This window comes from Schistocerca cancellata, chromosome 3, assembly GCF_023864275.1.
Source record: "Schistocerca cancellata isolate TAMUIC-IGC-003103 chromosome 3, iqSchCanc2.1, whole genome shotgun sequence".
NCBI classification, from domain to species: domain Eukaryota; kingdom Metazoa; phylum Arthropoda; class Insecta; order Orthoptera; family Acrididae; genus Schistocerca; species Schistocerca cancellata.
The window spans coordinates 189694689-189838867 of record NC_064628.1 but is presented as its reverse complement, the minus strand read 5'-3'; the positions used below and the strand labels follow the sequence as shown (position 1 = coordinate 189838867).

The following is a 144179-nucleotide window of genomic DNA, read 5'->3' as shown; positions in this document are numbered from 1 at the left end:
AACGGTTTCGTCAGTAGGAAAACGAAAGACATTGTCGCTGCTCCTTGAGAAAAGACTGAAACGTCGCTGAAGACGCCGCTCAGACAGGTCCGTGGAGAACTGCCATAGATGGCAGAATCGTCAACGAAAGGGAGCAGGAGTTGCCTGGCGGGAGACCAGTCATAATAGGTTTACCAGCGATAGCAAAGAGGACGACGCTCGGATGGAACCCTGGGGCACATCGTTTCCTGGACAAAGGTTTCCAACAACGCAACCCATATGTACCTTGAAAACTTAGTCTTTTAGGAACTCCTGAAGGAAACAGGCAGAGGGCCACGGAAGCCCCACGTGTACAGAGTACAGATGATACCAGTCCTCCAATTGATGTAAGCTTTCTCCAAATCGAAAATACGGTCAGAGTCTGCGGTTACCGCAGAAAACCATTCATGACAATGGGTGGACAAAGTGACAAGATGGTCAAATGCAGAACAGCGAGTTCGATTCCACATTGTGTAGTGGTTAGTAAATTACGAGACGAGACACCATACCAGACAGGTATGAATCATATGTCCCACCACCTTGCGAACACAGCTAGTGAGGGAAATGGGGCAATAGTTACAACGAGGTGTTTGTCCTTACCGGGCTGAAGTATGAGTCTGACTGTGGCTTCACGCCAGCGTCTGGGAAACGTGCCCGCAGCCCAGAGAGATTGTATGTACGAAGGAGAAAATTCTTACCCACGTGAGAAAGGTTCTGCTACATCTGAATTTGAACATCGTCTGGCTCTGGGGCGGAGGATCGTGATGATGTGAGGGCATGATCTAGCTCCCTTATAGTATAGGAGGCATTTTAGCTCTCCTATTCCGAGAAGAGAAGTTTATCACCCGAGCCTCTTCTGCTCTTTTTCCGATGATGGAAGGCAGGGTGATAGTGGGACGAGCTCGAATTCCTCGCAAAATTGGGGCCCAAGGTGTTGGGGATAGGAAAAGGGTCCACTATGACATCGTCCGCTACTGTCAGGCCGGAAATTGGGGAATGGACATTGGTCCAGAGAGATCAGTTGGAAGTTGGCTCACACGATGCAAAACGGAGTGTAACTGTTGAAAGGACTAGTAAAAGAAAACCAGCTAGCTTTTTTTGCTGTCCCGAAGAACGCAACGACACTGCACGCAACCGCTTATAATGAATGCTGTTTGCCATTGTAGTATGACTGCTAAAAACGTGGAGAGCGGTAAGGATAACGTTCTTAAAATATTCTGTTTGGTCATAGCACTGGGGAAATGATGTTCGTAGAAGGTAGCCATGGAGCAGTGAACCCTCCGGTCGAAGGTGCCTGGGGAGGAGCAAACACTCCAGTCGGTCTTAGTAAGCTGCCATTTTGGAGTGCACAGAGGTGGGATAGAGTCAACAATCGGATGGCACAAGCGGAAAGGTCGCTCGAGTATGTTTCAGAGAGAATGGACCACTTGAGATGAAGCGCAAGCTTGACAGTGGAGAAAGATAAGTCCAAATGGAATAGGGGTGAGTGGAATCTGAAGGGAACTTGGATACTTCCGTGTTAACGCAAATATCATTGAGAAACTCAGCGAAGAGTGAATGGTGTGCAAGTTACAAAGCAGCAGAAAGGGGTGAGGTAGCTGCCCAATAAGCTGGAGGAAGTATGCCCTGGTGACACCGAATAATGGAGGAATGTATATGGTACAGAGGTCAAGTGAGGAAGGAAAATTCGGACTGCAATATCTTGGAATCGTGTAGTCAGGGAGATGGGTTGTCTATGAACGTCATCCCATATGAGCAGCCTGACTCCCAATGGGATGGAGTGCCGTCCTTGGGAGAAGGTCAAAACGGACTGGGTAGAAACGCACGAGCTCAGAGCAGTAGTGAAGACGCAATTTTGTTTCCTGGAGGGAGAGCACAAGTTGACACTGCGATTCTAAGAGCAGCCGTAAATCCTCTTTCTTAGATCGCAGACTGCCAATGTTCCATTGGAGGAGAGTCATCTCGAAGAAAACGTGAAGGGGTATCACTTCGGCGGCTGCCAAGTGCCACCCTTCGAAGACGTTGCTGCAGGGCATAGAGGTGGATGAATCCTGTTCCATGAGGTCTACAGAGGGGTCGGTAATCTGCTTCTGTCGGCCTGTGGAGAAACGATTGGTGGTGGGCAACGGCAACACATAGGTCAGCCGAACGATGGTTAACATGGCGACAACGTCTAAGAGGATGCCAGAGTCGGCGAAGGAGAAACCTTTTCACTCTGCTTGACCTCCTGGAGCCTTTCCGGTTGGCAGAGGAAGACTCAGATGTTGGTTGGCCGGAGGGACGTAGGAAGCCTTCGCTAGAGTATTCCTTCTGTCCTTTCCGGCCTGCCAGTTGTGTAGCTGGTGACTTTGCCCGTGAGAAGAAAGTTTGGTGGCATGTTGCACAACTGGAGGAGGAGATGGAGATGCTACCATGACGCTGGGCGATTTCACAACCGCAATGATAAATTTGAGGTCAGATGTCTGCGTGGCTACGTCCTTCATGGAGCGAGATGTAGCAAGATCAGTACTGTAGGTGCCAGATGGCTTCCGACTAGCCAACAACTGGCGAGCGACTGGGAAATGCACTTTTTACTTCACACAGATCTACTGGACAGCCGGCTCATCAAGATACAAGGAGGCAATCTCGTGTGAGGCTGCATGGTCGCCATTGCACTCGATACAGCGGAGGAGGGGGGTGGGGAAGGAGGAGGAGGAGGAGGAGGAGGAGGAGGAGGAGGAGGAGAAGGAGGACAATCGCCGTAACTACGACACATTACACATTTGGTCAAGTGTCGTCAGTACTCTCGATTACGGCTGTAACGATGACACTGATGGTAGGGCATTGGGTTGGGAATGTATGGTCGCACCGAGATTACTTCGTAGACTTCAAATGGTTCAAATGGCTCTGAGCACTATGAGACTCAAAATCTGAGGTCATCAGTCCCCTAGAACATAAGGACATCACAACACACATCCATGCCGAGGCAGGATTCGAACCTGCGACCGTAGCGGTCGCGCGGTTCCAGACTGTAGGGCCTAGAACCACTCTGCCACACCGGCCGACACTTTGTAGACTACTTGGATCTTTGATGGAAGAACCACTATCAAAAGTGAGAAAAAGAGTGTGTGTGGGCAATGAGGATGAATCTCCACTTTTCATCACCTGATGGAGTACACTGACGCCCTGATCAGAGAGGTAAATTTTGATACCTGCCTCAGTCAGACCATCGGGCAGCGTAGTGTAAATAATACCACAGGAAGAATTCAGTCTTTGATGAGTAATGACACGAACAAGATAGCCATGGAGGAGCGAAGTTGCAATCAGTTGCGTTTCACAATCAGAAGTAGTCTCCAACAGCAAAGTGCGTTTTCAAGTAAGATTTCACAGGTTCAGCAACTGCATCAACACCTTTCTGAATAATAAAGGATTTTACCGTAGCAGTTTACTGTAGTATGTGAACCGTAGTGCATCTGAGAGGGTCTCTGAATCGTCCTAGACGTTGACAGTGAATAAGATGATGTGTTCATTCTGAGAATATCGCCCGAGATTGCTAGCGTCTCCGATGGAGCGCTCCTTCTTACTGGGGTACCCCCTCAGGAGGGGCACTCCGGCCTCAGTGATTGTTCACACCTCAGGTCACTTCTCACTAACACCTGACAGAGCGACCAATCGGCAGTTTACGGAAGTAGCATCTCAGGCAATCACTCCTCCCTGGGCCCGGCCTTTACTTGGGAATACGTGCGAATCATACCTGGCAACCCAGGGCAGAAAATTACGTGTTACCCAGTCACCTGTTACGCGTCAGACGCGTGGGCAGGCCTTCATGAGCGCTCAGGGAGGAAGAAGAAAGAGGAACCTCAAACTTCGAAGCAGAGGAAGGATAGGAGAGACGGAACGAAGAAAAGAAAGGCAATGGAAAGACTGTTCTGATATGGTCGAATGAATATGCAGAAGACTTTTCCAGCAGCATCCCAGACATGTTTCCCGAGGGAGGGGAAGAGGACAGTAAGAGGAGAGAAATGCAGCACGGACAGGAAAAGATGCTGCCAATACGGAGGCCCTGTGGTACCCACGTACGGACCCACCCCACTTGGGGGCACTGTCTATTCTCATAAGAACAGCCATATCACTGAACGGGTCACGGGAACACGCTCTCTGTACTACCTTCCTATTCGTAACGAATCCTATTCCCGTTATACCATTTTCTTTTGCTGCTTTTGACATTACCCAATACTCGTCTTTCCATTTCCTTTCACTGACCCCCACTATACATGTAGACTGGGCTTTTTCATTTCCCTTTTTACATTTCCTAGATTCCCTACCTGATATTCCAACAGAATGTAATCCTTTCGTTGATTATTCAATCTATCTCTTATGGTCACCTTGAGGCGTAGCGCCATATAACGATTCTGCCTTGGAGGCGGTTAAGTGGGAGATGTGTCTCAGAGCTGGTTAGTGACACATGGTGTCGCGAGACAGGACGCGCACTTAGTTTATGTATCAGCCGACAGAGGACAGTATTGGATAGGGGGACTGATTTTTAGTTTCGATTGTGCCCACTAGAGTGCACTACAGTAACTTAATGTTTTTCATAAACTGTTCTAGTATTTTCATGAAGTGTTGTATGTCTTATTATGTATGTAAAACGCTGTAAATGTGTTTTAGCAGTATGAATGATGCGTGAGTGTGGTTTCAGGTTAATACGGAGATAATTGTTTAATGAGTTATGCAGTAGGATATAGTGTGGGAACATTTCGAAGAAGTATGGATATGGACAAAGGGGATTTTTGTAGAATAGATTTGTAAAGTAAGTTTACGGTAAAGAGAAAGTTAATTCAGGTGTAAATAACAACAGTAAATAACTTTATGCATAAGCAAAACTTCAGCATATTAGATAATTACTTCAGTAAATAGTGCAGTCGTGAGATTTACTATTTTGCGATTGGTTATGGATGAGGGGCGGACTGACGCGGGAGAGTGTTGTTTTGCTATTGGCTGTTGAGTAAACTGACCAATGGTAAAACAATATACTTCGCAAGCGTATTCTAGGGAGGAGTCGAAGCCTAGCCACGAAAGAGATCGGACGTGTGCAGTAGTAGTTCCGATGGAAATAAGTTGCCGGACATAGTGTTTCATACATCAGAAGTGTTGGAAAGTGACGGGATGATGATTCCGATGTGTGTGTAGAAATGTCGGAATTTTTAATTGAATTTTGTGACGAGGAAAGAAATTCCGCGTGGCGTATTGAGCAGGTCGGTGGCTAAAAACTGAATGCATTTGGTACCGACAGACTTAGTATTAGGCGAGTATTCTCAATCAAAAACAATCAGTATTTTTTGTAGCTATTACGTTTTCGGGAAGTGCAACTTCATAAACTTGCTAACGTGAGTGAAAGGGATTATGAGTGACTGTATTAAGACTAGCACGGGCTTGGCAGTGATACTTGTTGACATAAGTTTCAGAATATATTAATTGAGGACAAATTTTCCAAACTTTCATTTCATGTTTCTCCCTAAACGTAGATTAGTGACTTTAATTGCAGCCTGGTTCACGTCGACGAACAATAGGTTTCCCCCGGCTCTCCTACTGATGATCTGCTGAAACAATGTTCACAGGTAGGTGCAGGTGCGTCGTTAAAGGACAGAAAGAAACGCGCCGCCGCACGTGGTGCAACGGTGCGGGGAAACACTACAGCCGTAGTATTTTGTATCCGCCGTCGAGAGAAAGATTTTGATGGACTGAACAGTGAACGATGGTGAAAGAATTTAGTGAATCGGTACTAGCAGAAGTTTGAACGGAACCCGTTTCGAGTTGCTGGAGTTGCAAGAAAGAAGATGATACGAAACGATTGCAGTAGTGACGGAAGCGCAGCTAAGCAGCAGATGGCATGTTAGCGGTGGCGGCGAGCAGTACAACGGGGGAGCGCGGCCAGCCTACACGGCGAGCGGGGGCCCGGCAACTGTTACGTCAGCCGCAGGGGATCGGACTCGCAGTTTCAACACACTGAGGCTACAGCATTCGACAAAGGGTAAGTCAACTTTGTTACATGTGTGTGTGTGTGTGTGTGTGTGTGTGTGTGTGTGTTTTGAAAGATGAAACACATTGCAAGTGATAAAGATTTTATGAATACGGTGAAGGAGGAAGAACTTTTATTGAGTGTGAGTGCTTCACACACTAGCACACCTGAACAGAGAGAAGGTGTAGATGTTAAAAATAAAATGGGATCCTTTTGATGATATTTCTATGTTATTTACGGACAGTGGACAGTATGTCTGTTAATGTAACTAGTGGGGATAATACTAATTACGAAAGTGACGTTAAGCATGAACTCAGTAACGATCAGTTGTGTGATGATAGTGATGTTACTGAATCAAATGAGGCAAACGTGTCAAATGTGGATACCAAATTTGGTATAGTCCCGGTGGAACAAGGTAATCAAGAAACAGTGATGCCAAAAATGGAACTAGGAAGTATGCAGGAAATGTTTGCCGTTTTAATGGGTTCTATACAAGGACAATCAAATCCGGCTGAAAAAATGAATAGTAAACTCGAAAAACTTGACAGTACCTTTAATGAAAAAATTAGTAAACGTAACAGTGGTTTTAATGAAAAACTTGAAAACCAGACAGCTGTTTTAAAAGAAATGTGGGAAAATGAATTGAAGTCATTAGAAAATAAAGTAGATGACAAATTTCTCGAGTTCAGAATAATTGCAAAAGATCTGTTAGCATTGTAAAAGGTGAATTAACAAAGGCTTTGAATAGAGTTGCTATTGGAAACAAACAGTAGATGAAATTGAAGAAGGTGTACAGAAAGTACCGGTTAAAATAGCGGCTGTAGAATATGTGAAACTGATCACAAAGTGATAGCCAGCAAAATCAGTTCTTAATCTGACAAATGTATGAATGAAGTAAAAACTGTGTCAGAACGAGTGGATGAGTCTGAAAAAAAGAAATGTTCTTCAGCTAACCAACCAAGTAGAAAAGGTGGAAAGTAGGTTGGATGATCATGACAGTAGACCATGTCAAGTTGAAACTAACCTCAAAAATGGAGTTAATAGTAGTGGGTGTAATTTTGTTGTGGAATCATCTGAAATTTCACATGTCACTATCAGACATGTTTTTATGTTTTTATCCAACAGAAAATGTGCATCCGAAAGAATTTTGGAATTATTTTGAAGGTGTGTTATCTAGTTTGTGGTCAGACAGACAAAAAATAGGTTTTATTACGTCAAAATTCTTAGGAGAGGCCAGAACTTCGGGGTTATTGCTATTGAACAGTACGATACTTTGGATAAATTTAAAGAGAAATTTTTGAAAGAATATTGTGGTAAGCAAAAACGGATGGAGTTATTAAATAGCTTCTGGGCTGGGGAAAAGTTTAATCCCAGAAGCGAAAATGTAAAAAAGTTCGCGTTAAAGTGGATGACAAATTTGTCATACTTAAACAACAAAATCGAGCCAGAGCAAATTCTTATGGGTTTGGAAGGTAAACTGCCTATGCACTGGCGGAACAAACTTATTTCAGCGCCGAGGGATGACGTGCCTAAGTTCATTAGTCATTTGGAGAGGGTTGAGAAGTTATTGCACGAGGAGGAATATGCAAATCGTAATTACAGACCACCAAATGATGCACGACCGCGACATAATGTAAACATTAACAGAATTGGCGTGTTCCGTGGAAATGGCAGGGGCAGAGGTGCCGGGAGGTGGCGCTATCCTGCAAATGATAGGCGAAGGAATGGGGAACAGGTGCTCTATTATCGATCGTATTCTCCAGTGCGAGTTTTTTTTTTTTTTTTTTTTTTTTTTTTTGGACTTGTAGTCCGAGGTGATAGGTTACAGTACAGCATCACCGGTCTGTTGCGGTCTAACTGTGTTGGTGGGCCAGTAAATTTCCACTGTGCAGTGACTTAGTCACTGCAATTCACTTTGGAGGTGTGGCGGTGGGACTTGTAGTCCCGTACCACCCTCTTACGGTGATAGTACTACATAAGTCAGGCAGAATTTATTGCCTAACATGGGCAGGTGCAGGTGTGGCGGTGGGACTTGTAGTCCCGTACCGTGCACTGTAGACGAGAGGGATGATGTATTAGTGGAATATGTGACAGAATCCGACTGCAAGAAAGTGGTTAGCAACAAATCTGAAGTCGAGTCATGTTCTGAAGAAGGAGAAAGTACAGAGGCTGCAGAATTCCAGGATATTAGTGATGCTACTGTGGAGAAAATATTTGCGTCTATAAATGACGGCATTTGTGAGGCTATAAGGGAGAAGCAGGAGGATTGTGACGAAAGTGGGGGTCGACTAATTAATAGTGGAGAAAGGGAAGAGAGAGAGAGGCTATAATGGAGAATAGTGAAGCGCCGGAAGGGAGTTTTGAGTTGTCAGTAGTGGATAGAATACTTAGTATGGGGAGGGAGGGGGGGAGTAGTGGAGGTGGTTCTGCAAAAATCTGTGTAATTTCCGGAAACGGGCCAGGTTTAGATAGAAGAGAGGTTGTGAACGACTTGTTGGAGGAGGATGCTGATACTACCAAGGAAAGTAAAGTATTGAGTCAACCAATAATTAGGCTGCAAGTGTATGAAGAAGAGGTACAGTGTTAAGCAGATACAGGTAGTCATTAATGTGCTGTGAGTTAAGGTTGATTAGAATCATTGCAAAAAGGGATGATCTTGTAATTATGCCAGGAATGGGGGTACAGATTGTCGTAGCTACTGGAGAAGTGAAAAAACCTGTTAGACATTAAGTTCTGCTGCCAGCGAAAATAAATGGGGTGGAAGTATTCCATAACTTCCTTATAATTCCTGATTTGTGTATAAAATGTTGATTGGTGTAGATTTCGTTAACCATTACAAAGGGAGATTAAATTTTAAGGAAAGTGTGATAATTTTTTAAATAAATGGGAAAGATGTGGTTGTGCCATTTTTCGAAAAGACTATGTGATCGATGAAGAAGTAACCAATATACCAGTTACATATTGTAGAAGGACAGAGGATTTGGGGGGCTACAATGAGTATGGAGTTGATGTGGGGGTGGACCCTGAGGAAATGTGGGTGGTACAAGAAAAAATAGAGCAAAAAGTGAAAGAGGTGCCAGATTTAGGAGGAGGATCGAAGGGACCGGTTATGGGTAGTGTTACTAGATCATAAAAATGTTTTTCTGATAAACCTAGCTTAGTCAAGGGGTATGAATGCTACTCAAATGTAAAAGGTGACATTCATTTTTTTTCAAAAAACCTATACCTATCACTGAAAGACACAGGGAAGCTGTTAGTGACCTTATACACAATATGATTAAATGGGGCATTGTTGAAAAGGCTATGAGTGTATATAATAATCTTGATAACATCTGCCTTCAAACAAAAAAGCAATAATAATCTTGATTACCTTGTTCCACCAGAACTATACCAAATTTGGTATCCACATTTGACACGTTTGCCACATTTGATTCAGTAACATCACTATCATCACACAACTGATCGTTACTGAGTTCATGCTTACTTGGGTACAAAGAAGGATGGATCTGTAATGCTAGTGCTGGACGCTAGAGTTTTGAATAAAGTTGTGTTACCGGAAAGTGACCGCCCAGAAAACATTGATTAGTTACTGAAAAAGTTTGAGGGATCTAATTATTTTAGATCTATGGACGTGACCTCTGGTTACTGGGATCTTCCGCTGTCCTGAAAACATACTGCTTTTTTGTTTGAAGGCAGATGTTATCAATATTAGGTGGTACCCGTTGGTTTAAATATAAGTGTGTGTGCGTTTGTCAGAGCCATGTCACAAGTGTTGGGGGATGAACTACTTAAGAAAATAATAGTCTATGTATATGATATATTAATTTCAACTGCCACATGCGAAGAGCATTGTGTTTTGTTAAGCTATTGAAAGCTATTGAAAAAGGGAGACAAACTGAAATTAGAAAAAACTGATTTTGCTAAGAAAGAATTAAAATTTTTAGGTCAAATCATTAGTGGGAAAGGAATAGTGCTGGATCCAGAAAAATTGAAGGCTATTATGGAATACAAAGCTCCGAATAGTAGAAAAAGTTTAAAAGGTATGTTTGGATTATTTGGATTTTACAGGCCTTGTTTACCAGGGCAATTGTTTAACGCAACCTGTTTAAGAAATTTGTTGAGGAAAGATGTAACATACAAATGGACCAATGAATGTCAAATTGCATTTGAGGAACTAAAGAAAGCCTTATGTGAAAGCCAAATACTTTATCATCCTGATTTTTCTAAACCTTTTCGCTAATGGCAGATGCGTGTGAATACGGGATTGCAGTAGAGCTGTTTCAAGTGTGTGAATGAGATAACGAGGTTCATAAAACCATGGCATTTGCGAGCAGATCGTCGCAACAGTCTGAGAAAAATTATTGCATTGCAGAACAAGAGGCATTAGCGATTATTTTTGGATCAGAAAAATTTAAACAATACCTGTTGGGACAAAGTATTTGTATACAGTGACGATAGGGCGTTGACATATCTGCAGACGTGCAAATTGTAACACCCCAGGCTAACTAGGTGGTCTCTTTACTTGCAACAATTCGATCTGGAAATTAAGTACATAAAAGGATCTTAGAATGTGGTGGCTGATGCATTATCCAGGGTGGGGGTAGAAGATAATGATGATAATGGAAATATGTTGGCAGACAAAGAAGGGGTTCATGTATTTGCAACTGTGGTGAAGATTGAGGAGGAGGGACAGTTGAAAAACGTGTGTAAAGAATTAAGAAGGGAACAGAACCAAGATGACAATTTGAAAATCGTAAAAAGTTATTTACGTAATCCAGCTTATCCTAAAGTTGCCGAATATTATAAGATGCATCAAGGGGTTTTATTCCGTCAGAGTAAAAATACTGATAGTCAATGGAAGGTTTGCTTTCCTGATCAACATGTGAATTTATTAATTGACTATTCAGAAGTTCGGGCATTATAGGGCCAGAAAATGTGTAACTAAACTCAGTGAAACTGTAATTTTTAATAATATGTGGAGACGAGTAAAAGCAATGGTTGAAATATGTGACAGATGTCAAAAACTGAGAGCTAATAACAGAATAGTTCAAGGAGGCATGTATAGTATTGAGCCACAGAATTAATTAGACCTGGTAGCCTGTGATTTGTTCGGTCCTTTGCCTGTGTCTCGAGAGGGTTGTGAATACGTTTTTGTGTTGGTGGATGGGTTCACAAAATTTGTGAAACTATACCCAATTAAGAAAGCTAATGCGAAAGTGCTAGTAAATCGTTTGCAGAAAGAGTATTTTGTGGTGGTAGGAGTTCCAACAGCTATCTTGTCAGACAATGGCCCGCAGTTTGTCTCCAATAAATTTAAGGTATGTTTATAAAGCAGGAACATTGAGCACAAAGATTTCAGCGTATTTTCCGCAAGAAAACATGTGCGAAAGAATTATGAAGCAGTTGAAGAGTTTGAGTAATACTTACTCTCGTAGAAAATTAGGGCATGGGCACAGTGTATAGAATATTTTGAGAATGTCATTAATAATGTAAAGCATGAGGCTACAGGGTTTGCTCCATGTGAATTGATGTGGGGGATAAGACCGGACAATTTGCTGTTTGACTTGGTAGAGTTTCCAATTATTGTAAACGTGGCATTGAATGTAAAAGAAATAATGGCTAGAGAGAACATTAAGAAAAAAGCATTGGAACGTAAAAGACGCCATGATGCTAAGGCTCCACCGACAAGTTTCCAAACAGGACAATTGGGATTAGTTAAAACAAGGGAGGAATCAAATAAGGTTACAGCAGAAACAAGAAAGTTCACGGATGAATATATGGTTCCATTTAGAACTACTGAAAAACCACACCCAAATACATATAGATTAGCGTACTGGAAGTCGGGTAAACCATTGGGTTTAAGAAATATTATTGATTTAAAAAAATACATTAGTCCTGAGGTTGATGTGAGTTAAGCTTGGAGGCCTCAGAGGCATTGCAACCTATGCAATGCTAGGTGTTTGACGAACACCAGGTGCTCAAGTTACTGGCAGTGCTATTTCATATCCTCGTAGACTTTATCTCTCCATCTTTAGCTTGCGACGTCGGAATGTTGTATACCTGAGCTATCGTTGTCAGTGTTGATTTCCTGTTGATTCTGATACGAAAAATCCCGTCACTGAACTGTTCACAACAACACGCTCTTTGCCCTACCTTCCTGTTCATAAAAAATCCTACTCGCCTTCCACAGTTTTCTGCAGCTGCTGATATTGCCCTATACTCATTTGACCAGAAATCCTTGACTTCTTTACACTTCACTGACGCCTACTATATCTAGATTGAGCCTTTTCATTTCCCTTTTCAGATTTTCCATTTTCCCTACCAAGTTCACGCTCCTGACATTCCACGACCAAACTCTTAGAACGTTATCCTTTCGTTGATTATTCAATCATTTTGTCATAGTAACCTCCCCCTTGGATGCAGAAGGCAAAATCTGTGGAGGAAGACAGGGATTGTAATATATCCAGGAAATATTGGAATATATAGAGGAAGGGCGTAGGTTGCAAGTGCTGCTCTGCGATGAAGAGGTTGACACAGGAAAGAAAATCGTGGCACGACGCATGAAACCAATCAGAAGCCTGATCGCGAACCTTTTGCCATCATGCTTTCTTGAGGAGGGAAACTATGCCATTTAATACAGTATTTCAACAAAATAAATGTTTTCTGTGGTAACTTGGCTGAATAAAAATGTGTTGTTAGTGCTAACAAATCAAGCTGCTTCCATTTTACAGTCTCAGGCATCCGCTCCCCTCGTTAAAACACGTAACACACTGTACACGCAATTTATCGAGCTCCAGTTGTACAGATGGCCGAGCGGTCGAACCTTTAGAGTGGATGTCCAGTACCTGTTAAATGAGAACATGAAATTAGGCGAAATAAAAAACATGTATATTACATTGCGAAATACATGGGGCACACGTAGGACAGGAAGATACCAGGTTTAGGCCATTGTAGGAGATCGAACAAGATAAAGAAGTGCACTGTGGGAGGAGTGGCACTTCACGGTAAGTTCTGTTGGGGCCTGTCACGGAATTCAAAATCAGGGACTCTGCGTCCCAGGAGAAACGTCTGCTTTTGTTGAGTTCTGGATCGTAAAAGTTTTGCTAGTCAGAACCTTCCAGAATCCAAACATGAGACCGGATATCCACACACACTATCGGCTAAACCGAAGGAGTAAATTCGCCAGGAACTTCAGCACAAGGCTGATCGAGTCTTGTCGGTTGCCTTAACCAGACAAAACTATCTCGGTTGAAAAAAGCAAGTAGCTTGTGTTATGTAAGCAAATCAGAAGCTACTCAAAGGGAAAACTTGTAATCACGTAACGGGGAGCCTTTCAAACAGAAACTTCTAAACCAATTACTTGTTATATTATTTAACTGGCTGCCACCCTGCGCAGAGGAACAATCGCCGATAAGAAAATCTTGAAGCGCTTACGAATACACAGACGTAGACGCAAAGTGGGCACATACTGCAGTACTTTCTTTAACATCTTCCCCCTTTACTACAGATCCTATCAAATAAATTTATCATTGACATATTGCAACGGAAGGTAACGAACAGTGTTGCAGGCTTGCAGTTCGAGAAGACCCTGCTGGTGCCTACAGAACAGCCAGCAAAGTAAGCACGAGGGGGCTCGAATTAGAACTGCCAAAGACCGGCGGTTACCCGCAACGTCAGTCATAGTCTTATCCCCGTCGAAATACAGGGGGACAGCGCTGTGACCCAGTGCTAAACACCATGTTTGAACTTTGAAACCAGGTGAATGCAGCATGAACGGCTATACCACACAACTCCACTCGCACCTCCTGCGCGTCTATGCCATCACGCATGGGAAGTTATCAGGGCCATGGCGGACCCTCTGCCTCAGGGCACGTGCTGAAATGACGTGGCTGAAATGCTACTCATTTCTGCGTATCATATGAATGTCCATGCCCTGTGAGTTTGTACTGTATCTACTCGTCAAAGTATTTTTTTTATTTTCTTAACATGAATGTGTTTTGAAACAAAGAAGATCAGTGTGTTTGCAGTACATTAAATAATTTGTTTCTTTCATCTAAAACATTTACTCAGGACTAATCTCAATACAGTTCCAATACATCTAAGTATAGTCACTCATATTAACGTGCACAGCTGGCCAAGAGTGCAATGTATTGGCCAACGCGGTAGTCGCAAAAGGATCCGAGCAGATACAACAAAAGTTAAGTGAGCCAGAGCACCTTAAGGAAGAGCAAAGGACACAACTGTCTGCTCTATTATATACATATACGAGAGTATTCGAGGAGTAAACAGGTATCATCAAGGGTTATACATGTCATCAGAATGTCAAGCTACACAGCCATAGTTTCTATCCTGTTCCTTAGCAACAGCGCAAGGCAACGAACCAAGAATTGCAGAGGATGTTAGACTGGAATCTGACCGAACCTTCAAACAGTTCCTCCTGCAGTCCGCTTCTCGTCGTGCCAAAACCAGGTGGAAAAGTAAATCTAGTACTCGATGCTCCTGTACTTAACACAACTGTTGGACCAGTATGCACTCACCCAGATAATGTAGATGAGCTGATTCGAAATTCCAATGGAGTGAAGTATTTTACAATTGATTTGCGGAATTCATACTGGCAGGTCAAGTTACACGATGATTCCAGAAAGTCAATTGCCTTTGTACACACCTGTAGGAGTTATCATTTCAAGCTTCCGCTATTTGGTTTGTATATCAGCGCAGGAGTTTTCGTAACCACATTGGATGCAGCATTAGGACCTGAACTAAGGAGTCAGCTATCATTATTTGTCGATGACATCCTGAGAGCTATATGGACCTGGGAAGAACATGTGAATGTACTGACACTAGTATTAGAGAGATTTTCTAGTGTGGGAATAACAGCGAATCTACGAAAGCCACTTTTCCGCCTGGAGAAAATAAAATTCTTAGGACATTTGAGAAATGCAAGAGGTATTTTACTGATGGAAAGGAGACGCAACGTGCATTGCAAGTGGACTGAGGAATTTCAACGAGCATTTGAAGCAATCAAGCGATGATTCTGTATCATCCTGATATGTCATTTGAATTTGGATTAATGACTCATGCTTCATCTGTACGTTTGGGTATATGTCTGTTCCAAATTCGAATAATAAATTGCAAGTCCACCTTTTTCCTTACAGCCTTCGCTAGGAGGACAGTGTCAAGTTGCGAGAGATCTTATACAACAGAACAGGAGGCTCTTCCAGTAGTGTGAGCGTTCAAAGAGTTTCATTATTATTTATATGAAGCAACATCCACAGTAGACTGTGACCATAGCTCTTAGCTTTTTACAATTCTGTAAGGTATTACATGACAGATTAGGCAGGTGGACAGTCGTTCTTCAGGAATACCAATTTCATATTGCACATATCAAAGGAAAGCAGATCATCATAGCAGATGCGTTATCCCATTTTCCAGAAATATTAGAAAGAAGCATCATCTCGGATGAAAATGAAGATGAGTTTCCAATATTATTGATGAGTGTTCAAGTAAACCGACGATACTATTTAGAGTTACGTGGAGATATAGCGAGACTAACAAAGTGATCCAAGGTGGATCAACATTCGACAGAATTAGAAGATCCACAAGAAGATAAAGTAATCCAATACTATAAGATAGTGGATGATGTACTATTTCATCGTCGGAGCATTATGAGTTAGAATTTTTGTGCGTGTATACCCGAAGAGTATCACGAGAGGTTAATAACGCATACTCACAACACTTGGGGACATTTTAGTGTTGCGAAACGTGCAGACAAATTGAGAATGTACTGTTACTTCCCAGACTTACGTAGGAAAGTATGGAGGGTACTAAGAAAACGAGTAATGTGCCGGAAGACAAAACCTAACAACGGAGGTGGTAAAGGCCTGTTACATTCAAGCATTGCTTAAAAACCGATAGCTATTTCGATTGGTATCTGTCGACCGTTACCGGGGGTTAGAGGAGCCTATAAATATTTTGTAGCTTTCTTGGACGTATTTACCTAATATGCAAAAAAACTGTCCGATGAAAATCGTTACAGCAGCACACATTCTGAATCGTCTATTCAATGACTTCATTCCGCCCATTGGGAAGCCGAACGCGAATTTATTCGACAATGCTACAAATTTTACCGGATATAGATGGAGGCATGCATCAGCCCTAGCAAATATAACTCAAATCTTGACTTCCAAATATAACCCAGAAGCGAGTGAGAGGGATTATCGCGAATTAAACAGATTTATGCGAACTTATTGGCATGAGAAACAAACACGATACCTTTGATAAAATCACGAACACTTCGCCTCATATGACCACAAACTTTACACTGGCTGAACTAATATTTGAGAGAATAGAGAGAAATGAATGGGCAGATAAGATTCCTAACATACCACCAGACGCAGCAAACTGGCAAGGTAAGATTAGAACACCATTAACAAATCTAACCGAAAAGGCAAGGAAAATGAAGACAGATTTTGACAATAGGATATTACGAAGACAATCATTTTGCATTGGGGAAGGAGTTATTACGTACACATCCACGTGCGTCATTACTAAACAAGGCAATTAAGAAACGGCAATTAATGTACTTGATATTAGTAAGTGACTATATAAAAGACAAATATTGGTAAATGTGACCAAAGATTACCCGAATTTTGAGTAATAAAGTTGTGTAACCTTGTTCCAGGTTTTCCATGGTATTCCTTAGGAACCCTCGCCCGAATGGGAAGGGTATTCTGGTCTGAAGTCCATGGCCACATTAGCAGTTTGCTAAGCTACTTAAACTGTTAATGTTCAATTATTTATCATTATCAGTAGCGAGTAGTTATGAAGCCTACTGAGATTCCGTCAACGACAAAAGTGGTCAGCCGCCGCAAGCACAGTCCACCCAGAAATATTGTAGTGAAACAGTACAGTCATTTTTATTGTATTTTAGGCCCCGAATTGTCTAAATACAGTCCGCGCCCAACAGGTCAATATGGTATACCACTGCATGCTAGTAAATGTTCAAATAGTTTTTTTTACACAAAATAAATCCAATAACCAACATCAAGGACTCAAGGGGTGTGTATATGTCCGTAACGAAATTAGTTAACTATCACAGTACAGTTATTTTGAGACGTAGATCGATCGGAAGTGAAGTTTGGAAAGATAGTGTGAACCTGCCTTTTCCACCGTCAGAATTCGTCGAGAGATTATGTCCGAATTAATAAACTTTGACCTGCTAAATTGTTGAACCTATCATCCAGACTCATCAAACATAGCACATAGTTTGCCGAGCGATCTGCCTAGCGAGTAAAAGTCTTAGAGATTTCAGGTACAGCAGATAACGAGGAAGAATTTCCGCGAGATCGCCGCTGCGGAATACATCTCCTGCTCGGTTGTGGTATTTGAAACTAAATATGTATATTTTCCAGGTTTTGAGGACAGTAAGATGAAATGAGGAACTAAGCTAACCAACTACAACCAATAACTAAAATAAAAGCACACAAAGAATATTTATTTATAATAATAAATAAATTTTAATTAACTAACCAATAATAATATATCAAATGGGACTAAAGGTTTCTTTCTGCTTGTTGTCCTCCTCATGGTACAACGATGAACTCTGAAATGTTGGGCTATCCTCCGCAAATTGAAGAAACCACTTCAGCGTGTCCATCGCCATATAAATGCAAAGTAATTACGACTTCCCGACAGCCCATATACTCACAAGTCTGACCGACCGAGAACTCAAGTAACTCTACCAGACTGTTCCTTCTCATACACTCTACAGCGCCGATCTCGCACCTCCCGTCTGTTCGCCAAATAGTGTGTCCACTCTGCGGCAGACAGTACGTGGATGCAGCAAGGCGTTGTTTCGATGCCGACGAGCAGAGCTGCACCATGTGGACTTAAGTTGGCGTAGGCCTTTGCCTTGAACAGACATTATATTGAAAAATAAGGTTTTGTAGCCAAAGGCTGGATACTCGTGGTCTAGCGGTAGTGTTTTCGATTTGTAGTGAAAAGGACACCGATTTCGGTTTAGAAAATCCCCACCGCTTAAATGCTTAAATTTTAATTAATAATCAGCATTGGGGGCTGAAAAATTCCAGCATAGCAAATCAACCTCATTCCGTCAAAGAGAGCGGACGAGCAGGCCGGGCATTCTCTCGTCTTTGGGGTGGAATGCTGACCAACGGCATGAGGATGCAGAAGACAATGGGAACCACTGCATTCCGGGAGAGTCCCCCATTTGGATCTCTGGGGGTGGGAGAGTGGGAGGGGGGGGGGGAGACTGCCATAGCGGAGGTGACCAAGAGAAAGACTGAACAGCCTACTAAAGGATAACGTTCTAGGAGCCGTGACATGGAATGTAAGAAGCTTTAACGTTGTAGGGAGGCTACATAATCTGAGAATGGAAAACCAAAGACTCAATCTAGATATAGTAAGGGTCAGCGAAGTGAAACGGGAAGGAGACAAGGATTTCTGGTCATATGAGTGTAGGCAGTAGCAACAGCAGCAGTGTAACGGGAGTAGGATGTGTTGTGAATAGGAAGGTAAGGCAGAGAGCGTGTGTTACTGTCATCAGTTCGGTGACAGTGTTTCTCTTTTCAAAATCGACAGCAAACCAACACCGACAACGATAATTCAGGTATACATGCCGACGTCACTAGCTGAAGACGACGGGAGAGAAGATGTATATGAGGACACTGAAAGGTTAATTCAATAGGTAAAGAGAGACGAAAATCAACAAATCATGAGGGACTCGAATGCAGTTGTAAGAGGAGGAGGAGGAGGAGGAGGAGGAGGAGGGGGGGGGGGAAAACGGTTACAGGGGAATATGGGCTTGCGCCAAGAAATGAGAGGAGAAAGGAACTGAGTTTCTTGATAAATTTCAGCTAGTAATAGCTAATACTTTGCTCAAGAATCACAACAGATGGAGGTATACTTGGGAAAGACCGGGTGATACTGTAAGAGTTAAGTAAGATTACATCATGGTCAGACAGAGATTCTAAAAACTGATACTGACCGTAAGTCGTACACAGCAGCAGATATAATGTATAAAAGATGAACATGAGGCTGAAGTTTAAGAGATTAATCAGGAAGACGTGGGATATGAAAGCAGTAAGGAGGGACCAGACATGGTTGACGTTATCTAAAGCTGTTGATACAGAACTAAGAAATAGTTCAGTAGGCAGTACAGTTGAAGAGGAATGGTAACTCTAAAGAGTTAAATCACACAAGTTGCAAAGGAAAGCATAGGTACAAAGAAGGTAACTGCGAAGAGGCATTGTTTAAGGACAAAAATACTTCAGCTGAAAGAAGGAAGTACAAAAATGTTGAGGAAAATCAGGAAAGTCAAAACAACATCCGTTGAAACTAAAAGCAAGGGAGGTAACATTAAGAACGCAACGGGAATTCCACTGTTAAATGTAGAGCAGATAGTTGATAGGTGGAAAGAGTACATTGACGGCCCCTATGAGGAAACAGATTGGTCTTCTGATAGAAGAAGATACAGGAGTCGACAGGGAAGACATATGGGATCCAGAATTTAAGAGAGCTTTGGAGGAGTTAAGATCAAATAAGTCGGAAGGGACACATGACAACCAATCAGAAGCTCTAAAATCATTGGGGGAAGTGGTAACAAAACGACTATTTACGTTAACTTTTAGAGCCATCTGAATTCGGAAAAATATATCCACACAATTTCGAAGACTGCAAGAATTATCGCAGAATCCAGGTCATGTGTCCAAATTGCTGACAAGAATACTATACAGAATAACGGAAGAGAGAATTAATGGCGTGTTAGATGACGATCACTTTGGCTTTAGGAAAGGGGAAAGCACCAGAGAGATAAATCTGATGTTGCAGTAGATAATGGAACCAAGACTAAAGAAAACTCAAGGCACGATCTAGGATTTCTTGACCTGGAAAAAGCTTTCGATAATGTCAAGTGGTGCCAGATGTTCGAAGTTCTGAGGAAACTAGGGGTAAGCTATAGGGAGGAATGGGAAACATGTAACGTGCACAAGAGCCGAAAAGGAGTAATAAGAGGGGGCGACAAGAACTAAGTGCTCCGATTAAAAAGAGTGTAAGACAGGGATGTAGTCTTTCCGCCCTACTGTTCAATCTGTACATCGAAGAAGCAATGATGGAAATAAACGAAAAATTCAAGAGTGGGATTAAAATTCAAGGTGAAAGGATATCAGTGATACAATTCGCTGATGGCATCGCTATTATGAGTGAAAATGAAGAATTACATGATATGTTGAATGGAATGAAGTCTAATGACAACAGGAAATATGGATGAAGGGTACATGAAAGAAAGGCGAAAGTAATGAGTAGTAGTAGATGTGAGAACAGCGAGAAACTCACCAGGATTGATGGTCACGAAGTCTATGAAGTTACGGACTTCTGCTACCAAGGCAGCAAAGTAACTTATGACGGACGGAGCAAGGAGGACATCAGCAGGAGACTAGCACTGATAAAAACGGCATTTCTGGCCAAGTGAAATCTGTTAGTATCAAAAGAAATTTCTGATAATTTACTTTTGCAGCACAGAACTGAGTGGTGGTGAAACGTGGACTCCGGGAAAACCAGAAGGGAAGAGAATAGAAGCAACTGAGTTGTGGTGCTAAAGACCAATGTTGAAAATTAGGTGGACTGACAAGGAAAAGAACGAGGTTCCGTGTAGTATTAAAGACGAAAGGTATTTTTGGAAAACATTGACAAAGAGAAGGCTCAGAATGATAGGACATCTGTTAAGACATCTGGGAATGACTTCCATGGTATTAGCGGGAGCTGTATAGGGCAAAAGATGAGGAGGAAGACAGATTTGAATACATCCAGCAAATAATTAAGGAAGTAGGCTGTAAGTGCTACTGTGGGATGAAAGAAGATGTTAGCGCAGGAGAGGAATTCGTGGTGGGCCGCATCAAATCTGTCAGATGACTGATGAGTAGAGGAAAAAAAATGCCTAAGCCAAACGAGTGGGTGCGACGGGTCCACTCCGTCGCGAACGGCCGCCACTCTGAATTCCCGCCTAGTGGCGCTCGAGCGGCCGTACTGACAAAGGGCGCTCCGGACGGAGCGGAGGTGGACGGCGTAAATTTCTCGCTGCGTCAGAGGCGGCTGATGAAGCGTGGCAGCAGTCTTTGCCCTTGTGTTCCGTTGGACTGGTGGGGGCACATGGTCGTTCTACCGGAGGCTTCAGGCTCCTGTTGGATCGAGGGGGCATGGAGAGTTTAGTGAAGGGGGCCCATTGAAACAGCTGCATACCGGCACTCGACGAATTGTGGACTCTAGTGACGTTAAACAGCCACACAGAGAAAGGTGTCGGTCGAAAGGGCTGTTAACAACTGTTTTGTCTATGTGGATTTGAGAGGCAGTTAGGGCTTGTAAACGCGTACTCGCTACTCAGACGATTGAGTAACTTTGTTATTTTAAAGTACATTATGGGTGCACATTTTGGTTATTGTACAATGTCCTCTTCGTTTTGTATGGGCGAGCTTGTTTTGACAAGAATCATTGAGCCGTCGTAAAATATGCTGTCTTGAAGAGCGCGCCGCAACGCGTAGTGTAAAAGAGTCGCCTTCCGTTTCTGGCGGTGGCGCCGCTGTGGCAATTGCAGCTTTGGTGTCTCCCCCTGGTGGGAAAGGGGGAAGTTGCCTGTTCACGGGCATTTAAGAGGCGCTATGAGCTCAGCAGTCTATCAGTGAGTCGGTGTAGTCTGGGGAGTCTAGTCAGTTGGTCAGCCAAGTCAGTCTGGGTCTGACTGTCCCTCGTCCGCATTTGTGAGGAAGTCAGTGTGTCTGTCGTCCGGAGTGCTAATATGTGTTGGGCCGCCAGTCTGCTCGAGTTTGTTCGGGCAGTGGTCATTGGCGGTTGGATCGATCGGTTGGTCGGTCGCAGTACTGGGACACAAGATGACTTGTCCGCCTTGAGCGTCGGCGCATGAGAGGTCGCCGCGTAAGTCCGGTGGGTCGCGCCGTATGGCGAGGGGTAGTGGCTTCGCGGCCGACACGAGAGCAACAGGAGCCAACCGACGACATCGGTCTGGCTAGTGCGAGCTGCGACGCCGTGAGACGGGAGATCGGCGCGCCAAGCTGCGACCGTTGAAGCGGCTGGCACCGAACGGTTCGGGAGAGCGTTTTGAGGGTGCTGCGACAGGTCTTCGCCAGACATCGCAGTTTATTAGTAGTGATTCGTGATATGTTGTTTCATTTACTTGAAATTCTACTTCTTTTCTTGGTGAGTCTCTCGTCCATATTTGTTAGGCAGTTAGTGTTTATCTGTCTACCTGTCGGTCTGCCATACGTTAATAGCTGCCTCTGTCATGTTTGTCGAATTCGGTGTTAACGAATTTATTGCTTAAGGAGTAAAGGCCGAATTCCAGAAATATGTTTTTATCCTGCCTATCATCTTGAGAGGCGGTATATGTGTAATGTAGAGCATGTTTGTACATTTATGTAAGATTGCATTTCATTTCATGGGTTTTTATTTAAATGGTCATTTTAGTATATAAAGTTGCCACCCTTCCACCGTAAGAGTTTTCTTTTAAAAACAAGTGGCACTTTCGGTGGCAAGTATTTTTTTTAATGTGTTTTGTACCATTTCCATCCCTCCTACGGGGTGCATAGTGTGTTTGTGTGTGTGTGTGTGTGTGTGTGTGTGTGTGTGTGTGTTTTAAAAATTTAGTTTAAAGTAATCTGGTGTGTTGCAGATTTGCACCAGTCTAATCTTTCAGAGGTAGTTGTGAGAGGTCGTGACTACGGCCGTGTTAAAGGGGAGTGGCAAGCTTCTCAGCCCGAAAGCTCATACTGTCAACAAAAAAATTAATAATAATAATAATAATAATAATAATGTTATTCCCGTTTCGGAATAAATTGTAACTTGATATTTACAGGGTGCTTTCTGATTATAATTTTTAAAACTTTTTTTAAAAAAAACGGTTTTTAGGAATACAATTCCCATTTGTTGAAATTTAATTTGTTTTCGTCATTTACCCACTGGCAACTGCTTCCACGCTCACATAATGTGATTAAATGTGTTAATGTTCTTGATGAATCGTTAGTAAATAAATTCTTCATGACAAGATTTTGAAAATAAATTCACGGTTCAATCATATTTATTACATTGCGTGTTATTCAGCTCAGTACTATCTATCCCTTTATTTACTTGATTAGTTCAAAAAGGTGTCCACATTTTGGAAGCAGCTGTATATCGGAAATGTTATCGCATCAGCTATCGATTCAGTGTAGTAATGGACTTGTCTGTTTTGTAAGGGTATCTGTGGCCACTTTAATTTCATTTATTCTGAAATGCAATACGGTGAAGTCAATGCGTAATTTCACATTTTTTCTTGTCAAGTGCTAGTGACATCTGAGACAGTTCCGTCTCCCACGTTAGTTAGCGCGATTTGTTTATGTTAATATTATCTGCGAGCGCTTTAAAATTGCTGATGTAAATACATAAAACTGAATCCAGTACGTAATTTGAAAGCAGTTGTATATTTGAAGTACCTTCACATCATGCTGGCTGATTAGCTGCTGTCTTAATAGTAGTATTTTCTGGCAGGTATATAGAATGAAATTTGAAATTTTCCCTGCTCATTGAGCTTAAAAGTTGTATAAAAACTTTGTGTGATGACAATGTTTTACCGATTGTGTTTTAAAGCCAAGTGGAGGTTAATAGAAGCACAAGTTCGTTCAGAAGGATTTAAATCCTACCAACACTATTCCATTGCTACCGTACACGGGGGAATAACATGGTGTATGGGAATTCTAAATAAACCCAACCTGCTTTCAGAAAAGCATGTGTTGCATTACTTACTGATCGCCATTCATAGTATATTAAAAAGATGTTCCAGAACAATTTTGTGTGTTCCCAAGACATTTATTTAACATCATAAATGACATGCTAAAAGCACGTATTTCTCTGTTAGGAGTTAGAAAAGCTTGTTCCAGTAGCCTGCGGTAAAGTGATGCTAACTTTCATGCTGAAATCATTTAATAATTCATGCGTTTGTTCCTCACCGCAGACGAAGATGACATTTAATGAAAGGAACACTTATCAGATGCCGTCGGGGACAGCGTTGTGCCTAAGCCAGGCTGCTACCCGCATATGCCCCCGCTGTCTTGCCATGTCCACTGGTGTTTTCCCTTTGTTGTTTGGTAACAGCGTGGCGCTAGATAGCGCAAGGTAACTCACAGCCGTCTCTGAGCCCTTGTACGCCGCCAGGTGCAGCGCAGTGTTGCCTTTCTGGTCCACAGCGTCCACGTTCAGACCCGGTGTTAGGAGAAGAGGAAACAGAGCTGCTTCTTTATTACCGAACGCTGCATAGTGCAACGGCGTTAACCCCTCAGCATTGGCAGCATTGACTTCAGCACCGTAACTTATCAAGGTGTGCGTGATGTTCCCGTCGCCCGCTTGAGCTGCCAGGTGCAAAGCAGTGTTCAGTGAACCGTCCGCGTGGCGTACATTTGCGCCGTAGTTTAACAGAAGCCTCACGGCCGGAACTCGGCGCCTACGGCAAGCCGTAAGCAGAGGCGTCTGCTGCAGATTATCGCAACACTCCGTATCCATCTGGGCCGTCAGCATCACTTCCAGCGATTCTATACTGCCGCAGGAAACCGCCTCGTGTAAAGGTGTCCTCCCCTCAGTGTTGCGGAAACTCGTGTCCGCATTTGACACCACCAACGCCAGGACAGCATTTGAGAAGTCATTCGCGGCGGCCACATGCAGTGGCGTGTTGCCACTGCGGTTGGGGACGGATACATCGGCGCCCAAGTGCAGCAGCCTGGTTAGAGACCTGTACGCCAGTGTCTGGGCTGCCACGTGGAGCGGTGTGTTGCCTGCGACGTCTGCAGTGTTGACGCTGGCACCCAGATCCTTCAGCAACGGAAGTAGATCAGCGTTATCAAAGCGGGCAGCCCAGTGCACCACCGATGTTCCGTCTGCATTCGCCGCCGCTACAGAAGCACCTGCACGGACCAGCTTCCTCACCACTTCCTCAGAACCCTTGCTGGCTGCAACGTGGAGGGCAGTGTTCTGCTGGTCGTCACACGCATCCACGTCGTAGTTCAGGCTGAGCAAGTAGTCGAGCGCTCTTAAGTGTCCTGCGGCTGCTGCGAAATGAAGTGGCGGTGCCGATTCCAGAGGCAGATCGCGGTTGGTGAACCCCAAAGCGCGCAGAGCTTTGATCAATTGATCTGGACATCCTCTGTCAATAGCGTCGTCTGCTAATATTTTGTGCGTATGTTCGTATCTCTCTCTCCGAACGCCTCCACTGTATTCTCCCGACTCAAACCAAGTTTCATAACCTGAATCTCTAAGAATAACACTGCCACTTGAACTTCTTCGCTCACTCTGATATGATTGTTCCAACATGTTGCTACCGTTACATTCGTCTGTCTCCCTTGTAGCCACAGTACCTAAATCTTCTGAGAGAATAGATGCTGCACTTAAATTATTTTCCGGAACCGGCACAGCGTTAGAATTCGCTTCCAGATGGTAGGCAACATTGGCCCAATCTTCGAGAATGTAACTACCGCTGATACTCGTTTCCAAATCCTGCACTTCTGTGGCATTTTCCCGTAAAGGCTCTGTGTCGGTAGCATCTTCCAGCACTGGCACAGCATCAGTACCATCATCCAGTCCTGCCGCACTGTCGGTATCATCTTCGATATGAGAAACGTTACCCGAACCCTTGTTGACAGCGGTCGCAATGTCAGGGTCGTTCTTCAGAACGAGTGGAGCGTTGGAATTTTGGTCCAGTTGAGATGCATGTACTGAATCCAATTCCAGGACAGGCGAAAGTTTCATCCCACGCTTCCGTGACCTGTACAAGAGAGAAGAGGAGGAACTTTTATGTTATGAAACCAATATGAAAAGAATGACAACCACGTTAAAGACTAACGAGAATTTCTCAGTAAATGACACTTCATAGGGAGTTCAACAGCAGTAATTCTGCTGACAAAACGTTTAATAGACACACATTATAATGACCATGCATGAACGAGGGTAAAATTCCTGCTTGGCAGTAATTCAAACTTTGTGCCATGTCACAGTACGGTGGCGTTTTATTTGAATCATTACCGAAATGAGATGTTACGCTGTGTTTAAACCAACTAACAGGACATGCTGCATGCGGAGTAAGTGCAAAAATCATAGAAATAATGCAATGAATTTTAAAGAAAGACCTAATGATAATTGCGGTATTTCGCTGAACGTAATTTGGGGAAGTGAATGAACGAAAATGTTCGCATGTTTATATGCTTTTACTTTTGCACTGGTATCTCATTAAGAGTATTTTATTTTTCCAAAACTTTGTTGCCTGAGACATCAGTCATCAGTCTTCATGGCTTCTATCTTTCCAGTTTCTATCTACTCCCCCCATACTACTTGCGTAGCAACTCCGTAATTACTCCTACGTACACTCACTAACAAAACAAGTTCAGCACTTGAAACTCAATCATTACCGCACCCACTTAGATGAACAGCGAAGTTGACAGTATGATAAAAGTCACTGGATTACTTTGCGCTCCTCTAACACAGATTTCAAGGCACCACCACATTCACAACCCAAACGGGCCTCGCTATTTGACGAGTTACGGTGTTAACGCTATCTGACGACCCCAAACCATTCTCGACGACCCCGAAAATTTCTCATTCACCATTAGATGCAATATGTCCGTTAGTATTATGCCATGCCTGGTATTATAATGAACAGAGTGGCAACACTTACACTATCTTTTAATTATAGAAAACTGTCTAAAGTGCAATAAATTACTTTTAATTCTGGCAACCGTTTCCGGTCTGTGCTACCGTCTTCACACCAGAGCCTCCATATGACTTGAGGATCCGGTTCAAGGAGCTGTTTTCTGCCATCTAGTGGTGCCTGTCACAAGCTGCAGCTCTTTTCACGGCTCTCGACGACATCTGGAGTCTGCTCTGAAGACGGCTGCACAGACCGAAACCGGTTGCAGCAATTAACAATAAATAATTTGTTTTTATTAAAATATTAAGTATGATTACCTTGATTCCTCTGAGATGTAAAAAATAATTAATAATGTACGTTTCTGTTACCAATTACTCCTACTCCAATAATATGTATATTCGCTGACGTTTTGCTAGCGTACTTTCGCTCGCACTGGAAAGGGTGTCCGACCTTATTGTGGCCGTACGACGGAAATTAACAGACTTTGAACGTGAAATGGTAGTTGGAGCTAGATTGGTTGGACATCCCACTTTAGATACTGAGACCTGGTACCAAGGGATACAGGATTGGGTTCTACTGTAGACGGGGCCATAATCAATTACTGTTGGTTAGTTTATTTTTCCATCACGTACACTTTATTTGGAAACAACAACAAATAAAAGGTGACAAATTAAGAAGTGTTCCACAGCTAAAGGCGTTAATAATAAATTCAAACTATTTCTCGGCTGAAGGCCCCAATAATAATATTATAAAAACTGTTTCACTGCTGAAGGCCTGAATAGCAATCCTTCAAGTACTAGTTTACTTCAACTTGCAATTACAGTTATTAAAATATTTTTTTAAAAAACGATCATAAAATCTGACCAAACCAAGAGGGCGGGGGGGGGGGGGGGTGTTGGGAAGGAGGTGCAGACATTGCTCCAAGGATCAACCTGGGAAAGCACCTCAAAACTTTTGCAAGCAATGAGACAGGCAGCCAAGAGTTGCATTCATTTCACGAAATGGTAACTCACTACTGGCAGTTTACATGCATGACCAAACAATTATTTGCTGAATATACCTAACGACCAATGATCAATCCAATGATGGAATAACACTGCCAAGCCGGAACCAACGGTCACCACTACGTCTTCAGACTTCGGTGTTTAGAGCATCTGGAAGCAGAAAGGAACTACTACTACCAGAGTAGTTGGAAGGAGGAGGAGGAGGAGGAGGAGGAGGAGGAGGAGGAGGAGGAAAAATAAACCGCCCGTCCCACAAATCAAGGAAGCTGTCTAACTACATGCCTTACTGGAGAGCAGCGGCAAGGTGAGGAAATTTACACTGCCGAACGTTCACTAAGCTCCAGGGCAGGTACCTGGTGCGTTAGCGGCCACTAGGCAGGAAAATACCACTGGTTGAACCTCACAAATAATAACATATAGAATTAAAAAATTAATAATAAGAAGTGGAGGAAGGCTAGTTAGGTTAGCCTTCCCCAAATGCTCCACTCGCTGCTCTTCATCTCGGCGACACTGCGAACAGCAACACGCAAGCAAATGGCGAGCTCTCAATCGTGGAGGTTTCACTACTTGAATTAAGGTCCACTGAATTAGAACTTCCTGGGTCCGGTTCACCACGAGGTTTTACCCCACACGACTACAGCCCTTCAATCCGGCAGTGAATGTGGGCCACCAGTGGTCCGAGCATATTCTCGAGCTGTGCGGACCTGGCTGCTCCTCCGTCCCCAACCGAACTCCCTACTCACACGACACGTAAACAACACACTGTAGCCCAAAAGATAGTACCACCGTTACTAGATATGATTACCGCCGCTTCTGCGACTGGCGGACAGACAACACTTGCAAGTGGAGTGGCGCCAATGAACAAAAGACGACAGCCATAACAATACCAACTAAACGATGCCAACCTATCAATGGCACCAACGCGAGCCGCAACGTGGCTCAGATATCGTTAAGGAATTTAATATTCTGAGATCCAAAGTGTCAAAACTGTTCTGAGAATATCACATTGCAGACATTACCTCTCAACATGGGCAATGCAGTGGCCAACGACCTTCACTAAACGACCGAGAGCAGCAGGGTTCACATAGTGTTGTCAGTACTAACAGACGAGCAACAAAGCTTTAAGTAACTGCAGAAATCTATGTAGGATTTACGACGAATGTATCATTTAGGGCAATGTGGCGAAATTTGGCGTTAATAAGCTATGGCAGTACACGACTGATGCGAATGTCTTCATTAACAGCATGGTATCGCCTCTCCTAGGCTCGTGACCCTATCGGACACTAGACGCCTGGATAACCGTGGTTGGTTCGATTATTCCCGATTTCAGCCTGTAGGAGCTGATGGTTTGATTCGAGGGTCTCGCAAATTCCACAGACCCTTGAACACAAGTTTTCAGTGGGGGGAAGAGGAGGTGGCAGGGCAGGATGTTCGGTGAGGGGGTGGCAGGGTGGGACGGGGGAGGAGGGGTGCAGGGCGTGTAGGAGAAACGATTAAGGGACTTTCATTCCCCAATTTTCTTTTGTTTCTTATAAACCAGGTTATCTGGCGAGTGTGGAGAGTGACGGTCATAACACTTGACACACAGAGGTGGCGAAACACAGGGGCTCCCTCATGGAATGAGTATCCACATCCTCCTCATGGAAGATCGGATGTATGGTTTCATGTCGCACTGGTAACACGCAGTCTTGACCCTTCTCCTGAAATACCGGAGTAAAGGCATCAGTATCAAGACAATTGTCTTTACAAACTCTCTGAAAACACCTAACAAAATGAATGCACTAACATTCCAGATTGTCCCAGAGTTCCTAATCAGTTTGAAGGCTGAGGTCCGAATGAAAAATTACTCCCCAAACCCTTCACTTCAAATTTCCGGGCTGATAGATCGTGGTCGATGTATAAAACAATCCCCTGACGTTTCGTCTCCGACTGCGGAAGATATCCTCCGAAGTAAAGCGGCGAACCGCAAAGAGAACTCGAGGAAGCGCTGATTGTATAGGCAGTGATGAGGGTGTCACTGTCCATCACGTGGAGTCGCCTTGAAGACTGTCACTGGTAATGCCAACATTCTCCATTAAAAGTAATCGATCGCCACGCTTCTGGTGCAACACTGACATCCAAATTTTATACAGTTATAACACCGTCCTCTTTTCAGTTAAAATTATTACGGTGTTCATCAATCTCGATAGCCTCTCTATACTTGGGCGCATAATAATGCGAGGTTTAAATGTAACACTCGTCTCTCTGAATTTTATTTCATGATTACCTTCCTGGTAACCATGTTCTACGACCGATTTATCCGTGTGAGCCAGGCGGCAATTCCTCTTATGCTCAACAAGGCGAGTGTTAACACTTCTCTTTGTTGTACTGATATAAATCTGTCCACAACTACAAGGAATTTTATATACTACTGGTGTAGCTGAAGGGTGTTGTGGATCTTTAACCAATCTTAAATAGTCTTATTTTCCTGGTGGATCTGAAAATAGTTTCCACCAAGTATCCGCTTAAGCCTTTCCAAAAGCGATCTTTGACCTTACTAATGAACGGAAGAAAAACCTTGCCATTGGGTGGCTGTTGTTCTTCGTCGGTCCTGATTCTTTGCCTAGTGCGAAGTGCTTGATCTACCTCGTTGCTAGCATAGCCACTCTTAAAGAAAGTCGACCGTAGATATTCAGTCTCATCTTTCCCATAAACAGGTTCACAAATTTGGTACGCCCTGTCTACCAAGGTTTTTACTACATTTGCTTTTTGTTTAGGGTAGTGATTTGAATCTTTATGCAGATAACGGTCAGTATGTGTGGCCTTTCTATACACTTTATGGCCCAACATTCGGTCACGTCGTTTAGTCACACACATCCAGAAAAATCAGTTGTCCATTACTCTCCGTCTCCATAGTAAATTGCATTTTCGGTTTAATGCTGCTTAGATGTGTTAGGAAGGCATCCAACTCCTCTGCTCTGTGTGTCCATACTACGAAAGTGTCCTCGACATAGCGATACCATCTGGATGGTCTTTTAGCCACAGCAGGACTAGGAGGACTGTCCAGAAAAGTTCATAAAAGTCACAATTGTATTACAAGTAGGTTGTGTTGAGGTTGTGTCGAATTGGACATAATATGAATTGCCGCCTGGGTCACACGGATAAATCAGCCGTAGCAGGACACCTTTAACAGGAAGGTAAGCATGAAATAAAATTCAGAGAGACGAGCGTCATACCTAAAGTCTCTCATTATTATGAATGCATGTATAGAGTGTCTATCGAGATGGATGAAAACTGAAATAATGTTAACAGGAAAGAGGAAGGTGTTAAACTGGATAAAATTAGGGTGTCAGCGTTACATCGATTACTTTTAATCGAGAATGTTGGCATTACCAGAGACTAACTTATAGCCAACGCCACGTGATCGATAGTGGCGCCCTCTGCTCTGGCTATATAATCAGCGCTTCCTCAAGTTATCTTTGCAGTTCTCCGCTATATCTGTGATGATGTCTCCCGCAGTCCGAGACGAAACGTCAGGGGAGAGTTTTAAACATCGACCACGGCCTATGAGCCCGGAAGTTTTAAGTGAAAACAATACCGGCTGTGAAAGCCTACATTGAATGATCTTCTCCCTCAACCAAGGCATAGTCTGGTAACGAGTAATGGGCACCGGGATGTCGCAAGGATGGTCACAGGCATGACGGGCCACATATTCGGCGTGGAATTAGGTTTTATGAATAGCAAAAGGAGCTCCATTTTAGAGTGTCCATTTCATTAAACTTGTCTCCGATAAAATACACCGGCTTGATGGCGATGAATGTGTATCAGTCCTGGTGAAGACCAAGTTGTAGGGAAACAGATCCACCCCAAGGTAGCGAACCTGGCTCTCTTCCCAAGGTGTAGCCAGGGAAGGGGAAGGTAGATGGTAGGTTGGTTGGTTTTGGGGGAAGAGACCGAACTAAGAGGTCATCGGTCTCATCGAATTAGGGAAGGATGGGGAAGGAATTCGGCCGTGCCCTTTCAAACTAACCATCCCGGCATTTGCCTGGAGCGATGTGGGGAAATCGCGGAAAACCTCAATCAGGATGGCCGGACGCGGGTTTGAACCGTCGCCCTCCCGAATGCGAGTCCAGTGTGCTAACCACTGCGCCACCTCGCTCGGTGGAGGGGAAGGCCACAGAGTTATAAGGAGCAGCACTGAAAGAGCCATTGCCAGTTTAGAAACAGCTGTAGAGGAGCAGCAATCTTTAATGCTTATCTTACACCAAACGTGAGCTCTTACACCACTGACTCCAATCAGGGGCTCTCCCCATGGGTGACAGTGTCACAGCAATGGCTGTCTGGCACAATGGCCGTTGCTCGAAGTTTCGATGTTCCCAAATGACAAGCAACCACTCCTAGGTCTATGGTGGGAGATATCAGTCCAGATATCAAAAGTGTGACTACTGTGTTGTCAGAGGGCTCTACAAAGAGGGTACATACTAACCCTAGCACATGACCTGGCTACGGAGCTGACTAGCTAACATTAAAGGACAATGGCGCCGAGGGAGAAGATGTAAGAGGCGGTAAGTTCACACACCGAAGACGCTAAGTAGGTGTTGCCTCACGTTACAGACAGAAGAAGAAAATGGGATGTCAAACCTCAAAGGGGACCGAAAACGCCGAAAAGCGAGGTGAAAAAGGACAAGAAGAGAAGCAAAGACCGGAAAGACGACGAGAAACCAGGAGGATAGATGAGCAGACATAAGCAAGGACAGCAAGGGACGGTTAGGAAGGTTCAGAGGGAAGGACTGAGGACTGGGGGAGGGAATGGAGCCCTGGAAGGAGAAGTTGCAATAGGTCAGGACCCTGTTTATGCCTTGCACCAACTCACTAAGGGGCCGTGAACCCACTGAGGGGGGGGGGGGGAGAAGGTGGTTCTTTCAGGTTTGAGTGATTTACGAAACCACTCAATCGGAAAGACTATCTTTGGAATGGACGCAGACTTACCAGTGAAGACTGAAGCCATGTAAATGTTGCCAAATCGAAAAGTCATGCATAGGCTTATTTTAAATGAACTGAATTATTGTTTATGTAATTACAACTCAGGTTTCGGCCTTTTATTCCAGTTTCAAGAGATTGAGTTTATGTCATTAACATATATTCCAGGATATCAAGCTAAAAATTAGCCATAAATGAAGAAAAATATTCCCTCACCGCGAAATGCTGTATGGAAAAATTATCATCTTTTAAGAAGATCAGTAAATAATAGTGGGAGCACTTTTCATTTTATAACTGGTTTACTTTGCTACGTAGAAAATGAACAGATGTCCTTCAGTCGTAATGATAGTGAAATCAAATAATATGGGTACTTTATGGTCAATTGTGAGCTTTATGCGCTACAATATACGTTAATGACAAACTCAATCACTTGAAAATGGCATAGAATGCGAAACCTGGGTCGTAATTAAATAATCAACAGTACAGTCAAATGGAGGTGTGTTTATCTAAATATTATGTAACTGTTGCTCAGCAACATCAAAAACGGTTCATACGCAGTCTTTTGGGATAGACATGGCACTCCACTGGAGCACTTATTACCGTAAGGTGAAAATAAATGCTAATCTTGATTGTGAGATGCTTACGAAACTTTGTAGCACAATAGAGGATAAGTGCTATTGGAAACTTACAAACGATGCTTTGATTCATTAGAATTACCAAAAATTCACTGCTGTAAGAACAACCCTTAGAGACCTTTAGCTTGTGTCAGTTTGACGACGCTACGTACAGCCTCGTCTCGCACGTAGAGACTCTTCTCTTCTCTTTTCTCTCTCTCTCTCTCTCTCTCTCTCTCTCTCTCTCTCTCTGCCTCTGGAAGCGTTCCTCAGCGGTCAGAAATTCAAGAACAATGAAGAGTTGTTACAACTTGGCTGACAGCACAGGTGGCAATGTTCTGTGAAAAATTTATGCCTTCAAATTGAAGGTCTTTAAAAACTTTAATGAAAAGAAATACCTCCGTTTACCTCCTTATCAGAATCCACTCCCCACTATTGTTGAGGTACAGCCTCTTTATTAGTGATGTAGTTTATATTTATTGTACCAGCTAAAACATAAATTTGATAAAATTTCCGACCGTACTCTATTATGTCCACTAGGCTGCGATCATATCAAAAGTAAGGACTCAGTAGATTAAAGCAAGGAGTTTTTACTCATGATGTCTAACACCAATTACATTGCGAAGAGGTTGTCTTTGAAAGAAATAATGAGACAAGAGTTTACACAAGAAGCAAGCTTCCTAACTGAAATTTCTTCAAAGAAAGTACGTGGAATGTGCCAAGAATTTTATTACAAATTTCATTTTCTGCTTAGGTATGAGGCACAGTAATATCTCGGGCATAATTATGGTATAACAAAAAAAGAGATTAAAAAGACGACCACGAAAAAGAAATCATTTAATTTCAGCATATCCACCTTTTTCACTACCAGCGTGGGGGTGTAAAGCTAGTTCGCGTGCGTAGTTTTTTTTGTGGTTTTAGGGCGCACAACTACAATGGTCATTAGCGCCCAGACTAAATTAGGAATGCACCGTGAGGCACAAGGTTAAAACAGCAACGAAAAGGGACAATACTATAAAAGACAGGCATAGGATTAAAAAACGGCATAATCAAATGTCCTTAGATTTGTCAAGTTGATAAAACGAAGAACGCGAGCAGCTGCTCCGGGGTCATAAAATGGCATCCAGAGTACATGGCAGGCCAAGATCAACGCGCAGTTTAGTAAAAGTCGGACAGGACTTTAAAATGTGGCGTACCGTCACCAATTTCCCACACGAGCAGAACGGCGCCGGTGCAGCTATCAGCAGATGGCGATGGCTGAACCGGCAGTGTCCAATTCGTAACTGGGCCAAAACGACCTCCTCCCGCCGAAAAGGGCGTCAAGAGGTCGTCCAAGCCGCGGGAAGAGGTTTCAAGGCCAGAAGCTTGTTGTTCGTAAGTGCAGCCCAATCGGCATGCCACAGCGATAAAATGCTCTGACAAATGACCCTGCTACAATCTGATGAAGGGACACAACAAGAAGCTGTCCGAGGCTGGAGGACCGCAGCCTTGGCCGCGGCATCCGCAGCTTCGTTCCCAGGGATACCGACATGGTCAGGAACCCACATAAAGGTAACCGGAGAACCGTCGTCCACCAGCTGCTGAAGAGAGCGTTGGATCCGGTGCACGAAAGGGTGAACCGGATACGGATCACTGAGGCTCTGGATGGCGCTCAGGGAATCGGAGCAGATGACGTAAGCAGAATGTCGGTGGCGGCAGACGTAAAGAACAGCCTGATAGAGGGCAAATAGCTCAGCTGTGAAGACCGAACAATGGCCCTGGAGCCGGTATTTGAAACTGTGTGCCCCGACAATAAAAGAACACCCGACACCGTCATTGGTCTTAGAGCCATCTGTATAAATGAAGGTAATATTAATCAACTTCGAACGAAGTTCGACAAAACGGGGGCGGTATACTAAACCGAAGGTAACCTCCTTTGGGAGCGAGCTGAGGTCAAGGTGAACGCGAACTTGAGTCTGGAGCCAAGGTGGCGTTTGGCTCTCGCCCACTCGAAAGGTTGCAGGGAGTGAAAAATCAAGGTGCTGAAGGAGGCGACGAAAGCGGACTCCAGCGGGTAGCAGGGCAGAGACATACAACCCGTATTGACGGTCGAGAGAGTCGTGAAAAAAGGAACGATAAGACGGGTGGTAGGGCACTGACAACAGCCGACAGGCATACCGACAAAGCAGTGTATCGCGCTGGTAGATTAGTGGCAATTCACCGGCTTCGGCATGAAGACTCTCGACGGGACTAGTATAAAACGCTCCGATCGCAAGACGTAAACCCCGATGTTGAATGGAGCTGAGGCGACGTAAGATGGACGGCCGAGCAGAGGAGTATACGAAGCTCCCATAATCCAGCTTGGAGCGGACTATCGATCGATATAGGCGAAGTAGGACGGTTCGATCCGCTCCCCACGACATACCACACGGAGGACATTTATAGAACGGGTACAACAGGCAGCCAAATACGACACATGTGGAGACCAGCTAAGTTTCTTGTCAAATGTAAGACCTAAAAATTTTGTTGTCTCCACGAATGGGAGAGCAACGGGACCGAGTCGTAAGGACGGTGTGAGAAACTCTTTGTAGCGCCAGAAGTTAATACAGACCGTCCTCTCGGCAGAAAAACGGAAGCCATTGGCGACACTCCAGGAGTAAAGACGGTCTAGACAACGCTGAAGACAGCGCTCCAGGAAACATGGACGCTGCGCGCTGCAATAGATGGTAAAATCGTCTACGAAAAGGGAGCCTGATACAACAGCTGGGAGGCAATCCATTATTGATTTGATCGCTATGGCGAAGAGAGCGACGCTCAAAACTGAGCCTTGTGGCACCCCATTCTCCTGGCGAAAGGCGTCGGACAGGACACAACCCACACGTACCTTGAACTGTCTATCCATTAAAAAGGCACGAATAAAAAGAGGGAGGCGACCGCGAAAGCCCCAAGTATGCATGGTGCGGAGAATGCCCGCCCTCCAACAGGTGTCGTAAGCCTTCTCCAATTCAAAGAACGCAGCCGCGGTCGGGCGCTTCCGCAAGAAGTTATTCATAATGAAGGTCGACAAGGTAACCAGATGGTCAACAGCAGAGCGGCGCCTACGAAATCCACATTGTACATTGGTAAATAGGCGTCGAGATTCGAGCAGCCAAACCAAACGAGAGTTAACCATTCGCTCCATCACCTTACAGACACAGCTGGTAAGCGAGATGGGTCGATAACTGGAAGGCAAATGCTTGTCCTTCCCCAGCTTAGGAATCAGGACAACAATAGACTCGCGCCAGCATGTGGGAACATGACCCTCAATCCAGATGCGATTTTAAGTACGAAGAAGAAAACCTTTACCCGCAGGAGAAAGGTTCTTCAGCATCTGAATATGAATGGAATCAGGCCCTGGAGCGGAGGACCGTGACAGGGCAAGTTCGAGTTCCCGCATGGTGAATGGGGCACTATAACTTTCACGATTCGATGAGCGGAAGTGAGGTGGCCTAGCCTCCTCTGCCTGTTTTCGGGGGAGGAAGGCAGGGTGCTAATGAGCGGAGCTCGAAACCTCTGCGAAAAATCGGCCGAAGGCATTGGAGACATCCTCAGGGGCCACAAGGACGTCATTCGCGACCGTCAAGCCAGAAAGTGGTGAGTGGGCCTTAGTGCCAGATAACCGGCGCAGGCTACCCCAGACAACAGAAGGAGTAAAACTGTTGAAGGTACTTGTGAAAGCCGCCCAGCTGGCTTTCTTGCTTTCTTTAATAACACGACGACACTGTGCACGTAATCGTTTATAATTGATACAATTCGCCACCGTAGGGTGGCGTTTAAAGGTGCGTAAAGCACGACGACGACACGTAAAGCGTCTCTACATGCTGCGGTCCACCAGGGGACCGGTACGCGACGTGGAGAAGTAGTTTGAGGGATGGAATATTCAGCAGCAGTGAGAATGACTTCCGTGAGGTGTGCGACCAGACTATCGCAGCTTGTGAAGGTTTGATCCTGAAAGGTCAACCTGGAAGAGAAGAGCCCCCAGTCTGCTTTGGAGATGTTCCAACTAGTTGAGCACGGAGAGGGGGTATGATGCAGGAGATGGAAACACACGGGAAGTGGTCGCTCGAATACGTATCGGAAAGTGCATACCACTCAAACCGGCGAGCAAGTTGGGTAGTACATATAGAGAGGTCTAAATGGGAATGGGGGTGAGATGTGTCTGAAAAAAGTAGGGGCGCCAGTGTTGAGGCAGACAAGATTGAATTGGTTGGAAAGGTCTCCTAACAGGGAGCCCCTCGAGCAGGATGCTGGAGAGCCCCAAAGGGGATGGTGGGGATTGAAGTCTCCACTTAACAAAAATGGTACCTGAGCAATAATTTTCATCATGTCTGCCCTGGTAACGGCAGACGACGATGGAGTGTAAACGGTACAAATGGAAAATGTAAAAGTGGGGAGAGTAATTCGGACGGCAACTGCCTGCAGGCCGGTGTGCAATGTCATGGGATCGTCGTCAGTATCATCCCGGACCAGCAACATAACCCCTCCATGAGCCGGAACACCTGCCACAGGGGGTGGGTCAAAACGCACTGAGACAGTGTGCCAAGTCAGTTCGATCGCATGGGCGTAGCTTCGTTTCCTGGAGAGCTACTACGAGTGGACAGTGCAAACGTAGGAGCAACTTCAAGTCCTCTCGGTTGAAGCGAATGCCGCGAATATTCCAATGAAGAAGTGCCATCGAGAGAATAAAAAGAAAAAGGACAAGCAAGAAGGGGTCACCTCGAAGGCCGCTGAGGGCCTGGCTTCGAGTAAGCAATGCCGCCGCTATCAATAGGCGGAGAGTCATCGTCCATTGGTTCAATAGGTTCATCGGCCATCTTGTTAAGATGGCCGGGAGGGGGAGCGTTCTACGCCGGTGAACGGCCAGATTTTCGACTACCAGCGGTGCGGCCAGGCGAAACGGATGACGGCCTGGGGGGGGGGGGGGGGCCAACCGCTGGGTGCGCAGGAGAAGAGACGCGCCGTGGCGGAGAAGGTGAACTTTGCTTCCTATGAGCCTTCTTGGAAGGTCGTTTAGTGGAAGTACTGGTCGATGGCTGGGAGTTCGAGGTACGTAGGAAGTCTGCACGGGACGGTTCCTTCTTGAAGGCCCGTGCATCTGATTTCTGGGTCTTCGCCTTGGCAGAAGCATATAAAGGTGCTAGTGTCGTAGGGGTGGCGGGAGGAAGAGGAGACGTTGACCGGACGATCTTAGCACTGGCCGAACGGACGACCGCAGTGCTGAAGGTCGATCGCATGTCTGCGTCGCCACCTCCCTAGTAGTGTGAGGAGAGGCGAGGACAGTACTGTATCTCCTCGCTGGGAGCAGTGTGGGCTTCCTACTAGCAAATAGCTTGCGAGCAGCCGAGGTGGACACTTTCTCTTTGACCCGAATTTCTTGGATACAGCGTTCTTGCTTATAGACAGGACAGTCGCGGGAGGATGCGGCATGGTCACCCTGACAGTTCACACAACGAGGAGACGGAGGTGGACAGTCACCCTCATGGGCATCCCTGCCACAAGTGACACATTTAGCTTCATTAGAACAAGACTGGCGAGTGTGATTAAAACGCTGACACTGGTAGCAGCGCGTAGGTGTCGGGACATAGGGGCGAACAGAAATAACCTCTTAGCCCGCTTTGATGCGCGACGGCAGCTGAACACTATCAAAGGTCAAGAAAAGTGTCCAGGTCGGTACAAGGTCATTATTGACCTTTTTCATGACCCTATGGACAGCCGTCACGCCCTGCTCAGCAAGGAAAGACTGAATCTCCTCGTCAGTCAATCCGTCGAGTGTTCTAGTATATACCAGACTACGCGACGAATTCTAAGTGCGGTGAGCTTCCACCCGTACAGGGAACGTGTACAGGAGTGTGGCCCGAAGCAGTTTTTGTGCCTGAAAGGCGCTCTCAGTTTCTAGTAACAAGGTACCATTACACATCCTGGTACAAAACTTGACAGATCCGACTATGGCATCTACGCCCTTCTGGGTAACGAAAAGGTTGACAGATAAAAAATCCTTTCCGTCGTCAGATCGAGAAACTACGAGGAACTGTGGGGCAGGCGGTAGTACTTTTGTCACTGGTGGCTGGTCACGTTTCCGTTTTTGGGCAGAAGTCGAGAGAGATTGAGTGAAATCCATTGCGGAGGAATCCCCCATGATTGCCAGCGTCTCCGATGGCGCGCTCCTTCCTTGTGGGGACCCTCTCAGAGGGCACTCCCGCCTTAGGTGAATGTTTACGCATTAGGTCACACCTCCCGAGAAACGGACGGAGAGACCAATCGGCATGGTCGGAAGGTGTCAGCTCAGGCAATCACCCCTCCCCAGGCCTGGCCTTTACCAGGGGGTACGTGCGTGCCTTACTTGTCTACACAGGGCGGGGAATTACGCGTTACCCCGTCACCGCCTACGCATGCGAACGCGTGGGTCGGCCTTCAGGCACGCACAGGGAGGAAAGAAGAGGAAAAAAGAAGGGAGATAGGGAGAGAAAGGACAGACTGTCTCAAAAGCCGAGGCGGAGACCAGAGGGTGGAGAAGAAGGCTAGGAGAAGAAGGCAAGGGAAAAAGTAAGGAAGACAGTGAGAGGGAGAAGGACAAAGAAAGGAACCAAACAAAGGAAGGAAGAAACAAGATTAAGTGAAAAACCAAAATGACCACAAATAGAAGTCGTGGAACCGTCCGTCTCCGGACGCAGGCGCAAACTACCCCCTTAAGGGGGAGGGACTCCTTTTAGTTGCCTCTTACGACAGGCAGGAATACCTCGGGCCTATTCTAACCCCCGGACCCGCAGGGGAAGCGTCCGTAGTTGAAAACTACACGTGCACCCTGGGTAACGCTAAATTAACTAGCACCATACTGGCGACCAGACAATCGGTAAACGATCCCCTGGTCATAATCAAATCACGATGACACTCAGAAAACGGAATGCCGAGTGTCCTGAGGGCAACTTGATTAGACAGCTCGGACCGATCGTACCAGTCTGCCAGCTTAATATTGAAGGCATAAGTAAATCCAAATGCCAATACGTGCATAAAATTTTAACGTTGTACAACATTGACATAGTTGCAATCCCGGAGATCCATACAGAAAACGTTGCTCAGCTAAGATCAAGAGGTAAAATAACGGCCTATGACCTGATAGGTGCTACACATCACAGGCATTATGGTACAGCAACGTACGTTAGAAAGGATATAGACGATGCAGTCCTTATTTCTACATCTACCACATGTTGTATCCACGAAGTTACTGTAAAAGTAGGTGAACTAGCAGTAAACAACATCTACAAACCTCCAGGCCACTCGTGGCCTCCACAAGTTCTACAACCCCTGCCTCACCCCACAATATATGTTGGTAACTTCAACAGCCACCACGAACTGTGGAAATACCGCACATCTGACCAGAATGGTGAAGACTTGGTGAAATGGGCTTAAGATTGCAATACACAGCTATTCTTTGACGCCAACGACCAAAGTGCATTTAAGTCAGCTGCATGGGGAACTGAAACCCATCCTGATCTATGCTTTGTTACGGCCGACACTAATAACAAACCTATACCAGCCTCACGCAGAATACTTGGGGACTTCCCTCATTCCCAACATCTTCCAGTGCTCATAGAAATCGTTCTTACTATCCCCCTAATTTCCTCGTATCCTCGGCTCAGATGGAACTTTGGGAAAGCGGACTGGGCTACTTTCTCAGAAAAACTTGATAAACGCCTTGGATGGATACCTCCAGCTTATAATAATTCCAAAAGATTTGTGGGAGCAGTCATCAGCTCAGCTAAGAACAGCATTCCCTGGGTATTTAGAAAAGAATACGTGCTGGGGTGGAACGAAGAGAGTGAGCGCATCTAGAAACAGTTCCTAGAGCATGGGGATAGGGAGATTGCAGATGACTTATTGCACAGTCTGGACGCTGCCACGCGCACTAAATGGATAGAGACTGTTGAGGAAATGGACTTCACAAAATCAAGCAGAAAGGCGTGGTCGCTACTTCCGAAGCTTGGTGGCAGTAGCAGGAACCAACGACCAACCAGCTCTATTTCTCCAAACACAGTTGTGGCCCACATCAGTAAGACCTCTAGAGCTCCAGGGGATCGAGCTCATACCATAAAAGTTAAAAAGGAACTTAAAAAGTAAAAATCTCTAGTAGGAAACAATTCACTACACTCGCAGCCCTTCTCAATCGAAGAGATAACACTGGCTCTGAGACATCAAGCCACGGAAAGCCCCAGGTTTTGATGGAATTCATCTTGAGTTTCTGATTCACTGCGGTAAATTTGCAAAATTATGGCTTGCACAGTTCTTCTCCAGCATGATGGAAACTGGAAGAATACCAAATACCCTTAAGAAAGCAAAAATCAGAGATACTGAAACCAGGTAAACCGAATGACCAACCAAACAGCTACCGTCCAATTGCCCTTCTTAGCATGATCTAAAAACTCCTGGAGAGACTTATATGTAACAGAATAAGTCCAGATATCCTTAAGTGTATCCCTGTGGAACAAGCAGGCTTCCGGCCAAACAGGAGCTGCACAGGTAAAGTCCTCTCACTAACTTCCTACATCCAGGCAGCCTTCCAAAGACAAGAAAAAACATCCGTGGTATTTATAGACCTGACAGCGGCTTATGATACTGTATTGAGGCAAGGCCTGATTTACAAACTACTCCGCATCGTGCCATGTTTGAAAATGACTAACCTTACCAACGAGATGCTCTGCAACAGACCATTCCAGGTGATATTACGGTATATTGATAATTTTTACTTATGGACCGTCTGACAGCAATTGAATAAAACACAATTTTAGTGCCATACGTGTTTCGCCTTTATTTTCTGCAAGGCATCATCAGTTGCCTGGAATATGTACACATGTTAGCTATTTAATTTACATTTTTGTCACTGTGCCTATAGGTTATAAACAGTTCTGCTGGTTGGTATTTCCTATTAAGTATTAATGTCGAACTGTACTTACAGGTTACGTGGACAATTTCTTACATATTACACTCCTGTTGCATTTTATGTGTTGTTCTTATGAACGCCAATTTGCGGTTTTTTCCACATTCGACAGCACTGAGAACTGAACGCTTGTTTTAATGCAATGTTTTGGTTTCTGTTGCCGACTGTCAAATATTTTTGCCAAAGATCGAATGTTATTGCCAACCCTATGAGTGTAACTATTGAAGTATCTGTGGTCTGTTCGTGTATGCATGTGTGTGTGTGTGTGTGTGTGTGTGTGTGTGTGTGTGTGTGTGTGTGTGTGCGTGCGTGTGCGTGCGTGCGTGTGCGTGCGTGTGTGTGATTGTTTTGTGTGCGTGTGTGTGTGTGTGTGTGTGTGTGTGTGTGTGTGATTGCTTTGTGTGCGTGTGTGCGCATCAGTCTCATCTAGAATTGGCAAAAAACCTAGGAAACGCCGCAGTTTTCATGGCACTAGTAGAAAAAACTGAACAGAACACATACACAGCAATGAAACATTTACAAAACAAACAAACAGAAGATAATGAAACTAACAGTAAAAATTACGCAAAAACACGTCTACATTCTAAATGTGAAACCACATGAACACACATTCCATCCACGCTTAGTTAACCTAACAGAGACAGAACTACACGAAAATGAAAAAATGCTCTTGGAAAAAGGTTTGAAACACTGCACCAATAGCAAAGTGAATAATTATTACATAGAAAATCTTATAGTAGAAACTGAACACATCCTAACACGTGAAGAACAACTAAATAATTGTGAAATAAACATAGGACTTACAAGAGAACTAGTAAAAGAAGAAATAAAATGCATAATAAAACAAACACAGCAGAGACACAATAAGACCAACCAAACAGAAGCAGCCACTATGAAAAGGTTAAAACAAAAGTTAAACGATAATATATTAGTAACAAGAGCAGACAAGGGAAATGTAACAGTACTTATGGATAAAGAGCAATACACATCACAAAAACCAAGGAATTCGTAAACACCAATGCCATACAAAAACTGAAGTCGGATCCAACTACAAGATTCCAGGCAAATGTGAAACGAACACTGAAAAACATTGAACACACACTCACAGGAACAGAAATACTACTTAACACAGAAAAACCCACAAGCACCAACACTCCGCAGTCAACCGAAAGTACATGAAGACGGAATGCCAATGAGAGCTGTTAACTTCAAGAAAGCCCCAACATACCGCATAGCCAAACACCTCCAAAAGCTACAAAACACTATAAAATAGAAAACAACAGAACAGTGATAAACACAGGAAACCCAATAGAAAACATACAGGTACCACACACAGCATCACTGATTTCATTCGATACAGAAAATATGTGTACCTCTATCCCTATCACAGAAACAATAGAAATCATAGACCAAAGTGTCTCATCCCACAGCAACCTCACCACAGACGCAATAAAGGAAATAACATATACTCAGACTGAAAACTGAACAAAACTTCTTTCAGTTTGAGAAAGAATATTATCTACAAACTGATGGACTGCCCATGGGATCCCCAATATCAGGAACACTAGCAAACATTTTCATCAATCACCTAGAAAATCAGATATTTGAAAAGATAACCACAAATGAAAGTTTCAAAATCATATATTGGTACAGATATGTGGATGACATTATTTGTCTGGTAGATGAGCCAAGTGAAAAAATAGATGAACTCCATTCAGAAATAAACAAAGCTCATCAGAACATAAAATTCACACTTGAAAAAGAAAATCAAATTTTCTTGACACTACAATTAAAAAACAAAATGGCAAACATACATTTAACATCTTTAGAAAACCAACAGCCACAGACACAATAATACATTCCACATCCAACCACCCCCACAGCCAAAAACTTGCAGCACTAAGACATGTTACATAGATTAAACAGAATCCCACTCAGCAAGAGAAACTATGAACAAGAAATGAGTACAATCATACAATTAGCTAGGAACAACGGGTATGACACACATGTGGTACACAGGCTCAATCAAAAATAAAAACACAAATACAAAACAAACACAACATTCCCAGAATACAAATGAACTCACAAGCTGAAAACTTACAAACACACTCAACAAACACACACAATGACAACACCACACAGAAAAGAACCAGATGGTACACCATGACACACATAAACTAACACACAGACTTGCAAACATCCTAAAGAGACAGGGTTTCAAAATAGCATATAAGCCTGGGCAAACCTTTGAATCACACCTCAGCCAGCCAGCTACCACGAGGGACAAATTCCGACAATCAGGAATATATAAACTTGATTATCAAAGTTGTGATGCAGTATACATAGGCATGACATGCAGGAATTTTGAAACAAGATACAAAAAGCATATCAGATGTTGGAAGTATGAAACAAACCATTCCACATTTGCAGAGCATTTAAAACACTATAACCATCATCATACAAGCATGGAACAAGAAATGAAAATAATGAGAATAAGCAACCATGACAAACATCTTATACAAATGCAAGAAAACTTCCACATCCAGAAAGCCATAGCAGAAAACAAACATGTGATAAATGAACAAACATCAGCACAGGCTCCCTACTACACTTAGTAAAGGAAATGATAACATAAAACCAAAAGACTCTTCCCCACACCGTCTGGACACACACACACACACACACACACACACACACACGCGCGCGCGCACATGCATACACGAACAGACCACAGATACTTCAATAGTTACACTCATAGGGTTGGCAATAACATTCGATCTTTGGCAAAAATATTTGACAGTCGGCAACAGAAACCAAAACATTGCATTAAAACAAGCGTTCAGTTCTCAGTGCTGTCGAATGTGGAAAAAACCGCAAATTGGCGTTCATAAGAACAACACATAAAATGCAACAGGAGTGTAATATGTAAGAAATTGTCCACGTAACCTGTAAGTACAGTTCGACATTAATACTTAATAGGAAATACCAACCAGCAGAACTGTTTATAACCTATAGGCACAGTGACAAAAATGTAAATTAAATAGCTAACATGTGTACATATTCCAGGCTACTGATGATGCCTTGCAGAAAATGAAGGCGAAACGCGTATGGCACTAAAATTGTGTTTTATTCAGTTGCTGTCAGACGTTCCATAAGTAAAAATTATCAATACACCGTAATATTACATGCAACTGAGGAAGACAGGACTACAAAAAGTTGATGTCATTCCAGGTGATACTTGGAAATTATAGGAACAAAACAATGAAGCTCAATAATGGCTTGCCCAAGGATCAGTCCTGGCACCGCTACTTTTCAGCATGTATATAGCCGATATGCCTAATACTAAATCTGTAAAGTTTGGATATGCAGATGACTGGGCCATAGCTACACAACATCGAGATATGGAGCATACTGAGACTGTCCTGACAAGCGACTTGTCCTTGCTGGGATCGTACTTTCGTGAATGGAGAATACAACCTACTCCAACTAAAACTGAGCTTATGTGTTTCTACCTGAATAATAAATTGGCTAACAGAAGCCTTAAGATATATTTTGATGATATTCTTCCTTATAATAAAAATCCAAAATACCTGGGACTGACAGAGAGAACCCTGAGCTACAATCAACACCTCATCAACACTGCTGCAAAAATCCGTACTAGGAAAAATATCATTCAGAAACTATGTGGTACCAGCTGGGGCTCATCCGCTTCTACCTTGCGATGCTCTGCTTTGGGACTTGTCTAGTCTGCGGCAGAGTACTGTTCCCCTGTTTGGCTGAAGAGCGCTCACACCAAGATTGTGGACACAGTACGGAACCAAACTATGAGGATTATTTCAGGCACAATAAAATCAACCCCCATTCACCGGCTACCTGTACTGAGCCACATACCATCACCTCACTTACGAAGAGAACATGCGCTTCTCAGAGAATTTAAAAAAATACAAGACAACCCGCAACTTCTGATTCACGCTTCGAGCAATGGCATTGACAGAGCGACATTGCGCTCTGGACATCCACCTCTTCTAAGGGCCAAAGATCTGGAGGAAAATGGTTTCTGTCTTTAAGAACGCTGGAATGTGGAATGGGAAGAATCAGCGCCACCACAGGTAAACACCATACTGAAACCGTCGAACAGACCTCCAGGCTTTGGCTTACCACGTAAAACCTGGACCATCCTCAACAGGATCAGGACGGGCCACGGCCGATGTGCGGACACTCTACACAAATGGGGAAGAGCACCATCCCCAAAGAGCGACTGCAGCGCTGAGAAGCAGACGATCCGGCACATCATTGCAGAGTGCCCTCAGAGCCAATTCAGGTCAAACAACTGACTTCCTGGTTGCGACTCGAAGTGCAGTTCAATATATTAAAAACCTAAATGTTAATTTGTAGTTATATATATGTTGTTCATGACATAACTATTTAATTCTTTATGTCTTGTTTTTTAGTGTCAAAGTTATGAAGTTATTGTAGCAGCTTATTTTTCTATAAACGTGATTTGTACTTGCCATACGCTAAATAAATTACCTGTATTTAACACTAAGACGAACCGCTATCAGCTTCAGATGCCAGCATATCGTCAACACATTTGTGATTAATTCGGTCAGCGTAAAGTGCTTGTTCTTATTATCGACTTCCGTTGCAGTAAGATAATGGATCTTAATACGGATTTCCTGCGGGTACTGTGTTCTCGGAAACATGCACCCACTAACCAGTACAAGATGTAGTGAACCATGCACCACACTTGATCTGACCATCCACAACTTCGCTGGTCACTAATGGCACAGACGACACACTTCACACAGTCTTTACACTGGTAAATGGATGCAATCTGTCTTGCAAAATTTGTTGCTGCCAGTGACACTTCATACACCTAAATAATTTTCCTGCAGAATTTTGTAATCAACTCCGCTGGACTGATTTCAGCCGAAGAGAGTGACTCGTGTGACTTGAATGAGAACAAAAGTTGACCTGAAATTTTTACAAGGGATCTAACTGTGTTAAGATAGGCTACATTAAAAACAGTTGGTGGTGAAGTCAGAAGTAATTTACCTTGTAATGAAATTTTAGTAGACGGTTGCTATCCGTTACAATGGATGGAGGCTATGCTTAACAAGTGGAATTCATATTTGTTATAAACATTTATGTACATTCCCCAACTCCTCCTAAACCAATGGACTGATTTCAACGTAACTTTGTTCACCTGTCACTAAAGACTGGAATTCCATGCAAATGTAGCTGTTTATAGGTTCAGTCGATGTAGTTCAAACTTAGTACCTACCCATTTCACTACTTTCTGATTCTGAATATGCATATTTGCATATTTTGATCTTTTTGGGGATAAAGACATGCATATACATCTTTAAGGCAGTTTTAGTTTAATTATTCATGTATATTATTTTTAACGAGGATAATGGAATGTAGTCGAATTACATCGGGTGATGCTGACGGCATCAGATTAGGAAATGAGACGTTTAAAGTAGTAAATGAGTTTTGCTATATGGGGAGCAAAATAACTAATGATGATCGAAGTAGAGGATATAAAATGTAGACTGGCTATGGCAAGGAAAGAGTTTCTGAAGAGAAATTTGTTAATATCGAGTATAGATTTAAGTGTCAGGAAGTCGTTTCTGAAATTATTTGTATGGAGTGTGACCATGTATGGATGTGATTCGTGGACGATAAATAGTTTGGACGAGAAGACAATAGAAGCTTTCAAAATGTGGTGCTACAGAAGAATGCTGAAGATTCGATGGGTAAATCACATAACTAATGACGTATTGAATAGAACTGGGGAGCAGAGAAATCTGTGGCACAACTTGAGTAGAAGAAGTGATCGGTTCGCAGGTTGGTTGGTTGGGGTTTAAGGGACCAAACAGCAAGGTCATCAGTCCCTTATTTCAAATGTGGTCCATTCGGATAGTGTGACATCTTAGAAATATCAGAACAATAAAAGGGAAAAGGCTAAAAAATGTAAAAGGGCAGTCATGTTGTCAATGGTAAAAACAAAATGAGGTAAGTCAGCAAGAGAGCGAACCCAACGCTATGCTCAAACAGCAGAGGCAAGACCACCTGTGACGTAAAAGGTGCAACCGCTAGAATGTAGAAGTACGTATGGGAAAAGGAGACTAATCAATCCTAAAAAGAAAAGAGGATCTCGGTCAGGGAGGGGAGTTGTCAATCTCCAAACATGGCTTACGGTGGGAGATACCTCAACACTCACCACCCTGCCCCAACACCAGAGAGATTAAAAACCTTAAAACTAAGAATAAAAACCACTTTCCCGGAGGAAACAGAGAACCATGTCGACCATCCGGGAATCGTCAGCCAACATCAAAGGTAAAGTGCGGGGGAGTCTGTACTTAGCACGCAGAGCCAAATGAAGGGGGCATTCAACTAAAATGTGGGCTACTGACTGGAAGGCTCCACAACCACAAAGTGGGGGCGGCTCATCACGCGAAAGAAACCATGGGTCACCCAGGTATGGTCAATGCGGAGACACAGTGTGGGCGAGTCCTTTCGGGAGAGGCGAAAGGAAGAACGCCACGGGCCTGGTGTCACCTTAATCGCACGAAGTTTATTAGACAGCAGAGTAGCCTCCCAAGAGTTGGCCCATGAGTGTGCGAAGTGGGATTTGATGTGAAGCCGTAAATCCACTGCAGGAGGGGTTACAGAAAACGGGGTAAGTCACTGCTCCCCCAGCCAAACGATCAGCGAGCTCATTACCTGGGACACCCACATGGCCAGAGACACAAAGGAAGTCAACGGATCGGTTCGTAAGACATTCTGAGACATCAAAGGATCACGAATTTAGTATTGGAGGGCAGCGTGGAGGGTAAAAATCGTAGAGGGAGACCAAGAGATGAATACACTAAACAGATTCAGAAGGATGTAGGTTGCAGTAGGTACAGGGAGATTATGGAGCTTGCACAGGATGGAGTTGCATGGAGAGCTGCATGAAACCAGTGTATGGACTGAAGACGACAACATTATTTATAATATAAATTCATATTTTAATTGTTTTGAGCAGACAGTTTTTCGATTTTTGTGGTCCCTACTATTGACTGAACAATGGGAAGCAATAATAGAAATACAAATTTAAGATTTTAGTAATAGGTGGACTCTCCTAGAATTTCACTAACAGCCCGCTGCAGAGCTCATGTCAACCAGATATATTTCTCCAAAACAACACCGGCAAACCCATTATCACGAGGCTAAGGAAGTTTACCTTTTGAAGTAAGGTACCGCGGCTGACGCAAAAAACAATACCGCTCCAGAACCGTCGTGTGGAATTTGAATAAACCTATCTAGCAATTTCGCTGCTTCTGAAACTGAAATCGTTCCTTAAAATGTCTTCACACAGAGAGACGGTGCGCGGAAGCGCGGGCGGGTGTGTGTGTGTGTGTGTGTGGGGGGGGGGGGGGTAGCTTTTATGCCACTCAGTCTCCCAAAGCCACAAAGCCTGGCGACGTAGGACAGAATGCTTGTCAGTTTTAGAGATGCCCATCCAAAGGACCGGTTGCCACATAGCCTGTCAGCAAGTTCGTTGCCTGGGCTTCCGACTTGTCCTGCGGTCCACACGAACACCACTGAATGGATCATTCCAGGGTAGAGGTGGACTCCTGGATGTTCGATACCAAAAGATGGTAAAGGTAGCACTGGTCAACAGCATGTAAGCTGCTCAGGGATTCAGAACAGAGAAGAAACGACTCACCAGGACAGGAACGGATGTAATGAAGTCCACAAGATATGGCCACAAGCTCTGCAGTGAATACACCGCAGCCATCAGGCAAGGAATGCTGTTCAATATGGCCTCTAGACATAGGAGAGTCCAACATTACTATCAGCTATTGAGCCGTCAGTGTAAATAACTTCAGAGCCCCCCAACACGTGAAGAATCGAGAGGAAGTAACAGCGGAGAGCAGCGGGGTTAACGGAGTCCTTAGGGCCATGCAAAAGGTCCAGACGGAGCTTCACTCGAGGTGTACGCCATGCAGGTGAATGTAAATGGACTTCAAGTAGAGGTAGTAAAGGGAAGGACTCCAGTTCGGAGGGAAGGGATAGCACGCGAACCACAATCGTGAGCCCTGACCTGGGCCGCCGATGCGGGAGATGAACTACCGCGGGTTGGAAAAGGATGCTTAGGAGAACTACGAATGTGTGCAATATAACTGGCGAGCAGTTGCGCACGTCGGATCCGCAAGGGAGGGCCTCCAGCCTCCACCAGGACACTGGACACTTGGCTCATTCTAAAAACTCCCGTCGCTAGGTGAACGCCACAGTGGTGCACTGTGTCCAGGAGAACGCAACGCTGAGGGCGCCGCCGAACCGTAAATCGAACTCCCATAGTCAAAGCGAGATTGAACAGAGGTTCTGTAGAGCTGCAGCGATGTGCACCCAGTTTAGTGTTGCACAGACAGTGAAGAGCATTGAGGTGCTGCCAGCAATCCTGCTTAAGCTGACGAAGGTGACAAAGTCACGTCAATCGGGCATCGAAAACCAGTCCAAATAATCTATCGTCTCCACTTGTAACGCCGGAAATGCATATCCTCCTATTTCCATCTATTGTACTATAATTTTTCTCCTTGCTTTGTTACCTCAAGATATGACATTTCTGTCTCTTTATATATTGTAATTGTTTTACTGATTGTGTATATATATTCATGCATTTATGTTGGTTTGTTTTGTAAATATTATTTGTATTTTTACGCTGGGTCTTGCCTAGGGAAAACTGCTATCTAACGATTACATCGATAGGTCGTGTGAAGAATCAAAGTGTGTAGGATCTTTGGTAGTGTTAACTCTGCCGCGTGGAGCGCGGGCAGAGCAGAGGGAGAGTCTGGCTGGAGTAGCGAGTGGAGCAGGTGTGTTGTGTGAAGCTCCCGCGAGTTGCCGCGCTTTCGGGGTTTGGCAGCATGTAATTGCGCTCGACTTCCGATGATAGTTTCTGACATGGTGTCGCGGACGGGAAGCATTAGCTGGCGCACATCAAGAGCCCGTTTCGCCTGGTGACCGTGTCGAGAAGAAGGCGCGCCAACATCCAGCTTCTGCAACAGCGACGGCCGACAATGAGTGACTGTCGCAACCTCCTCGATCGACGGCTTCAAACCTTCAATCAACCAACATGGAAGACTGGAAGCATGTAAAGTTTTAGAACTGTATGGCAGACCTCAGGTTTTCAAACTGTACCATTTTCGTAACTATAATTACAGCAACTTAGCATGAACCATTGTTGCTCATTGTCCCAATTGCATTGCCAAGCAGGGTCCCTTCCTTTTCCGGAATGAACCCGAGTGTCGTTGAAATTCAAACACCAGCATTAAATTAATATTATAGCATTTCACTGCTTTAATTTCAAAGTTCAGTTAAAGTTTTCATAGCTGGCTACAATATTTAGATTACACAAGCACGAATTAAGAGTGCGAGTTTTGTTACCGTATTTTAGCATACCTGTGACTGCAGCTCAGCTTGGTACGTACTAAATTTTACTATTGTTAGTTGTTCAGAATCGTTTAATTCAAGTTCAAAGTTAAATCTCTTCTTTCTAAATTGCGTAGATTCAAGTAGCTTTAGAAATGATTGTTGAGGTAGTCCAAGACTAACTGTATTTTACTGAATTTCGATGTGCTTCAGAAAGAAAGCTCACTATTAACTTCAGTCACTAAATTAACTTTCGATTTTCCGGTTTTATTAATTCTTTTGCTAAATTAAGTCAGAGTGTAGCGAAATTTATTACTTCTGACAAACTTCCAGTTTTCACACTGCACGTGTCAACCTTCAGTTGCCACGCTTCTAGTGCTAATTATATGTGTAATAACCTTTCTTTTTCAGTTACTATAGTAATTGTCCTTAGGACTGGCGACCGTAATTTCCCCCAAATCTCAAATATCTATTTACCGCTAGTTGATTGTTAACGTAATGTCCGCACATTTACTTTATTAACTTTACCCTTTTCAAAATTAATTTCCACCAGTTTCATTTGCATTTTTCCTTTCATTTAGATGTAACCCTTTCCTCCCTCTTTACCGACAGATTAACTTCGGTGACGATTGCTTTTCCCAAATTTCCATTAGGTACACGCGGTTCTATTTTTCACTGTCATTAAGGTCGATAAGTGAGGGGGAGGTTACACACTACAATGAGTGGATCGTCATTAAGAACAGTTCATGTTCCAGATGAAAGGTACGAAGCCGACAGAAGGGGATGACACACGACTTCGCGGCTGAAAACAGGAGGCCATGGGCTAGATCCCTCAATGCGCCTTGTGAATGGCTCCCTGTAGGCGCTGCTCAGCAACACCAGTACTGGATGAGCAATACGAAATGCGGAAGTCATCTGCATACAGATGATACCGAGGGCCCTACATCTGCTGCTAGGCCATTGATGGCCACCGAAAATAGAGAGACTCAATATGGAACACTACAGAACGCCATTCTCCTGAATACGAGGAAACTATGGGAGACACCAACTTGGACACTGAAAGTACAGAGCAACAGGTAGTTTTTGATAAAATTCTGGAGTGGTCCCCGTAGACCCCACCCATAAAACGTGGCAAGGAATGTCGTCACCAGGTCGTGTAATATGCTTTACGAAAGTAAAAAAAGACCGCATCCAGATGTTGGCGTCTGGAAAAGGCTGTTCAGATAGACTCAAGGGACACAAGATCAGCAGTAGTAAAGCACAGAGGCGGAAGCCGCCCTGAAATGGAGCCAGTAGGCCACGTGACTCCACGACCCAACCCAACCGCAGACACTCCATACATTCCAGCAGCTTACAGAAAAAGTTGGTCACGCTGACGGGCCCGTAGCTATCCACATCAAGTGCATTTTTAGCAGGTTTTAGGACCGGAATGATGGTGCTCACCCGCCATTGTGATGGAAAGACGCCATCGCACCAGATCCGGTTGAAGATGAGATATCGCTTGTAGTCACATGAGAGATGTTTATCTGCCTGATTCAGATCCAGCCCAGGAGCTGCGTCGGGGCAATGTGCAAGGGCGCTGAGGAGCTCCCACTCTGTAAATTGGGCGTTATAGGGGTCACTGTAGCGTGTAGTGAAAGAAAGGATTTTCTTCTCCATCCGCCGTTTGAGGGTGCGAAAGGTTGGGGGTAGTTCTCTGACGCAGAGTCTCGAGCATAGTGCTCAGCAAAGTGCTCGGCAATCGCGTTTTGAGTCGGCCAACAGCACGCCTTTGATTGCCACCTATTGAGATCTGGTACCCAAAGAGACATCCGACCTTCGTCCTGGCGTGGTAAGGTGACGTATGACACCCAATGATCGACACGTACCTCTCTCAACACTCCTGTTTCCGTCGTTTTATAAGCAGGCGAACGTGGGCACGGAGTCGCTTAAAGGCTATTAGGTGCTCTAGGGAAGCGTGCCGCTTATGTCTCTGTAGAGCTCGCCATCGCTCTTTAATTGCCTCAGCGACTTCTGGCGACCACTAAGGAACTGTCTTTCGCCCCAAGAACAAAGGATTGCCTTTTCTGTCGCAGAACTGCCGTTTTAGTGACCTGCTCAATCACAACATCGATGGCACTACGTGGGGGAATTCAACAGTGACAGCAGGCGGTCTCTAGGGGTGTGAGTGTGTGGTGCTGTTCCCATTGCTACCAGGTCCGAGCCTCAGCGATCCTGGACACGAAAATTGAGTTTGGATTTCATTTATCAGCAAGTCAAGACTGTTCACATTGTGCCGTCTGGTTCTCGTTGTTGGCTGTTGGGACATTCCCGCGAGTAACAACGTGTGTGTTCGAGTTGGTGAAGGTTTAGCCACCGTCCGGTGGAGTCTAAGTGTATTTGGTTACTTTGAAGTGCACCATCGGAATTTTCTGCCTTGAGGCCGTTAACGTTCCGGTTACCTGCCCTGGCCGTTGACGTAAATTTAGGCAGTGTCCTTTAATCACCATGTTGTCGCTGTCCAGCACGGTGTGTAGTTTGACAGCTTAATGTATGGTTGTTTGTGGGCGTCCGTGCCTTTTACGTTTTCCATTGAACTCCTGGTTGTGTGCTGGTCGAGAGGAGCGCAAGTTACATTGTCGGTGGGTCCGTGGACTGACTGACGGTTGGGTAATGGTCTGATCGAGAGTAGTAGGGACGACTGCTTGTCTCATGTAAGTGAATGTTATTATTTCAAGTGCTGGCCGACCCCCGAAACTTCTGAGCGCCGTTAGCTGCACTGCCTTTTCTTATTTTTCTGTTGTGTGCATTAGTATGGCTCATAGCCGATGGTTCTGAACTAAAGTTGAATTGATTTGAGTGGTGTTTTAAGTCATGGGCCTTCGGCCGTTTTAAACTTAAGGATCTTTGTCCTTCCAGCATCAGACTGCTTGGGGCATACCGCCTAATTGAAGGTAAAGCCTCTGCCTTGTGTTTCTTTGTTTAATTTTACCTTGAGTCTTAAATCATCGGCCTTAGGCCGTCTTTAAATTAAGGTTGTCGCTTTCCAAGTGTTAGATTTTTGGACCTTCAGCCAAATTATAGAACTTAATGCGAGGCCTTCTGCTTTCTAAATATTCTTTTTGGCATCAATTTTGAGTTAATGGCTTTTAATCTTATTTAATTAACGTGGTTGTAATCTTAAGGCACAACAAGATAGTGTGGCGTATTCAGTCGGTAGCTACGTTCAAGAATTTGTACTGTTATTTTTGGTCAAATAAATAAAGTTGTTTGTGTTCGAATGTAACTGACAGCCGCTCATTTTAGCCCCTTTTTACGATTCCAACTACTTGTGTCCTGCGGGTTTAGCAGGGCGTTTCAGTGGGGACTGGTGTCCCCAATGGCTGGGGGGACAGTTCTCTCGAGGAAGGTGGTGCAGGAACAACAAAGTGACCTCACCATCAAGGTGGCGGTGTAGTCTTGTGGCTGTGAGTGACTGGAAATCACCGAACTGATGGGGCTACAACTGTTCTCGTAGTGGTGGCGTAAGAGGTCACAGCCACGGGATGTAGGCGCTCAAATTTCCTCTTAGCCTCAGTTAGGTCAGTCGGTCCAGGGTCTTATATTCCATGATTTTCGTTTCTTGCTGTAAAATCCTGCTGTCTGGTGAGCATGGGGAATGATTCTCTCCGCAGTTCACACAGATGGGAGGCGGGGCACATGGAGTATTGGGATGTGAAGGATTTCCACAATCTCCACATGTTATGCTGAAAGTGGGAAGACATATGGCCGAACTTCCAGCACTTAAAGCACCTCATTGAGGGAGCGATATATAGCTTGACATCAGTGGTAGACTATCATCATGACCTCGGATAAGATGCCACCGCTGAAGGGCAAGGTGGCAAACTGATTATCCCTCGGACCCCAATGAACGTGCTGGATGAAATGAACTCGTCACTCTACGTCGGCGCGCACCTCGTCGTCAGACTACAAAAAAGGTCCCTGTGGAATGAACACCCTGGACTATATTTAAGCTCTTATGAGACGTTTTGGTAATGGAAATATCTCCCAGCTTTTCACAAGCAAGTAATGCCCATGACTTGTCAGAGAATGCTGTTTATATCAAGACTGACCCTGACCGCATTTTGGACAAGCCCTCCACCTCCCCTAACTTGTCCTCTAAATGCTCTACAAAAAAACTGAGGCTTCATTGAGACAAAGGAGTCCCCAACAGCTCTCGTACATATGAGGTACCAAGGCGAATAAAGTTTTCTGTCATACTTAGCTTGGCGTGCCTCCCATGGTTTGGCAAGTGAGGGGACGATTTAAGATCGTACTTCCTTGCATTGTACTGAGACTTGGAACGCTTAGAGACTGCTGTAATTTGATTACCAGCAAGTGATGACGTGGTACACTTCTTCATGCGTCATCCACCCTGATTCCACCCACTCCAACCGAGGGCCCTCTCCACAGGCGCCACCCAGCTACAGCTAAGGCCACCTGGCAGGATGGCCGCTGCCGGGAGTCCCGATGAGGCATCTACTCCTTGGCATACCTGGGGAGTTAACGCTGCAGGCATCAGCAGAGTGATCCCAGTGTAGTCAGGGCGCTACAACCAACAGGGTACATAGCGGCCCCACCACTACAGACTGGCTACCCTGCTGGATATAAGGTGCAAAGAATTCCATGCTCCTTATCGGCGCAGGAAACGACACTGCATAGTGGGTGGCGAAAAATGTACCCAGGAAGGTGTCCTCGCTCAAGAGGTGCAGGGTGAGCGGGAAGGCAAAGCCACGACGAAACAGTGGGCTAAAGATCTCAATGCAATATAGAAACAATGCACCATGTAAGGCGCCATTCCCCAATTTGCTAGCTCTTCGGGAAAATTTTGAGACATGGAGGTCAAACCCTACAAGGGACCATCACAAAGGCCGAAAGCTGAGACACTCCTTTTAGTCCCTGTTACAATAGGAGTACCTAGAGCCTATTGTAACCGCCAGGCCTGCGGGGAAGACCGTCAGATGGGGCCTTGTAGCAGACGTTCAGCAAATGCTAGTGAGTGGAAGCTGCACCAGAGCAAAAATCGTCAACACACAATGCTGGAGTAACAAGCTGTCCAACAGAGTTCACAAGCCCCCTGATAATGATGGTGACTGTGACAATGCTACCCTGTGAGGTAGAGTTCACCTGGACCTGAGAGATGCTGCGTGAAGTGCTAACCTGAACCTGGTAAAGACGGTGGGATGAAAACTCTCAGATAAAAATCGGAAGGGGACCGCGAAAGCCACATTCATGGATGGTAACTAAGATGTTATAGCGCCAAGCCATGTTGTATGCCTTATGTATGTGAAAGAAAACTGTGATAAGGCGCTGGCGATTAGTAAAATCCAGTCAGATTGCTGTTTCCAATGTGAGTCAATGGTCAGTTGCGTAGGGTCCCTCCCAGAAGCCGCACTGATAAAGGGACAAAAGGCCCTGAGATTCGAGCATCCAACATAATTGGAAGATAACCAGCCTATCTAACAGTTTATCAAGTATATTCGTCGCGGTAATCGGGCGGTAGTTTTCGAGAGACGTCGGGTTCTTCCCTGTATTAAGGATAGGTGTTACTACACTGTCTCGCCATTGTGAGGGGAAGGAACTTTTAAGCCAAATGTGGTTGTTACCCTGAGGAGATTTTGCCTCTGGGTAAATTTTGCCTCTGGGTAACGTCCAGGAGTTGGATTATGTGGTTGTGGATGGAATCCAGGCCTGAGGATATTTTATGTGCAGAGACAAGAGCTTGCAGGAATTACCATTCACTGAAGGGTTCTTTATAGGATTCAGCTTGGTTAGGTTTGGAACAGAGGGGAGTTTTTTCAACTCTGCGTTTCCGTCAAAGAAAGGCAGCAGCATAGGAAGAGCGTGCCAATGACATCACAACGTGTCGTGACGCGTTCTGCAAAGACCAATGGATCAGTACACGGAGCATCCTTTATGATCAGACCCTGGGCAGTTGACTATCGCTGGTGGTTCAGAAGACTATGGAGCTTGGACCAAACCTGTAATGTAGAGGTGTACATCCTCTGGGAGGAAACATAGCACTTTCATAATTCCTTTTTACTCTCGTTAGTAAGATAGTGAGCCTTAACACGGAGACACTTAAAAGCAACAAGGTTTGACTCTGAAGGGTGTCGTAGAAATCGTTACGATGCCCGTGTAGAGACTGCTACGTCCTTGGTACACCACAGTACCGTTTGACGACGAGGGGGGACCTATGGATAAGGGGACAGCAGTGTCATAGGGGTGGGGGAAGGGTGGCAGAGACTTATTGGACGACCATGTCAATGCAATCCGAGATAGAGGTGTCTAAGTGCACAGCAGATGTATATATTAAGGCCAACTGGCTCTGCAGAATGCCGAATGTGGGGGTCCGTCGGCCTGGCAGCGGCAGGGGTACGGTAGAATTCCCGGTAAGTGGTCACTGTCACAGATTATCATGGGGTGACCAACGTTGGTAAGCAGTGAGAGAAGGAAAGGAGATTGTCAGATAGCAGGAAAGTGTGGTGTCACCGCCAGACACCACACTTGCTAGGTGGCAGCCTTTAAATCGGCCGTGGTCCGTTAGTATACGTCGGACCCGCGTGTCGCCACTATCAGTGATTGCAGACCGAGCGCCGCCACACGGCAGGTCTAGAGAGTCTTCCTAGCACTCGCCCCAGTTGTACAGCCGACTTTGCTAGCGATGGTTCACTGACTAATTACGCTCTCATTTGCCGAGACGATAGTTAGCATAGCCATCAGCTACGTCATTTGCTACGACCTAGCAAGGCGCCATTACCAATCACTATTGATGCTGTAAAACATGTACCGTCAAGAGCGATGTTCACCAATTATGGATTAAAGTTAAGTATTCCAGAAGCTACGTACGTTTTTACTCGTCTCATTTCCGTGTCCTGTTCCAGACCTCACGCCAGCCTGCGTGAGCTTAAACGCGTGCCTTTCGGCTTCCTCATAGTGGGTTGGCTGTCTTGCCGATTCCACAACAGAAAGGTGCCATAAGTGGCACTGGAGTGAGTAGGGGAATCGTCATTGACTAGGCCAAGGCTGTAATTGTTCAGTTGAAAGACGCCTCCCCATCTGAGTAGCACTCCCCACAAAAGGTGGTGTGCACTGGAGTCCCTAAATGGGAGGAATGAGGGTAGGTGTTACTGTACTAAGGCAGGCTGGTCAAAATAAAAATCGCGTACTGATAGCGAGTTAGGCATTGCAGATAGTGATTGCTGGGTTTGTTCACACTTATCACTATTGCTTCCAGGTTGGTATGAGGGGTGATCCAGTCACTAATGAGATCAGTATGAAAATGACATTGTGCAACCCAAAGTGTAGACCCCTCCAGACACTATGCTGTGGTAGGGATGGTTCCAATGTAATGCTCGATAACCACAAAACGTTGGAGAGTACTCATCATGGAAGTGCTTTCCTTGAAGACCAAGACATAATGCACTGTAAGAGGAAACGAGTCCTCAAAGTGGCCGAGACGATCAATGACCTTGGTTTCCTGAATTCTTTTTTTCCTTTACATACACTGTACACACCGGTGAGTCAGGAGAATGGAGACCTGAGGAGCTTGCACAGCTATGGCTTGCCATACAAAGAGTGTGTCCATAGAGATAGCAGAGGCATTACATTGTGAGGACATGTTGCCGAACTTGAGGCAGCAGAATGTATTTTTTGATGTCACATCTAAATACCATTACCTTGACCTATTTGGGAAGGATATAATCTCAAATGCTAGGATGAAAACACCAGTGTCTACACAATGGTCTTAAAGGACACTCTGGACACCCAGGATTAAATGAATTCCACAACATTCCAAATCAGCTCTAAGTTCATCATCAGACTGAAGGAGAAGGTCCGTGTGGAAAATCACAACCTGCATCACACTGACTTGTGAGTTGTGATATTTGCTGGCACAGAGGGAGGCCAACTGATTATCAGAAGTTGCCTTTCTAAGAATGGAGCCAGTTCTCATCTTGCTTAATGACAAATTCACCGAACTGGTCCTCAATGTGTTCCACAAAGGAAAGACGTTTGATGGCGGCAAGGCTCCAAATTAGTCCCAGTACAGACCTGACAGAGAGCGGGAGGGGGGGGGACAGAGAGCGGGAGGGGGGGACGGAGAGCGGGAGGGGGGGGGACGGAGAGCGGGAGGGGGGGACGGAGAGCGGGAGGGGGGGACGGAGAGCGGGAGGGGGGGGACGGAGAGCGGGAGGGGGGGGACGGAGAGCGGGAGGGGGGGGACGGAGAGCGGGAGGGGGGGGACGGAGAGGAGGTGGTGGACAGAGAGGAGGTGGTGGACAGAGAGGAGGTGGTGGACAGAGAGGGGGTGGTGGACAGAGAGGGGGAGGAGGAAGAGGAGGGGGGAGGAGGAAGAGGAGGGGGGAGGAGGAAGAGGAGGCGGGAGGAGGAAGAGGAGGCGGGAGGAGGAAGAGGAGGCGGGAGGAGGAAGAGGAGGCGGGAGGAGGAAGAGGAGGCGGGAGGAGGAAGAGGAGGCGGGAGGAGGAAGAGGAGGCGGGAGGAGGAAGAGGAGGCGGGAGGAGGAAGAGGAGGCGGGAGGAGGAAGAGGAGGCGGGAGGAGGAAGAGGAGGCGGGAGGAGGAAGAGGAGGCGGGAGGAGGAAGAGGAGGCGGGAGGAGGAAGAGGAGGCGGGAGGAGGAAGAGGAGGCGGGAGGAGGAAGAGGAGGCGGGAGGAGGAAGAGGAGGCGGGAGGAGGAAGAGGAGGCGGGAGGAGGAAGAGGAGGCGGGAGGAGGAAGAGGAGGCGGGAGGAGGAAGAGGAGGCGGGAGGAGGAAGAGGAGGCGGGAGGAGGAAGAGGAGGCGGGAGGAGGAAGAGGAGGCGGGAGGAGGAAGAGGAGGCGGGAGGAGGAAGAGGAGGCGGGAGGAGGAAGAGGAGGCGGGAGGAGGAAGAGGAGGCGGGAGGAGGAAGAGGAGGCGGGAGGAGGAAGAGGAGGCGGGAGGAGGAAGAGGAGGCGGGAGGAGGAATAGGAGGGGGGAGGAGGAATAGGAGGGGGGAGGAGGAATAGGAGGGGGGAGGAGGAATAGGAGGGGGGAGGAGGTAGAGGAGGGGGGGAAGTGACTCCAAAGTATCTAGGGATTGAGTGTTATCTCATCTAGAACTCTGCGCATTTCAGATTTAGGGATGGAGGTCAAACCCCTGAGGACAACCAAAGAAAAAGAGCCAGAAAAGGCGAGTAAAAAGCAAGCAATACCAAAATTACTAGACGATGCAAGCTCAGGACGATAGCTGGACCGATATAAATAAGAACAACAAGACGGGCAAAGGGAAAGGAGTAAGTACAGGGAAGTAGAAGTAAGGATAGGTACGAAAGAACAGATACCATCTTCATATACATACTTAGATAGTTAAGGCTCACCGGCCATTTGACCATCTTCTGTGCCGATGCACAAACAGTGCCTGATCTCTTACGGGAATCGGCAAAAATCCGCGAATAGTGAGTATAATGAGCACGGACGCTACGAATATAGTGCGGGAAAATAAGATGGGAATGTAGTTCACATGGGAGGCGTGCCAGAGGTAAGTCCTTACAGTCGCACTAACCTCTGTGTCCTCGGTGGCTCAGATGGATAGAGCATCTGCCATGTAAACAGCAGATCTCGGGTTCGAGACTCGGTCGGGGCTCTCATTTTCAACTGTCCCCGTTGACATATCAACACCTGTATGCAGCTATGGGTATTCATTTAACTGTAATGTTATATTCTTTTGACACCTATAGGTCTGTTGCAATCATTAAGATTTCTTAGCTTATCTATTTCACCACCAGTTGGCTCCTAGAACTGTGGCTGCTGTTTTCTTTTCCTGAGGCGATACTGGCCTTGGTTTTTTGTTAACAGGTTACCTTAAACTGTGTGAGCCAACTATGTTCCCTGAACCGAAGAAATAACGTGTTCCTTCCATGCTGTGGCCTGACCGCCCATAGTCATGCAGTACATATATGGTTTGGTTTTAGCTGACCTTTCCAAACTACTTCGAACACCAGATCAGTACCTTTCACTTGCAATACGGCCGAATTACGGTTTAGAGAAACCTTCGGGCATTGCGGACATCATCGCTCTGTTAATTATATTGGTTAGAAGGTGCCTGGATCTCCAAATTAGCAATTGCTGAGGCTATGTGATTGAGTTTGGCAACTTAGTTTCCTTACAAGCGTTTTGACGTCGTTGTAGAGGAGGTATATTGCAGTGACGCGAGTTTACCGTTTGGGTAGTTATTTTTGCTTTCACGTTATTAAAGTTGCTGTGTTATTATCTCTTTTGTCGGTCTCTGCCCAACGAAAAGGGCCTTGTGAGGCCGTTCCTCTCACTGTAATCTTTCTTGGTCTTTCTATTTGGTGTAATCTTGTGCTCCTTGCGTACAAGCCCCTTTTGAAGAGAGAATTGAAATACTTCGTTAGTTAACTGAATCATTGTAGTGATGTAGAAACGTGAAAGGACACGTAGAGCACAAAAGCATACAGGCCGACCTCGTCTGTTAACTGTCAGAGATCGCCGACAGTTGAAGAGGGTCGTAATGTATAATAGACATCTATCCACACAATCACACAGGAATTCTAAACTGCATCAGAATCCACTGCAAGTACTATGACAGTTATGAGAGAGGTGAGAAAACTTATTTCATGGTCGAGCGGCTGCTCATAAGCCACATAACACGCCGGTAAATGCCAAACGACGCATCGCTTGGTGTAAGGAGCGAAAAAATTGGACTATTGAACAGTGGAAAAACGTGTGGAGTGACGAATCACGGAACACTGTGGCGATCGAATTGCAGGGTGTGGGTATGTCAAAGGTCTGGTGAAGATCTGTCAACGTGTGTAGTGCCAACAGTAAAAATCGGAGACGGTTGTGTTATGGTGTAGTCATGTTTTTCATGGAGGGGGCTTGCTACCCCTGTTTTGCGTGTCACTGTCACAGCATCGGACTACATTGATGTCTTTAGCACCGTCTTGCTTCCCACTGTTGAAGAGCAGTTCGGGGATGGCGATTCCATCTTTCTGCACGATCGAGCACTTCTTCATAATGCATGGCCTATGTCGCAGTGGTTACACGACAGTAACATCCCTGCAATGGACTGGCCTGCACAGTGTCCTAACCTGAATCCTAAAGAACTCGTTTGGGACGTTTTGGAACGCAGACTTCGTCCCAGGCTTCACCGACCGTCATCGATACCTCTCCTTAGTGCAGCACTCCGTGAAGAATGGGCTGCCTTTCCCAAAGAATCCTTCCAGCACCTGACTGAACGTATGTCTGCGACAGTGGAAGCTGTCATCAAGGCTAAGAGTGGGCCTACACCATATTGAATTCCATTAATACCGGAGGAGGGCGCCACGAACAAGTAAGTCATTTTCAGCCAGGTGTCCGTATACTTTTGACCACTGTGTAGGTGTCCTTTCTGAGCCATTAGGATTGACCAGCAACGAACTTGGGTATTGAAGACATTTCCTCAGACTCAAAATAGGAAGCAGACAGCCAGATTTACTCTGTTGAATTATTTTCGCCATTTTGTCCATTTTCCCCAGATAAACTATGTAGGATGGGGGAGAAAGTTGTCTGGGGTACGAACCCCCAGGCGGCATTCGAAGCCATTAAGACCGCCATCAACAACCCGGAGGTCTTACCTGTCCTGTATTTAGGCGTCAGATTTATCGCTCAAACTGACGCCTCCAATGCCGGTATTGCTGCAGTTTTTGTTGTAGTAGGATCAGGGTATAAGACGCCCATTAGCCGGGCGGGGACTACTCAAGAGGATGTCGTTCTCAGGAGAGAGAAAATTGGCGTTCTACGGATCGGAGCGTGGAATGTCTGATCCCTTAATCGAGCAGGTAGGTTAGAAAATTTAAAAAGGGATATTGATAGCTTAAAGTTAGATATAGTAGAAATTAGTGAAGTTCGGTGGCAGGAGGAACAAGACTTCTGGTCAGGTGACTACAGGGTTATAAACAAAAATCAAATAGGGGTAATGCAGGAGTAGGTTTAATAATGAATAGGAAAATAGGAATGTGGGTAAGCTACTACAGGAAAATTAAAGAAATCTTTGGAGAAAAGAGAACTTGTATGAACATCAAGAGCTCAGATGGAAACCCAGTTCTAAGCAAAGGAGGGAAAGCAGAAAGGTGGAAGGAGTATATAGAGGGTCTATACAAGGTCGATGTACTTGAGGACAATATATGGAAATGGAATAGGATGTAGATGAAGATGAAATGGGAGATCTGATACTTTAGAGTTTGACAGAGCACTGAAAGACCTGACTCGAAACAAAGCCCCAGGACTAGAGAACATTTCGTTAGAACTATTGACAGCCTTAGGAGAGCCAGTCCTGACAAAACTACCATCCGGAAAGAAAGATGTATGAGACAGGCGAAATACCCTCAGACTTCAAGAATAATATAATAATTCCAATCCCAAAGAAAGCAGGTATTGACAGATGTAAAAATTACCGAACTATCAGTTTAATAAGTCACAGCTGTAAAATACTAACCCGAATTCTTTACAGACGAATGGAAAAACTAGTAGAAGCTGACCTCAGGGAAGATCAGTATGGATTCCGTAGAAATATTGGAACACGTGAGGCAACACTGACCCTACGACTGATCTTAGAAGCTACATTAAGGAAAAGCAAACCTAGGATCCTAGCATTTGTAGACTTAGAGAAGGCTTTTGACAATGTTGACTGGAATACTCTCTTTCAAATTCTGAAGGTGGCAGGGTTAAAATACAGGGAGCGAAGGGCTATTTACAATTTGTACAGAAACCAGTCGAGGGACATGAAAGGGAAGCAGTGGTTGGGAAGGGAGTGAGACAGGGTTGTAGCCTCTCCCCGATGTTATTCGATCTGTATATTGATCAATCAGTGAAGGAAACGAAAGAAAAATTTGGAGTAGATATTAAATTCCATGGAGAAGAAATAAAAACTTTGAGATTCGCCGATGATATTGTAATTCTGTCAGAGACAGCAAAATAATTTGGAAGAGCAGTTGAACGGAATGGATAGTGTCTTGAAAGGAGGATATAAGATGAACATCAACAAAAGCAATACAAGGAAAATTGAATGTAGTCGTATTAAATCGGGTGATGCTGTGGGAATTGCATTAGGAAATGAGAGACAAAGTAGTAAAGGAGTTTTGCTATTTGGGGAGCAAAATAACTGATGATGTCGAAGTAGAGAGGATATAAAATGTAGACTGGCAATGGCAAGGAAAGCATTTCTGAAGAAGAGGAATTTGTTAACATCGAGTATAGGCATAGGTAGTAGTCGTTTCTGAAAGTATTTCTATGGAGTGTAGCCATTTACGGACGTGAAACATGGACGATAAATAGTTTGGACAAGAAGAGAATAGAAGCTTTCGAAATGTGGTGGTTTTTGTTGTTGTTGGGGTTTAAGGGCGCTCAACTACTGAGGTATTTAGCGCCCAGTCACAATTGTTAGAGCACATGGAATCTAAGAAAACTCAAGGGGAGGGGGGGGGGGGCGGACACCATAAAGTCCTTACAAAGAGGCAGATAAAATAAGTAAAAGTCTTCGGACAAGCCAGTCATAGTTATAAAACGAAGAACACGAGCAGCTGCTCGAGCGTCATCAGCTAAAATATCTGGTAAAGTAGATGGCAGGGACAGGACAACATGAGATTGACTGAAGCGGGGACATGACAATAAAACATGGCGCACTGTTAATGCTTGACCACAAGGGCACTGCGGGGCTGGGTCACCGGAGAGCAGGTAGCGGTGGCTAAACCGGCAATGCCCAATCCGCAACCTTGTCAGAAGGACCTCTTCTCGCCGAGATGGTCGGGAGGAGGTTGTCCAAGCAGTTGGGAATGGTTTTACTGCCCGGAGCTTGTTTCCTTGAAGTGATGACCAAGTGTCCCACCACAACGACACAAGCCTCTTACAAACAACCCCACTAACATCAGATGACAGGACACAATGGGAGGCTGGCCGAGGCAGGAGGACTGCAGCCTTCGCTGCAGCATCAGCAGCAGCCTCATTCCCAGGCACTCCTACATGTCCGGGAACCCACAAAGCTGACAGAACCACCATTATCAGCGAAAGAATGGAGGGACTGCTGGATCTGTTGCACCAAGGGATGGACCGGATAGGAAGCTCTAAGGCTCTGAAGAGCACTGAGTGAATCAGAGCAGAGTACATACGATGAATGGCGATGGCGGCGGGCATACTGATCGGCCTGATTAAGAGCACAAAGCTCGGCCGTAAAGCTGGAACATAGGTTGAGGAACCGGTATTTAAAGGTGACGGCCCCGACGACAAAGGCACAGCCATCGTCAGTTTTGGTGCCATCGGTGTAAATAAAGGTGTGACTAGCAAGTCGCGCACGAAGTTCGACAAACTGTGAGCAATACACTGCAGCCGGAGTACCCTCCTTCGGGAGCGAGCTGAGGTTGAGATAAATATGAACCGGAGCCTGGAGCCAAGGTGGTGTCGGGCTCTCACCCACTCTGAAGGTGGTAGGGAGGGCAAAATCCAATTGTCGAAGCAGGCGACGGAAGCGGACTCCATGGGCAGCAGGGCAGACACATACAACCCATACTGACGGTCGAGAGAATTGGCGAAGAAGGACTGATAAGAGGGGTGGTCGGGCATTGACAACAGCCGGCAGGCATACCGACACGGTAGTACGTCGCGCCGGTAGGTCAATGGTAATTCGGCAGCTTCAGCATAAAGACTCTCGACAGGACTAGTGTAAAAGGCTCCGGTTGCAAGACGTAACCCCCGATGGTGGATGGAGTTGAGACGGCGTTAGAGGGATGGCCGAGTAGACGAGTAGACGAAGCTCCCACAATTCAGCTTCAATCGGACTATGGACCGATACAAGCGAAGCAAGACAGTGTGATCCGCTCCCCAAGATGAACCACTAAGAACTCTGCGGACATTAAGGGAACGTGTACAATGGGCAGCTAAATAAGAGACGTGTGGAGACCAACAAAGTTTCCTGTCCAATGTGAGCCCTATAAACTTAGTTGTTTCCACGAATGGGAGAACAACGGGACCGAGATATAAGGATGGCGGAACGAACGCTTTATATCGCCAAAAGTTGATACAAACCGTCTTCTCTTCAGAGAACCGGAAGCCATTTGCCACACTCCATGAGTATAGGCTGTCTAGACAACGCTGAAAGCAGCGCTCCAGGAGGCATGTTCACTGGGCACTACAGTAGATCGCGAAGTCATCGACAAAGAGAGAGCCTGAGACATTAGGCGGAATGTAATCCATAATTGGATTGATCGCGATGGGAAAAAGGGCTACGCTCAAGACGGAGCCCTGAGGCACTCCGTTCTCCTGGAGGAAGACGTCGGACAATACGGAACCCACACGTACCCTAAAACGTCGATCGGTTAAAAAGGAATCAATAAAAAGGGGCATGCGACCGCGTATACCCCACCTGTGCAGAGTGCCGAGGATACTTCCTCTCCAACAGGTATCATAAGCCTTCTCCAAATCGAAGAACACAGCGACCATTTAGCGCTTTCGCAAAAAGTTGTTCATGATGAATGTCGACAAGGTCAGAAGGTGGTCAACAGCGGAGCGGCAGCGATGAAAGCCGCATTGAACATTTGTATGTAGCCGTCGAGATTCAAGAATCCAGACTAACCGAGCATTAACCATACGCTCCATCACCTTACAGACACAGCTTGTAAGAGAAATGGGGCGGTAACTAGAAGGAAGGTTTCTATCCTTCCCGGGTTTGGGTATAGGAACAACGACGGCGTCACGCCAACGCATGGGGACCTGACCTTTGGTCCAGACGCGATTGTAGGTACGAAGAAGGAAGCTTTTGCCCGCCGGAGAAAGGTGTGCCAGCATCTGAACGAGAATGGCATCTGGCCCCGGAGGAGAGGACCGGGAAAGTGCAAGCGCACGTTCGAGTTCCCGCATAGTAAAGGGGGCATTATAAGTTTCCAGATTCAGCGAGTGGAAGGAAGGTCGCCGAGCCTCTTCTGCCTCTTTCCTGGGAAGGAAGGCAGGGTGGTAATGGGCGGAGCTTGAAACCTCAGCGAAAAACCGGCCGAAGGCGTTGGAGACAGCCACAGGATCAACAAGGACCTCATTACCTGAGGTCAGGCCAGGTACCGAAGAGTAGGCCTTAATGCCCGACAGCCGGCGCAGGCTACCCCAGACGACACAAGATGGAGTAAAACTGTTAAAGAAGCTGGTGAAAGAGGCCCAACAAGCTTTTTTGCTGTCTTTGATGACTCTACAGCAATGCGCTCGGAGTCGTTTGTATCCAATACAATTCGCCAACGCAGGATTGCGGCGAAAGGTGCGTAAAGCACGTCGTCGAGCACGGATAGCGTCTCTACAAGCCTCATTCCACCAGGGGACGGAAACGCGACGTGAAGAAGAGGTAGTACGAGGAATGGAACGTTCGGCAGCATTGATGATAACAGCAATGAGGTATTCGACCTGACTGTCACAAATGGGAAAATCGTGGTCTGGAAAGGTCGCCAGGGAGGAGTAAAGTCCCCAGTCAGCTTTCGGTATGTTCCTGCTCTAAGGACATGGGGATGGGGTGCGGTGAAGGAGACGAACGACACAGGGGAAGTGGTCGCTCGAATAGGTCTCAGAAAGGACATACCACTCGAACCAACGGGCAAGAGTGGTAGAACAGATCGAGAGGTCCAAGTGGGAGTAGGTATGAGTAGAGTCCGAGAGGAAAGTCGGGGCGCCAGTATTGAGGCAGACAAGATTGAGATGGTTGAAGACATCCGCCAAGAGGGAGCCTCTCTGACAGGATGCAGGAGAGCCCCAAAGGGGATGATGGGCATTGAAGTCGCCAAACAATAAAAACGGCGGAGGAAGCTGAAGAATCAGGTGCATCATGTCAGCCCTACTAACTGCGGATGACGATGGAGTGTAGATGGTACAAACTGAAAAAGTAAAGGCAGAAAGAGTAATATGGACAGCTATCGCTTGGAGTCCCCACTCCAAGCGATAGCTGTCCATGGGATGGGATGGGATGGTAATAGACATCGTCCCGAACGAGCAACATAACCCCACCATGAGCTGGAATACCGTCCACAGGAGTGAGGTCATACCGCTCCGAGGTATAGTGGGTAAAAGTAATACGGTCAGTTGGGCGCAACTTGGTTTCCTGGAGACCAAGCACGAGCGGACAGTGCAGACTGAGGAGCAGCTGTAATTCCTCCCGATTAGATCGAATACCTCTTATGTTCCAATGTAACAAAGCCATCGCTCGTCAGAAAAAAGGGGGGAACGAGACGGGGGAAGAGCTGGTCATCTCGACGGCCGTGGAGGGCCAGGTTTCGAGGGAACAACGCTACAACCGGCGGCCGCTGTCCCGGGTCCCGCTGTCCCGGGTTGCGTAGGAGGGGCAGCATCATTTGCCGACGAGAGGCCAGCTGAGCGCCTGGCAGCAGAGCGTCCCAGCGAAACTGAGGACGGCCAGGAGCAGCGACTCACGGATGGAGCGTCAGACGAATCGCGCTGGGGTGGAGAGGGGGATAAAGACTTCTTCTTGGAGGCCTTCTTGGAAGTCTGAGGAGGCACAGGGATGGTGGGCAGGACCCAAAGAAAGTCCTCACGCGTGGGGTCAGTTTTGGAACGCCGGACCTCGGAAGCCGGAGGCTAAAACGTCTCCCCAATGGACGCCTGAGAAGAGGATCGCTTCTCAGGCGGCGGGGGGGGGGGGGGGGGGGAAGGAGGAGGATGGGTGGCCCCTTGGGCAGAGGTGTCGGGGGCCGCGAGGGAGGAGGATTTGGAAGGGAGGGATTTAGGAGGCAGAGGCATAGACCCTGGATGGGGTGAGGAGGTGGAGGGGGGACAGGGTAGGGTTGAGTCCGCCGCTCGTGGTCTCGCGGTAGTGTTCTCGCTTCCCGAGCACAGGGTCCCGGGTTCGATTCCCGGCGGGGTCACGGATTTTCACCTGCCTCGAGATGACTGGGTGTTTGTGTTGTCATCATTTCATCATCATCCAGGAAAGTGGCGAAATTGGACTGAGCACAAAGGGGCTCAGCCTCACACCTTGACATGTGCCCAAAGCGCAAACACCGAAAGCAGCGCATAGGAGGCGGGACATAAGGTCGCACGTCGCACCGGTAGCACATCACCTTTACCTTCTCTGGGAGAACGTCTCCGTCGAAGGCGAGGATAAAGGCCCCGGTGTCGATACGACGATCTTTGGGGCCGCGCTGGACTCGCCGGACGAAATGCACGCCTCGGCGCTCCAGGTTGGCCCTGAGCTCCTCATCAGATTGCAGCACGAGGTCCCGATGAAAAATAACCCCCTGCGTCCTATTCAGTGCCAGATGCAGGACAATGGACACTGGGATGTCCCCTAGTCGGTCACACGCCTGGAGCGCCGCCGACTGCGTGGCGGAGGTGGTCTTTATAAGAACGGACCCCTAACAAATTTACTGAGAGCCTCAATTTCCCCGAAGATGTCCTCGATGTGCTGAACTAAGAACATGGGCTTGGAGGAGGCGAACGTCCCCCCATCGGTCCGAAAACAGACTAAATAGCGGGGGAAGTACTTCGCCCCAAGCCGGCCGGCCTGTCCTTCCTCCCAGGGAGTGGCCAAGGGGGAAAGGACAGGAGAACCAGAACCAGAGACAGTACCTTTCTTTTTAAATGACTCGGCCGCAGAGCGACCTGATACGTGTTGACGTTTCATCTGCGAAACGTCCGCCCCGATACCACCCACTCCGACCAGAGGCTCTCCCCATGGGCGCCACCCAGCCTCAGCAAGGGCCACCTGGCAGGATGACCGTTGCCGGGAGTCCTGATGCCCCAAGGAGACGGGCATCTACTCCTTGGCCGAGGTGGGGAGAGTGCAGCTCAGGTATCGGCAGTACGATCCCTGTGTTGTCAGGGGGCTACAACCTAGAGGGTACATGACGACCCCACCACAACGGACTGGCTACCGCGCTGGATGTTGGGTGCCATGGAATGTCCATGATTGTAGGTGCAGATGGGGACGCACTATGGGCGTAACTTTTACAACCCATCAGGCGTTTAGGCCCAATTTGAGGAATAGTGGGTATGGTGACAACGCCGTTACAATGCTGAGTGCCAAGGTCTTAGGGCACTGAGGACCAGTGATGCACCACGTAAGGCGTCCTTCCCCAAAAGGCTCGTACTTCTGTAGAATTTGGAAAAATTGAGGTCAAACCCCAAGGGGGACCATCACATGGAAGGCCAAAACGGTTGAAACTCCTTTTAGTCGCCTCTTACGACAGGCAGGAATACCTCGGGCCTATTCTTACCCTGGACCCGCAGGGGGGTCGAAATGTAGTGCTACTGAAGAATGCTGAAGATTACATGGGTAGATCACGTAACTAATGAGGAGGTATTGAATAGGAAGAGGAGTTTGTGGCACAACTTGACTAGAAGAAGGGATCGGTTGGTAGGACATGTTTTGAGGCATCAAGGGATCACCAGTTTAGTATTGAAGGGCAGCGTGGAGGGTAAAAATCGTAGAGGGAAACCAAGAGATGAATACACTAAGCAGATTCAGAAGAATGTCGGTTGCAGCAGGTACTGGGAGATGAAGCTTGCACAGGATAGAGCAGCATGGAGAGCTCCATCAAAACAGTCTCAGAACTGAAGACCACAACAACAACGTAGCTTAAGCGTTTAGAAGGTTGGCTGGTCCCGAGATGAATTACTCTGGTTTTGAGTGCGAGGCACTAGCTATGCTTTCAACTTAGAGAAGTTTCAGTTCTGTCTTCAGCATAGGGAGTTTGATCTCGAGAAGGTGTAAAATTTGTTTGCTTCAGGAGCTGGCGCTTCCCGTTCCCAATTACTTTCATAATTCTGTGAAGGGAGGATGTCTCGTTCTTAGTAAAACCTTGGAAAAAGTTATGGCTCACCTCACTTGGCCCAAATTGTATATGGGTATCAGGCGATTAGTGGGTGAGTGTGAAGTCTGTAAGAAGGCTAAACCCAGGCATTGTCCTCCAAGGGGTTGCTAAAATCCGAGTAAAGGGAGATCTCTATGGACTAGCTCTTCATCGATAACGTAGGGCCTCTCACTCATACCAGGATGAGGAACCGATGTATTCGGGTGGTTGTTCATGCATCTTCCAAAATTTGTACGGTTCATCCCTAGTCGCGGGGTCACAGCGGCCATTACCAATTGCACATCTGTGTAAAATTTTCAGCTGCATTGGACCCCCCCCCCCCCCAAGGCTCTTGTTAGCTATAACGCTCTGGCGTTTGTTTCCCAACAGATTAAGCAGTTTTGCTTTCTTCACTTTTAAGCATCTAACCAACGCCATATTATCCCCAGGCATCTTTTACGAAGAGAGTGAATCGCAATCTTAAGTCAGCTTTAATCATTAGCCATCGTAAGTCTCCATGTAATTGGGATACCATCTTGCCTTGGCTCAATTTTGTATTTAACACTGCACAGCACGAGGCACTATCCCATAAATTTCCCTCTATCTAACTTGTTAGATATCAAAGACCTCCTGCCTTCGTCCATTGCTTCTGAACATCTTACGGAAAATTTAGAATGAGCTAGTAAAGCCATTAGTTCAGCTCACCAGCATCCAGCACGGTGGTACAATAGGAATAGACGCCACTTTCAGGGCATGGTAATAGATTATGATTTTCTAAAGAACTGTGCACGTTTGGTGGTGCCACGCTCAGGAAGTTCACTTCGCGTTTAATAGACCCATGGTGTATCATCAAAATTCTAGGTCTCGTTAATTTGCTTTTCAGGCATCTGACCACTGATAAGTCCCCCAGGAGCACCTTAATCCTCCTAAGCCCTTTAACTCTACCCTTCTTCTGTAGGATGGACAATGATACATTGGTTTTTTTGGGGGGGGGGGAAGGATGAGCCATGTTAGGGTTATTGGCGTCGCCTTTCGAATCCCTAGTGCCAGTACTTAGATGTGTCGTGTGATGTTTCTCTCGTCTGAGGCCACTAAGAGCATTTATCGAGGTTCTTGTTGGGGACGGAGTGTGTTGGGGCGTTGAGAGTTGGGGACTGGTAACGAAGAGGTCCGCTCATCGAGTGAGGCAAGGAATTGCACCAGCATCTTGGCATATTTGTGGGCCGATTTGAATCAGTGGCTGACTTTAAGTGACTTCCTGAGTAGCCTGCCCAGCCAGCTCTGAGACGTGGCACGCCGGTGGGGTATTTGAACCCAGTTTCGCTGTGCTGAATTCTGGGCTCCATTTGGAACCGGAAAACTTCAGATTCAATTCGTGAACTTGAGTGAAGTCTGATTTTGACGTCTTCACTTTTACCTTTTTTTACTGATACCTATACGTCTCTTGTGATCATTGAGAATTCTTAGCCGATTTATTTCACCACCAGTCGGTTCTTTGAATTGTGACTGCTTGCTTATGCAGACTCTATACTGGCCTTGGTTGTTGGTAACGGGACATATCAAACTGTGTGAGCTGATGGTGTTTCCTGAGTCGGAGCGATAAAGTGTTTCTTCTAGGCTCCGCTTCGTCACACACTACCTACATAGTTGGGTTTTAGCAGGCCTCCCTGCCAAACGTCTTCGAATTTCTACATACAGGCATTGCAGACGTCGTCGCTTTGTTAATTACTTTGGATTAGGAGGTGCCTGCGTCTCCTAATTTGCAACTGCTCAGGCTGTGTATGTTGGTTTGGCAGTCTAGTCTCCTTTCGGGCCTTTTGACGTCGTTAGGGAGGAGGTACCTTGCAGTGACGTGGGTATACCGTTTGGGTAGCTATATTTTTCCTTTCACACTATTAATCTTACTCTGTTAAGATGTCTTTTGGGTGTAAGCCCTTTCAGTGCACCCCCTAGTGAGGAGACAGTTCAAACACTTGGCTAGTTAACTGAAGCAGGCCTGCCTGCTGTCTGTTTGGTAACTTAAGTGAAACTTATTACTGAAGACCTGTCTGTTTCCGTTTAAATAAAGTAAGAGCTATTTCACAATTTGGGTTAGCCGAACTCTCTATAATCAAGGCCTTCCTGTATTTATTGCCCTATTATTGAGATGATATATCCTAATCTGTGTGGTAAAAACTGAAACAGCGATTGGCAAAGGCCTCCCTCTTTCAGACGTCTTCATGCCAGTAAGGTAGTAACAGGGTATGACAGATCATGACACATGGACCCTAACCTTTCTCCTTCCATCCATTTATCCGTAATTGTAGTTTTGAATGTTCGTTATGTAGCGAGGTGATTTTCTAGATACAAAAATATTTTGACTGATAAGCGAATTAATCTCAAAAAATGATTTAGACATGCTTTTTGTTGCTAACTTCGCAAAAAGGCGAGTTAATTATTTAATTAGAAACAAAAACTATAATGCATATTTTAAGTTATTTTCACTTTATCGTGCATGTATTGTTGTCAATGCAGGAATTTTAGATTTTATAGAACATGGATTTCTCGTCTTTACACATCACTTAACGTCTCGACTTCACTGCTGTGGGGTAAGAACCACATGTGAATGAAAGGGTGGGGCTGAAAAGGCCGAGCAGCAGAAGACGTTACTTTTGTTTTTTTCAGGGCGCACGAACAACTAAGGTCATAAGTGCCCATGTCAGAACCTCAGGACACTAACGAAAGCTGAATTAAAAACTACTACACGTTAAGCCTCGTCGATGGGAGGAAAGAGCTAAGAACAATCACTTCCTCTTTCAGAAAGGTCCGTAAAATACGCTGTAGAGACAATGGAGGTTCCGAACTGAAGATGAAATGCCCTTCGCCTTATTGCTACGACGGATAAAAAGTAAAACGCGGTCGACAACCCACGCGTCATTCCCTAAAACAGCCGACAACTCATGCAGCAAACACAAATGAGAACGGAAGTGGCTAATAAAAGGGCATTCACTCAGAAAATTACGAACTATCAAAGATTGATGACAATGAGCAGAGTGATGGATGATGAGCATAAATGGTAGTGGCTAAAACGACAGTACCCAATACACAACCTAACTAAAATGATCTTCTCACGGCGACAGGACAGAGGAAATTGGCCAAGCCACAAGGCGAGGTTTAATTACCCGGAGCTTGTTCCTATGAAGGAAAGACCAGTGGTGATGACAAAGTGACGCCACCTGCTAAAACACGACAACAGGGAGTTCGGAAGGAATGGAAGAACTGGTGGGCTGAGGTAGGCCAACTGCAGCCTCGGCAGCAGTGTCAGCAGCCTCGCTTTCCGTCAGACCTGCGTGACAGACAACCCATGAACATCACAGAGGCTCCCTCAAGAGTGAGCAAGCGGAAGTTCTCTTGGTCTCATTGGACTACAGGATGCACGGTGTACAGCACACGGAGGCTCTGAAGGGCACTGATAGAATCTGAGAAGGTAACAATTGGAAAGCGTGTGTCGTCGGATGCACAGCGTGGCCTCCTATAGGGCGAGGTGGTCTGGTGTAAATACCCAACAGTGTTCCGGAAGCCGATACCGAAAATCATCGCTACCAATTACAAAGCCACGCCTGACACCGTGGTCTATCGGAGAGTCAGCATTGTACACAAAGATACTGTTACAAAGATCAGAGTGAAATTCGAGAAATTTACATCGTTAGATATGATCTGGAATAGTGCCCTTAGTGAATGAAGTTCAAGGTGAATATCGGCTGTCGCACGAAACCAGGATGGTGAAGGGTGCATACCTATCGAGAAAGTGACAGCGTAAAATTAAGCTGCCAGAGCAATGGCCAAGAGCGAACTCCAGGAGGTAACAGAAGAGGGCCAGACCCCATACTCGAGACCGAAGGAGTCATCTAAGAAGGCATAGCATGGGTGGGAGGCCATGGCAGACAAATGGCATACTTATCTGCTGAGGAGAACATCACGCCGGTATGATAGTAATAGTTCAGTAGCTTCTGCATGTACGCTAGTGTGAAAACGCGCTAGTGGCCGAACGGATACCACGATGGTGGATTGTATTTAAATACAGTAAGACGAACGGACATGCAGATGCATAAACGAAACACTCAGTCTAGTTTCGAACAGACAGGGTATCGGTAAAAACTGAGGAGGGTAGTCTGATCCACTCCCAGGAAGTACCGCTGAGGACATGTAGGACATTCAGGGGAGAGCTACGGCGGGCGGCCGATAATACACGTGGGAGGACCAAGAAAGTTTTCTATCAAGCATGAGCCCCAGGAATTTCGTAGTTTCAGGGCAAAGAAGGTCAATGGGCCAAAATGTTAACATGGTGGAAAAAAATTCAAACAAACGGTTTTGTCAGTGGAAAACCGAATGACATTGTCGATGCTCCAAGAGTAAAGACCATCGAGACATCGTTGAAGCCGCCGCTCAAGGCGATAAGTCCGTGAAGAACTGCAATAGATAGCAAAATTGTCAACGAAAATGAAGCCAGGGATGCACGGTGGGAGACAAGATAATAATAGTATTAATGGTTATAGCAAGGAGGATGACGCTCAAGAGAGAGGACTGAGGCTCCAGGGTTTCCTGGTTAAAGGTTTCTGACAAGGCAGAGCCGTCAAATACCTTGAAAATCTGTCTTAACACTTACTGAATGAAGCCTTGTAGGTAGCGTCAGAAGTGCCACGTTTATTGAGTACTAAGGATACCAGTCCTCCAGCAGGAGTCTCAGGCATTCGACACAAACACTGCTACAGCCTAGTATTTCGGCAGAAAACCATTCGTAACATGGGTTGACAATTTGAGGAGATAGTCAATTGCCGAACGGTGCATTCTGAATCCACGTAGTGGAGTGACTAACAGACTGGTGATTGAAGCCACCATAGAGTCTAGGCAGGACTCATGTTCCATCACCTTGCAAACACAGCTGGTGAGAGATATGGGACGGTAGCTAGAAGGTAGGTGTTTGTCCTTACCGAGCTTAAGTATGCATATGACTGGAACGTCAGCGTCTGGTAAATGCGCCTTCTGCCCAGATGCGATTTTACGTATCAAAGAGGAAGTGCTTGCACACGAGAAAAGGTGCTGCAACATCTGAATGTTAACATCGTCCAGCCCTGGGCAGAAGATAGGGATAAAGTGAGAGCATGATCTAGCTGCGTCACAGCGGAGGCGCCATCGTAGCATTCACAATTCTGAGGGAAGAACGTCATCCGAGCAGCCTCCATTCGTTTCCAATGGAGGAAGGCAGGGTGATACTGAGCAGAGCTTCAACTCTCAGCAAAATGGTGGCCTATTGGAGATAGAAATGGAATTTTTTTATGGTTTTAGGGCACAAAACTGCTACGGTCATTAGCGCCTGTTCTGTGACTTAGGACAAGCTAAAAAACGAAACTGGAAACAGCAGCAATGGGAGCAAAACTCAAAGTGGGGAAACCAAAAACAGAAGGGAAGCTTAAAAAACCACTATAGAAGGGGGGTTGTTTGTCCCCTAAATGAGCTTCAAATTACTGACGTCATCTCACTGGCACTAATGAACTCGAGAACGCGATCGGCTGATCGCGTGTCGTCATATCAAGCGACAGCTTTAGACGGACATGTAACGGAGTAAAATAAGGGCATTCAAGTAAAAGGTGTCTCACCGTCCACAGTTGAGAGCAGTGGAGACAGAGTGAGGGAGGATTGCCGCATAAAAGGTGTCGATGGCTTAGAAGACAGTGCCCTATCCGGAGTCTATTTAAAATTACCTCCTCCCGACGACGAGTTCGGGAGGAAGAGATCCAAGCACAGGGAAGAGCTTTCACGTCTCGCAATTTATTATTGGGAAGTGTCGACCAATGTGCGTGCCATATAAGAGCCACACGACGACATAAAACACTTCGTAGATCGGCGAAGGGAATCATGCGAATACTGGTCAAGGAAGAGAGACTGCAGCCTTGGCCGCTATATCGGTCGCCTCATTGTCACAGATACCAACATGACCTGGGATCCATAAGAACGCCACAGGGACGCCCCCCAAGTGAAGCAAGTGGAGGCAGTCCTGAATCCGGTGGACCAGACGGTGGACGGGGTACATTCGAGATTGAGGATAGAGCTGAGAGAGTCTGAGCAGATAACATACTGTATCCGCTGATGGCGACGGATGTATTGGACTGCCTGGAGAACAGCGTAAAGCTCAACAGTATGAACCGAACACTGGTCGGGAAGCCGAAATCGATTTGGGGTTTCTACAACATTACAGGCACTCCCAACACCAAACGATGTTTTTGAGCCATCAGAGTAAATAGATGTGGCGTCCTTCAGTTCTGCACAGAGAGCAGCAAATGCCCGACGATAAACAAGAGAAGGGGTATCATCTTTGAGAAACTGCAAAGGTCACTGAGCAGGCAGGTCCGGGGCCGGAGCCAAGGTGGTGCTGTACCCCAAGTTGTCAAGAAAGTTTTAGGAACGTGGAAGGAAAGAGAATGGAGCAGTTGACGGAAGCGGACTCCCGGTGGTAGTAAGGAGCACGGGTGGCGAGCATACCCTAAATCCAAGGAGATGTCGAAAAGAATATCATGGGCCAGATTTGCAGGCATGAGAGGCAGATGGCTAGCATAACGACTCAGAAGGACAGCTCGCCGATTGGACAGCGGAGGTTCAGCAGTCTCAGCATAAAAGCTTTCCACAGGGCTGGTGTATAAAGCTCCAGACACTAAACGTAATCCACTGTGGTGGATGAAGTCGAGACGCCGAAGAATAGACGGCCGAGCAGAAGAGTAAAATATGCTTCCATAGTCTAATTTCGAGCACACTAAGGCGCGATAGAAGCGGCGAAGGGCCACTCGGCCCGCTCCCCAGGAGGTGCCATTCATGACACGGGTTTTTTTTGTGGTTTTAGGGCGCAAAACTTCAATGGTCATTAGCGCCCAGACTACGTTAGGTATGCACCGCCAGGCACAAGTTTAAAACAGCAACTAAAAGGGAAAACACGATAAAAGACAGACTGACAGGCATAGGATTAAAAAAACAGCATAATCAAAGGTCCTTATAGAGGCTGGTCAAGTTGATAAAATGAAGAACGCGAGCAGCTGCTCGTGGGTTATCCGCTAAAATGGCATCTAGACTACAGGGCAGGCCAAGATCAAGACGCAGTGTGTTAAAATCCGGGCTGGACGTTAAAATTTGGCGGACCGTCAGCAATGGCCCACATGGGCAGAACGGCGCCGGCGCAGCCGTCAGCAGATGGCGATGGCTGAACCGGCAGTGTCCAATTCGCAACCGGGCCAAAACGACCTCCTCCCGCCGAGAAGGGCGTGAGGAGGACGTCCAAGCCACGGGAAGAGGTTTCAAGCCCGAAGCTTGTTGTCTGTAAGTGCAGCCCAATCGGCATGCCACAGCGATAAAATGCGCCGACAAATGACCCTGCTACAATCTGACGAAGGGACACAACAAGAAGCTGTCCGAGGCTGGAGGACCGCAGCCTTGGCCGCTGCATCTGCAGCTTCGTTCCCAGGGATACCGAAATGGCCAGGAACCCACATAAAGCTAACCGGAGAACCGACGTCCACCAGCTGCTGAAGAGAGCGTTGGATCCAGTGCACGAAAGGGTGAACCGGATAAGGATCACTGAGGCTCTGGATGGCGCTCAGGGAATCGGAGCAGATGACATAAGCAGAATGTCGGTGGCGGCAGATGTAAAGAACAGCCTGGTAGAGGGCAAAGAGCTCAGCTGTGAAGACCGAACAATGGCCATGGAGCCGGTATTTGAAACTTTGTGCCCCGACAATAAAAGAACACCCGACCCCGTCATTGGTCTTAGAGCCATCTGTATAAATGAAGGTCATATTAATGAACTTCATTCGAAGTTCGAGAAAACGGGAGTGGTAGACCGAACCGGGGGTAACCTCCTTTGGGAGCGAGCTGAGGTCAAGGTGAACGCGAACCTGAGCCTGGAGCCAAGGTGGCGTGTGGTTCTCGCCCACTCGAAAGGTTGCAGGGAGTGAAAAATTAAGGTGTTGAAGGAGGCGACGAAAGCGAACTCCAGGGGGTAGCAGGGCAGAGACATACAACCTGTATTGACGGTCGAGCGAGTCGTCAAAAAAGGAACGATAAGACGGGTGGTCGGGCATTGACAGTAGCCGACAGGCATACCGACAAAGCAGTATATCGCGCCGGTAGGTGAGTGGCAATTCGCCAGCGTCAGCATGAAGACTCTCGACAGGATTAGTATAAAATGCTCCGATCGCAAGTCGTAAACCCCGATGTTGTATGGAGTTGAGGCGGCGTAAGATGGATGGCCGTGCAGAGGAGTATACGAAGCTCCCATAATCCAGCTTGGAGCGGACGATCGACCGATATAGACGAAGTAGGACGGTTCGATCCGCTCCCCACGACATACCACTGAGAACACGGAGGACATTTAAAGAACGGGTACAACGGACAGCCAAATAAGACACATGTGGAGACCAGCTAAGTTTCCTGTCAAATGTAAGACCTAAAAATTTTGTTGTCTCCACGAATGGGAGAGCAACGGGACCGAGTCGTAAGGACGGTGGGAGAAACTCTTTGTAACGCCAGAAGTTAATACAGACCGTCTTCTTGGCAGAAAAACAGAAGCCATTGGCGACACTCCAGGAGTAAAGACGGTCAAGAGAACGCTGAAGACAGCGCTCCAGGACACGTGTACACTGCGCGCTGTAATAGATGGTAAGGAGGCAATCCATTATTGGATTGATCGCTATGGCGAAGAGATCGACGCTTAAAACTGAGCCCTGTGGCACCCCATTCTCCTGGCGAAGGGTGTCGGACAGGACAGAACCCACACGTACCCTGAACTGTCGATCCACTAAAAAGGAACGAATAAAAAGGAGGCGACCGTGAAGGCGCCATGTATGCATGGTGCGGAGAATGCCCGTCCTCAAACAGGTGTCGTAAGCCTTCTCCAAATCAAAGAACACAGCCGCGGTCAGGCGCTTCCGCAAGAAGTTATTCATAATGAAGGTCGACAAGGTAACCAGATGGTCAACAGCAGAGCTGTGCCTACGAAATCCACATTGTACATTGGTAAGGAGGCGTCGAGACTCGAGCAGCCAAACCAAACGTTAGTAAACCATTCGCCCCATCACCTTACAGACAGCTGGTAAGCGAGATGGGTCGATAACTGGAAGGCAAGTGCCTGTCCTTCCCCGGCTTAAGAATCGGGACAACAATAGACTCGCGCCAGCATGCGGGAACATGTCCCTCAATCCAGATGCGATTGTAAGTACGAAGAAGAAAACCTTTACCCGCAGGAGAAAGGTTCTTCAGCATCTGAATATGAATAGAATCAGGCCCTGGAGCGGAGGACCGTGATCGGCCAAGTGCGTTTTCGAGTTCCCGCATGGTGAATGGGACATTATAACTTTCACAATTCGAGGAGCGGAAATTAGGTGGCCTAGCCTCCTCTGCCTGTTTGCGGGGGAGGAAGGCAGGGTGGTAATGAGCGGAGCTAGAAACCTTTGCGAAAAAGCGGCCGAAGGCATTGGAGACATCCTCAGGGGCCACAAGGACGTCATTCGCGACCGTCAAGCCAGAAACTGGTGAGTGGACCTTAGTGCCAGATAGCCGGCGCAGGCTACCCCAGACAACAGGAGAAAAACTGTTGAAGGTGCTTGTGAAAGCAGCCCAGCTGGCTTTCTTGCTTTCGTTAATAATACGACGACACTGAGCACGTAATCGTTTATAATTAATACAATTCGCCACTGTAGGGTGGCGTTTAAAGGTGCGTAAAGCACGTCGACGAGCACGTAAAGCGTCTCTACATGCTGCGGTCCACCAGGGGACCGGTACGCGACGTGGAGAAGAAGTAGGGTGAGGGATGGAATATTCAGCAGCAGCGAGAATGACTTCCGTGAGGTGTGCGTCCTGACGATCGCAGCTTGTGAAGGTTTGATCCTGAAAGGTCGCCCTGGAAGAAAAGAGCCCCCAGTCTGCCTTGGAGATGGTCCAACTAGAGGAGCACGGAGAGGGAGTATGCTGCAGGAGATGGATAACACACGGGAAGTGGTCGCTCGAATAAGTATCAGCAAGTGCATACCACTCAAACCGGCGTACAAGTTGGGGAGTACATATAGAGAGGTCTAAATGGGAATAGGTATGAGATGTGTCCGAAAGAAAAGTAGGGGCGCCAGTATTAAGGCAGACAAGATTGAGCTGGTTGAAAAGGTCTGCTAACAAGGAGCCCCTCGGGCAGGAGGCTGGAGAACCCCAAAGGGGATGGTGGGCATTGAAGTCTCCAGTTAACAAAAACGGTGCAGGTAGCTGAGCAATAAGTTGCATCATGTCTGCCCTGGTAACGGCAGATGACGATGGAGTGTAAACGGTACAAAAGGAAAACGTAAAAGTGGGGAGAGTAATGCGGATGGCGACTGCCTGCAGGCCGGTGTGCAACGTGATGGGATCGTAGTAAATATCATCCCGGACCAGCAACATAACCCCTCCATGAGCTGGGATTCCTACCATAGGGGGTAGGTCAAAACGCACAGAGGTGTAGTGTGCCAAGGCAATGTGATCGCATGGGCGTAGCTTCGTTTCCTGGAGGGCTACGACGAGCGGACGATGCAAGCGGAGCAGCAACTTCAAGTCCTCTCGGTTGGAGCGAATGCTGCGAATATTCCAGTGAATAAGTGCCATCGGAAGAAAAGGAAGATGAGAGAAGGGGTCACCTCGAAGGCCGCTTAGGGCCTGGCTTCGAGCGAGCACTGCCGCCGCTATCAGTAGGCGGACAGTCATCGTCCATTGGGTCTATAGGGTCATCGGCCATCTCGGGAGGATGGCCGGGAGGGGGAGCTTCCTCCGCCGGTGAACGGCCAGATGTACGGCTACCGGCGATGCGGCCAGGCGAAACGGATGACGGCCTGGGGCGGCAACCGCTGGGTGGCGCAGGAGAAGAGATGCGCCGTGGCGGAGAAGGAGAACTGTGCTTCCTATGCGCCTTTTTGGAAGGACGTTTGGTGGAAGTACCGGTCGAAGGCTGGGAGGTCGAGGGACGGAGGAAGTCTGCACGGGATGGTTCCTTCTTGAAGGACCGTGCATCTGACTTCGGGGTCTTCGACTTAGCAGAAGCTGAGGAAGTGGCTGGTGTCTGTGGTGTGATGGGAGGAAGAGGAGACGTCGACCGCGCGATCTTAGCACTGGCCGAACGGACGACCGTGGTGCTGAAGGTCAGATCGCATGTCTGGGTTGCGACCTCCCGGGTAGTCCGAGGAGAGGCGAGGACAGTACTATATTTCCCCGCTGGGAGCAGCGTGGGCTTCCTACTAGCCAATAGCTTGCGAGCAGCCGAGGTGGACACTTTCTCTTTGACACGAATTTCTTGGATGCAACGTTCGTCCTTATAGACAGGACAGTCGCGGGAGGATGCGGCATGGTCACCCTGACAGTTCACACAATGAGGAGACGGAGGTGGACAGTCACCCTCATGGGCATCCCTGCCACAAGTGACACATTTAGCCGCATTGGAACAAGACTGTCGAGTGTGATTGAAACGCTGACACTGGTAGCAGCGCGTAGGTGTCGGGACATAGGGGCGAACAGAAATAACCTCGTAGCCCGCCTTGATGCGCGATGGCAGCTTAACACTATCGAAGGTCAAGAAGAGTGTCCGGGTCGGTACAAGGTCGTTGTTGACCTTTTTCATGACCCGATGGACAGCCGTCACGCCCTGCTCAGCGAGGAAAGATTGAAGCTCCTCGTCAGTCAATCCGTCGAGGGAGCTAGTATACACTACACCACGAGACGAATTCAAAGTTCGGTGGGTCTCCACCCGGACAGGGAACGTGTACAGGAGGGTGGCCCGAAGCAGTTTTTGTGCCTGAAAGGCACTCTCAGTTTCGAGTAATTAGGTGCCGTTACGCAACCTGGTACAAGATTTGACAGATCCGGCTATGGCATCAACGCCCTTCTGAATAACAAAAGGGTTGACAGAGGAAAAATCCTTTCCGTCCTCAGTGCGAGAAACTATGAGGAACTGTGGGGCAGGCGGTAGTACTTTTGTCACTGTTGGCTGGTCACGTTTCCGTTTTTGGGTCGAAGTCGAAAGCGATGGAGTAGAATCCATTGCGGAGGAATCCCCCATGATTGCCAGCGTCTCCGATGGCGCGCTCCTTCCTTGTGGGGACCCTCTCAGAGGGCACTCCCGCCTTAGGTGAATGTTTACACCTCAGGTCACACCTCCCGAGAAACAGACAGAGGGACCAATCGGCATGGTCAGAAGGTATCAGCTCAGGCAATCACCCCTCCCCGGGCCTGGCCTTTACCAGGGGGTACGCGCGTGCCTTACATGTCTACCCAGGGCGGGGACTTACGCGTTACCCCGTCACCAGCTACGCGTGCGAACGCGTGGGTCGGCCTTCAGACACGCACAGGGAGGAAGGAAGAAGAGGAAAAAGAAGAGAGAGAGGGAGAAAGAGGACAGTGTCTCAAACGCCGAGGCGGAGACCAGACAAGGCAAGGAGAAGAAGGCAATGAGAAGGCAAGGAGAAAAAGGCAATGAGAAGGCAAGGAGAAAAAGGCAATGAGAAGGCAAGGAGAAAAAGGCAATGAGAAGGCAAGGAGAAAAAGGCAATGAGAATGCAAGGAGAAAAAGGCAATGAGAAGGCAAGGAGAAAAAGGCAATGAGAAGGCAAGGAGAAGTCAAGGGAAAGAGTAAGGAAGACAGTGAGGTGGAGAAGAGCAAAGAAAGGGACCAACAAAAGGAAGGAAGAAACGAGAAGTGAAAAACGAAAAACACCACGATTATAGGTCGTGAAACCGTCCGTCTCCGGACGCAGGCGCTAACTACCCCCGTGAGGGGGATGGACTCCTTTTAGTCGCCTCTTACGACAGGCAGGAATACCTCAGGCCTATTCTAATCCCCGGACCCGCAGGGGGGGACTTCCGTGAGGTGTGCGACCTGACGATCGCAGCTTGTGAAGGTTTGATCCTGAAAGGTCGCCCTGGAAGAGAAGAGCCCCAGTCTGCCTTGGAGATGGTCCAACTAGAGGAGCACGGAGAGGGGGTATGCTGCAGCAGATGGATAACACACGGGAAGTGGTCGCTCGAATATGTATCAGAAAGGGCATACCACTCAAACCGGCGTGCAAGTTGGGGAGTACATATAGAGAGGTCTAAATGGGAATAGGTGTGAGATGTGTCCGAAAGAAAAGTAGGGGCGCCAGTATTGAGGCAGACAAGATTGAGCTGGTTGAAAAGGTCTGCTAACAGGGAGCCCCTCGGGCAGGATGCTGGAGAGCCCCAAAGGGGATGGTGGGCATTGAAGTCTCCAGTTAACAAAAATGGTGCAGGTAGCTGAGCAGTAAGTTGCATCATGTCTGCCCTGGTAATGGCAGATGACGATGGAGTGTAAACGGTACAAATGGAAAACGTGAAAGTGGGGAGAGTAATGCGGATGGCAACTGCCTGCAGGCCGGTGTGCAACGTGATGGGATCGTAGTAAATATCTTCCCGCACCAGCAACATAAACCCTCCATGAGCTGGGATACCTACCACAGGGGGTAGGTCAAAACGCACAGAGGTGTAGTTTGCCAAGGCAATTTGATCACATGGGCGTAGCTTCGTTTCCTGGAGGGCTACGACGAGCGGACGGTGCAAGCGGAGCAGCAACTTCAAGTCCTCTCGGTTGGAGCGAATGCTGCGAATATTCCAGTGAATAAGTGCCATCGTAAGAAAAGGAAGATGAAAGAAGAGGTCACCTCGAAGGCCGCTGAGGGCAGGCTTCGAGCGAGCACCGCCGCCGCTATCAGTAGGCAGACAGTCATCGTCCATTGGGTCTATAGGTTCATCGGCCATCTTGGGAGGATGGCCGGGAGGGGGAGCTTCCTCCGCTGGTGAACGGCCCGATGTTCGGCTACCAGCGGTGCGGCCAGGCGAAACGGATGACGGCCTGGGGCGGCAACCGCTGGTCGGCGCAGGAGAAGAAATGTGCCGTGGCGGAGAAGGAGAACTGTGCTTCCTATGAGCCTTCTTGGAAGGACGTTTGGTGGAAGTACCGGTCGAAGGCTGGGAGGTCGAGGTACGTAGGAAGTCTGCATGGGATGGTTCCTTCTTGAAGGCCTGTGCATCGGACTTCTGGGTCTTCGTCTTACCAGAAGCTGATGAAGGGGCTGGTGTCTGTGGGGTGATGGGAGGAAGAGGAGACGTCGACCGCGCGATCTTAGCACTGGCCGAACGGATGACCGTGGTGCTGAAGGTCAGATCGCATGTCTGGGTTGCCACCTCCCAGGTAGTCTGAGGAGAGGCGAGGACAGTACTGTATTTCCCCGCTGGGAGCAGCGTGGGCTTCCTACTAGCAAATAGCTTGCGAGCAGCCGAGGTGGACACTTTCTCTTTGACCCGAATTTCTTGGATACAGCGTTCTTCCTTATAGACAGGACAGTCGCGGGAGGATGCGGCATTGTCACCCTTACAGTTCACACAACGAGGAGACGGAGGTGGACAGTCACCCTCATGGGCATCCCTGCCACAAGTGACACATTTAGCCGCATTGGAACAAGACTGTCGAGTGTGATTGAAACGCTGACACTGGTAGCAGCGCGTAGGTGTCGGGACATAGGGGCGAACAGAAATAACCTCGTAGCCCGCCTTGATGCGCGATGGCAGCTTAACACTATCAAAGGTCAAGAAAAGTGTCCGGGTCGGTACAAGGTCATTGTTGACCTTTTTCATGACCCTATGGACAGCCATCACGCCCTGCTCAGCGAGGAAAGATTGAATCTCCTCGTCAGTCAATCCGTCGAGGGAGCTAGTATAGACTACACCACGAGACGAATTCAAAGTTCGGTGGGCCTCCACCCGGACAGGGAACGTGTACAGGAGTGTGGCCCGAAGCAGTTTTTGTGCCTGAAAGGCGCTCTCAGTTTCTAGTAATAAGGCACCGTTACGCAACCTGGTACAAGATTTGACAGATCCGGCTATGGCATCTACGCCCTTCTGGATGACGAAAGGGTTGGCAGAGGAAAAATCCTTTCCGTCCTCAGATCGAGAAACGACGGGTAACTGTGTGGCAGGCGGTAGTACTTTTGTCACTGGTGGCTGGTCACGTTTCAGTTTTTGGGCAGAAGTCGAGAGAGATGGAGTGAAATCCATTGCGGAGGAATCCCCCATTATTGCCAGCGTCTCCGATGGCACGCTCCTTCCTTGTGGGGACCCTCTCAGAGAGCACTCCCGCCTTAGGTGAATGTTTACACCTCAGGTCACACACCCCAAGAAACAGACGGAGGGACCATTCGGCATGGTCAGAATGTATCAGCTCAGGCAATCACCCCCCCGCCCCCCCGGGCCTGGCCTTTACCAGGGGGTACGCGCGTGCCTTACATGTCTACCCAGGGCGAGGATTACGCGTTACCCCGTCACCGGCTACGCGTGCGAACGCGTGGGTCGGCCTTCAGGCACGCACAGGGAGGAAGGAAGAAGAGGAAAAAGGAGAGAGAGAGAGAGGGAGAGAGAGAGGACAGACTGTCTCAAACGCCGAGGCGGAGACCAGAGAAGGCAAGGAGAAGAAGGCAATGAGAAGGCAAGGAGATTTGGCAGGGGAAAGAGTAAGGAAGACAGTGAGGTGGAGAAGAGCAAAGAAAGAACTAACCAAAGGTAGCAAGAAACGAGAAGTGAAAAAACAAAATGACCACAAATAGAGGTCGTGGAACCGTCCGCCTCCGGACGCAGGCGCTAACTACCCCCGTGAGGGGGATGGACTCCTTTTAGTCGCCTCTTACGACAGGCAGGAATACCTCGGGCCTATTCTAATCCCCGGACCCGCAGGGGGAACCTGTGGCGGGGAATTACGCGTTACCCAGTCACCTTTTATGTGCCAGACGCATGGGTTGGCTAGAGGGACGTACAGGGAGGAAGAAGAAACAAAGAGGAACATCAAATGGCATGGCAAAGGAAGGTAGGAGATGGAGAAGGAAGGAGGGAAGGAAATACAACCGAAGGATTGTTCTGATGTCAGGCTACTGGAGATTCGCAACACATTCCCAAAAATATCCCAGACAATTTCGACAAAGGAGGGTAAAGAGAATAACAGAACGACTGATGCGCAGCAAAGAATGAAAAAGGTGCTAAAAGGGCTGCAGTCCCGTGATAGCCAAATCGGAACTCGCCAAAGAGTGATGAGCCCCTTTGTGGAACAATGCGAAGTCCACAACTTCAGGATGAAGACTCAATGGGACTAGTATTGAAGGCGCCACTGGCTAAAAGTATCCAGCAATGGTGGATGGTGTTAAGACAATTAAGATGTACATGTAGATGACTGTATGATACATCCGCAATCCAGTTTCGAACGGACAAGAGACCTTAATAAATGGATAAGAATGGTCTCATCTGCTCCTCACAAAGTAGGCCTACCGCAAAAACAGAACAGTGAGGGAGCGAGTACAATGAGATGACATGTAAGAATCATGGGAACACTAACAATGTTTTCTATCAAAGTTATATCCCAAGTATTTCGATGTGTCAACGAATGGAGGAAAGAATGGGCAGAGACGTAGGGCTGAGGGAAGAAACTTTAGGTACAACCAGAATTTCATACGGACAATCTTGTCAGCTGAAAAGAGGAAGTCATTGTTGATGCTCCAGGAGAAAACATGATCATGACATCGCTGAAGACGTGATTCAAGTAGGCAGGTTCGTTGAGAGCTTCAATAGATCGAAAAGTCATCAAGGAAAAGAGCGTGAGATACCTGCCGAGAGGCAATCCATAATATGGTTAATGGCTATGGCAAATAAGACGACGTTGAGCTCAGAATCCTGAGGCATTCGGTTCTGTTGAGCAAGTCCAACAGAGCCGAGCCCATACGCACCTTAAAAACACGTTCTTTCAAAAATTCCTAGACAAAAAGGGATAGGCGAACCCAGAAGTTCTACTCGTACATAATACAGAAGAAATCCTCCAGCAGATGTGAAATCAAAAAAATATGGCCACAATTTGAGTTAAGAAGGTGATGAAATGATGAACTGCATAGTGGTGCCTATGGACTCCACAATGAGGGTTGGTTAGGAGATTTCAAGACTCGAGCCACTACACCAACCAACCATTAATCAAAGTTTGCATCACCTTGCCGATCTAATGGTGAGGGAAACTGAGTGGTTGCGGGAAGGAATGTGTGTGTCCTACCAGGCGTCGGTATGGGAGTGAGAACTGGATCACACCAGTAACTTGGAAAGGTACCATCTGTCCATATGTGGTTGTACGTATGGAGGCTCTCATGAGATAGGTGTTGCAACAACAGAATGTGAAAGTCATCTGGTTCTAGAGCGGATGATCAGGACGAAAAGTGTGCATGTTTAAGCTCCCTCATACTAAATGCTGTCTGACGACGTATGGGGGAATAAACTGCGGTTTCTGAAAGCCAATGGATATTACCCAAAACAACAGAAAATGGAGTAAATCTTTTAAAAGAGCTTTGAAAAGAAAGCCAACTACCTGTTTTACTAGCCCTGAAAATTCAACGACACTACACACGTAGTTGTTTATAATGGACACAGTTCGCTCTCTTGGGATGGCGTTTAAAGAAGCCGAGAGCTCGTCTCCGTGCGCGTATTGCTTTGTGGTGTGCCTCAGTCCACCATGGGAACGGGCATCATCATGGCTAAGAAGAGGTTCGAGGTACAGAACATTCCGCGGCAGTAAGGATAGTGTTTTTAAGGTATTACACCTGGTCGATGCAGGCGAACGGTGTACATCGAAAGTGGCCAGCGAGGAGTAGAGCCACCAGTCAGCTGTGGAAAGCTGCCAGTTAGTAGGCCCTTCGCTAGGCCTGGCCTTTACCATGGGGGTACATATGAGCCCTATTTGTCGACCCAGGGCTGGCAACTTTGCGTTGGACACACAAATGGGTAGGCCTTAGCGAACGAATGACTTAGGGAAATGTTCACAGGAGTGTGTGTTGGAGATGGTGAACAAGCTGAGCAGTGCAGATCGAAACGCCGAAGTGGGAAAGAGAGTGCATGGAATCAAAAACAATGTCGTTGTACCTGTGTTCAAACACATGAGACTGAGGTAGTTGATCATACCGACTAGAAGGGAGTATCTCAGAGAGGCGTGGGCAGCCCCAAAGTGGATGGCGGGCACTGAAGCCGTCGAGCAGCAAAAAGGGAGCAGGGAGTTGAGCAATGTGTTCAAAAATGTCTGCTCTGGAGAATGCAAAAGACGAGGATGAGCAGACGTTGCAAAGGAAGGTTAAACCGGGAAAGACAGATAGCAAACAGCTTGAAGCTGGGTGCGAAAGGGAATGGTGTGACGATACACGTTATCTCTAGTAAGCAATGTGACTCTACATGATCTAGAGTCCCTGCCCCAGGGGAAGGTAATGAAGTTAAGTGCAGGAGGTAAAAGTGATTGTGAAGGCATCATCTTATTTCCTTGAAATACAAAACTGGTAAATATGATGGCAAGAGGGGTAGTAATTCAGCCCTTTTGGATCTAATTGGAAGATAAGGATATCAAATTATAGATAGGAGATCCATCTAATAAGGGGGCAGTCTGTACAGTCACTCCATTAGTTCGACACAGGTGTCGGTATTTGCCTTCAGTTGGTTAGCGTAATGGTGGTTGGTAGAATGTCCCAGTGAAGCAGATAGTATCTCGTGGTGACGCCATTGAAGAAGAACGCCGAGCTGGAGAAGAGGAAGATCGTTTGCCTTTGTTCGACTTATAAGAGCCTTGCCGTGTCAGGTGCACACCCAGATGTTAGCTGGCTAGATGTGCACAGAAAGTCATTGCGAGAGTACTCCTCTTTGGATTTCCGTGCCTCTGTTTGTGAGGCATGCGATTTCGCTGGTCCAGCTGAAGGTTTTTTGGTAAGACGTGGACCTGTAGAAGGTGGGACGGAGGTGTGACATGACCATTTCACAACCGTGGCACTAAACAAAGTCGAAAGTCTGCTTAGCTATGTCCTTCACAGGTTGGAGGTGTAGCGAAAACTATACTATAATTGCCATAGGGTGATGTACAACGTTTGTGAGTAGCCAACATTCTGTGCGTAACGTGAGTAGGAAACTTTCCTTCACTGTAATCTTCTTAATGGCTCTCTCACAGATAGATTGGACAGTCACGGAAGGAAGTAAAATGATCACTCTAGCAGTTGATACAGCGAGGGGAAGCAGATGGACATTCACCCTGAAGAGTATTTTTGTGTTATGGCTTTAGAGCGAGAAACTGCTACGGTAATCAGCGCCCATCCTGTGGCTTAGAAAGAGTAAAAACCGAATTTGAAATGGGCAGCAATGGGAGCGAAACTCAAGGAGGAGGGAAACTAAAAACGGAAGGAAATCTTAGAAAACTGCTATTGAATGTGGGTTGTTTTCCCCAAAAAGAGCTTCAAATGGCCGATGTCTCACTGTCACTGATAAACCCAAGGACGCGATCGGCTGAGCGCGAGTCTTCTGCTAAAAGGGGAGATATATCAGGCGACAGCTGTAAACTGGCGCGTATCGGATTGAAATAGGGGCACTAAAGTAAAAAGTGTCTCACCGTCCAAGATCGAGAACAGTGGGGACAAAGCGTGGGCAAATCGCCAATTAAGAGGGGTTGATCGCTAGGAAGACAGTGCCCTATCCAGAGTCAAAATTACCTCCTCCCGACAAGGCCAGAAGAAGGGGTCCAAGCACAGGCAACATGTTTGACGTCACGTAATTTATTATCGGTAAGTGCAGACCAATGTGTGTGCCGTAAGAGAGCAATACCACGACATAAAACGCTCTGTAGATCGGCAAAGGCAACCATGTGAACAGCGGGCCAAGGGAGAGACTGCAGCCTTTGCCGCTGTATCTGCCAGGTGACGCCATACCCTCATTTGTCAAGAAAAATTTTGGAAATTAGAAGCAGAGGTAGTGGAACAGTCGACGGAAGCGGACAGCCGGTGGTGGTAGAGACGAAGGGCGGCCTGCATACTCTAAATCCAAGGAGGCGTCGAAAAAATGTCATGGACCGGATTAGCAGGCCTGGAAGACAGATGGCTAGCATAACGACTCAGAAGGACAGCTCGCCGATTGGACAGCAAAGTGTCAGCAGTCTCAGCATACAGGGCTGGTGTAAAATGCTCCAGACGCTAAACGCAATCCACAGTGGTGGCCAGAGTCGAGACGCCGAAGAATAGACGGCTACGCAAATGAGTAAACTATGCTTCTATAGTCCAATTTTGAACGCACTAAGGCGCAATAGAGGCGCAAGAGGTCCACTCGGTACGCTCCCCAGAAGGTACCATTCAGAACACGGTGTGTGTTGACGGATCGCAGACAGCGTGCCAAAAGACAGGAAACGTGGGAGGACCAGCACAGTTTTCTATAAAACATAGGACCCAAGACGGAAGGTCGACAGGGCCTAGATGTAGCGAAGGATGAAGAAACTCCGTACGACGCCAAAAATTGACACAAAAGGTCTTACTGGGAGACAAGCGTAAGTCGGTTTCGATGCTTCAAGAGTGGAGGCGATCGGGACAGTCGTGAAGACGTCGTTGAAGGAGGCTGGTCCGTTGAGAGTTGTAGTAGATCGCAAAATCGTCCACAAAGAGGGAGCCCGAGACATCAGGAAGGAGACAATCCATTATTGGATGTATGGCGATGGCAAACAGTACAATATTTAGCACGGAGCCCTGGGGTACCCCGTTTACTTGGGAGAAGGTACGGGAGAGAGTAGTGTTCACCCGCACTTTAAATGAGCGCTCTGCCGTAAATTCACGAAGAAAAACGGGCAGCCGACCTCGAAAGCCCGAAGAGTACAATGTGCAGAGGATGCCTGTCCTCCAATAGGTATCGTATGCTCTCTCCAGATCAAAAAATATCGCTACTGTTTGGCGTTTCCGGAGAAAATTGTTCATGATGTAAGTGGAGAAGGCAACAATATGGTCAATTGCGGAACGATGCTTCGGAAACCACATTTGGTGGGTATTAAAAGACTTCGGAACACCAGCCACCAGGCTAAAAGGCAATTCACCATACGCTCCAAAACCTTACATTCATGAGAGAAATAGGGCGATAGCTAGAGGGGAGATGTTTGTCGTCTCCAGGTTTCGGAGCAGAAACGACGATAGCTTCCCGCCATCTTCTGGGAAAAGTACTGTCGGTCCCAATTCGATTAGAAAGGCGAAGGAGGTAAAGCGGACTGTGGTATGATAAATGCACCAATATTAGGAGTGGATACCAACCAGTCCTGGGGCAGACGAGCAAGAAGAAGAGTGCGTGTTGGAGTTCCCGCATCGAGGAAACTCTATTATAGCTTTCGCTGTTTTGAGAGGAGAAAGGAAGAGGTCGCACTTCCGCTGCACGTTTCTTCAGGAGAAATGCTGGCGGGTAACTTGAAGAGCTCGAAAACTCAGCAAAGTGTTGACCCAAGTAGTTAGAAATTACGAAGGGGTACACTAAGGTATCATGCGTTACAGTGAGCCCAGACATCAGGGAGAAACTAGGCGCGCCAGATAACCGTCGAATCAGACTCCAAACTTCGGAGAAGGCAGTTGAGGTGTTAAAAGAGCTAGAAATGAAGCCCCAGCTTGCCTTCTTACTATCGCGCACGTAACTTCTTATAGCTGATACGGTTGGCCAATGTAGGATGGTTGGTTGGTTGTTTGAGGTTTAAGGGACCAAACAGCAAGGTCATCAGTCCCTGGTTTCAAATATGGTCCATTCCGCTGATGTGACATCTCAGGAAAGTCAGAACAATAATAGGGGAAAGGCTAAAAACGTAAAAGGGCAGTCATGTTGTCAATGGGAAAAACAAAATGAGGGAAGTCAGCAAGAGAACGAACCCAACACTATGCTGAAGCAGCATAGGCAAAACCACCTGTGACTAAAAAGGTGCAACCGCTAGAATGTACAAGTACGTATGGGAAAAGGAGACTAACCAATCCTTAAAAAAGGGTAAAAACATAATAAAAGGGGAACAGAGTATGATCTCGGTCAGGGAGGTCAATCAGAAATCTCCGAACACGACTTACTGTGAGAGACACCCAAACACTCACCGTCCTGCCTCAACACCAGAGAGATTAAAAACCTTAAAACTGAGAATAAAAACCACTTTTACGGAGGAAACAGAACCATGTCGACCATCCGGGAATCGTCAGCCAACATCAAAGGTAAAGTGCGGGGGAGTCTGTACTTAGCACACAGAGCCAAAAGAAGGGGGCATTCAACCAAAATGTGGGCCACTGACTGGAAGGCTCCACAACCACAAAGTGGGGTGGCTCATCACGCAAAAGAAAACCAGGGGTCAGCTTGGTATGGCCAATGCGGAGACGACAGTGTGGTCGAGTCCTTTCGGGAGAGGCAAAGGAAGAACGCCACGGGCCTGGTGTCATCTTAATCGCACAAAGTTTATTAGACAGGGGAGTAACCTCCCAAGAATTGGCCCATGACTGTGCGAAGTGGGATTTGATGTGACGCCGTAAATCCGCTGCAGGAGGGGTTACAGAAAACGGGGTAAGTGACTGCTCCCCCAGCCAAACGATCAGCAAGCTCATTACGTGGGATACCCACATGACCAGGGACCCAAAGGAAGTCAATGGAACAAGCAGCACGGTGAATATCAGCAGGATGGTCATGGATGGCAGAGACCAAGGGATGACGCGAAAAACACCGGTCAATAGCAAGAAGGCCACTCATCGTTCCGTACATAACAAAACGCGGTTGTGTTGGGACTGTTTAATAAAGGTTAGGGCCTGGGAAATTGCCATCAATTCCGCAGTAAACACCCCACACGTAAGTGGCAGCAGATGATTTTCCGTTACAACAGAGGACGTGAAGGCATACCCCACATGATCAGCAGATCTAGAGCCATCAGTGTAAAAAACAACAGCATCCCGAAACTCCCATAAAATTTGGCAGAAAAAGGAACGGAACACCATGGGGTGGATGGAATCTTTCGGACCTCGGCGGAGATCCATCCGAATTCGAGGCCGAGGAACTAACCAGGGGGGGGGGGGGGTGGAGGGGAGAGAGCGAGGAAGAGAGGACAAAGAAGGAAGCTAAAATCACGGCAAAGAGACTCAAGGTGAAGCCCAACCGGTAAACCCGCCCGAGGGCAGGAATCGGGTGGGCGACGTCCATGGTCTGGGAACAGGATAGAATAGGAAGGATGAGTGGGAGAGGAACGGATAGCGAGTGCATAAGACACCAGAAGCTGGGACCGCCGAACAGAAAGGAGGGATCCCAGCTTCAACCAGGAGACTATCAACAGGGGTAGTAGGGAAGGCACCGGTGGCCAAACTGATACCATGATGGTGGACTGGATCCAGCACGTGCAGTGTGAAAGGAGCAACTGAATCATAAACTTGACAACCATAGTCCAAGCGAGACAGAACTAGAGCACGATGAAGACGGAGGAGGGAATGGTCCGCACACCAAGAGGAGTGGGCAAGGAAGCAAAGGACATTCAGTTTATGGAAAAATCCTACCTTCAGGAGTCTGATATGTTGTCGAAAAGAAGACCCAGGAAACGAAACTGTGGGACCACAGGCAATCGTTGTGCATTGAGATAGAGCTCTGGATCGGGGTGGATCGTAGTACAGCGACAGAAGTGGACCACCCGCGATTTTGAAGGAGAGAATTGAAACCCATGTGAGAGGGTCCAAGCAGAGGCACACTGTATAGCTCCCTGTAGCTGCCGCTCTGCAGATGCTATCGAGGAGGAACTAACCCAAATGCAGAAATCATCCACATACAGGGCAGGGGTGACCAAAGGACCGACAGAGGCCACATGTCCATCGATAGCAATCAGGAAAAGGAGGACACTAAAGACAGAACCCTGTCGGATGCCCGTCTCCTGGGTTCGTGGAGAACTAAAAACAGTACCAACTCTAACTCTGAATGACCGATGGAACAGGAACTGGCGGATAAAAATCGGGAGTGGGCCCCAAAGACCCCACTGATGAAGGGTAAGTAAGATTTTTTTTGTGGAGTTTAAGGGCGCTCAACTACTGAGGTCATAAGCGCCCAGTCACAGTTGTTAGAGCACATGGAATCTAGTAAAGCTCAAGGGGTGGGGGGGGGGACACCAGAAAATCCTGACAAAGAAGCAGATAAAATAAGTAAAAAAGTTAGATGTCTCTGGACAAGCCAGTCAAAGTTATAAAACGAAGAACACGAGCAGCTGCTCGAGCGTCATCAGCTAAAATATCCGGTAATGTGGATGGCAGGGACAGGACAACACGAGATTGACTGAAGCGGGGACATGACAATAAAACATGGCGCACTGTTAATGCTTGACCACAAGGGCACTGCGGGGCTGGGTCACCGGAGAGCAGGTAGCGGTGGCTAAACTGGCAATGCCCAACCTGCAACCTGGTCAGAAGGACCTCTTCTCGCCGAGATGGTCGGGAGGAGGTTGTCCAAGTAGTTGGGAGCGGTTTTACTGCCCGGAGCTTGTTTCCTTGGAGGGATGACCAAGCATCCCACCACAACGACAAGCCTCTTACAAACAACCACATGAACATCAGATGACGGGACACAATAAGAGGCTGGCCGAGGCAGGAGGACTGAAGCCATCGCTGCAGCATCTGCAGGCTCATTCCCAGGCACTCCTACATGTCCGGGAACCCACAGAGAACTGACAGGAGAACCGTTATCAGCGAAAGAATGGAGGGACTGCAGGATCCATTGAACCAAGGGATGGACCGGATAGGGAGCTCCAAGGCTCTGAAGAGCACTGAGTCAGAGCAGAGTACATACGATGAATGGCGTTGGCGGCGGGCATACTGAACGGCCTGATTAAGAGCAAAAAGTTCGGCCGTAAAGCTGGAACATTGGTCGAGGAGCCGGTATTTAAAGGTGACGGCCCCGACGACAATGGCACAGCCAACACCATCGTCAGTTTTGGAACCATCGGTGTAAATAAAGGTGTGACCGGCAAGTCGAGCACGAAGTTAGACAAACCATTGAATGGCTGGCTCTGAGCACTATGGGACTTAACTTCTATGGTCATCAGTCCCCTAGAACCTAGAACTACTTAAACCTAACTAACCTAAGGACATCACACACATCCATGCCCGAGGCAGGATTCGAACCTGCGACCGCAGCGGTCGCGCGGTTCCAGACTGTAGCGCCTTTAACTGCTTGGCCACCCCGGCCGGCTAGACAAACCGTGAGCAATACACTGCAGCCGGAGTACCCTCCTTCGGGAGTGAGCTGAGGTCGAGAGAAATATGAACCATTGCCTCGAGCCAAGGTGGTGTCGGGCTCTCACCCTCTCTGAAGGTGGTAGGGAGGGCAAAATCCAGTTGTCGAAGCAGGCGACGGAAGCGGACTCCGGGGGGCAGCAGGGTAGACACATACAACCCGTACTGACGGTCGAGAGAATCGGCGAAGAAGGCCTGATAAGAGGGGTGGTCAGGCATTGACAACAGCCGGCAGGCATACCGACACGGTAGTACGTCGCGCCGGTAGGTCAATGGTAATTCGGCAGCTTCAGCATGAAGACTCTCGACAGGACTAGTGTAGACGGCTCCGGTCGCAAGACGTAACCCCCGAGTGTGGATGGAGTCTAGAGGGCGTAAGAGGGATGGCCGAGCAGACGAGTAGACGAAGCTCCCATAACCCAGCGTCGATCGGACTATGGACCGATTCAAGCTAAGCAGGACAGTGCGATCCGCTCCCCAAAATGAACCACTAAGAACTCTGAGGACATTGAGGAAACGTGAACAACGGGCAGCTAAATAAGAGACGTGTGGAGACCAACAAAGTTTCCTGTCCTATGTGAGCCCTAGGAACTTAGTTGTTTCCACGAATGGGAGAAAACGGGACCGAGATGTAAGGATGGCGGAAGGAACGCTTTATATCACCAAAAGTTGATACAAACAGTCTTCTCTTCAGAGAAATGTAAGCCATTTGCCACACTGCACGAGTATAGGCTGTCTAGACAACGCTGAATGCAGCGCTCCAGGAGGCATGTGCTCTGGGCACTGCAGTAGATCGCGAAGTCATCGACATAGAGAGAGCCTGAGACATTAGGTGGAACGCAATCCATAATTGGATTGATCGCGATGGCAAAAGGGCTACGCTCAAGACGGAGCCCAGAGGCACTCCGTTCTCCTGGAGGAAGACGTCGGACAATACGGAACCCACACGTACCCTAAACTTTCGATCCATTAAAAAGAATCAATAAAAAGGGGCAGGCAACCGCATAGGCACCACCTGTGCATAGTGCGGATGATACCTCCTCTCCAACAGGTATTATAAACCTTCTCCAAATAGAACACGGCTACCGTTTGGCGCCTTCGCAAAAAGTTGTTCATGATGAATGTCGGCAAGGTCACAAGGTGGTCTACAGCGGAGTGGCGGCGACGAAAGCCGCATTGGACATTGGTAAGTAGCCGTCGAGATTCAAGAATCCAGATTAACCGAGCATTAACCATATGCTCCATCACCTTACAGACACAGCTTGTAAGAGAAATGGGGCGGTAACTAGAAGGAAGGTGTCTATCCTTCCCAGGTTTTGGTATAGGAACAACAACGGCGTCACGCCAACGCATGGGGACCTGACCTTCGGTCCAGACGCGATTGTAGGTACGAAGAAGGAAGCTTTTGCCCGCCGGAGAAAGGTGTGCCAGCATCTGAACGTGAATGGCATCTGGCCCCGGAGCAGAGGACCGGGGCAGTGCAAGCGCACGTTCGAGTTCCCGCATAGTAAAGGGGCATTATATAAGTTCCCAGATTCAGCGAGTGGAAGGAAGGTCGCCGAGCCTCTTGTGCCTCTTTCCTGGGAAGGAAGGCAGGGTGGTAATGGGCGGAGCTTGAAACCTCAGCGAAAAACCGGCCGAAGGCGTTGGAGACAGCCACAGGTTCAACAAGGACCTCATTACCTGAGGTCAGGCCAGGTACCGAGGAGTGGGCCTTAATGCCCGACAATCGGCGCAGGCTACCCCAGACGACAGAAGAGGGAGTAAAACTGTTAAAGGAGCTGGTGAAAGAGGCCCAACAAGCTTTTTTGCTGTCTTTGATGACTGGCAATGCGCTCGGAGTCGTTTGTATCCAATACAATTCGCAAACGTAGGATGGCGGCGAAAGGTGCGTAAAGCACGTCGTCGAGCACGGATAGCGTCTCTACAAGCCTCATTCCACCAGGGGACGGAGACGCGACGTGGAGAAGAGGTAGTACGAGGAATGGAATGTTCGGCAGCATTGATGATAACAGCCGTGAGGTATTCGACCTGACTGTCACAACTGAGAAAACCATGGTTCGGAAAGGTCGCCAGGGAGGAGTAAAGTCCCCAGTCAGCTTTCGGTATGTTCCAGCTCGAAGGACGTGGCGATGGGGTGTGGTGCAGGAGACGAACGACACAGGGGAAGTGGTCGCTCGAATAGGTCTCAGAAAGGACATACCACTCGAACCGACGGGCAAGAGTGGTAGAACAGATCGAGAGGTCCAAGTGGGAGTAGGTATGAGTAGAGTCCAAGAGGAAAGTCGGGGCGCCAGTATTGAGACAGACAAGATTGAGATGGTTGAAGACATCCGCCAAGAGTGAGCCTCTTTGACAGGATGCAGAAGAGCCCCAAAGGGGATGATGGGCATTGAAGTCGCCAAACAAAAACGGCGGAGGAAGCTGAACAATCAGGTGCATCATGTCAGCCCGACTAACTGCGGATGACGATGGAGTGTAGATGGTACAAACTGAAAAAGTAAAGGCAGAAAGAGTAATATGGACAGCTATTGCTTGGAGTGGGGTGGTCAATGGGATGGGATGGTAATAGACATCGTCCCGAACGAGCAACATGACCCCACCATGAGCTGGGATACCGTCCACAGGGGTGAGGTCATACCGTTCCGAGGTATAGTGGGTGAAGGCAATACGGTCAGTCGGGTGCAACTTGGTTTCCTGGAGACCAAGGACGAGCGGACCCTGGAGGCGGAGGAGCAAATGTAATTCCTCCCGATTAGATCGAATACCTTTTATGTTCCAATGTAACAAGGCCATCGCTAGTCTAATAAGAGGGGGAACGAGACTGGGGAAGAGCTGGTCACCTTGACGGCAACGGAGGGCCAGGTTTCGAGGGAACAACGCTACAGCCGGCGGGAGGCGGATCCTGTTCCATCGAGTCGTTGCCAGCTGCGGCTGCTGTCCCGGGTTGTGTAGGAGGGGCAGCATCATTTGCTGACGAGAGGCCAGCTGAGTACCTGGCGGCAGAGCGTCCCGGAGAAACTGAGGACGGCCGGGAGCAGCGACTCACGGATGGAGCATCAGACGAAACGCGCCGGGATGGAGAGGGGATAGAGACTACTACTTGGAGGCCTTCTTGGAAGTCCGAGGAGGCACAGGGATGGTGGGCTGGACCCGAAGAAGGTCCACACGTGCGGGGTCCGTTTTGGAACACCAGACCTCGGAAGCTGGAGGCCGGAACGTTTCCCCGATGGACACCTGAGAAGAGGATCGCTTCTCAGACGGTGGAGGGGGAGGAGGAGGAAGGGTGGCCAGTGGGGCAGAGGGGGTGGGGGCCACGGGGGAGTAGGATTTAGAAGGGAGGGATTTGGGAGGCGGAGGCAGAGACCCCGGATGGGGGGAGGAGGTGGAGGGGGGGACAGGGTAGGGGTGAGGATACTGTGGAAGGAGTGGACACGACTGAGGCAAACGAAGTGGTCAACGTCACGGGATGGAGGCGGTCATACTTCTTCCTGGCCTCAGAATAAGAGAGATGATCCAAAGTTTTGAGTTCTTGAATCTTCTTCTCCTTCTGATATGCGGGGCAGTCTAAGGATCTAGGCGAGTGGATGCCAGGACAATGCACCGAGGTGGTGGTGTGCATGTATGTTCCTCACGAAGAGGACATCCACAATCGCCACAAAGGGCTCAGCCTCACACCTTGACGACATGTGCCCAAAGCGCAAACACCGAAAACAGCGCATAGGTGGCGGGACATAAGGTCGCACATCGCACTGGTAGCACATCACCTTTACTTTCTCCAGGAGAACGCCCCCTCGAAGGCGAGGATAAAGGCCCCGGTGTCGATGCGACGGTCCTTGGGGCCGCGCTGGACTCGCCGGACGAAATGCACGCCTCGGCGTTCCAGGTTGGCCCTGAGCTCCTTATCAGATTGCAGCAGGAGGTCCTGATGAAAAGTAACCCCCTGCGTCCTATTCAGTGCCAGATGCGGGACAATGGACACTGGGATGTGCCCTAGTCGGTCGCACGCCTGGAGCGCCGCCGACTGTGTGGCGGAGGTGGTCTTTATAAGAACGGACCCCAAACACATCTTACTGAGAGCCTCGATTTCCCCGTAGATGTCCTCTATGTGCTGAACAAAGAACATGGGCTTGGAGGTGGCGAACGTCCCCCCATCGTTACGAGAACAGACCAAATAGCGGGGGAAGTACTTCGCCCCAAGCCAGCGGGCCTGTCCCTCCTCCCAGGGAGTGGCCAAGGGAGAAAGGGCAGGAGAACCAGAACCAGAGACAGTACCTTTCCTTTTGAAAGACTCTGCCGCAGAGTGACCTGATACGTGTTGACGTTTCATCTGCGAAACGTCCGCCCCGATACCACCCACTCCGACCAGGGGCTCTCCCCATGGGCGCCACCCAGCCTCAGCAAGGGCCACCTGGCAGGATGACCGTTGCCGAGAGTCCTGATGCCCCAAGGAGACGGGCATCTACTTCTAGGCCGACATGGGGAGGGTGCAGCTCAGGTATCGTCAGTACGATCCCTGTGTTGTCAGGGGGCTACAACCTAGAGGGTACATGATGACCCCACCACAACAGGCTGGCTACTGTGCTGGATTTCGGGTGCCATGGAAAGTCCATCATGATCGTAGGTGCAGATGGGGACGCACTATGGGCGTAACTTTTACAACCCATCAGGCGTTTAGGCCCAATTTGAGGAATAGTGGGTATGGTTACAACGCCGTTACAACGCTGAGTGCCAAGGTCTTAGTGCATTGAGGAGCAGTGGTACACCACGTAACGCGTCCTTCCCCAAAAGGCTCATACTTCTGTAGAATTTTGAAAAATGGAAGTCAAACCCCAAGGGGGACCATCACATGGAAGGCCGAAACGGTTGAAACTCCTTTTAGTCGCCTCTTACGACAGGCAGGAATACCTTGGGCCTATTCTTACCCCGGACCTGCAGGGGTAGGTAAGTAAGATGTGATGACGCCAGGCCGTGTCATAGTCCTTGCGAAGGTCAAAAAACACTGCAACCAAATGGTGGCGCTGAGAAAAAGCCTGCTGGACTGCGGATTCCAAGTGAAGTAAATGATCGATTGGAGACCGTCCCTCTCGAAAGCCACACTGGTAAGGGGACAATAGATCCCGAGATTCGAGGACCCAATTGAGCCGACAGGCTACCATCTGTTCAAGTAACTTACGAACAACATTGGTCAAACTAATTGGCCGATAGCTGTCAACAGATAGGGGGATCTTATCAGGCTTAAGGACAGGAACCACAATGCTATCCCTCCACTGAGAAGGGATGTCACCCTGGAGCCAGATATGGTTAAACACCGAAAGAAGATGTTGCCGTGGTGGAGCACTGAGATGTTTAAGCAGTTGGTTATGAATGGAATCTGGGCCAGGAGCCCAGAAGAAGAGAAGAAGATAGAGCAGAAAGAAATTCCCATTCGGTAAAAGGTTCACTGTAAGATTCTGACTCACAAGGGGTAAGACATAACGTGGAAGCTTCAGCCCACTGTTTCTGGTGAAGGAAAGCAGCTGGATAGGACGCTGATGCTGATGCCACTGCAAAATGGGTCGCAAGATGTTCTGCAAGAACTAATGGGTCCGTACAAAGGCCATCTGGGAGGTGAAGGCCTGGGAGTGGGACTGCTGATGGCAACCTTGGAGAGAGCGAAGTGTAGCCCATACCCGTGACAGAGGGACAGTAGAACCAAGGGAAGTAACGAATCGTTCCCAACATATCAGCTTGCTCTGTTTGATTAAATAACGGGCTTTAGCGCGGAGGCGTATGAGGGTAGTAAAGCTGGCTACAGATGGGTGCCTCTTAAAGTGTTGCGAAGCTCGACGGCGATCACAGATGGCAATGGCAATGGCCGTACTCCACCATGGGACTTGTCGGCGACGAAATGGTCCAGTTGAGCGCGGGACAGCAAGGCTAGCAGCGCAAACAATCGCGTCAGACACGTCACGTAGGACGTCATCAATACAAACCGACAAAGCGGGAGAAAACACGACCTTTGCAGTGTAAAGAGGCCAATTGGCACGTTAGAAAGACCAACGAGGTAACCTGTCTATCGGGGAGCGGGAAGGGAGCGAGGCAATCAACGGTAAATGGTCACTATCACAAAGGTCGTCGTGTGGCGACCAGTGTAATGAAGGGAGGAGAGAGGGAGAAGAAAGAGAAAGATCAATGGCAGAAAAGGTACCATGACCGGCACTGAAATGAGTAGGGGAGCCATAATTAAAAGGCACAAGTCGTGGTCTGCAATAAACTGGTCTATTATAAGACCTCGCTTAGATGAAAAAGGCACTGCCCCACAAGGGATGATGAGCATTAAAATCACCAAGGAGGAGGAAGGGAGAAGGAAGTTGCTGAAGAAGGGCAGTTAAGGCAGCAGGTGTAGGAGTCCTGTCAGGAGGGAGATAAAAATAGCAAACTGCAACCGCAGAGTGTAGGTGGACCCTAACAGCAACCGCTTCCAATGTAGTTTGAAGAGGAATCTACGTGCTAGCAATGTCTGTACGGACTAACGTACAAACGCCACCAGAAACCAGCAGTGGTCTGACCCGATTTCGACAGAAAACATGGAACCCATGGAGGGTTGGTGAGTGAGCATCAGTAAAATGAGATTCCTGGAGAACCACACAAGCTGCAGAGTAGGACGAAAGAAGGGATTTCAATTCCGGAAGGTGACGATAGTATCCATTACAATTCCATTAGAGAACCACAGGACAATGATTTAAATGGGGGCTGAACACGCTAAAGTCAGTCATATCGCCGGGTCCCCACCCGTCACCAACAAGGAGGGGGCGACATCCATGAACGACAGGTCACAATCAGGTTGTGGAGTCGGGGAAGGGACCTCCAGTGACACCAGAGGCTCTTTTTCCCGGGACTTATGTTTCTTCTTTTCAGGCTGAGATCGAGGAGGGCTGTGTAGCATAAAGGAGCCAGCTGCAGCAAGATCAGGAACAGAAAGAGACTGGGCGACCTGGGGGCCGACAGACCGCAGCTCTCGCGGTCGTCGCGCGGCAGCAGACCTGAAAGGTGCCGGGGAGGGGCATCCTGGGAGAGGCGCCCTTGACCGGCAGACGCGGAAGGAGTGGGACACTTCTCCGGCTGGGGAGGGGGAGCAGCGCCCAGAGGAGAAGGTGTGAGAGCCGCAGGGGAGGGGGGGAGGGAGGGGTCCGGGATGGGGGTAAGGAAGGGGGAGGAAGGGGCGAAGATGTAACTAAGGCGTAACTAGATGTCATGGACACAGGGTGAAGACGTGTATATTTCTTACGGGCCTCTGTGTGGGTTAAACGATCGAGGGACTTCTACTCCTGTATCTTCTTTTCCTTCTTATATACTGGGGAATCTGGTGAATGTGGAGAATGACTACCATGACAATTTACACACACAGGAGGGGGAACACAGGGACTCCCCTCATGGAGTGGACATCCACAGTCACCACAGAGCGGAAGACATGTGTCCAAAACGCAAGCACTTAAAACACCTCGTAGAATGTGGGATGTACAGCTTCACATCACATCGATAAACCATAATCTTAACTTTCTCAGGGAGGATATCCACCTCAAAGGCCAGGATAAAGGTACCAGTATCAATGCGATTGTCTTCAGGACCCTTCTCAACACTCCGAACAAAGTGAACACCCCACCATCCGAGATTGTCCCGAAGTTCCTCATCAGCTTGAAGGATGAGGTCCCTGTGAAAAATCACACCTTGTACCATATTTAGAGACTTGTGGGGGGTAATGGACACAGGAATTGTGCGAAGATGGGTACAGGCACAAAGGGTCACAATTGGGCAGCTGAAGTTTTGATCAGCAACGAACCCGACCGCATCTTGCTCAGGAAGTCCACTTCGCCAAACTTGTCTTCAATGTGTTCCACAAAGAATAAAGGTTTGGTATTGGTGAAAGTATCTCCATCAGTCCTGGTGCAAATTAGATAACGGGGGAAAGGTTTCGCCCCTAGCCTACGGTGGCAGTTGTCGAAGGACACATGGAAAATGGTCACTCGAGTGTGTATCAGCAACAGCGAACCATTCAAAGCGCCGAGCTAACTGCACAGTACCGTCCGAAAGGGCCCAATGAGAGTTATTCTTCGTGGAGGCAGACAAAAATGTGGGTTCTCCAGTGTTGAAGCAAACAAGATCCACTTGGTGGAAGATGTCAATCAATAGGGAGTCTCGCGGACAAGGACGCGGAGATCCCCAAAGAGGGTGGTGGGCACTGAAGTCCCCAACCAGCAAATAGCGGGGGGGGGGGGGCGTGAGCTGACGAAGGAGATGAAGGATATCAGCTCTTGGCATCGGTGTGGACGATTGAATGTATATGGTACAAAGAGAGAAGGTATATCCAGAAAGAGAAAAACGGACAGCAGCAGCTTGGAAGGAACTGTTGAAGGAGATTGGGTGATAATGGTTAGTAGTATGGAGAAGAATCATGAGTCCTCCATGTGCTGGAGTGCCATCAACCAATGGGAGATCAAACCAGACTAACTAAAAATGAGGGAAAATAAAGCGATCGTGGAGACAGCTTTGTTTCCTGAAGACAGATGATGACCGAGTAGGATCCCAATTGGCTCTAATGCCGTAGATATTCCTATCGATAATTGATGGGTGGACAGAAAAGTGAAGAATCTTACCACAGTTGCTCTCAACGACTGCTGAGATCCGGCGGCCGACAGCGTGGAACGGCTTTCAGCCAAAGGCAGAACATCCTGATCCATAGGTTGTTCGGGGGCAGCTCCTGCCACCAGCGGTCGGCCGATTGATCGGCCGCCAGCAGTGCTCCTTGACGACATGGAAGACGGCCGAGGGCGGTTACCGCCAGGTGGTGCTGCAGATGAGACACGCCGTGGCGAAGAATGAGAGGAACTTAGTTTCTAATGAGCCTTCGTGGAAACAGGATGTTGAGATGAGGAAGGATTCAATGGTTGTGAAGTCGGGGTACATGAAAAATCTTCACGAGTAGGCTCTTTTTTGGAAGTCCGGGTGTCTGATTTTGGGGCTCATGATTTAGCAGAAGCCGATGAGGGGTGAGCTGTAGAGTGAGCAGGTGATAGTGGGGAGGTTGAACTGGCAATCTTTGCGCTGGCCGATCTGACGACCGTGGTACTAAAGGTGAGATCAGAAGCCTGTGTGGCTGCCTCCTTAGTAGGATGAGGAGATGCAAGGACAGTACTATATTGACCTGCTAGAAGCTCAGTGGGCTTTCGACTGGCGAATAACTTACGAGCAGCAAATGTAGACACCATTCCCTTCACTCTGATTTCCTAAATAAGACGTTCATCTTTGAAAATGGGGAAATCTCTAGAGGAAGCAGATTTGTCACCCATGGAGTTGATGCAACGAGGGGATGGAGGTGGACAAGCACCCTCATGAGCATCCTTTCCACACGTAACGCATTTGGCAGTACTGGAACACGACTGGCTGATATGATTTAACCACTGACACCGATAGCAACGAGTAGGGTTGGGGATTTAAGGGCGACCTGAAATTCTCATAGGCCGCTTTAATGTTAGATTGTAGTTGAACTGTCAAATGTCAAGAAGATAGTACGGGTTGGAATCAAGCCCTTGTCAACCCTTTTCATGACTATGTACAGCCGTTAGGCCCTTGTCAGACAGGTTCTTTGAATTTCTTCGTTGGACAATCCGTCGAGTGAGCGTGTATAAACCACACCACGTTATGAATTTAAAGTGCGGTGCGCTTCCACCCAGACAGGGAAGGTGTGTAGCAGTGACGTTCGCAGCAATTTTTGTGCCTGGTTTGCACTGACTGTTTCTAACAACAAGGTGTCATTTCGTATTCGGCAACAAGACTTTACAGGACCTGCAATTTCGTCGACACATTTCTGAATAATGAAAGGGTTGACTGTGGAGAAGTTTTGACCTTCGTCCGACCGAGAAACAACAAGGAACTGTGGCACTGATGGAAGAATTGTCCGTGGCTGAGACTCACTTAACTTTCGGTTGTGATCAGAAATTGTAGACGTAGAGGAAACCATTGCGGAAGTATCCCCCATGATTACCGGCGTCTCCGATGGCGCGCTCCTTCCTTGTAAGGGGCCCTCTCTGAGGGCACTCCCGCCTTAGGTGATTGTTCACACCTCAGGTCACACCTCCAGAGAAACGGACGGAGGGACCAATCGGCACGTTCGGAAGGTACCAACTCGGGTAATAACCCCTCCCAGGGCCTGACCGTTACCAGGGGGGTATGTACGTGTCCTACGTGATTACTCGGGGTTGGGAATTACGTGTTACCCCGTCACCGGCTACGCGTGGGCATGCGTGGGTTGGCCTTCAGACACGCACAGGGAGGAAAGAAAGAAGGAGAGGAACAAAGGAAAGGAAGGAAGTCTCTAACGCCGCAGCGGAGAAGGTAAAGAGGAGAGGCAAGGAAAAGAGGACAAAGTGAGGACAGAGACTAAGATAAGTTGCAGTGGTTAGTACTGGATGGTTATAATTGAAGGTGCAGCTACTCGTTGAGGTCCAGTGGGGGCTGCCATTATCGTGAGGTAGCAGAACTTGGGAGATATTCTGATGGGTTAATGCGGAAGCGATTTATGCTGCGAAAAGTTTCGATTTCTCCACCAGGTGTTAACCTGGCGCTGTACCCTATCTCGTTAAGGTCTCCGTAGACCATATTGAACGAACTATTTAAGGTGAAGTGAATGATAAAATCAACATTATGCCCTTGTCAGTTGTATCACCTCTTCTGCCTTAGTCCCATTCTCAGTTCATTACATATGGAAACATTTCCATACGTCTTTCTTGTATTCGCAGTGCCAGATTTGCACCTGATGGCCAAAACTGGAACAAAAGTTTTCCTGTGTAAATCGTTTCCGCATTGACATATAAGAATAGCTACCAACCCTCGCTTCCATAGGATAATTACAGCCCGCACTGGATCCTGTGTGTAGCAGCCGTTTAATTATAACCACCCGATACCAGCGGGATTTAATGGTTGCTGACAGCGCCTAACGTCAAAGGATCGGGACCCGAGGAATTTAGTGTCAGCCTCTATTCTCAATTGTCAAGCTTCTTAGTTCTAGTGTTGACCACGATTTACCGCTGATCTCTTCATCCGCTAAATTCTCCGTGATTGGCAAACTGCACGTCCCATCCGCCTACGAAACAGTACATGCAACCGATCTACAAAATTACCATCCCATAATTTATTTCTAGCAGAACTCCACGATACTAAGTTCAGTTTTGTGACCATCTGAAAGTCTTTTACAGTGAAATCAGCATGATTTCTGGATACCGCTAGCTGGCATAATTCCATTCGCACTTTCACAAATGGTATCAGTGCCATGGATAAAGGAACCTAAGTTTATTCAGTGTTTATAGACCTACAGAAAGCTGTCAATAAAATTCCTCTGGGTTTGAGGCCGCATTGTGAGCGGTTAGCAACGCCCCTGCGCCTTGCAACAGTCGCCGAAACGTAGGTATTTTACAGATGACAATGCAGCCTCAAACCCAGAAGAATTTTATTGACTGTGACAACGGCCGCGGAAGCTTACGTTTACATCTACGGAAAGCTCTTCATTCGGTACAAAATCGACACCTGAAGAAAATACGCTCCAATGGGATGTTTAAAGAGGTTGCGACGGGATCGAAAACTTCTTGCCAGAATGCATACGTACTGAAAATGGCCTTACAACCACAAACCTACGCCGTACAAAAAAATAAACTTTCGTAAAAGGAAGAAATATTTTCATTTAGTTTATGTAAAAGGCACTACTACACGAAGAACCGACAGTTGGATCGGTTCAATAAGGAACCCTGGATGGAGATTAATTTGGACACCGGATTAATGTCTGGTGTTCCCTAGGAGAACGAAATAGAAAGGTTGCTATCCATATTATACAGTAATCAAGTAGCCGATAACGACAGTTTCTGTACTAGACTTCACAGATATATTTCCAAATTCTATTTAGTAAAACTAACGGCATCATACATTCAGATCTCGATAGAATATCAGTGACATAATGAATGTCAGACAGATGAATTCAAAGTCTTACACTTCACGAAACGTGAATGCGCTGTATCTATTGACTACAGGGTCATTGGGTCATAGCCAGTCAGTCATTCATTACATACAGATATGTGCTAATACTAGTATGTAGAGGTAGAAAATGGAGCCCCCGCTTGCGGTCTGTTGAAGATAAAGCAAGTGGCGCGCCGAGTCTTTGCTAGGGTACTGGACAACTGCAGCTCATCAGAAGCAGACTGCATTCGAAACACTTTTACAGCTGACAGTTTGAAACCACTCAAATATTAGCTATATCAAGCAATTCTAATGGCAGACATCGAGGTGATACGAAGAAGGGTGTCGTGAGTAGTAACATGTAATGTCCTGAAAATCTAGCGGTGAAGGGTCCTACTCACGCACTTAGCGACCGACCCACAAATTCGTAGTGTATAGACGTTTCGACCGATTGACCGACGAACTTTCCTTGGTGAGATACAGGGCGAGTAGAACGACCAGATCAAGTTATCGCCAGCAGCACCCCCTCCCCCGCCTTCCTTTTGAGTTGCATCCAACTAAGTGTGCCAGGTTGACACAATCGTCCCAACCGCACGACAAAAGTTCCTCCTTGGTCACTGCGCGCGGGATTAACAGCTGTTATGCTTTACATCGTAGGCTCTGTGGTGGTCGAAACTTCAATGACTGTTTCTGAATATTTAAAGACTGCAAATTTCTATGGGACCCGTAGTGCTCGAGTATAGCGATATAGATGCAAGAAGTGAAACTTTCATTTTTTTAAGTCTCTTGACATTTTATGTTTTCTGTTTTAGGCTTTCTTCCAAGAGTCTTAGAGAATGCTATCTAAAATCAGAAACATCTACATTCAATAGAAGTAAATTCATTAAATATACTTTCTGCGTTGTCATAAGTCTTTCACATATTTAGTCTTTATCGAAGCCCTCGCTAGGAAGAGCAAAGGTTGCAATTGCTTCATTGTGCATGTACGTATTATTTATCAGATGTACCCCATCACCACGTGTAGTCATTCCTCTTCGAATTACAAATAGGTTTCTAACACTTTCAGTTCATCTTTTATGCTGGATATGGACAGATAAATTAATAACGTTGATATGAACGTCTTATTTTATTTATTTTGCTTTACCATGATGTATTTCCTGAGTAATGTACCAATGAGTTGCCGCTTTCAGGAACTGTTTTATATCACAACTGTGGGGCTACAACAGCACTGAGTCTCAGGCCCTCCTAACTTCGGCTAGCGGCTGGCAATCTTAATGTAGCTAGCCTATCCTCGCAGATTACAGCCTTTGAAGATTGTATTCTTGTTTGTTAGAGTGGTTTGATATCGTTCAGCCGCTCCGATATGTACGACTTATACAATTGTAAATAATTACGAAAATAATCGGCACCCTGCTGTGTAAGTAACAGAGCGCGGGTGAATTTCTTTCCTTACATTAGCCATTTCATTTCCCACATTTTCTCGGCCTTTTTGACCTTGTTATGACTAAAATACCTACTCATACTCCTTTTACCTCTATCTAAAACCAAGCATGATATCGTACAAAAATTCAATGAACCTAAGAAAAGCGACAACAGAGTGGCACTGTAATCCTAAGAGCATTCGGTCGGGTCGTGCGTAGGGAGTCACGAAATCGTTCAGTCGACTGGCCGATAAACTGGCGTGTGTAGGGACCTCAACTGTTACGCAGCTTTCAACCCCTGCCCCCACCCATACACACGAATTGTGTTTTTCGTTCCTCAAGCACGATACTCAATGTGCTGTTAGTCACATTTCCCTACCGTATTTACGGAATTTACTTATAAAGAAAAGTGCGTTAAATATTGGATGTTTTAGACCTCGGGCACCGCTTCGTTTCCGTGTTACCATAGCTCTTACTTCACATTCGTTGGCTCCGCCAACTTTCAGATTGTCACATGTTAGGTTAAACTAGACCCTAGAAGAGTACTTATTTCAGTCTAAAGTAGATAATGTCTTCCAAGAATCTGTCAACTAAGACCAAACTTAGAGCATACAATGGCGTGAAGTGCCAGTATTGTTGTATGGGACAGAAACCCTAAACACAACAAAGGACGAAGAAAACTGTTTCCGAAAGAAAAATTATAGGAAGGATCTTTGGGCCTGTCCAGGAAGGGAGCTAGTGGACACAGAAAAAAAAGAATTGTATGAGCTGATGAGGCAACCGATCATCGCTCAAAAACAAAGCGCGGAGGATAAGCTTGGAAGACCACATTGCTAGGAGATCAGACACCTCTCGAGCAAAAGCCGTTCTTATGGGGTGGCCTGAAGGTACCCGTCCAATCAGAGGACCCAGAAAGAGATGGGAGGAGGAGCTACAGAAATACCTTTGCCAGCTAGGAGTCCGTGATAACTGGCTCCTGAGTGCATAAGATCGCCATCTATTGAGGAGCATTGTGAGGTCGGCGCATGATCTTCAGGGTCCCCGATCGATCGCCGATTTGACGACGATAGAAGAGTACAGGTCAGTATCACACCAGCAACGTTGTATAGAGGGTTCACAGTCGCACACTATCAAATTTAAGAACAAGTTTTAAATTACTAGCGCAGTAGAATATCATTGTAATACCAGACTGCGGCCAAGAGGCGTCTGACTTAAAATCACATTTCTTAGAACACCTAAGGCGTTTTTAAATTATTGGTCTTGACTGGTTTGATGCAACCTACCCTACGTCCTGAAGTATTTGATATAATCAAACCTCTGCCTTCTACAGTTTTTACCCTCTACGGCTCGGGCACGATAGACATTACTCCCTGACGTCACAATCCATGTCCTACCATCCTGTCAGTGTTTTCCTTGCGGTTGTTTCAATGTCGGAAAACTGTTGTTAATTGCATCCAACTTTCAACATCCTTTCACAGTATCAAGTCTCAAATGGTTATATTCCCTTTTTCTCTTTGTTTCCCCACAACCCACGATTCATTACTACCGACAAATTTCTTGTTCAAATTATGGTCTGTGTTTGACACTAATGAATTTTTCCTCCAAGAACGCCGTCTTTCCAAACGCAAGTTGTTTATGTCCTTACTTCGACTGTCGTGGATTTTGCTTCCAAGGCAGGAGTCCTGGAATTCGTCTGCTCTGTGGTCCCCTATTTTGATGTTCCTCGTTCATCTCATTTCCACTAATCACTTTCGTGTTACCTCGGTTTATTCTCTATGTTACGCGCTCATTACTCTTCGTTCCATTCGACAGGTCCTGTAATTTCTCCACACTTCCATATTCACATTAAGCTCTAAACGCCATTCGAAAAATACGAAACGTACCATTTAGCAGTCACAGCGGGTTATGGTGAGTAGCTTGGATAGTGAAAAGAATGACAGAAGTGCATCCAGTACTGTTCACGAAATTCTCAGTATAGTAATACTAGAGTACACCTGAGTTTTAATTGCAAGATATTAAAAAATACAGTGTGAGAAATATTTTTAGCACTTTGTATGAAGCTGAGGGTACAGTTCGAAACCGATGTGAGACTCACGTAAAAGTGACCACAATATTTTGTAAGTTAATAAATTACTTTGACAATAGTAACCGAAACGCTTCATAACATTTTCGCGTATTCGTTACCTTTGCCGACTCTCAACCAATAGTAGGCCTCGGTGGATCAATGTACCACAACCTACGCTCCAAAATAAAATATGGAAGCAAAATAAATCAAGTACGTGCTCGTTTACTTTCGAATACCCTTTCGCAGATAGGCAAAACCCTATTGCCCATGGAACGTCCCACGCTAATTCGTACTTTTTTCCGAAAAAGGTGCTCTCACAGCCCAAGACAATTGTCATTGTTCCGAGGATAGTATACAACACGATCCATCGGTGCAGTCTCCGCACTGTTACGTCACGATAAGTGATCGGTGTTTTTAGTTTTTCTTCAGAATTTGAAACCTGTGGTTTACAATGTCGATTTGGTCTTTCGGGTGTTTGCTTGGATCGGATTCTCTAATTAAAATTTTTCTTCCCTCCAGACTAATGCTTTAGGCAAAAATCCTAACCATTACCTATGAAATTTTCTTATATCTAGTGATAGGATACTTACAAAGGGACACTACAAATATTCTCTAGGTTCCTTCGTATTTATCCCATAGCCGTTATGCAAACAGAAATCAGACGAATAGGTCACACAAAGGTGCAAAAATATTATTGACATGCTCCACTCTTAATTTAAAGTGGAAGAATCTGATGTGTGGTACATTAAAAAGTACCCTCAGCCATACTGACTATAAGCAAATAATGGAGTCTGAATCAAAGCAAGAAGGAAGGAAGACACGGGCTTAACGTACTGTCAAGATCTGTACAATCGGAACAGTCTCAGATCGGAGCAACATGGGGCAGTAAATCCCTGGGCTTTCGAACGACTTCTTATGGCATTGGCATAAGCGGCACAGAGAAGTCACGGAAAGCGTAATTGTGGATTTGAGTTATCCTCCGGAACAAGTTAGTACCTCATCACTGCACTACCTTTGGCCGAGACAACCTGGTTTGATAGAATAAATGTATTCGTAGTCGCGAATATGGACAACGACCAGCTGTATTCTGGAATGACAATGAAAATTTGTGCCGGACCGGGACTCAAACCGGTATTTCCTGCTCATTAGCGGTCGCCTTACCATTCGGCTATCCGAGCAAGACTTAAAAATACACCCAAACTTAAGTATGTCGTCAACCGTGTGTTTACATCCTGTACTCTTACATCCATTACGTATATTTCCGTACAGGGGAGATATTTTACACTGAAGTCGATTTCGTAGCGTCGGGAGGTAAATACGATATTGCAGTGCCTAAGCTATTCAGAAATACGATGCAAGGCTCCTTCGGACATGCATGCATGTTCTAAGGGACTTTGCATCGTGTTTCTGAATGACAGGCATTTCAATATCGTATATAACCTAATTTGAATTGGTTACATAGGGAGGCAGTGATATTCAGTTCATGTTCCGTGGCATCCCTAATCCGAAACATGGATCTGTTTTTAAATTCTTCACACTGAAATTATTTCACGTAGTGCAATTTAGTAATCTGTACTCCCGACAAAGATTAAAACTTTTGATTTAGTTAAGAAGACATTGACATATATTAGAATCATATCTACGGTACTGAAATGTAGGTAATTACATCTAATCTAAAATAAGTACTGCCATGTTCGGCATTGAAAATTATATTTAAATGGGAACACAAAGTACGGAACGACAGTTGGCAACATGTGTTTCCCGATTGGACAAGATGGCCCAGTCAATGAGAGAATAGCTTCCGCTAAACGTTCCTGACAGTGTACGAAACTACTCGGTAACAAATACGGTCATGAAGAATGCTGTCATAAAACCGAAAGCTCCGTAATTTTAAAGCTGTACTCTTAGGTTCCTTCCCAATCTACACCTCCAAAATTTACACATTCTGAAAGTACTAAGATTTGCAAACAAACATATTTAACGTCATTATTGCCCGTATAGGCTAATCGATTTTATTCCAGCCTAATCCAGACCTCAAGCTAAGCTAAGAATCATTGCGTGACCACATACAATTTGCTTACATTCAAATTCGTTGGTTTCGTCACTAGTCTGAACATCCGCAAATGGTGTAATTACACTCCCAAACTACCTTTGACAAATCTTCTGGGGCTCGGACTAGTAATTTTAATCAAAGTGTCCTATTCTCCTTTAGGATCATTGATGTTCTTAATATCATAACCTTGTTCGTCAATCCAGACTTTTGTCTGCATATAAGTGAGCTTAATCCGATTACTTATAACGCATAAAGAGCACGTATTAATGCATTTGCGAATTGAATAAAAAACACTATAATATTTCTCTCCATAATTACTACGTTAATAACACATTCTCCCTAACAAAAGTGCTACAAATGAATGAGCTAGCTGCATTCACGTAAGCCCGACGGCAACCGTAAACACTAGATTAGATAGGCACAGAAGTTCTGTACCCTCTTGGACAGCGCCCAGTATGTAGACTGTTCTGGTTAGATAATTGGAACACTGACCATGCAAAGCAACACGTAGCCACGAAACAGCTTAAATGAAATTGTCTTACTTTCCGACTTACATGTTCTAAGCGATCACTTACGACTCTATTGCCAAACATTGACCCCCGATGGCACAAGCAAAAAAATGTGACGTGTGCTATGCCATTATTATGGTCGCTATAGACCGGCAGTTTTCATTGCCATTCCTTCAACTTTCTTAGAAATATTAATTGCGTTGGCTACATACAGTGCTTTAATCAGACATAAGTTGTACAGTACAAACTTACGCCAAACCTTGGTTAATTTATCACTAACATTTGATATTTTACCATTAATATAAGGGATGAGGAGATAGACGAGTGCCATCATACATCGGAGCCGGAAATGAAGTAGATAAAAGATCAGACTGTTTACGATAACTGTCACAGTGTGACTGCTCGCCACACACCACCGTATCACTTACACGAGCCTGCGCCACCATCGACGGAGCATAGCGTGAGGGCCACAGTGAGAATAGTGTCCCGTGCTGTCCCCAAGTACACTGAGGCGCGCCGGCACTTTGCAGCGCTGCACACTTTAGGCGGTGGACATGCGAAGCCTAGTGGACTATGCGCGGCCATTCCAGCACGAGGGCGGCAGCGGCAGACAGTAGACTGCTACCGCAATGGACTTCATTCAGCGTGGAGCTAAATATGTACATGAAATATGTAACTTCACCTCGCATTTTATGTCATCATGAGTCTGTTATGAGACCGTAATTTACTGAAAAGACTGAAATGATAGAACGTACTTATTTATTTCATTCAGTGATTCGTCTGTCACTGATATATGAGTTGTCATGACTATACAATAAAATTCAATAGCTCATGATACAGACATACCCAAAATATTTAAGTATGCTCTATAAGGATAGGACATGTGGTCGGCAGTGGCCTTGATGCAGGAAACGTGCCGGCATTTGCTTGAAGTGGTTTAAGAAAACCTCGGAAAACACACATCGGGATGGGCGAACCGAGGGAGCACCGTCCTCCCGAATATAAAATTACAGCGGTAAAAGCTGCACCGCGTCGTTCGGTCGGTCCCTCTTATACACTGTTCTTTGATTTACACACAAATATCTTCTGATTGTAAATAATAATATAAAAAGATAATTTTACTCTTCATCGTCGCACACATTAAGGACACCCAGTGATGATGAAGATGCTGCTATGCCCCTTACGATAAATCCAGCCTGATCGAATAAGCAATGCCAGGGGCGCCAAAATTCAAGTGCGTTCCGTGTTTCCTTCCTGTCCGGCCCTCTGTCCAGCTGAAAAGAAACACTGCATCAGCAAGACATTACTACCATGCACTTTATATGCTGACCCATGATCCTCTTGCAAAGGTAGTGAACTGTGATTATGTACTGAAATACGCCAGCATGTTTTACTGAACTTCGTTCATTGTTAACCAATACTGTGAGTCCTCTAAGTAATCCTTGGTTGTAAAGTTATGAAGACTTAATTAGCTGCCTTCTTGAACGTATTTGAGTAATGTCTTTCATGTCTTGGGCAATTTATTACATAATTTTACTCCCTTATATATAATACTGTTTGTCAGTCTTGGTTCTTGTTCCATCTTTATGTACGGAACTATTACTGGAATGTTATCCCTGATATGTACCACAGACTTCCTTAATAACATGTCCTACGACTTCTTGTTATTGAGACGTTGACCAGTACAATAAAATTTTTAAGAAAGTTATAGTTTTGGTCCAGTCTTGTGTGCCATCTCATTTGTTCTCCCACGGAAAATTCCTAGTTGTCAGAATTAGCAACATAGTGTGTGAGAAACCAACTTCTTTTTTTAAAAAAAATAATCTTATGGGACTTAACTGCTGAGATCATCATTCCATAAGCTTACACACTACTTAATAAACTATCCTAAGGACAAACACACACACCCATGCCCGAGGGAGGACTCGAACCTCCGCCGGGACCAGCCGCACAGTCCATGACTGCGGCGCCATACACCGCTAGGCTGAAAACCAACTTCCTCCTCTTCCATAACCTTCGTTTCTTTTATGTATATAAATATTGGAGGCTAAAGTATATTTTGGACAATGGCTAAACTGCTTGTAGTTCCCATTTGCATAGTTCCTTGTTAACTTATGATGAAACGTTTAACATTTTGCATGACGTTTAATGACTGAAAATATCTTTTATACTAACGAAAATCTCTGACTCATTTTTCTGGCTGTTATTAGTATGAGACTAACCGAATTTTGTCTTTTTGCCTTTGTGCTTGGTTTGTTTGTGGTTTCCATTACTTGTTAGTGCATGGTAGTGTTTTGTGTGGCGTAGCACATGATACAATGCATTCGAGAGACAGCTGTAATGAGAATATTAGTGGCTTGGTCAAAGTGTGCGAGATGTGTACTTGCAAAGAGGTAAATGATGCTCATCTCACACATTTCACACTACCGTCTTCAGCAACCTTCGCGCTGAAGTTGAAGAGATTCACACAAGGAATTGCAGCAAAATGTATCCCTGAACGTGTAACGTAACATTTAAATGCAGTGAGATTCGTTCTGGGGTACGTGCAAGCCTAGGCTTATTTACCAGTAGTATTTATTTAACAATATATGAATTTAGCACACATGGACAATGGCATCGATAGAAATGGTTGGCGGTTAATACGAAACCAACAGTATTTTGCTCTGAAGTAATTCTTAGGTAAAAGTGGGTGTCGCACAATTGTAAGTAATAAAATGTGAAAGTAATTTTAAGCAAATATTATACGTAAACGTGAATCTGACTCAGCCAGTATGACACACAAATGGGCACCAACTAAAAACAGTAGAATAGAAATCGGAACCTTTCCAATTTCAGCCGATAGTACATTGTAATTGGGCAACCGCAATGACACAGAATAACAAACAAAGGAAATCACAACAGGAATACCTTTTTTACCAAGAGATTCCACTAGCTACTCTCTACTGCTACAGACAACAGGACTGCATCCTGCTGCATGGTCTACAGACAGCAAACATCAATATTACATTCAGAAAACGTATTTCTGTTGTAGTGCATTGCATTGTAGCAGTACTTGGAGCGTGAGACAGAGTTCCAGAACACTGAACATCTGCCTATGCCAGTCGCCCACCTATGTTGTGAGCACCGCCTTAGCAGCAACTCTCTTCCACGTCATCGTCTCGCGCGTCTGTGCTCTGGAACCAGCATTAGAGGTGTCTTCCCGGTCTGACTGACTGCTATGTGACGACAGGTACTATAGTCATTTCCTCTATTTCAGACCGAGCGAGGTGGCGCAGTGGTTAGCACACAGGACTCGCATTCGGTAGGACGACGGTTCAATCCCGCGTCCGATAATCCTGATTTGGGTTTTCCATGATTTCCCTAAATCGCTCCAGGAAAATGCCGTAATGGTTCCTAAGGAGCACGGCCAATTTCCTTCCCCGTCCTTCCCTAGTCTCAAAATGGTTCAAATGGCTCTGAGCACTAGGGGACTTAACTTCTGAGGGCATCAGTCCCCTAGAACTTAGAACTACTTAAACCTAACTAACCGAAGGACATGTCCAGCCTATGTTGCAATGCCACATCAATGACGCTACCGCCACTACCGATACAGACCCCGAACTCCTGAGCATCTTGGCGCCCAGGCACTCTGGCATCTTCTCGAAACTATGGCATGAGGCCTATATTAAGGTATCGACGGAACACTTCGATGCCCTGCAAGTACTGGGCACGGTAGTCTGACGTATTCGCAGTGGAGAAGCCACTTGAGGCCCGTATGCCACCGGGCACGAAACGTGAGCCTCCCTTTGGTGCAGCATGCACAGAACAGGCACATGTTCAGCTCAGTCACCTGGCAACATCAGGCTGGTGACGCAATGACGTGTATGAACTTCACTCGCCTTCGATGCCAGCAGTTTCGAAGTCCAATAATTGTAAATAAACTGGAATAGAGGACCTCCTAACGCAGATGTACTATATTCTTCTGCTGCCTCTGCATAGGGTGACCAGACGTCCGGATTATCCGGACACGTCCTCCTTTTTAGCTCTTTGTCCAGGTTCCGGGCGGATTTTTACAGTGTCCGGCTTTTTCGCAAAGTTGAGCGTAATGCAGTTAAATTTGTAATTCGTCCCGTTCTATTGCTCTTTTCTTAAATACTTTAACTATTGGCACAGCCTTCGTGATAAACACGCTCGAAGGCGGTGTTAGTAGGTGGCACCAGAATCGTTGATGTTATCGTTGATCGACCTATAAGCGAATGCAAATATCGATTATTTAAAATTTTCATTTCGTATCTTCGCTTTGTATTGGCTTGGCTTCCTGTAGTGCACGTGCGATTTGTGAGTGTAATTTTTAACCGAGTGAGTTACGTAAAATATTTGGCTATGCCTAAACGAAAGTGTACATTTTCTGATGTCCTTTCCTGCAAATATCCGGCTTTAAGAAAGGGAGAAATGAATTTGAAGCGGAATGTAAGACATGTGGAGCCGGAACGTACGTCTCGGTGGCTAATGAAGGTAAGAAATAACTCGACAGATTTACTGTCATGGTTTTATTTCATTGTTTCATAGTCATTCAATTTATTTGTATTCTGAAGGTTAAAGTGCAGTTTATATGTCGTCAGCTGCTGCTTGAATTGTAGATGTTGGTAGCGGTGCGTCGAGTGAAGGGAGGTGAATGGTCTTACGTTTTTCGCTTTGTAAACAATTCCGTGTTGTTGACACAACAAAACACTTGACGCCACACTGTCATCACAATCAACATTTTTAATTTTTTTTATATTACTCACTTAACCACCACCTGACCATCAGTAACAATTAACTACTAATTTTACCGGTAATTGCCGGCAGTCACGTGACTTGTCCAAAGCTGACGAGTGGTATGGTCTGCAGTTGACCCGTTTGATGTCTCCTCTTTTTTCTTCCTTTGTCCTCGTTTTTGAAGCTGTTTGTCGTCCTTTTTAAACAATTGCATCTGGTCGCCCTACCTCTGCATCCGTATTCACATCCAGCCAACCCTTGATAATTGATGTCAGAAGTGTGCCTCATCCTGCTACACATGTTACTACTGATATCAGACGAACTTCTGAAGATGAAGATGGATTACTATCTGAACACAGCGGCCAGTTCTCTGGATCTGCAACAGGCATGTCGTTTGCAGTGGTACGAGTAAGGGCCGAAATTAGTTTTCTGGCTCTGTGTGGTTGTTTCCCTATCCTTTAACCTTCTCTTTTATTTTATTTTGGAAATACTGTATACTTCTGTTGTTATTAAGTAGACAGTAGGGATAAAAAGCTTTAGGCTCAAACGCGATTCAATATTTGCCTAATCAGGTAACAGTTACAGGCAGAAATATTAAACAAAGCGAGGAAAGGAGGGAATGGGCACATCCAAGTGTACCTACCTCGATACAAACACTGCTTTGTTGGCAACCCCATTTGCTAGTAAATTGACGGTAGGTATCTTTGTGTTTCATGATAATTTGGATACAACTGACAGATGTATGGAATAATGAGCAGTCGTTGAGTATACGAGACCAAAGTCTGCTAGGGTTTCCAGGGCTTATGAAATGCACCGCGAACGATTAATGAATGCAGTCATTTGACGACTTGAGAGAAGAGCTACGGGAAAGACGTAGGAAATAAAATACATGGAGATACCATCATGAGAAACTTAACGGGATCTTTCATAGACACGGGGATTCAATAGAAAGTTTTGTAGACAACATTCAAAAAATGTACATTATAAAATTACGGGGCGATATGGCTAATAGCATTATATTGCAGGATGCCGAGCAGAGAGCACTTTTTGTGGGGTTTATCAGGGAATGTTACGTAGGGGCACACGGAACTCCCAAAGACGTTGAGTGAAGGGGTGGCCACTTTGGTAGTAGTAGATGGAACTGATGTGGCGACAAAACCATAGGAAAAGAAAGTGGTATTTAATAAAGATGTCACGTGTTTTAAATGTGATCATCCACGTCACATAAGGCATAATTTTACAAATCAACAATGCCAATAATAAACGGTTTCCACATTTTACATGCAAAGGTTCGAAGAGACTGAAAGGTGGTCACATGGTGCACCTGGTACCCAGCCATTAAACAGGATGGGTGGCAATAAACAGGATGGGTAGCAATGTGTCCACTGAAGGTTAGTATGTATCAACTCTGTGCAGAATCAGTGGCAGACAATTTTGCTGACTGCCTACGTGAAAGGCTAGCTGTCGAAATTCTTATTAGATACTGGCTCTCAAGTGTCAGTGGCAAGTAAGCGTATAATTGGCGAAACAGAAGTAAATCCGCCATGCTGGATGTTAAGCATCATATGTTCAGTAATGTTAATTCACTCTTTTCAGCAATGCTGGAATTCCGAATGGAGGGGATCGGGGTTACTTTATGGGGTACTGCCTATACAGTAGTTTGCAGCAGCTATTAAGTTATCCTTGGTTTAGATTTCCTGGTTGCATGATACACCAAATTGACTTGCAATGGCGTGTAACTGTAGTGGATAGAACACCGTATCATGTCAGTTTTATAGCCGGAAAGCAAAGATCGCTCATATGCTACAGCCAGCCACCTAAACTGCGAACGAGGTCCCTTAAAGTCAGCTCATGGCAAATCATATCAAAGGGCACATGTGAATTCGTCTCGTAGACTAAGGGGCTAATCTGCTGTTTAATTCTTTATGTTTCTGTAGCTGAACATTTGCCTGACATTGAAGAATTAGATAAAGAACAATGCTGTCCTACAAATATGAATTTGATGGAGGCAATGTAATCCCTGTCAGCACTGATAACTTAAGTTCCGAATAAGTAAAGCTATCACACGGTACTTTGAAAGCCAGATTAGAGGTACTGAAAACCGATGATTTAGACTGGCACTTCAAGACAGTCTGTGCAACGCTAGGACAGTCAGTTTAAGTACACTGAGGAGGAATATAGCATATATTTATTTACAAAAACCAGTGTTCATAAATTAACAGCTGTGTGATCGGATCGTAGAACGATGTAGAAGCCCCTGAGCAACTGGTTATCATTGTCCCCAAAAATATCTGAAGACAGAATGTGGTTTATGTGTAGTGGTACCAGCAAAATTACAAAACCAAGTTTTCAGGCAAGCTCATGATGCAAATTCAGCTGGACACAGCAGCTGTCAAGCTACGGAACACAGAGTTGTACAAAATTACTGGTGGATATTACGCAGAATTATCGACAGTTACATAAAAAATTATATCCCGTGCGTGCAGAGAGAGAAATTCAGTCGTCAAAAGACTACATTGCAGAAGTTACCAGAGACAGATAAACCATTTCAGATTACTTGCACGGACATACTCGGTCCTTTTTCTCAAAACCAGTGGAAAACCATAATGTGCAAACAGTAAGAGATCATTTTTCGTGTTTTGTCTCCACGGTATCAATACCCAACCAACAGGCAGAAACAGAGACACGAGCGATCATTAATGAAAGTATTCTAAAGTTATGAACACTAGAGACTGTGATAAAGAAAGTTGTGCCGATTATTACATATTAAGAAACTCAGAACGGGGGGAAAGGGAATAGGGAAACCTCATCGTATTAAGTTGTGAGATGCTAGAAGCCTTCCAGTTAAGTCCTCTAAGAAATTATACATTCTTCAGACAACAGCCAGACATGGTAATGTCAGATCATCTGTGGACAGTAATGTTTGGGTAATAGAAAACGATATTCTTCAATTAGAGAACAACTGCAAATTATGATGAAAAACCAGACAATAAATGATCATATTTTGCGTTTCATCTCCATGATACCCATGTCTAACCAGAAGGAGGAGACAGTGGTACAACCGATGGCTAATAAGTGGATACTAACGTTTGGAACATCAAAGCCAATACTCTGGTTTGACATGGATACTGACGCACTGACGCAAGTAACAGTGGAGTTAGTCTCATGAGCTCTTTGAAAAGGGGTTTGCTAAACGCAGGTGGTCACATACTTAAGGCAGTGTTTTTTATGGCCAACACAGCAGACTTAGACAATATAATCAAGGCCTCACAGAAACTGAAGAAGGATATAACAGTCACCGAAGTGTAGTGGTTAATAAAAAAAAGAAAAGAGAGAATAAAAGAAAAAGAAAAAAGAGGTTGAAAATGTGGGAAGAAATGGTGAATAAAAAGGGGGGGTTTAAAATCGTAAATGACGGTGAAAAAAGGAAAGAATGAAATGCAAATCGGACTTCGTATTACAGAAAAGCTATAGTTGGGGTAGTCCTTGTGGCGTTTTTGAGCAAAAGTTAAACCAATTTCCACTACAAAACTTACTGAAAAGAAACAGAGAATAACAAAATGTAACTGACAGGGGGAAGTGGCGTAGATGAGAGATCATCCTTTACCAGGTTAACTTGTCTTCTTTCGGGTGGCGTCCAGGTGTTCAAAAATCTCCTTCATTTCTGCGTGAAAAGTCTGCTCCGAAATCTTGCAATATACCAGGAATCACTAATTTATACCAATTAAAAACATCTTGATACTGTATGCAATTTAATTTACTTTGCTACTTCCATCCTCCGAATTTCTTAACAACTTCCACAACATGTCTACACATTAAAATCAGATCAAGACTAGCTAATAAGTTTTTTTTAACGTCTTCATCAGATCACGTCTGCCTTAAGCTCCGGCTATCAAGAGACAATTAAGAAACGTATAGAAAACAAAAAAAGTTACAATTTTAGTAGTTTCTCTGCCGTCGAGCGCTCATACCACTGCGACGGGATATTTTTTATCTGAGGGAACGAGTGTAGCGCGGCGAAATTCAAAGTCCCGCTACATCACCCCCTCGACTGTCACGCTAAAACATTTATCGTGGCAGGCTAGCAAACCTAAAAGTCAATATATGCATATTTTCCTTGGAAAGGCCACGTGCATCCAAAGGGGATAATCTTTCCCAACACTTACTTTCTAAACCTATATACTAAATACAATTATTACAGTTTGGATCCTTTGTACACAATTAATATATATATTTACATACAGTTTGTTTGAAAAAGCTGCTCGCCAGCGCAGTTAATGTTGTGTGCTCCCAGCGTTGGTTTCCCAATGCATCTCTGGCAGCAAGTAGTCTTTGCGCACGCGCAGTAGCATCACTGAATTTCGCGTGCGGCAGTTTCAAAATCGCTGTGTTATGACAGTCTTGAACAGTATTCACTTTCACATAGTGTTCATTACAAGTTGTTATTCCAGCATAAATGGCGTGTTACGTCCGATGACTCCATAAGATTGAGCGTGTGCGTGATCTGAAGCAACGTCCATGTCTTCTGTTACGACACAACACTCCAGGTCCTTGTGCGTTTTCATGACTATTGTTCCCGGGGCGTATATGGTCGATGTAGTTTTTCGCCTACGACAGGTGCTGAGTTTATTGTCTCCAAAGCATCTGAAGGCCGGCCAGGAACAACGGCGTCGATGTTCGCAAAGGTAGGTGTTTCAGGTGTTTCACCACGTTGTTTACACTTGCCAACAAACGTTCATTTGCAGTGTGAAAATCCTCATTATCGTCGAAGTACATTGCAGTTTATATCGATTTACAAACAGTTATTTGGTTTATGCACCATAAGTTTCACAAACAACACAAAATTCGTCGTTTATAACGTTCACTGTTTAACACAGTTTGCAACACTTTTTGCCATATTTACATTTTAACAAAGTTAACTTTGTCCAAGCATGTTTACATCGTTAATTCTGAAAGCTTACATTTCGTGGTCACATTTCAAAATATGTTGACAATATGCAAAGTTTTTATACATATACAAATACATATAAATTTACAAGAATATGCATATGAAATATTTACACTAAAAAAATTATACTAAGTCCCATGGGCTTTCTTTTATTGGGGTATTAATTTTTTATTCAGGTTTGGGCGTGCCAAGGGATATAAGACTTAATGTTTAAAAGCACGGGCTTTCCTTCATTTATTATTTCTTTCTTTCTTTTGATTCCACATCTTGGCTGGCTAGTGGTTGACCAGGCTTGTAATGCCATCAATATTCAGTTTTCTTCATGTCTTCTTATTCATACCTGAAAGTTTACTGTCACACAATATATTCTTACATTCCATAAACAAACAATACCCAGCTGCAGTAGGTGGTAGGATAATGGAGAAAGAAAGAAAGATAGACTGGAAGAAACTATTCACTACCTAAAAACTGCCAAATCCTACAGCTAATACATAAAAAAAAGAACATAATACATTATAACGTTTGCATCACCTTCAAGGGGTGTGTGAAAGGAGGTGCTTACAATTTACCAAATCATGGGTAAATGTAAGTGTCCTTACGTCAAGTCTGTGTAGTGTAACATCATGACAGATTCTCTGTTTGTGTTGTGATTATTCATATGACTTAGTGTATTATACCTTAACAAATCCTTGCATGAGTGAATCGCATATCTGCTCAGTACTTCCTCAATATCTCCACTTCTTGTGGATACCGTCAATACAAATGGAAAATGTATCTGAGAGATTGTCTCTCTCATAATGTGTATTATACGATAACATATCAAATTTCCTCTCAAGAGTTCAACCATGAACATCATGTATGTGGTGTATATATATCATTTCTTTCTATTAATCATAAATAAAGAACATTGTATTATAATTGACAGTAAAATGTCTCTCAGTGTCCGTTGCTCGGTGGTGGTGGTGGTGGTGGTTAGTGTTTAACGTCCCGTCGACAACGAGGTCATTAGAGACGGAGCACAAGCTCGGGTTAGGGAAGGATTGGGAAGGAAATCGGCAGTGCCCTTTCAAAGGAACCATCCCGCCATTTGCCTGAAACGATTTAGAGAAATCACGGAAAACCTAAATCAGGATGGCTGGAGACGGGATTGAACCGTCGACCTCCCGAATGCGAGTCCAGTGTGCTAACCACTGCGCCACCTCGCTCGGTCCGTTGATCGACGTCGGCTGCACGGATGGTCACTGCTCCTTTGCACTTACCTTGCATAGCCTGAAAAGTCAAATGTCTTCAACGTAGATGTAATTTTGTCATCTGTTCGGTTAAGTGGAGGTGTTGTACGAATCGCAAAACGGCCTTAATAACTCTCCTATCTTTTGTTTCCTCATGGTTTTCTGTTGTGTGTAAGTATAATAAAGACTAACATGGCACTAAATTTCACTTTCGTAAAATAAAAAATTTTATACAAATGTATTCACATGAGGGCTGTGTAAAAACTATATTTCTACTTAAGTTACTTAAAATACCATTCTCGTGTCTGAACACGAAATATAAATGTTTTCTTCCACACAATGGCTTAACAAAACTTAACGAAAGTTTACTAAGTTACACTTCTGAAATAAATTAAGGCTAATGTGTTTCCAAGTTACATTCTTATTACACTTTTTTCCACAGCTGTAATCATCATTATGTTCACTCTGCTTTTCTTGCATTCGTTCATTTTCAAAGGGCACTGAAAATAGATTCACCTTTAACGCCTTGTACTCACGTGTTTTAACTCATCACAAATGTTTTCTCTCAAACTGAAATTCTTATGTAATCTTAAAGATGTAGACTGTTTACTCACTTCTCTATGTAGCACAATATTACCAAACATTCTCACTCATTCCTTACTCACATATTCATCATAATATATATATTCTTATACATTAAACATATTCCTCATCAAACATTAATACATCAAATACGTGGGGCCCTTCCATTCTCATAAACTTCCAATAATATCTTCCTCAAATATTCTCTTGTCTCCATCAACTACTACACAGTAACTTACCTTCTTATATTAACCTAAATATTAACTCATTCATACTGATCATTCATTCTTACGTCCTCATTCATTCTGCTACATACATATGTCATTACTGACCTCAATAGCTATTATTTCCTCTCATTGTAGTGCCTTGAAATAACTAACTAGTTGTTGATTCACCTTCTAATTTACAATTAACAACCAATGTGACCTGCGTAGGTCTCATTCCTATATGAATATCTTTTCTCATTCAGTAAGTGTACTCACCTGGGTTTACCTTCTCTTCATAATTATGTGTACAAGTGCAACAGCAGTATATAATTTCCATAAATGAATATTTGTGTTCTTAGGCTGTATAACTTAATGTTCGTGTATTCAATACAAATATTTATGATCTCGTTTTCACAGCAACTTCCTCATGTTCAACTTAGTTATCATTATATTATGTTGTTTTAGTGCACAAAGGGTTTCAAATGTCTGTGGGGATGCAGCCCCCTCGGCTTGTGAGATAACGGGTATTCTAGGGAGTAACAGCCTGGGTGAGGTATGCTTGCTATTCTGAAAGGACCTGAATATAATAGCTGCCATTTTCTGCTCAGTTGTTTTAACTTTGTAGACTTGGGATGTGAACGCAAAAGACCAAGGTCATCAACCTGACAGGTTTGTGTATTTGTAACATGTTTCTCATACTTCTCTTTCCTGATCTTGGCTTTATTGCACAACGTAGTGTATGCCTGTCTTACTTTCTCTTCGAAAGGTGTATGTGTTGTGGATGCGGTTAGCTTTGGAGTGGGCATAGCCCACTTGTTCTGTTCAGGTTTGTTTAATAATAATTCCTGTGGTGGGTATCCTGTCGAGGCATGAGGCAAATTGTTTACTATCTGCTCAAAGGGTGCTAAAAATTCGATCCACTTTGTGTGTTTGTGAGGTGAATGTATTCTCATGAATTGACCAAACTCTCTAAAAATCCTTTCTACGGGGTTCCCTTCTGGGTGAAATGCTGATGTAAGAATATGTTTGATGTTATGTAAGGCAACAAAAGATTTCCATTTTCTTCCCGTAAAATAGGGTGCGTTATCCGTGATAATCCTGTGGGGTTTGCCAAACCTTGTAAAGTAACTGTTAGTCAAACGTCTAGTAATAGCAGATGCGTTGACAGTGTGGATAGCAAACAATTTTAAGTATTTTGAGAAGACATCAAATACAGCAACGATGTATTTCACACCTCCACGAGCTCTGGGATAAGGTCCGGCGATATCCAACGATACTATCTCCAAAGGTCGGGTTGGTACAATAGGATGTAATTCATTCAAAGATGATCGGTTGTAAAATTTTGCTTTTTGGCAGATGATACATTTACGAACAATTTGCAACACTCTCCGACATTGATTGGGAAAATAACAGTACTGTACTATTTTATCAGTGCATTTGGTGACTCCGTAGTGTCCCCAAGTTTTGTGTGTGAACAGAATAATATCGTCAACATGCGCGTCGGGTAGACAAACACACCAATGGTGCGAGTCTGGGGTACACCTATGAAAAAGTACATTTTTGTGTATTGTGTAATATTTTTGTAAATGTGAAGGAGGATCTGTACGTAATTTCTTTTTGATATTTGACCACCTGGGGTCGCTGTCCTGAAGTGAAGCAAAGTTCTTGCACATATTGCGGTAGTATGGGGCGTATGTACCATCATACATAAGTAAGATGTTAAAGTCTGATGTTTGCTCGGAAAGTTCCGAAAAATCCTGTATGCCGTGGGGCAAACGGGACAGGGCATCGGCTACTACGTTTGATTTACCTTTAATGTAAATAATTTCGAAGCTGTATTCTTGCAGTGAAAGGCACCATCGGGTGAGCCGTGAATGAAGCAATTTGCATGATAGCAAGAAAGAAAGGGCTTGGTGGTCTGTGTATATGCGAGTATGTTTACCCCAAAGAAAGTAGCGAAACTTACGGAATGCCCAAATAATGGCAAGAGCCTCCCGTTCCGTCACCGAGTACGACCTCTCGCACTCAGTGAGCGTGTGGCTCGCAAAACTTATCGGTTTGATGACAGATTGTCTTGATTCGGACTGAATTTGAAATTGAAAAGCTCCAAGGCCGTATGATGACGAATCCGTGGCTAGGCAAAAATCTGACGTCATGTCAGGGTGGCAGAGGAGGGGTGCGTTCACCAATGCGTCTTTAATAGCCTGAAAATCAGCTTGGCAAAACTCTGTCCATCTCCAAATTGCGTTCTTTTTCAGTAAAGTTGGCAGGTGAGAGCTGTTCAGAAGCTGTTTTGAAACAAACTTCCGAAAGAAAGAAGATAAACCTAAGAAAGCTTTCAACTGTTTGCGGTTTTGTGGAGGAGGGAAATTACGAATAGCATCAATCTTCTTAGAATCGGGACGAATACCTTCCGGCGAGACAATATGGCCTAAAAACTTGATTTCACGCCTTCCTACTTTGGACTTCGAAAGATTTACTGTGACTCCAGCTTGTGAAAATTTAAATAAAATTTGCTGTAACAGATCAATATGTTCCTCCCACGTATTTGTTGCCACGACGATGTCATCGACGTACGCCGTGACACGTGACAACAAACACGGGCCCAGAACGGCGTCAAGCGCCTCGATGAACACGCCCGCGCTTACGCGCAAACCAAAAGGCAACACACAAAACTGATAACAGCGTCCTTCACAAAGGAAAGCAGTGTATTTACGACTGTCACTGTGAAGGGACACCTGCCAGTACGATAAGCGGAGGTCAATATTAGTTAGGTATTGTACATTATAAAATTTTAGCAACTGTTCATCCAAGTTGACGGGTCTTGTGTTAACTGGTATAATAATTTTGTTGAATTCACGTGCGTCTAGCACCAATCTGACATTGCCATCTTGCTAGCCTACCGCCAGGATAGGACTGCAGTAAGGGGAATGTGATTTTTCTATGACACCCCAGGTCAACATACGCTCGATTCCACGTAAAACTGCAGGTTTCTTCGCCCATGGAATATTATAATGTGTCCTACAATAAGTCTTATGTGGCTTAACATCCATTTTGTAGCTATAACCTCTGATTACAGCAGGCCTCTCACTGAAAACTTGTGCATAAATACATAATAATTTGTACAATTCTTCTTGTTGTTGTTTCGTTAAATAGTCAGATTCGACACATTTCTGATACAATAAATCCTGCTCAGTCTCTTGATAGTCTGAATCTTCAGGTGTTAAATTACATACACTAACTATGGTAGGATATACCAATTGAAATTGACTTAATTCGTAATGTTTTTGTCGTGGTTCAATCGTCTTGTTAAGTTCAACATTAATTAGTTGTTCTCCTACGGATAATTGACATATGCCATTACTTAAATCTATGATTGCTTTGTGTTCATTCAAAAAATCCATCCCTAGGATGCAGTGTACGATAAGCTTGTCTACAATCAGAAAATTACACTTGAACTGTGTATTGGAAAATGTGAAGTTAACAAGAGCTTGCATGCGTATGTTCTTAGATTTAGTACCTTTGGCACTAACCACGTGGCAATTCTGTACAGGTAATGTAGGTATGTTTATAATTTGTTTCAATTCATTATAGAATGCGGTTGACATCAAACTTGCAGCAGCACCAGTATCGAATAAAATTTGTACATCATAATCGTTAAACTTAACCCATGCCGTAGCTTGTATGAATTCTTTAACACAACTGTCTGATTTAACGTTTATCTCGTCGGTTAATTCCTGTTCTGATGTCATTTTGTCATCGTACCTGAGGAAACAAACCGTCTCAGCCGTTGCGCTCTTACAACACCTCACGACCGAAGCACGAGCGCTTAGCTCGGTCGTCGACTGTTTTCCGTCGTCTGCTGTGTTTGGCCGGGTTTATTGACCAGCTCCACTACGTTTACATTCCGGCCGGTTGGCGCCCACGCGTCAGCTGATGGCGCGCCGCAATTGTTAGTGCTACTTCGTGGCGGGGAGTGCATAACTGTACTGGGGAACGGGGGCGGATTCCGTGGAGGGTTATGATTTGTCATGCGTGAATTTTGTGTGTTCCACATATTCTGTCGGTGAATGTTGGGATTGTTATTGTTTTGGTGGTAATTATGCCTGTTATATGTCATATTCCTGTCAAAGTAGCCCGGGTTGTACCGGTTATTCTCACGTCTCCTATTGTTGTTGTTGTTGTTGTTCAAATGGTTCAAATGGCTCTGAGCACTATGGGACTTAACATCTATGGTCATCAGTCCCCTAGAACCTAGAACTACTTAAACCTAACTAACCTAAGGACAGCACACAACACCCAGCCATCACGAGACAGAGAAAATCCCTGACCCCGCCGGGAATCGAACCCGGGAACCCGGGCGTGGGTAGCGAGAACGCTACCGCACGACCACGAGATGCGGGCTGTTGTTGTACTGTCTGTAATTTTCATTTTGCTTGTAGTTACCATTTTGATATGGGTGATAATTATTGTTATTATTATTATTATTATTCCACGAATTTCTGCGGTTGTTCCTACTGTCATACACGTTTCCATTTGAATATGTTTCGCGCGCAGGCATCGTATTGTGTCGCGGCGCGGACGCATGGTTCCACCAACCACCGTCGCTACGGTTACTTTGGGGTGGGTGCTGATTTTGGTTACTAATATGAGTAAAATTTGAATGGCGTGAATCGCCTCTGTAAACTACGTCCATTTGATCTAATAAGTTTAAGAAAGTCTTAACGTCATTCTCCGGTACTGCTATTAATCTGTCTCGGTATGGAAAGGGTAAGTGGCTCTTTAAAGTGTCAATTATCGCTGGCAAGTCGGCTGGTTTGGACCAGTACAGTGTCTTGTCTAGGTACCTCTCAAAGTATTGTCTTAATGTCTCTTTTTTAGGGTCATAGGTCTCGGGGTTGCACTCTTCTCTCCTTAGACTCTGTTGCTCATTCTCGGACCAGAATTCGTCCAAGAAGGCTTGTTCAAACGTAAGGCAAACGTAAGGCACCGCCGTTTCATAGCGGCACCCCACTTAGCTGCTCGTCCTCTCATGAGATTGGTGACGTATCTGATTTTATCGACTTCTGACCAACTACGTGGAAAAACACCGTCAAATGATCTAATAAACACAATAGGGTGGACTTTGTGCTTGTCCTCACTGGAAAATGTCTGGAAATGCCCATGTCTTACAAACGTGTCATCGGCCATGCCGGTGGCAGAACTGTATTGACGTTGTTTGTGTCACTTGCTACTCTAGGTGTCGTACCGTAATATTGCTCGTTTGGTGGAAAAGAAAGCTCCACATTGTAATTTTGATTGGAAATAGGTGATTCCACAATAGGTGTTCTGTCTGTGTCATTAGCCATGGTTTTAGCTGTTTTGTCGTTTCCTAGCGATGCGTTTGCACCAATCGCCAAACACGGCACAAGATTGTCTCGTAATTTTGTCACTTCGTCTTCTATGTGTTTTGTCTCGTCTTTAACATGTGTCTTTGTTTTTGAAAGTATGTCCTGTGTAATTGTTTTGAAGTTTTTTGTCCAGATAGTCGTCACACAATTTACATTCATGTACGATTGTTTCGGCCGTGTTGGTGACGTTGTTTAGTGACGCGAGGTCCGCTCGGTCTTCTAATTTTTCTATCTTTTCTTTGAGGTGGGTTTGTTCAAGAACTACCATTGTGAGTTGTTGGGTAATATTTCCCACTTCTTCAGTCAGCTTTTCTTGGGTGGTGCTAGCTGAAGTGTGGGCCTAAGCTAACTCTTCCACACGAGTGTTCACTTCCTGCTGCACATTAACTATTTGAGTTAACTGATTCTCACATCGGGTGATATTGTTTTTTGTTTCGTGTGTGAATGTAACCAAAGTTTCTTCCTGTTTAGTGACTCGATCGGACAGTGTCTCAAATCGCTGGCTGAGCTGTTGAGTGGTGTTATTTAATTCTGTCATCTGTTTTGTCGTCTGATCAAAAATTTTCCGTCATAGTATGGTTTAATATGTCAATTTTCTGACTAACGTCTCGTTTCATGTCTGCAAATAACTCTAATAGTCGGTCCAGTTTGTCAGTTTCCTGTGTCCGATTTGTGTCACATTGCTGAATGTGTCTCATATTCGGTTCTGACATTGATGTTAACAATGGCGCTGACGGTCTAGTCTCGCGTCCATTCCACATTTCGTCATTTAAAGTCGCCATCTGTGTATTATCACAAATGTTGCGAGTTTGAGGCAAAATCATTGCATTGATCTGTGAACTCGTCCATGGAGGGAAACGCGGACTTTCTTGTTGGTTGCACGATGAATCTAGTTCACTTAACTCATCTGCCGAAACTATCTCTACCTTACCACGTTCGATTGTAATAGGATGTATAATCGTAAGTCAAAAGGGAATAATATGAGTCTGATTAATAAAGATTTGACTCAAATTTAGGTTGAAATATTTTCTCGTCAATGTAAATGATTGCTCTATTGCAAACAATGATTGAGAAAGATGCAGCAGGGCGGACAAAATTTTTCGTAACAAATCACTGTTTGGCGGTCAAATTAACGATCTTCATATGCTACAACAATACTATAATTACCACAAACTACAATAGAGATAGATAATTTTGGAAAAATCTAGAAGAAAACTACAGGATGCGTGGAAAGGGAAAAATTGATTCTGCAGTTGGCTATTGAATGTTTGAATGAAACATAATTGTGTGACTCACCATTAAATTTTCTGTCCTGCAGCGGCTGGTCAAACACTTCTGCGTAAATCGTATTCGTCAAAATATGGATTTTCTTAATACATCTCCATCGGACAATCACCAAAAGGTCTCAAAATAACAGTTTCGCATCAATATATGCCATGAAAAGAAAAACAGATTGAATTAGTTACAAAAATTCTTTACAATATTGTTGTATAATCATTTTCTTAGGTACAATAAAGTTGGTGTTTTCGCTACCCTTTAAACATCCGGATTTTTGGTCATTCTCTGTTGAGAAAAAATACAAATTAAAGTTTCAAATTTGTTCAAAAACGACACATCCGAAAATTGCGTCCTGTCGCGGGAGCCAGTTGTAGTGGTTAATAAAAGAAAAAAAGAGAGAATAAAAGAAAAAGAAAAAAAGGTATAAAATGTGGGAAGAAATGGTGAATAAAAAGGGGGGTTTAAAATTGTAAATGACCGTGAAAAAAGGAAAGAATGAAATGCAAATCGGACTTCGTATTACAGAAAAGCTATTGTTGGGGTGGCCCTTGTGGCGTTTTTGAGCAAAAGTTAAACCAATTTCCACTACAAAACTTACTGAAAAGAAACAGAGAATAACAAAATGTAACTGACAGGGGGAAGTGGCGTAGATGAGAGATCATCCTTTACCAGGTTAACTTGTCTTCTTTCGGGTGGCGTCCAGGTGTTCAAAAATTTCCTTCATTTCTGCGTGAAAAGTCTGCTCCTAAACCTTGCAATAGTCCAGGAATCACTAATTTATACCAATTAAAATCATCTTGATACTGTATGCAATTTAATTTACTTTGCTACTTCCATCCTCCGAATTTCTTAACAACTTCCACAACATGTCTACACATTAAAATCAGATCAAGACTAGCTAATAAGTTTTTTTAACGTCTTCATCAGATCACGTCTGCCTTAAGCTCCGGCTATCAAGAGACAATTAAGAAACGAATAGAAAACAAAAAAAAGTTACAATTTTAGTAGTTTCTCTGCCGTCGAGCGCTCATACCGCTGCGACGGGATATTTTTTATCTGAGGGAACGAGTGTAGCGCGGCGAAATTCAAAGCCGCGCTACAGAAGGATTAGTAGACTGTTCTGAAAAGGACACAGTACAAAATAATATACAGCTATGCTCCTTGGCTGCATTGCTCCTATCTGACTTTCGGCAGACACCACTAGACACAACATGGGCATATTCAAAGGCCGTTTGCGTATTGTAGAAATCCAGATGACGATTGCAAAACTCCTACGCACCCTCTCTGACACTATTATTGATGCACAGCCACAAACCTCCAAAATATGAGAAGCGCTGTTATACATTGCAAGTGTCAGTTTAACATCGACACTCTTACTCCCAGATCAGTTCCTATTGGAGTTATCCAAGATTGAAGAACAATTATCCGCACCACTACAATTACTATCAGCAGTGGGGAAGAATTTTTATCGGTGTGCTGTCATACGGTCACTGTCACTAGTACGCAAGGTGCTACGCAGCTGAAAATTCAAAACAATACCACCAGCCTACAGAGACTGCAGATTTGAGTACAACACTCTCCAAACTTACCCAGTAGCTGAAAGAGTCCTGCAAAACTTCGTCATTCGAAAGTATACGAAATACAACTAGAGACCCTGGACAGACAGTTTCATGTCCTGTTCTCCACACAACAACTACTGTGCTACTGCCAAACCGGACCAATTACCATCTTTCCTACACAAGGGGTACACATCATCCCCAGGTCATGTGAGATCACCCTCTTCCGCTCCCGCTCCCAGAAGTCCGTGATGATGATGATTTATGGCGGAGGGCGCTAAACAGCTAGGTCATCAGTGCAGAAATCCGTAACGGAATGTCCCAAGGAAGTGGTCACAGTTAAAACGGAATTATTCCTAAGAATGGGATTGCATTGGTAATTCGTAGCAAACTAGTTAGTCATCATTTGTAATTATTACAATAAAGGATATTACAGTGGCACACAGTACAGTGCTACAACCATGAGTTGTTGACCAAAGCGTCCGATGCGAGATTTACTAAGCAACATTCTGATTACCTGCCACCATCGCTGGAACCACTACTCCAAATATAATCCACACATTAATTTACCCACCTGAATTTCGTTTTGAGACTCTACAAGCTGGTAACCTGACCTACTTGAATAACACTTTATACTTGACATTGTTCACGTCCGTAGATCAGATGTTATCTGTGAAAAGTGGCTCGTTACCAATGGAGCGTATGTCAGATCACATACCAAGAAAAACGTCATCGCCAACTTATAACCGTAACCTCATCTGTTAGCATGATTTTACCCATAATAGGTATTGCTTACTACCATATGAAGCACAGAGTTGCTGCCCAGTCCTGGCAAGTACAGAGGGTGGGTATGCTAGTCATTGGAGCTCCAATGTTAGGCGGGTGATGGAGCCCCTTAGGCAGATAGCAGGCAAGGCGAGAAAGAATTCAAGTGTGCAAGCAATATGTTTGCCGGTAGGTCTCATCTGTGATGTGGAGGAGTCCATACCGGCGGCTATCGAGCGCACTGGGTCAACCGGCTGCATGTAGTGGCACATGTCGGCACGAATGTAGGCTGCCGCATGGGTTCTCAGGCCATCCTCGACTCCTTTCGGCGGCTGGCTGATTTCGTGAAGGAAACTCCAACACACGCAGGGTGCAGGATACGCTGTCTATCTGTAGTATCGTACCCAGGGTTGATCGCGGTTCTCTGGTTTGCCGGCCGCGGTGGTCTAGCGGTTCTGGCGCTGCAGTCCGGATCCGCGGGATAGCTACGGTCGCAGTTCGAATCCTGCCTCGGGCATGGGTGTGTGTGATGTCCTTAGGTTAGTTAGGTTTAAGTAGTTCTAAGTTCTAGGGGACTTATGACCTAAGATGTTGAGTCCCATAGTGCTCAGAGCCATTTGAACCATTTTTGAATCCTCTGGTTTGGAGCAGAGCGGAAGGTCTAAACTAAAGGCTCAGACGGCTCTGCGACGTTATCGGATGCGAATTTCTCGACCTCTGCTATCGGGTGCAGAATTATAGGTTTCCTCTTCACAGGTCAGGTGTACACTACACGCAGGAAGGGGCTACTAGGGTAGCGGTGTACGTGTGGTGTGCACATGGGGTTTTTTTTTTTGTTTAGAGGACACGATTTGCCTGTCAAATCAGCCACAGCGACCTCAGAGAATCTTGGTCTTCGCAGATCAGAGACAGAAAAGATTAATAAGATTTGAGTAAACTGCAGGAGAATCCAAGGAAATGTCCCAGAATTACTACAGCTATTTAAAGGTTATAATGTACATATAGTATTGGGAACAGAAAGCTGGTTGAAGACACACGTCACTGACAACGAAATCCTAAGTTCAGCCTGCAATGTTTATCGTAAGGACAGGTTATTCGCAAATGGCTTCGATGTGTTTATTGCAGTAAAAAATTCGATAAAATCTAGCGAGATTATCACGGATTCCGAATGTGAATTAATCTGGGTGAAACTGAGTACCAAAGATCGGTCAGAAATGGTGATCGGGTGCTTTTATAGACCAACTGGGTCAGGATCTGTAGTTGTAGAGCGCGTCAGGCAGAGCTTGCAGAACGTCATTAGTAATTTTCCTGATCATTCCTTTGTAATAGGGAGTTACTAACTTTCCAGGTATAGATTGGGAGCGTTATGCCACCAAAATTGGTGACAGAGTCAGGGAATCGTGTGGCATTGTTCCGGATGTCTTGTCCGAAAATTACCTTGAGCAGATAGATAGAGAACCAACTCGGGAAGGTATAACGTCTTAGACCTCCTGGCAACAAACAGACCTGAACTCATCGAATCAGTTAACGTAGAGGAAGGTATCAGTGATCATAAGGCTGTGACAGCATCTGTGACGACGGGTCCTACAAGATATGTTAAGAAAGGTAAGAATATATATCTGCTCAGCAACGGGGACAGGATACAAATTTCTGAATATCTCAGCAGTCAGCGTCAAATATTCTGTGATGAGGACGAAGATGTGGAGAACAAATGGAAAAACTTCAAACGCATCGTTCAATATGCCCTAGACAAGTATGTTCCGAATAAGGTTTTAAGGGATTGGAAAGATCCACCATGGTTTAATCGCCGTGTTAGAAAAGTGATCCGTAAGCGAAGAGCACTTCAACTCAGATTCAAGAGAAGTATAAACCTAGCTTACAAACAAAAGCTGAACGAAGCGAAAATGAGCGCAAGAAGAGCAATGAGCGAAACTTTCAATGATTTGGAAAGTAAGACGTTGTCAACCGACCTGAGTAAAAACCCAAAGAGATTTTGGTCGTATGTAAAATCAGTAAGTGGGCCAAAATCATCTATTCATTCTCTCAGCGATCACACCGACACCGAAACGGAAGATAACAGAGAGAAGGCCGAAACACTGATTTCGAAAGGTCGTCTGTCCTTTGAATCGTCATGCGAACGCCGAAATGGCAGATACTGAGATAACCGATTGCAGAATTGAAAAGCAGCTACAATCGCTTAGTAGCGAAAAGGCTTCTTCACCAGATCAGAAGCCTATGAGATTCCATAAATGAACTTGTTCCCCTTGTAGCAGTTATTTATCGTAGATAGCTTGAGCAACGAAAGGTACCTAACGACTAGAAAAAAGCACATGTCATCCCCGTATTTAAGAAAGGCCGTAAGACTGATCCACACATTTATGGACCTATATCGTTGACGTCGGTCTGTTGTAGACTCACGGAGCATGTTTTATGCTCAAGAATTATGACGTTCTTGAAAAATCAACATCTATAAAAATCAACATGAATTCCGCAAACAGACATCCTGCGAAACTCAGCTCGCTCTGTTCCTCCATGAGATCCGTAGCGCAGTGGACAACGGCGCTCAGGTTGATGCCGTGTTCCTTGATTTCAGTAGGGCATTTAACACAATCCTGCAATGCCGTTTAGTGAAAAAAATACGAGCTTACGGATTATCGGAGCAGACCTGCGATCGGATTCGAGACTTTCTTGCAGACAGAACTGAACACGTCGCTCTTAACGGAACTAAATCGACAGATCTAAAGGTAATATCCGGAGTACCTCAGGGAAGTGTGACAGGACTGTTGCTGTTCACAATATACACTCCTGGAAATTGAAATAAGAACACCGTGAATTCATTGTCCCAGGAAGGGGAAACTTTATTGACACATTCCTGGGGTCAGATACATCACATGATCACACTTACAGAACCACAGGCACATAGACACAGGCAACAGAGCATGCACAATGTCGGCACTAGTACAGTGTATATCCACCTTTCGCAGCAATGCAGGCTGCTATTCTCCCATGGAGACGATCGTAGATATGCTGGATGTAGTCCTGTGGAACGGCTTGCCATGCCATTTCCACCTGGCGCCTCAGTTGGACCAGCGTTCGTGCTGGACGTGCAGACCGCGTGAGACGACGCTTCATCCAGTCCCAAACATGCTCAATGGGGGACAGATCCGGAGATCTTGCTGGCCAGGGTAGTTGACTTACACCTTCTAGAGCACGTTGGGTGGCACGGGATACATGCGGACGTGCATTGTCCTGTTGGAACAGCAAGTTCCCTTGCCGGTCTAGGAATGGTAGAACGATGGGTTCGATGACGGTTTGGATGTACCGTGCACTATTCAGTGTCCCCTCGACGATCACCAGTGGTGTACGGCCAGTGTAGGAGATCGCTCCCCACACCATGATGCCGGGTGTTGGCCCTGTGTGCCTCGGTCGTATGCAGTCCTGATTGTGGCGCTCACCTGCACGGCGCCAAACACGCATACGACCATCATTGGCACCAAGGCAGAAGCGACTCTCATCGCTGAAGACGACACGTCTCCATTCGTCCCTCCATTCACGCCTGTCGCGACACCACTGGAGGCGGGCTGCACGATGTTGGGGCGTTAGCGGAAGACGGCCTAACGGTGTGCGGGACCGTAGCCCAGCTTCATGGAGACGGTTGCGAATGGTCCTCGCCGATACCCCAGGAGCAACAGTGTCCCTAATTTGCTGGGAAGTGGCGGTGCGGTCCCCTACGGCACTGCGTAGGATCCTACGGTCTTGGCGTGCATCCGTGTGTCGCTGCGGTCCGGTCCCAGGTCGACGGGCACGTGCACCTTCCGCCGCCCACTGGCGACAACATCGATGTACTGTGGAGACCTGACGCCCCACGTGTTGAGCAATTCGGCGGTACGTCCACCCGGCCTCCCGCATGCCCACCATACGCCCTCGCTCAAAGTCCGTCAACTGCACATACGGTTCACGTCCACGCTGTCGCGGCATGCTACCAGTGTTAAAGACTGCGATGGAGCTCCGTATGCCACGGCAAACTGGCTGACACTGACGGCGGCGGTGCACAAATGCTGCGCAGCTAGCGCCATTCGACGGCCAACACCGCGGTTCCTGGTGTGTCCGCTGTGCCCTGCGTGTGATCATTGCTTGTACAGCCCTCTCGCAGTGTCCGGAGCAAGTATGGTGGGTCTGACACACCGGTGTCAATGTGTTCTTTTTTCCATTTCCAGGAGTGTATATAAATGATCTAGTAGAAAGCGTCAGATGCTCTTTAAGGCTATTCGCAGATGATACAGTTGTTTATACCAAAGTAGCAATGCCAGAAGATACTAAGAATTTGCAGAACGACCTGTAGAGAATTGATGAATGGGCAGACTCTGGCAGTTGACCCTCAACATAAATACATGTAACATGTTGCCCATACGTAGGAAAAGAAATCCACTACTGTACATCTACACTACTGATGACAAACAGCTGGAGACAGCGTCTGCCGTAAAAGATCTAGGCGAAACTATCAGAGCGACCTTAAATGGAATAACCATATAAAACAGATAGCGGGAAAAGCAGACACGAGACTCAGGTTCATCGAAGGAAGTTTAAGGAAATGTTACTCATACACGAAAGAAGTGGCTTGTAAGGCGCTTGTTTGCCCGATTCTTGAGTATGATTCATCTATCTGGGATCCCTATCACGTAGGACTGATAGAAGAGACAGAGAAGATCCAACGAAGAGCGGTGCGTTTCGTCACGGGATCGTTTAGCTGGAGAGAGAGCGTTACGGAGATGCTAAACAAATTGCACTGGCAGACGTTACAACAGAGTCGTTGTGCATCACGGAGAGATTTACTACCGAAATATCGGGACAGCACTTTTCAGCACTATTCGCGACTGGAACAGGGCAGGAGGGATCAGATAGTGGTGCCGAAAGTACCCTTCGCCACACACCACTAGGTGGCTTACGGAGTATCATGTAGATGTAGATGAAATTCCATCCCTGCCTAACTTCGTCCTAAGGGTTCGTACCAGCACTATCGTCACCAACAAGGAACAGACCGACAAAGACCATAACCAATCCTTAACCAAAAACTCAGTGGTAGTGCCAAATGCTAGTGCACCTTGAAAAGAAGGATAAACAGTGTAGGAAGAGTGACATTGTGAATGAAGATGACAACTTTAGACCCGCACTGGTGTAATGCTGGTGTGAGCAGTGCAGCACGCTAGCAGTAAACAGGACTATAGTGACGTATATGTGAAAGAATTAGCAAGAAAGAGGAGCAGCTCGAGAACGATATAGTACCAAACGGAAAACTTATCACATAAAAAATTGCTCTAGAGACAAGGTAAATGGTCTTTTCAAAATTCTACTATAGTGTGCGCACACAGCATCTTTTCATACGCGACAATTGAGTCTGCCACATTGTCACATTAGCTGAATTACAAGAAGGCAGGACAATTACGTTTTGAGGTATACAAAATAATGTCCCAGCTTCATTAGAAATATCAATACACCTTACACAGGAAATATTACAATCTATTTTTCAGACAAAAACAGCACCCTTGACTCTACCACGAAAACGGACGTTATAATTAACATATAGGGGAGACCAGGGAAGTTAAAGTTTGTGGTACGTTTACGCACAGCACTTTTCTCGGGAACCACTCTTGCTAGAGTGCTACCGACAGTGGGGTATTAGTACTGACACCTACTGAGTGAGCGTTTTCGAAAATTTCACGGCGCCATGTGAGCGAAAGCCTTAGTGTGAAGAATACATTTGCGTGTTTGTGCAAAATGAGCAAATTTTGTTACTCAAATATTGAAGCTTGTAGGGGTTATTCCTTTCAGAATTGAGAATAGATACATATATGTTCATTTACAGAAGTTCGTTCCGCTTTCCAATGTACATTTGTATAATTTGAAAACGATAAAGTTACTACTGTAGTTTCGAAGCTAATTCAAACATAGCGATGGTGGACGTTTATGCAGCTCTTTGCGGCACCTTTAAGCACTGTTTCGCTCTGACATCCGAACTGATACCCCAGTCAAGGAAGCTTTAAGACAATGGCTGTTGGAAACACAATAAAAAAAGAAGGCAGATTGCATTAAAAGAGAAAGAAAAAGGAACAAAAATACCACGCTATTTGAACCTAATGAACATCAAACAAAAACAATTAATTCTATGAGAGCAAGGATTGATAAAGGCAAGAAAATGCGAACAGAAATACTACAGAAAAATGTAGGTAGGCCTACTTCTGATGTCATCAGTAGTGTTCTTGTAGGCAGAGTTTCACAAGGTAACCAACCCACCAATGCTTTCCTGTCTTCAAGTCGGCGTAATTTCCGCTTCGCCTTATGTCGCTGACCGTCTTGCATATCCTCTGTCCTCTCAATTCCCACTCACAATCTAGTCTTTCCAAAGCATCTTTACCAATCATTTCAGTCTCAACCAATGTCCCACCACGCTCTTCCTCCTTTCTCTTATAAAACGCAGCAGTGTGATGAAGATGATGACACTTGTCTTTGAATAGAATAGAATCTTTATTTGCCTTTCAGTATGTTTTCCATACAATTGGCATCGTCAGTGTGTTCAATACAATTTTTAAATTACAATAATTATTATTGTACATAATTGTGCCTGTGCAGGGCAAGCAGATACGCATGCTTAAGTAATATTGATAATACAACAATTATTAATTCAAAATAGTAATAATAATAATACATAATAATAGTTAAATATACAATAGCATCAAGATATATTTATGGTAAATCTTACGTATCCACGTAAAAGTCTTTGTTGGTACATTACTGTCACAAACATATAGGTATAATTCATATGCCAGTTTTTTGTTTTATGTAGCATACCTCTTTTGTGCCACTGTTTAGAAACTCATCAAGTGAGTAATATGGCGTACATCTGAGCCACACTTCCATTGTTTGCTTAAAGTTATTCATCGGTAGTTCGCTCACAGTCTTTGAGAGTTTGTTATAAAATTTCAAGCTAAGGTGTTTATGGCTCCTTTGTGTTAATGTCAGCCTTGTGTGTGGTAGGTCTATTTTACTATTATTTCGAGTATTATGAACATGTACTTCAGATCTTAAATTAAAGTTCTTTACGCTCCCTTTAGCATATATTAAAAAATTATAAATGTGTACACTAGGTAGTGTCATTTTCTTTAGTTCTTTAAAATGATTTTGGCAACTTTGTCTTGGTGTTAGTCCTAAAATGCACGTAACTGCTTTCTTCTGCCACTTGAAGATGGTACTTGAACCCACTGAGTTACCCCAAAGAAGTACCCATATTGCAGTTGTGAATGGAAAAAAGCAAAGTATGTGGAGATTAGCAGATTTTTACTGATAACGTGTCTCAGCTTGTGTAATAGAAAGAGAGTTCGAGCAAGTTTCCCACATAGATATTTTGTGTCTCAGTCCCATGTAAGTTTTTTATCTATATGTAAAACTAGTATCTTGACATTTTTGTATTCTTTACAATTGGTTTCAGGGTGAAGTAAATTTCTTCGGTTTCCAATTTGTTTATTGATAAAAGGTTGCCCTGCACCAGTCACTGCTCATTTCAGTTACTACTTTGTTGTATTCTATGACATCTTGCAGATTTTCTCCATCTGTTATTAGTGTCATATCATCAGCATATAGTACATTATTGCATGGCATATAATTTGAGAAGTTATTAATTGTACCCTATTGCTTAAGTATGATTGAAAAAATTGTAATGGTTTATCTACAATACCATAACGTTCTAGTTTTTTTATCATTATTTGATGTGTGACTGAGTCAAAGGCTTTTGTTAAATCTAACAGTATAGCACAAGTGAGTTTCTTGTTTTCATATCCTTTATATATATTACTAAGGAGGCATTCAACTGCTTTGGTTGTCGATAGTTCAGATCAAAAGCCAAACCGGTTCTTACTCAATAATTTATTACTTTCAAAATAATTGTAAATTTGGATATGTATGCAGTTTTATATTACTTTTGATATAATGGGAACTATTGATATAGGTGTATGATTGTTTGGCATTGTTCTGTCACCTTTCTTATAGATTTTTTGTGTTTACTGCTTGGGAAATCAAGAATGTCTCCAGTGCCATAGATGATAATGGGGGCTCACGAAGACTGTGCCACAGGTCACACACTATTTTTTGTATGCATAAATTGCAGTTCATAGACTGGGGATGAATAAGCGTTTAATTAACATTCATACTTCTACGTGCAACGTGCTATGCTCACAGGTGGAGGTTCACCAAAAAAATTGGTTACTGCCAGCAAAATTATTATGTTATACCGTCATGATAAATTTTTTGTATTTTACCATGATGTTTGGTGTAAGAAAATAATTTTGTTTACTGCCAATTAACATATTCTGAAAATTTAGTGGTGTTTTGGTTTACTCATTATTGTGTTCTACGATACGCCTAAATGTGCCCCCTAGATGAGTAAATCTCCCGAATACCCAGGGCAGACTTATACATTCGACCTGAGCCTATAAAACTTCGTTTGCACTCTTAAATGTAATGTTGTATACATAACAAGTTATACTTTAATTGTCACATAATTAGACTAAACTATTTTAAACACGATTAATCTGACCAACAAAATTTTTAAAATTCTGAAAAAGAATTCTCGTAAATGTACTTCGGTCTCCCCTCCTCTTAAGCCGATGTTATCTTCTGCATGCAGCACACTCTTCACCTTTAACGAACCTTTGTCCTCCAGTAACGCAATCCAATTTCACTGACTGAACAGATTTGTTCTCGTGCAGTTCCGCTTCCTTGTAGCATAATGAGCTTCTCCAGAGACAGCAAAGGGAGAGCACGAACAGCGGTCGGGGGCTGGCCGATATTGCCCTCAT

General features: G+C 45.7%; 1 protein-coding gene across 1 annotated transcript; it reads right to left on the bottom strand.

Annotated features, from left to right (window-relative positions):
• Positions 1-24064: 24064 nt before the first annotated feature.
• LOC126176200 (receptor-interacting serine/threonine-protein kinase 4-like) lies at positions 24065-115115 on the bottom strand. The gene is made up of 2 exons (XM_049923343.1): positions 115068-115115; positions 24065-25832 (listed from the first exon to the last, which is right to left on the bottom strand). Exons 1-2 carry the CDS (start codon positions 115094-115096, stop codon positions 24065-24067), a joined length of 1797 nt encoding a protein of 598 aa, XP_049779300.1. The 5' UTR covers positions 115097-115115.
• Positions 115116-144179: the final 29064 nt, after the last annotated feature.

Coding starts and splice junctions, on each gene's coding strand:
- LOC126176200 (XM_049923343.1), bottom strand. CDS start 115,096: ATGCTCCGTCGATGGTGGCGCAGGCTCGT. Junction 25,833..115,067: donor CGATGGTGGCGCAGGCTCGT/GTAAGTGATACG, acceptor TCTCTTGTACAG/GTCACGGAAGCGTGGGATGA.